Source organism: Sciurus vulgaris (genome assembly GCF_902686455.1).
Source record: "Sciurus vulgaris genome assembly, chromosome: 8".
In the NCBI taxonomy this organism is placed as follows: Eukaryota; Metazoa; Chordata; class Mammalia; order Rodentia; family Sciuridae; genus Sciurus; species Sciurus vulgaris.
In genome coordinates, this window is record NC_136468.1 from 123,050,214 (window position 1) to 123,182,287 (window position 132,074).

At 42.7% G+C, this 132,074-nt stretch overlaps 3 protein-coding genes and 1 pseudogene across 8 annotated transcripts; all 4 read left to right on the top strand.

The window, feature by feature from the left end:
• Positions 1-10,463: 10,463 nt before the first annotated feature.
• On the top strand, positions 10,464-20,278 carry LOC306667700 (PRAME family member 20-like; the record flags this gene model as incomplete). Its single annotated transcript, XM_079150411.1, is given in 7 exon segments — positions 10,464-10,513; positions 15,368-15,716; positions 16,089-16,703; positions 18,256-18,773; positions 18,776-18,803; positions 19,786-19,900; positions 20,105-20,278. Coding segments are annotated over 6 exon segments (1,797 nt in total). The 5' UTR covers positions 10,464-10,513; positions 15,368-15,369.
• Positions 20,279-31,009: 10,731 nt separating this feature from the next.
• LOC306668835 (cyclin-C-like) lies at positions 31,010-32,600 on the top strand (annotated as a pseudogene). The gene is made up of 2 exons: positions 31,010-31,189; positions 31,262-32,600. The product of its transcript is annotated as a cyclin-C-like (transcript).
• Positions 32,601-42,732: 10,132 nt separating this feature from the next.
• Positions 42,733-67,971, top strand: TOP3B (DNA topoisomerase III beta). 3 transcript variants are annotated; one of them, XM_079151520.1, is made up of 18 exons: positions 42,733-42,824; positions 49,891-50,069; positions 51,312-51,443; positions 53,279-53,385; positions 54,138-54,212; positions 55,732-55,928; positions 56,475-56,631; positions 57,399-57,512; positions 59,347-59,437; positions 60,971-61,125; positions 61,254-61,359; positions 62,061-62,207; positions 62,339-62,512; positions 64,160-64,288; positions 64,875-65,024; positions 65,441-65,541; positions 66,196-66,397; positions 67,414-67,971. In XM_079151520.1, exons 2-18 carry the CDS (start codon positions 50,000-50,002, stop codon positions 67,893-67,895), a joined length of 2,589 nt encoding a protein of 862 aa, XP_079007646.1. In that variant the 5' UTR covers positions 42,733-42,824; positions 49,891-49,999; the 3' UTR covers positions 67,896-67,971. The 3 variants fall into 3 exon arrangements, with proteins under 3 accessions (XP_079007646.1, XP_079007647.1, XP_079007648.1); XM_079151521.1 differs by lacking the exon at positions 42,733-42,824 and adding an exon at positions 42,849-43,992; XM_079151522.1 differs by lacking the exon at positions 42,733-42,824 and adding an exon at positions 42,849-43,149.
• Positions 67,972-73,513: 5,542 nt separating this feature from the next.
• PPM1F (protein phosphatase, Mg2+/Mn2+ dependent 1F) lies at positions 73,514-104,889 on the top strand. Of its 3 annotated transcripts, XM_079151785.1 has the most exons (9): positions 73,569-73,626; positions 74,332-74,410; positions 80,270-80,540; positions 85,286-85,422; positions 89,642-89,844; positions 90,968-91,156; positions 93,450-93,593; positions 98,269-98,362; positions 100,589-104,889. In XM_079151785.1, the coding sequence occupies exons 3-9, from the start codon at positions 80,338-80,340 to the stop codon at positions 100,966-100,968; spliced, it is 1,350 nt and encodes a 449-aa protein (XP_079007911.1). In that variant the 5' UTR covers positions 73,569-73,626; positions 74,332-74,410; positions 80,270-80,337; the 3' UTR covers positions 100,969-104,889. The 3 variants fall into 3 exon arrangements, with proteins under 3 accessions (XP_079007910.1, XP_079007912.1, XP_079007911.1); XM_079151784.1 differs by lacking the exon at positions 74,332-74,410 and having other exon boundaries at positions 73,514-73,626; positions 80,268-80,540; XM_079151786.1 differs by lacking the exons at positions 74,332-74,410; positions 90,968-91,156 and having other exon boundaries at positions 73,514-73,626; positions 80,268-80,540.
• Positions 104,890-132,074: the final 27,185 nt, after the last annotated feature.

Consider the following 132,074-nt stretch of genomic DNA (forward strand, 5'->3'; position numbering starts at 1 on the left):
AGGGATATACTTCAATGGTACAGCAACTGCTCAGTAAATGTAAAGCTGGGGGTTGTCATCAGCACCAACACACACATTCACACACACACACATGCATACACATATACTCTTTATTTGCTTATGATTAAAGCATAATAAATATTTTAAATAAGGCAAGTAAAATATAATTGAGTTTCATGAATGAATAAGGATAGAGATGGGTCACAATAATATTGAGACAGGGAAAAATACAGAATAAATTATTTTAAAAAAGATAAACGGGCGATCCAAGATGGTGGACTAGAGGGTGACTGCATCTCCAGTCGCTCCAGAACCCAGGATTCAAGAAGGGGAGGCATTGAGAGACTCGGACTAAAATAGAACCATGGGGTGAGTCTCCCCCACCAGTTGAAGCTCGGCCAGGGCAGCAGGCCCGAATTCGGGCGGCTTATTAGAGAAGGGCAGGGCAGCTAGAGTCTTCTACAGGCAGCCCTGGGCACTCCAGCAGTGGGCTCCTCCCACACGGCCACTTCTCAGAGCAGGACCCCCCAGTGAGAACCTTTCCACACAGAGACAGCTCCAAGTCCTGGAACCAGTACTGGGCTAGGGACAGCTTTCTTCAGAAGTACTGCATTATCAAGTTACTCCAAGACTTCAGGCTACAGAAGGCTGGGAGGTGATTCACTGGAAATCTACAGGGACACTATAAGCCAATAGAGGAAATCTGCAATATCACAGAGTCCCACTGACATCTGACCAATATGAAAAAACAAGGGAAGAAAATGTCCCAAACAAACCTAGATACTATATCAATAAAACTCAATGACAGCGCAGCAGAAGAAATGTCAGAAACGGAATTCAGAATGTACATAATTAAAATGATCAGGGAAGCAAACAAGGAGATGAAAGAGCAAATGCAGGCATTGAAGGAGGAGATGAAAGAGCAAATGCAGGCATTAAATGATCGCACCAATCAACAGTTAAAAGAGCAAATATGGGAAGCAAGAGATCATTTCAATAAAGAATTAGAGACACTGAAAAAAAAAAAAAAACAGAAATCCTTGAAATGAAGGAAACAATAAACCAAGTTAAAAACTCCATAGAAAGCATAACCAATAGGATAGATCACCTGGAAGACAGAACCTCAGATATTGAAGACAAAATATTTAACCCTGAAAACAAAGTTGACCAAACAGAGAAGATGGTAAGAAATCATGAACAGAATCTCCACGAACTATGGGATATCATGAAAAGGCCAAATTTAAGAATTATTGGGATTGAGGAAGGCTTAGAGAAACAAACCAAAGGAATGAACAATCTATTCAATGAAATAATATCAGAAAACTTCCCAAATCTCAAGAATGAAATGGAAAGTACAAAAGGCTTATAGGACTCCAAATATACAAAATTATAACAGACCCACACCAAGGCACATTATTATGAAAATACCCAACATACAAAATAAAGACAGAATTTTAAAGACCACGAGAGAAAAGAAACAAATTACATTCAGGGGGAAACCAATAAGAACATCAGCAGATTTTTCAATCCAGACCCTAAAAGCTAGAAGGGCCTGGAACAACATTTACCAAGCCCTGAAAGAAAATGGATGCCAACCAAGAATCTCATTCCCAGCAAAACTTACTTTCAGATTTGATGATGAAATAAGATCCTTCCATGATAAACAAAAGCTAAAGGATTTACAAAAAGAAAGCCAGCATTGCAGAACATTCTCAGCAAAATATTGCATGAGGAAGAGATGAAAAAAACGGGAGGAACTAGCCTAAAGGAACAGCCAAATAAAAGGGAAACCAAATCATGTCAAAAAACAAAAATGAGTCAAATGACTGGGAATACAAATCATATCAATAATAACCCTGAATGTTAATGGCCTGAACTCATCAATCAAAAGACATAGACTGGCAGATTGGATTAAAAAGAAAACTCCAACAATATGCTGCCTGCAAGAGACTCACCTCATAGAAGGAGATACCCATAGACTAAAGGTAAAAGGATGGGAAAAAACATACCATGCACACGGACACAGCAAAAAAGCTGGAGTATCCATCCTCATTTCAGATAATGTGGACAAAACTAGTCAGAAGGGATAAAGAAGGACATTACATACTGCTTAAGGGAAGCATAAATCAGCAAGACATAACAATCATAAATATCTATGCCCCGAACATTGGCTCATCCATGTACGTCAAAAAAATCCTTCTCAATTCCAGAAATCAAATAGACCACAAAACAATAATACTAGGTGATTTTAACACACCTCTCTCACCACTGGATAGATCGTCCAAACAAAAATTGAATAAAGAAACCATAGATCTCAATAATACAATCAACAATTTAGACTTAACCAACTTATATAGAATGCAGAAAAAGCATTCAATAAAATACAGCATCCCTTCATGCTCAAAACACTAGAGAAAATTGGGGTAGTGGGAACATTCCTTAACATTGTAAAGGCCATCTATTCTAAGCCCATGGCCAATATCATTCTAAATGGTGAAAAAATGAAAGCATTCCCCCTAAAAACTGGAACAAGGCAGGGATGCCCTCTTTCACCACTTCTATTCAATATCGTTCTTGAGACTCTAGCCAGAGAAATTAGACAAACCAAGAAATTAAAGGGATACGAATTGGAAAAGAGGAACTCAAACTATCCCTGTTCACTGATAACATGATTATATATTTAGAGGAACCTGGAAATTCCACCAGAAAAATCTTAGAACTCATAAGTGAATTCAGTAAAGTAGCAGGTTACAAGATCAATGCTCATAAATCCAATGCATTTTTATACATAAGTGATGAATCTTCAGAAAGAGAAATTAGAAAAACTACCCCATTCACAATAGCATTGAAAAAAATAAAATACTTGAAAATCAATCTCACAAAAGAGCTGAAAGACCTCTACAATGAGAACTACAGAACACTAAAGAAAGAAATTAAAGAAAACCTTAGAAGATGGAAAGACCTCCCATGTTCTTGGATAGGCAGAATTAATATTGTCAAAATGGCCATACTACCAAAAGTGCTATACAGATTCAATGCAATTCCAATTAAAATCCCAATGGTGTACCTTACAGAAATACAGCAAGTAATTATGAAATTCATCTGGAAGAATAAGAAACCCAGAATAGCTAAAGCAATCCTCAGTAGAAAGAGCGAAGCAGGGGGTATCGCAATACCAGATCTTCAACACTATTACAAAGCAATAGTAACAAAAACGGCATGGTATTGGTAGCAAAATAGACAGGTAGATCAATGGTACAGAATAGAGGACATGGACACAAACCCAAATAAATACAATTTTCTCATACTAGACAAAGGTGCCAAAAATATGCAATGGAGAAAAGATAGCCTCTTCAACAAATGGTGCTGGGAAAACTGGAAATCCATATGCAACAGAATGAAACTAAATTCCTATCTCTCACCCTGCACAAAACTCAACTCAAAATGGATCAAGGACCTCGGAATCAGACCAGAGACCCTGCATCTTATAGAAGAAAAGGTAGGTCCAAACCCTCAACTTGTTGGCTTAGGATCAGAGTTCCTTAACAGGACTCCCATAGCACAAGAAATAAAAGCTAGAATCAACCACTGGGATATATTCAAACTAAAAAGCTTTCTCTCAGCAAATGAAACTATCAGTAATGTGAAGAGAGAGTCTACAGGGTGGGAGAATATCTTTGCCTCTCATACTTCAGATAGAGCGCTAATTTCCAGAATCTATAAAGAACTCAAAAAACTCTACACCAAGAATACAAATAATCCAATCAACGAATGGGCTAAGGAAATGAACAGACACTTCACAGAAGAAGATCTACAAGCAATCAACAGATATATGAAAAAATATTCACCATCTTTAGTAATCAAAACTACCCTAAGATTTCATCTCACCCCAATTAGAATGGCAATTATCAAGAATACAAGCAACAACAGGTGTTGGAGAGGATGTGGGGAAAAAGGTACACTCATACATTGCTGGTGGGGTTGCAAATTAGTACAGCCACTCTGGAAAGCAGTATGGAGATTCCTCAGAAGCTTGGAATGGAACCACAATTTGACCCAGCTATCCCACTCCTTGGCCTATACCCAAAGGACTTAAAATCAGCATACTACAGGGATACAGCCACATCAATGTTCATAGCTGCTCAATTTACCATAGCCAGATTGTGGAACCAACCTAGATGCCCTTCAGTTGATGAATGGATAAAGAAACTGTGGCATATATATACAATGGAATATTACTCCGCCATGAAGAATGATAAAATTATGGCATTTGCAGGAAAATGGATGAAATTGGAGGATATCATGCTAAGTGAGATAAGTCCATCTCAAAAAACTAAAGGACGAATGATCTCGCTGATAAGCAGATGAGAACATATAAGAGGGCGTAGGAGGGGTTAGCGTTAGGGTTAGGGTTAGGTTTAGGGTTAGGGATAAGGAGGGTGGTTAAGAATGGAGAAAGGCAGGACTGTATAGAGGGAAAAGGGGTGGGAGGCGTGGGGGGGAAGGGAAAAAAATAACAGAATGAATCAAACAATATTGCCCTATGTAAATTTATGATTCTTAATTGAAATAAATAAACAAATAAAAAGAAAAAAGAGAACTACAGAACACTAAAGAAAGAAATTAAAGAAAACCTTAGAAGACGGAAAGATCTCCCATGCTCTTGGATAGGCAGAATTAATATTGTCAAAATGGCCATACTACCAAAAGTGCTATACAGATTCAATGCAATTCCAATTAAAATCCCAATGATGTACCTTACAGAAATGGAGCAAGCAATCATGAAATTCATCTGGAAGAATAAGAAACCCAGAATAGCTAAAGCAATCCTCAGTAGAAAGAGCGAAGCAGGGGGTATCGCAATACCAGATCTTCAACACTATTACAAAGCAATAGTAACAAAAACGGCATGGTATTGGTAGCAAAATAGACAGGTAGATCAATGGTACAGAATAGAGGACATGGACACAAACCCAAACAAATACAATTTTCTCATACTAGACAAAGGTGCCAAAAATATGCAATGGAGAAAAGATAGCCTCTTCAACAAATGGTGCTGGGAAAACTGGAAATCTATATGCAACAGAATGAAACTAAATCCCTATCTCTCACCCTGCACAAAACTCAACTCAAAATGGATCAAGGACCTCGGAATCAGACCAGAGACCCTGCATCTTATAGAAGAAAAGTAGGTCCAAACCTTCAACTTGTTGGCTTAGGATCAGAGTTCCTTAACAGGACTCCCATAGCACAAGAAATAAAAGCAAGAATCAACAACTGGGATAGATTCAAACTAAAAAGCTTTCTCTCAGCAAAGGAAACTATCAGTAATGTGAAGAGAGAGCCTACAGAGTGGGAGAATATCTTTGCCACTTATACTTCAGGTAGAGCACTAATTTCCAGAATCTATAAAGAACTCAAAAAGCTCTACACCAAGAATACAAATAATTCAGTCAACAAATGGGCTAAGGAAATGAACAGATACTTCACAGAAGATCTACAAGCAATCAACAGATATATGAAAAAATGTTCAACATCTCGAGTAATAAGAGAAATGCAAATCAAAACTACCCTAAGATTTCATCTCACCCCAATTAGAATGGCAATTATCAAGAACACAAGCAACAACAGGTGTTGGCGAGGATGTGGGGGAAAAGGTACACTCATACATTGCTGGTGGGGCTGCAAATTAGTGCAGCCACTCTGGAAAGCAGTATGGAGATTCTTCAGAAAGCTTGGAATGGAACCACCATTTGACCCGGCTATCCCACTCCTTGGCCTCTATCCAAAGGACTTAAAATCAGCATACTACAGAGATACAGCCACATCAATGTTCATAGCTGCTCAATTCACCATAGCCAGAGTGTGGAACCAACCTAGATGCCCTTCAATTGATGAGTGGATAAAGAAGCTGTGGTATATATATACAATGGAATATTACTCAGCCATAAAGAATGATAAAATTATGGCATTTGCAGGCAAATGGATGAAATTGGAGAATATCATGCTAAGTGAGATAAGCCAATCTCAAAAAACCAGAGGACGAATGATATCGCTAATAAGTGGAGGATGACACATAATGGGGGGGAGGGAAGGGTTAGTGTTAGGGTTAGAGTTAGGGTTAGGAAGGGGGGCAAGTATGGAGGAAGGAAGTACTGTATAGAGGGAAAAGAGGGGTGGGAGGGGTGGGGGGAAGGGAAAAAATAACAGAATGAATCAAACAACATTGTTCTATGTAAATTTATGATTACACAAATGGTATGCCTTTACACTATGTACAAATAGAGAAACAACATGTATCCCATTTGTTTACAAAATACAAAATAAAGAACACAAGCAACAACAGGTGTTGGCGAGGATGTGGGGAAAAGGTACACTCATACATTGCTGGTGGGGTTGCAAATTAGTGCAGCCACTCTGGAAAGCAGTATGGAGATTCCTCAGAAAGCTTGGAATGGAACCACAATTTGTCCCAGCTATCCCATTCCTTGGCCTATATCCAAAGGACTTAAAATCAGCATACTACAGAGATACAGCACATCAATGTTCATAGCTGCTCAATTCACCATGGGCAGAGTGTGGAACCAACCTAGATGCCCTTCAGTTGATGAATGGATAAAGAAACTGTGGCATATATATACAATGGAATATTACTCCGCCATGAAGAATGATAAAATTATGGTATTTGCGGGCAAATCTCAAAAAACTAAAGGACGAATGATCTCACTGATAAGTGGATGAGGACATATAATGGGGGGTAGGAGGGGTTAGCATTAGGGTTAGGGTTAGGTTTAGGGTTATGGATAAGGAGGGTGATAAGAATGGAGGAAGGAAGGACTGTATAGAGGGAAAAGAGGGATGGGAGGGGTGGGGGAAGGGGAAAAAATAACAATGAATCTAACATTACCCTATGTAAATTTATGATTTTTAATTAATTAATAAATAATAAATAAATAAATAAAAAAGAATAAAAAAAAAGACAAACATGTTCCAATATACTGAAACCTAGATGGACTAAGACATCCTATAGGAAAAAATGACCAGCAGGTAGAAACCATGCCTATCTGCAGAGTTTCCAGCCTTATATTGAAATAAGACTTTAAGCAAGAAAGGAAAGAAGTCGCTTTTCAAAATCTCGTCTGTCACCAGTTCTTAAAGAAGAGTCAACTCTGCCTTGCTTCCAGACTTTCATGTTTATTGGGTTTCAAAACCTTTAGGCTTCTTCCCACATATCCATAAGGCCTCAGTTTTGGTACTACTTCCCAAGCAAAGCATTCTTGAACTTCCCAAGGCTATTTAGAAGTTCAAGGGTAGAATTCCCACCACTTCATATAAGTTCTAAAATTCTTTGTCACTAAAGTATATCCATTTTCACATAAAGATTGTTTCTATAGTAGAAACATTAGATCTATGGAAGAGCTTCATTCAAGAATATTTTCCTTTGGCTGGAAAAACTATTACAATTTTTCTTTTTTTTTTTTTATTTGTTGAATAATCAGAACAGAACTCTCTCTGCCCCACACCTGAGAGGCTGTCACATTAATGGGAGCTTAATAAATATGTGTTAAAATCATTAAGAAAATGATTAAGTTCCACACCTTCTTCCACAGATGACCCTGCCCTATATCTCATGCTTTCATTTTAATGAATATTAATGTGGAATCAAAAATCAAATCAAATTACTCTGTAGTTCATCTTAAGTCTAACAAATTATACATAAGAGGGGATTCCTAAGAGTATAAACTGACTTAGAAACAGGTTGAGTTCAGGCATAAGAGAACTCTTCTCTGTTGAGGGAAAAGAGCATGAGTTAACTTTGGTTTAAATTGAATTTACAACCTCCCAATGGCATTTACTCATTTAGCAAACATGTACTGAACTACTATGTGTCAGGCTCTGTCAAGAAGGTGGGGATGAAAGCAGATTACCCTCCGCTATGTGAGCGAGACTCATTCAATGAGTCACAGGCATCAGCAAAAAAAGACTGACCTCTCCTTCAAAAGAAGGAATTCTGCCAGCAGACTGTTCTTGGATTTGAAATGTAACAACGACTTTTCCCTGGGTGTTCAGACTGCTGACCTAACTTGGAAATTTTGGATTTGTCAGCCTCCACAATCATATATTGTTGATGGAGAGTGATGGATGGCAAATACAATGAGGAGAGTGATGGTCCAACGGACAGTTATGCATCTATTTCACATGCAGATCGATTGCAATCAGAGCCTGAAAGAATCCATAATTAGAGAGAAGAGCAAATGGAATACTTGGAAGCTTGATGTCAATTCCTGAAATCAAGAAGCAGAGTGGAAAGAAAAGGCAATAAAGGAACTAGAGGAGTGGTATGCAAGACAGGAGGAGCAGCTACAGAAACAAAAACAAACAATGGGGCAGCAGAAGAAGTCTTTGTAAAAGTACATCGATGTGTTGTCTCCAGGCACTGAGCAGGTGGCCCAAGTCCAGCAAGCATAGACCATCAGAATAGGGAATTAAGTTACATTTTCAGTCAGTGACATAAGGAGCATTTGGAACATCAACAATACATAGGCTGCAGCATATCTTGAAATAAATGTCTACACATTGGGAAAAGTAAAATGAAAACATTCTCAAAACTGAAACCACTAAAAAAGTTAACACTTTCAGTTTATTAGGCAGGAACTAATCTGAATTTAGAAATTTAACCCACAGGGGCAAAATTTTCAATTAATCCTTGTAAAGTTGCAAAATAACTAAAAAAAAAAATGAACAAAATGAGAACCCAATAACCCAAAAGGGTTCATTGTAAGAGAATGTATAGTTTTCTCCCATAGAGGAAAAAAAGTAATAACTTTTCCTCTCTGATCATTAAGATCATGAATGGTATCTTTATTAAGAGAAAACAGACGAACGAGACAAAGCACAACAAATTTATTTATCAAAGATTCACACAGCTGGATGTGGTGTCACACACCTACAATCCCAGTTCAAGTCAGCCTGGGCAACTTAAGGAGACCCTGTGTCAAAATTTTTAAAATACAATAAAAAGGGGTGGAGATGTAACTCAGTGGTAAAGCACCTCTGAATTCAATTTCCTAGTACTGAAAAGAAAATTCACATGACATGGAAGTCTTCAGAAATGAAGACCCAAAGACTCAGGGAGAACCATGAATGTGTATGCTTAGTTTCAAAGAAGGACATATGGTTATGATGAAATATTATTGAATAAAAAGAGTACAAATTAAACCAGACATGACAGTGCATAACTGAAATCCCAGCTACTCAGGAGGCTAAGTCAGGGAGATCACAAGTTTGAGGCCACCTTAGGCAGAGTAAGACCCTGTCTCAATACAAAATTGAAAAATAGGTTGCGGATGTAGCTCAATGGTAAAGCACCCCTGGGTTCATTCCCTAGTATTCCCCCCATACATACATACACACAAACACAAAAGAATATAACCTAAGGCTGGGGATATAGTTCAGTTGGTAGAGTGCTTGCCTCACATGCACAAAGCCTTGGGTTCAATCCCCAGCACCACACACACACAAATAGAATATGACCTAATGAGAATAAACCGGGGGAATTTGAACTTGGCAAAGTCTGTTTGTTAGGTCCTTCTTGGCCTCTGTGTATAATTCCTGTAGATAGCAGGAAAGTAGGTCAAATAATTCTTTCATGGCCTGCTCCCACACAAAAAGGAGGGGTAAAGTCAGAGACACCACCAAAGGTATTATATTTTGGGGTCACATTCTAAGCCCAATGTGATTGAAACTCATTTTTCTGACACTATGTACATAATCATTTGCTTCTTTTTATTGCTATAGGGACTTTGATTGTTATGTCTTATTGTACTGGCTACAAGCTTCCTTGATGTTGATAGTAGGTAGACATGCTTGTTCCTAATTTCAATGTTGTCAAAAATACCCACAGCACAGTTCCTATATCTCTGTGTGTGAGTTCTGTTATCATGTATGTGTGGATTCATAATTGTAATTTTTATTTTTTATTCTTTTTCTTTTGTTTTGTGGAGGTACTGGGAGTTGAACTCAATAGGCCTCTATCTCCAAGCTATATCCCCAGCCCTTTTTTTATTTTTTTGAGACAGGATCAGTCTAATTTACCCAAGCTAGCCTTGAACTTGCTATCTTCCTGCCTCAGCCTCCAGAGTCACTGGGATTATAGGCACATGTGTCACCGCACCCAACTCTTGTAAATTTTATTAGTTGTGGTTTCCTACTTTTCCTTTCTGCTGCTGTTACCATAAACAGTACAGAGAGGAAGAGGCTAGATTACCAGCTAGTTGCTCCGGAAATATTCAGTTAGGGCTCAGGATGTGGCTTGGTGGTAGAGTGCTTGCCTTCCGTGCATGAAGCACTGGGTTCAATCTCCATTACCAAAACACACACACACACACACACACACACGCACACACACACACACATACACAGAAATATTCAATAGGTTCTATTCAAAGTCAGCTGTGAAGGAAGACAGAAGAAACTTATAGTTTCAAAAGTTCCATCTTTGAAACCTCTGAAGGTGAGCAGAGCTTTTTAAAAGAAGAGGCAGTGAATGAGACAAAAGGCAAGAAGCATACATAAGCAGATTTAGTTAACCTGTGTTAGGCTGAGGAGGGAGCAGTTTTCACTCTTAATTTCTTTGATGCCTGTCAGGGTGGATTATAGCTCTTAGGTCTCCATTCTCAGCAGAAGGAATTTGCTCTTGACGGAGGTGAGAGTGAGGAAGCCAAATTCAGTCTGTTTTGTTGCCGTATGCTTACCTACTTTTCCCCTATAAAACAAGTCTGGAATTCATTTCTATACCTACCACTTCTCTGATCTCAATTCATTTATTTTGTCCACAATCAGAATTATGCACTGTCTTCTGCTTTGTGATTTTTTTTTTAAACCCAGAGGCACTTAACCTCTAAGCCACATCCCTAGCCCTTTTTATTTTTTATTTTGAAACAGAATCTCACTAAGTTGTTTAGGGCCTCATAAAGTTGCTGAGGCTGGCTTTGAATTTGCATTCCTCCTGCCTTAGCCTCCCAAGCTGCTGGGGTTATAGGTATGCACCACCATGTCCAGCAACTTTGTTCTTCTTACTAAATGCATTATAGCATTTTTTATTCAGTCTTGTTTAGTAATGAACAGAATCTGACTTATCTCTAATTAAAACTTTGCTTTACCAGACTTGGAAAATTAAAGATCAATTGTTTTCTCTCATATGTGAAATGTGGGGGCACTGTTTTAAAAAGAACAATAGAATAAAGGAAGGGGAGAGAGAGAGAGAGAGAGAGAGAGAGAGAGAAGGGGAGGGCTTGGGAAAGAACTGGAGAACAAAATCTACCAAATTATGCTATGTCCACATGTGAATATACCACAATGAATCCCACACATATATATAATTATAGTTCACTTCTTAAAATAATAATAGAAAGGAGATAAGTAGTGCAAGGATCAGAGAAGGAAAGAGGGGAGGGAAAAGGAAAATACTGGGGAATGAGACTGATCAAATTATGTTATGTGCATGTATCAATATGGGATAATGGATCCCACTATTATGTACAATTATAATATACCAATTAAAAATAAAATAATCTAAATTATAATTTTAAAAACTGCTTTGCTTTACTTTCATACATCTTGATATGTGTGTAAGGATAAATAGAAATTGAAAAAATTCTATATTTTAAATTTTCCCTGGTGCCAAAAGAAGAGGACTTCTCTTTCTGTTTTTCTTTTGATATTTCCTTCAGAAAACTTGTGATCCTAAATCCTTTCTCTGTCTCTTCCAAATGTATGTAAATTTTTTTAAAGTTAAGTAAGCCTCTCCAGGTTTACATTTCAGAAATATTTCTTAGAGCCACCTCTGTGAAATGTGAACATGGAGGAAGATAGGATCCTGTCTCCCTGTCTCTGTAGTTCAGTCCAAGCACTTAACTCTGAGTTGTAACTGGCAATTACTTCAGAAAAAGAGTGGTTGTGTTATTTTTTTTTCCTTTGGACAAAGACAATTATTTATATTTAATAGTTTGTATATACCTAACTATCTAAAAGGATGAGATTCCTTTCTGTCTTTGCAATCTCCTCAGTGAGTTGCCTGTGAAGTACATCACAATTTGGTTTAATATTTATTGAATAATAAATTAGTTTCACTCTTGTTAACATTTTTGGAGAGAGTATACTGGATTGGCAGGAGATTATATTTTTAATGATTTCCCTAGTAATGAACTTTTGTTATTTTATTATCTGTTGTAGTTTGGTTATTCTCGTCTAAAAACTTCTGGGCAAGTTAAAGATTAGTTTCAGTTTCAGTGGTTGTTAAGTCATTCTTTATTCTGTCATTAGTTATGGTCCAGATTTTTTAAAACAAAGGCATCTTGAAGACATTTTTGGTTGGATTTATTAAGAACATTCTAGTGTAATTTTGACTGGGATCTTATTAGGATAATGATTACATTTTACAATGGTTGTCACTGGTATATAGGAACACCACTGATGTGTGTATGTTGGTTTTATGATCAGCAACCTTGATGAACTCATTATTCCATTGGTTTTTCTATGATAATCTTGGACTTCCTATGAAGTGTCACATGATCTGTACATATTGGCAGTTGTGCTTTTTTCTTTTCCAGTACTTACCTGATCTTTTTTCTTGCAAATGAAAGAAAAAACATTAAAACATTACAATGTTGAACAGAAGCAATAATAATCACATCTGAGTTAGTCCATTTTGTAGGGGAAGAAAAATATTTTCCTTCCCCCTGTCCCCCCATATCTTGGATTCATTGGCTGAGGCCCCTGTAGCAAAAAACAGATTAACAAAGAAAAGGCATTAGGAATTTATTTAATATAGGTTTTACATGACACAGAGTCCTTGATAAGGAAATAAAGTCCCAAAGAAGTGGTTAAACCTCAGTATTTTTATGCTAGGTTTGATGAAGAGTAGAGGATCTGTAGAAATATGATAGAACAAAGGAAGTATAAGTTAAATGTAATAAACTGAGGGAAATAGCAAGTCCTGTATGTTCAGATTTATCTTGGTGGTCCTATACCTTCAGAAATAAGGTACTTCTTTCCTCAAGGCAGAGAAAATGTACCTCCCATGCAGGCCTTATGACCTGCTACAGGAGGTTAGAAAATCCTTCCTGAAAATGCTGTTTATTAAACTTCATCTTAAAATAGTCAATATGCCAAGTTTCCATATTTGGGGGTAGTGTGTCCTGAACTCTAACAAGAACGTGTTAGAAGCAGACGCCAAGATGGATGGAAGGATTTTACTAGGGGAACTGCCTATGAGGGGAAATGGGAAGGAATTGGGGAAGGTGTGAAGAGTTGGCAGAACTGCATTGCTATCGGGTGAAGCAGAGCTGGAGAGGAGGCTGGATGAAGTGAGCACTCTGGAAGATTCAACAAAACTTCAGAGTCCTAAAGCCAAAAGTGATCATTAATGGAGTGGCATTTCCTAGGAATTGATCTTCACAGTCAGTCATTGGTAGGGACAGCACATAGAATGTGTGGCCTGGGCTCCAAGGGCAGCTACGATCCCTGAGTTGGAAGTGCAGAGTGCATTCTAATGGTGGCCACAAAATCTTTATCTTGTTTCTGATTTTAAAGGCAATGTTTACAAAACATCATCACTAAATATTTGGTTATAGAACTTCCATTCTCTTCCTTCTTTGATATTCCTGAGTCCACTGACACAATTGCATTAATAATTAATAATCCTAATGTTCACCATTCTCAAATTTCTTTTATCAGTTGTACTTGTATTTGATTGCCTTCTTATTGATATTTATAGATTTCATTGGCTTTTTGCATCTAGCTTCAAAAAGTGAGATCAGGCCATAATTGTCCTTTCTTATATTGGCCTTGGCCAGTTTTGTTGCCGAGGCTATAACAGTCCCCAAAAGAATGGATTTCATAACTTATGAAAATGTGAATAAATGTTTCTTGTCTCTGATTTCCATAGCTTCTAGGCCTCAGCTGTCCAAAACTGGAGCATCTATCCACATGCAGCTATTTAAATTTGAATTATTTGAAATTTATTAAGATGTAAAATTCAATTCCTCATTCTAGTAAAATTTCAAGTGCTCAGTAGTCGCATATGGCTTGTGGCTCCCATGTTGGACAGCACAGGTCTAAAACCTCCCTAATCATTGCACCAAGCTCTGTTCTATAGCCTGGGTGGCCTACAGAGGGTGATGGGATGGGAATATGCTTCCTTGTATTTCACTGGGCAGAAAAAAAGGGGTTGCTTTGAGCAGTTGAAAGAACCCCATAAGTCACTTTAAACTGATGCTTTGAAATTGAAAAAGAAAACCTCCATTCCATATCACCCTCAACTCATTCAGTGGGATGTGGTGAATTCATATTTTATATTTCAACTTGCTTTTAATTGCATTTAAAATATGCCTTGGTTTGTGTACTATATGCCAGGCACTGTCTGTAAACTAGACTACAGTAATGATAAAAGCAGACATGGCTCTTTTTTTTTTCTCCTCTTGCAATTAAGCAGAGGAAAAAGAGAATAAACTGTGTGTGTTCACACATGCACACATGTATGTGTGTGAGAGAAAAGCACAGGAAGACAAAGAAATTGTAGTACAAGTGCTAGAGATCAAGTTAGGATAGAAAGAGACAATCAAGGGATGGGAATGCTATTCTACATGTGTGATCAGGGACAAGGTGAACTTTTCACAGAGACTTGAAATAAAGTGAGGGAGCCACTTATGAAGATTTCTGAGAGATTTTTCTAAGCAGAAAAAACAGTAAATTAAAAGGCCTGAAGCAGGGTGTTGTTTGGGTTGGAGAAGAGGCATGGAGGCCACTATTGGTTTCTGTTGCAGAGTGAATACTGGAGTAGGTGACAGGAGTTGAGCCCTGGAGTGCTAAGAGGCTAGATTCTAGGGCAATATAGCAAGATAGGTTTTATTCAGAGTGAAAGTGAAACCACTGGAGAGTTTTGAGTCACAGAAAGACATATCTGACAGAACATAGTGGGCATCAGGCCAGAGGCAGGGAGAGAAATTAGAAGGCCATTTTAGAAGAAATATTGGTGACTTGGTAAAAGTGGAAGTGATGAGAAGTAGTCAGACTCCAGATACATTTTGGAAAGTTGATATGGAATTAGGGACAACATCCTTAGTAAATGCTCATGGTAATCTTGATGGTGAAGGCAAAGGAGTAAAGTTGGAGCCAATTCAAAGCCACTGAAGTGTAGCAAGGAATTGATCTAAAACCCTGAGGGTCTGGGTTCCATGTCCCCAGAGACTGGGGGTCCCTGGAGTCTCATATTTGCAAGGTTTGGGTCATGAATGGAAGATGGAAACAGGATTTGAACCTATGATGGGTGTGAAAGGCTTATATATCTTTTATGTTCATCTGGAAGGGATGCTGAGCTACGGATCTTCTGAGGATTTCTACCTACTCTGCATCAGGTTCATGGAGATGAGCAATCCATCCCTACCCAAGCTCTTGGAACTTGCAGCCTACAGCCTGCTAAGCAATGAGGCCTCTGCTATATCTGCCTTGGAAGAGTTCACTGTCAACCTCTTCCCACCACTGCTCACTGCTGCATTTGCCAAGGGGCATGAGAAGGCTCTAAAGGCCCTGGTGCAGGCCTGGCCCTTCCCCTTTCTCCGACTAGGCTCTCTGATAGTACAGTGGCCCAATCAAGAAAGCTTGCAAGCTGTGCTGGATGGGCTGGAGGCCTTACCTGCTCATGGGACCTATCCCAGGTAAGGGGGATGCTGGGCCCAACGCTTGGGCACAGAGTTAGAAGAGAAGTGATCTGAGAGCCAAGGCAGAGGAGCATTAAATAAGGTTAATGTTGCAAATGGGCAATCTATGGGTCTTTGGATTAAGTAGCTGATGATGCTGTTGGAGGGCATTAAGAAGTGGGATTTTCATCTTCGAGGGATTATGGTACAGGTTGTGTGAAGAATGGAGACTGAGAAAGGAGCCCAAAGAAAAGCCCATATGAGAGGGGAGGATGGGTGGACTTATGCTGGGATCTGGGAGTAACCCAACATGCTGCTGCTCATCTTTCTTGGGCCCAGTTGTGCTTACCCAGATGTCAGCCTCTCATCATACCCCTCTCTTCCCCACAGGAGGTCAGAACTGAGGGTGCTGGATTTGACACTGGACTTTGATCAGGTCCAGAGTAAAGGGGTTGCTGAGGCCTTGGCCATGTTCCCATTTTGGCTACCATCGACGGTCAAGGCACCAATGCCCCAGGCCATGGCCAAGAGCAATCCAAGAGAGGACACAAGAAAAGGACCAAAAAAGCTGTGGGAACCCGTGGAATTGCACATTGATCTTTTCCTGAGAGTCCCCTTCAAGTTTGATCCGTTCCTTTCAGGCCTCCTGACAAAAGTGGAAAAGAGTGGTGGGTCCCTGCGCCTCTGCTGTAGGAAACTGCATATTGAGGAAATGCCCTTTAACAGCCTGATAGGGATCCTGAAGACACTTGAGCTGGATTTCATCCAGGAGTTGGAGGTGTTTGACTGGTTCCGGGCACTGTCAGAGCAGAGACTGTTTGCAACACACCTGGGGAGGATCTGCAACCTGCGCAGCCTCAAGCTGGCCTACTACCACTGGGCCTTCTCCCCAGTGAGTGAGCAGTCCTGCGGCTACTTTCTTTCACAGCTCAGCAAGCTGGGCCACCTTCAGAAGCTCCACCTGTCCTACTCTTACCTCTCAGGCAACCTACATCAAGTGCTCAGGTGAACAGGTGGGCAGGGGCCTCCAAGTCAAGCGAGGGCAAGAATCAAGTCAGAAAATGGGGCCCATTCTCATGTGTTCATGAAATGCTGTGCACAATCTGGGAACCTGGTGTTCCTATGCAGCTGATGACTGGGATCTGCTTTGGAAGACAGAGATGGTGGGGAAAGATGAGTAACTGTTAAAAAGAAATACAATAAATTTAGTGTAAAGACATAATTGATTTATGAATTGAATAAAATAGAATTCCATAAAATAAAAACTCCAATGAACTAAGCAGGGGAGTTTGGTTATGTAGGCAGAAAAGAATTGAAGAAAGCAAAGAAAAAACAAAGGTTCTTTCAAAGTTCCTTTCCTTACAGGGTTAAGAGTAGGATTTCCTCATCACATATGCTCAGGCAAATTGGGTCCCTTCTGATTAGTTGTTGTGAATCTCTTATCATTTATAAAGCTGACCTATTCCATAATTCAGCTTGAATACATAGCACTTAGCACAAGAAACTTCATTCTGGTTTGGTCTGGTCCATTGGGGCCTAGTACAGGAGCTCAGTCAAAATAACAGCTACCTGTGAATTTTGTTTAACAATATGTTTATTTACTCAACAAACTTCTCTGGGCACTACTGAGTGCTATACTGGGCCTTGAAGAAAAGACCAGAGACAATACAGGTCAGGGAACTCCTCTTGGAGCTTATGCTGCCCAGGCAGATAAGATGCAGGACCCAGCAGGTCAATTGTGCAAGGAAAGTCTTATTCTGTGAACATTTCCTATAAACTTCCCAGTGGGGCATTCAATACACCCAGGCTGACCTCCAGTCAAATGGAAGCCTGAGTGGCAGCTTCCCCAGATCCAAACCAGAGTACTAATGGGCCCATCCAAAGGATGCCTAATCATCAAAGCAGCTCTTTCCAAACAACTCCTCTCAGTATTCATATTGGATGTATGAAACATAGGTCACAATTTCACCAAAGAGAAAGAGTTGGAGAGCATGTTAGTTTTCCATTGTTGTGACAAAATATCTAAGATAATCAACTTAAAGGAAAGATTGATTTTGGTTCACACTTTTGGATGTTTCAGTCTACAGCTGGTTGTCCTATTGCTTTGGGACCTGTGGTGAGGCAGTACATTATGGCAGAGAGTGTGTGGTGTAGCATAACAGCTCACCTTAGCTGTTGGAAAACAGAGAGAGAGAGGAATGAACCAGGGCCCCGATATCCCCTTGAAGGTCATGCCCCCAATCACCTAACTTCTTTCTACTTGTCCCCATATTCCAAAGGTTCTACTACTTCCCTATAGGTCCACAGGCTGGTCATGAATCCTTTAGCATATGGACTTTGATGGGGACATTTAAGATCCAAACCATAACATAGGAGGACCTCATAGTTATTTTGAGACACAGTCAGGCCTTGGGTCATCAAAGGACATATGATTCTAAACCTCCTGCTAAATGTCTTCCCAGATGAGGAAGTAGCCTTAGGTCCTCTGTGGGCAAGCAGATACCCAGGGAGGAGGGACTGGGCCCTCACCTGAGTCATCTGCACCTTCTTTCCTCAGCTGCCTACAGTCCCCACTGCATGCCCTGGAGATTTGTTCCTGCACCCTTCTGGACATCGACATCACCTACTTATCCCATAGTCTTCATGTCACCTGCCTGAAGAAGTTGGATCTGAGTGGCAACGACCTTTCCTATATGGTCCCTGGGCCCTTAGAGACTCTGCTGGAAAAGGTCTCAGGGACACTGCAGCACCTGAACTTGAACCACTGCCGGCTAAAGGATGCCCACCTCAGTGCCATCCTGCCAACCCTATGCCACTGTTCCTGGCTCCGCTTCCTGGGCCTGTCTGACAACCCCATCTCCCAGGCCAGTCTCCTGAGCCTGCTGGAGCACACAGCGAGGCTTATGGAATTGAAGCATGTACTCTATCCCATCCCAGTCGAGTGCTGCACATACCTGCATGGCCTCTCCTGGGGTCCTGTCAACAAAAACAAGATGTGCCAGGTGCAGGCTGAGATACAGAAGCTGCTGCAGGCTATGCAGAGAGCTGATATGCAGTGGAGCCCCCACTGCCCTAGCCCTTGCCCATGAAGCTGGTGCAGCTCAAGTGAGGGATGGGAGTAGTACCTGGGGACTGTGATCAGAGTTGGCAACTGGAAGCAGAATTCCAGACAGGCGCATGTTTTTAGCAGGGAATATAAAGGAAACTTCCACAAGAAGTGTTCAGTGCTTTATTCTCTTCTACCTCACTCCCTCATTCCAAAGCCTGGCATATTTGAAATGTTCATTCAATCTACACATGCTACTAAGGTGGCTTTGTCAGCTTTGAGAGATGGAAAGATATTAGAAGTCTGGTCTTCCTCAGCAGGAACTCACTTAACTGGGGTCACTCTCTGACCACTCACTCTGTTTCTCTTTCTTGTCTTTTGCTTCTGGATAAAATGAAACAGGGCCTTAGTTGACGTCTCCACTTTCTAGTCATCATTTCCTTCTGGAGATCTGAGTACTCAGAGGCTGCTGGGAGACTGGGAGGAGATGCACACAAGCACACTTGCAGTCACAGAACACAAAGTCATTTCTAAAACTTAATGTCTCCATTTAAAACATATTTCAAGAGAATGTCTACACAAAACTAGGCTGTCTCTTAAGTCAAAAAATGCCCCACTATACTTAGTTCATGAAAACAAAGTATATAAGGGTTAACTTCCTTAGTAATAAACAGAAATTAAGCTATCTGGAGTGTTACCTAACAGATTGTCAGGATTTAACTGTATTGGCTCAAGGATGTTGTACTACTAGAAATAGATTGGCAAACACCTAATTTTCAGAAGGAATTTCTGGTATTGAATCAAGTCTTTGCCTTAGCTCTTCAAATTCTATTTATCCTTAGTAGTTAATTGCCTCATTATTCAATGAACCGTTGCTTAGGTATTAAAAATACAACATAGTTTGCCATCATACTAAAACCAACGAAAATGTAAACACTAGCAGCATGGACCTAAATAAAGCAAAATCTGAAAATTAAAAAAAAAGAAGACACAGTGAATCAACTGGTCATCATGGAACACATGTGTCACTGCTGTTCTCAGACTGGGCATACAGAAGGCCCAGGACACAGCTTATACTGAGAGCAGGGCCATGATCATTGAGGAAGTCCATACAACAAGGCAAAGTCAGAGAAGAACCAGAAGTGACTGTAAGCAGGTTAGAGAAGGTACCTCTGGCTAGAAGAAATCTGGGCAATGGCCTGCATCTACTGAAGAGACGTGGAGCAAGCCTCCCTGGGAAAAAGCAGAAAAGCACAGTTACAGAGCTACAGGCCTAAGCTCGACCAAAAGGACTGAGGGCTAGAGTCAAGAAATGAAATTGGAGATTCACAGACCCGAACCCCTGGCATCACATGGGTAGAATGTAGCCAAAGCTGATGAAGATAGAAACATGAGGAGGCTGGAGAACTTACAAATGGCCAAGATCCGTGCAGAGACTGCACTGGAAAACCTAGATCAAATGGACATGCAGGACCAGAGAAAGTCAGAGAACAATGGCCCAGAGCAGCCAGAAGGCTACACAGCCCGTTCCTAGTAAGCTGAAAAGGAATGGATCTTCTGTCTATCTAGTTACCTTTTATATCCTGTTCTTGCTTAAGGCCCATCTTAGGTGTTCTGGTCCCACTTATGCAACCCCCCACTTTCAATCCAAAGATAGATAAGGAAGCCACGTTGGGTTTTTTTGTTTTTTGTTTTGTTTTGTTTTGCAGTACTGGGGATTGAACTCAGAGCCTTGTGATTGCGAGGCAAGCACTCTACCAGCTGAGCTATCTCCCCAGCCCCAGCAAGCCACGTTTTTACAAAGGTTCTCAATAAATGTTCTGCCAGAGGAGGAAGCACTCCTGCTTTCATGAGCCATCTTGTAGCAGACTTAGCCCCTCCCTGGCTTCTTGACCCCAAGTTGTAATAAAGCCTGGTAGCTTCCTCACAGGATTCCTACACAGTGCAAAAGAGGCATTCTGCTTGGGACACAGCAGTGGCAGTCCTTGTGTACCCACCCTGTTTTGGTGTACCTGCTCTGAGAATGTGCATTCATCTCCAAAGGCCTCCAAGTGAAGTATGGTTTTCACATCATCTATTTATTTAACAAGGGCTTGCTAAATGCCAGCACAGTGACAAGTACATCAGTTTTGGTTTTGTTTGTCTATTTGCACATGCTACACAAGTGCTCTACCACTGAGCTAGATCTCTGGTCCTGGTAAGTACTTTGCAAGGCTAACCCACGAGAAGGGGTAGGAGGAGAAAAACAGAAGTTCAGCAGATTAGACAAAGCAGAATAAAGGGAAGGGAAAGGGGGTAAGAAAAGGAAAAACAGTGGAATGAATCCTATATAATTTTCCTTTGTACATATATGAATATATCACAGTGAATCTCACCATCATGTACATCCCCAAGAATGGGATCCTAATTAGAATAAGATAGATTCCATGCTCATGTAATTATATCAAAATGGATTCTACTGTCATATATAATTTAAAAGAACCAATAAAAAAGAAAGAAACAATACTGAATCATCCCTCTTCTTGGGGCAGAGAGGTCAGGGTGGGCTTCTTTAATTAGTGCCTCAAAGCTTCCCCCTAGTTTACATAGTTAACATGATTGTAAATTCCAATACAAAGATAAACCAAAAGGCAGTATTTTTCATTACATGCCAAAAATTGGGGATAAAGAAGAGTACCCTGCCTTAACCCCTCTGATTGTCCCTTGGGAGGGGGGTTACCCCTCTCACTATATTCCTTTTTTGATATGGTTCCTAGAAAAATTTAAATTACAGATGCAGCTTGCATTTATTGCTCACACTGCATTTCTGTTGGATAGCATCAGTTTAAACTGTTTCCAGTTTTAATAAACCATAATTAGTCAAGATTCATCTCACTTGCCACTTGTGTTCTTTAAAATGTACTTCCCCCTTGGTCATGAGCTGATAGGTCTTCTCTTTTCACCTATTAATATGGTGAATTAATTATAAATTCCTGGCATGAAATTTTTTTTGCATTTTTGGAATAAAATTCACCTTCTGGTGCAGATTATGCTTTTAAGAGGCTGCTGGCTTCTGTTTGATCTATATTCAGGATTGTTGATGAGTTTCTTTTCCCCTCTTTGATTTATTTATATATTGTAATACAATGAAGGCCTGAGACCCAATGCCTAACCTGAGAACTAGAACACTGATAGTAGCTCACTCTCTCTCTGCTGTGTACCTATTCTAGCCCCCCTCATCCCACCAGAGTTAACCACTGTTCTGAATTTTATCACAAATATGTTTACCTATACTATCTAATTTATTGTTTAGCTTTAATTGTATTTGAACATCACAAAAAGAATATCAGGCTGAATATACATTCTTGGGGCTTGATTTTTTCACGCAACATTGTATTACTAGGATTCACCTCCGTTTTTGCTTGTATATCATTCATTTTCACTGTGCTATAATATTCCATCATGGGGAATATATCACAATATATTCATTCATTCCCGTGTCTATGTGGTTTGGATTGTGTCTAGATTTTGGCTAATACAAACAGTGCTTCTCTGAACACATTTGAGTATGTTTCAAGTATTATCCCAGATTTATAAGAAGTAGAACTGTTGAGTTAAAATTATCTAAATATTTAATTTTTGAAAAAATGCCTAACACTCTCCAACAAAACAGAAGACATCGACAAGTTTCTAGAGACATATAAATTACCTAAACTGAACGAGGAGGACATACACAACTTAAATAAATCAATTTCAAGCAATGAAATAGAAGAGGTCATCAAAAGCCTACCAATAAAGAAAAGTCCAGGACCAGATGGGTTCTCAGCCGAGTTCTACAAAACCTTTAAAGAAGAGCTCATTCCAATACTCCTCAAAGTAGTCCATGAAATAGCAGAGGAGGGAACCCTCCCAAACTCATTCTATGAAGCCAATATCACCCTGATACCTAAACCAGACAGAGACACTTCAAGGAAAGAAAATTTCAGACCAATATCCTTAATGAACATCGATGCAAAAATTCTCAACAAAATTTTAGCAAATCGCATACAAAAATATATTAAAAAGATAGTGCACCACTATCAAGTGGGTTTTATCCCAGGGATACAAGGTTAGTTCAACATCTGAAAATCAATAAATGTCATTCACCATATCAACAGACTAAAAGTTAAGAATCACATGATTATTTCAATAGATGCAGAAAAAGCAATCGATAAAGTACAGCATCTCTTCATGCTCAAAACACTAGAAAAAGTTGGGGTAGTGGGAACATTCCTTAACATTGTGAAGGCCATCTACGCTAAGCCCATGGCCAATATCACTCTAAATGGTGAAAAACTGAAAGCATTCCCCCTAAAAACTGGAACAAGGCAGGGATGCCCTCTTTCACCACTTCTATTCAACATTGTTCTTGAGACTCTAGCCAGAGCAATTAGACAAACAAAAGAAATTAAAGGGATATGAATTGAAAAAGAAGAACTCAAACTATCCCTGTTCGCTGATGACATGATTATATATTTAGAGGAACCTGGAAATTCCACCAGAAAAATCTTAGAACTCATAAGTGAATTCAGTAAAGTAGCAAGTTACAAGATCAATGCTCATAAATCCAATGCATTTTTATACATAAGTGATGAAGCTTCAGAAAGAGAAATTAGGAAAACTACCCCATTCACAATAGAATCGAAAAAAATAAAATACTTGGGAATCAATGTCACAGAAGAGGTGAAAGACCTCTACAATGAGAACTATAGAACACTAAAGAAAGAAATTAAAGAAAACCTTAGAAGATGGAAAGATCTCCCATGTTCATGGATAGGCAGAATTAATATTGTCAAAATGGCCATACTACCAAAAGTGCTATACAGATTCAATGCAATTCCAATTAAAATCCCAATGATGTACCTTACAGAAATAGAGCAAGCAATTATGACATTCATCTGGAAGAATAAGAAACCCAGAATAGCTAAAGCAATCCTCACTAGAAAGAGCGAAGCAGGGGGTATTGCAATACCAGATTTTCAACTCTATTACAAAGCAATAGTAACAAAAACGGCATGGTATTGGTAGCAAAATAGACAGGTAGATCAATGGTACAGAATAGAGGACATGGACACAAACCCAAACAAATACAATTTTCTCATACTAGACAAAGGTGCCAAAAATATGCAATGGAGAAAAGATAGCCTCTTCAACAAATGGTGCTGGGAAAACTGGAAAACTATATGCAACAGAATGAAATTAAACCCCTATCTCTCACCCTGCACAAAACTCAACTCAAAATGGATCAAGGACCTCGGAATCAGATCAGAGACCCTGCATCTTATAGAAGAAAAAGTAGGTCCAAACCTTCAACTTGTTGGCTTAGGATCAGACTTCCTTAACAGGACTCCCATAGCACAAGAAATAAAAGCAAGAATCAACAACTGGGATAGATTCAAACTAAAAAGCTTTCTCTCAGCAAAGGAAACTATCAGCAATGTGAAGAGAGAGCCTACAGAGTGGGAGAATATCTTTGCCACTTATACTTCAGATGGAGCACTAATTTCCAGAATCTATAAAGAACTCAAAAAGCTCTACACCAAGAATACAAATAATCCAATCAACAAATGGGCTAAGGAAATGAACAGACACTTCACAGAAGAAGATCTACAAGCAATCAACAGATATATGAAAAAATGTTCAACATCTCGAGTAATAAGAGAAATGCAAATCAAAACTACCCTAAGATTTCATCTCACCCCAATTAGAATGGCAATTATCAAGAACACAAGCAACAATAGGTGTTGGTGAGGATGTGGGGAAAAAGGTACACTCATACATTGCTGGTGGGGTTGCAAATTAGTGCAGCCACTCTGGAAAGCAGTATGGAGATTCCTCAGAAAGCTTGGAATGGAACCACAATTTGACCCAGCTATCCCACTCCTTGGCCTATACCCAAAGGACTTAAAATCAGCATACTACAGGGATACAGCCACATCAATGTTCATAGCTGCTCAATTCACCATAGCCAGATTGTGGAACCAACCTAGATGCCCTTCAGTTGATGAATGGATAAAGAAACTGTGGCATGTATATACAATGGAATATTACTTCGCCATGAAGAATGACAAAATTATGGCATTTGCAGGCAAATGGATGAAATAGGAGGATATCATGCTAAGTGAGATAAGCCAATCTCAAAAAACTAAAGGACAAATGATCTTGCTGATAAGCGGATGATGACATATAATGGGGGTAGGAGGGGTTAGCATTAGGGTTAGGGTTAGGTTTAGGGTTAGGGATAAGGAAGGTGGTAAGAATGGAGGAAGGAAGGACTGTATAGAGGGAAAAGAGGGGTGGGAGGGGTGGGAGGAAGGGGAAAAAATAACAGAATGAATCAAACAACATTGCCCTATGTAAATTTATGATTTTTAATTAAAAAAATGGAAGAAAAAAAATGCCAAACACTTTTCCCTCAATAATAATTTACCAATAAAATGTGGTCTAGTCTGGCATATGTAGTTTCAGTTCAGTGAAATTCCTTTTATGCATTTTTTCCATGGAGTTGTCCTTGTTAATTTAAAGAAGTTCTTTTTATAATCTAAATTCTAATTCTTATCACTTTTATGTGTTGCTAATATTTTCTCCCAGTTTGTGGTTACCTTATCACTTCACTTTTTAAAAAGTGTCTTGATGAACAAAAGTTCGTAATTGTAATGTAATTAAATACATCGTCCTTTCTATAAATATTATTTTATAGTTATTACTTCTTATGCCTTAAAAAATAATTTCTTGAAGACATTATGTAACATCTTATTAGTCCTTAAAAAGACCCCAAAAACATAAGAAACAAAACCAAGAATCCATAAATGGGATGTCTTCAAATTTAAAAGTTTCTGCACAACAAAGGAAATGATTAAGTGTGAAGAGAAAGCCTACAGAATGGGAGGAAATCTTTGCCAGCTACTCCTCTGACATGGGATTAATATCCACAATATATAAAGAATTCAAAAAACTTAACACCAAAAGGAAAAAAAAAAAAAAAAAAACACCAAATAGCCCAATCAATAAATGGACAAAAGAATTATACAGAAACTTCTCAAAAGAAGAAATATGGTGGATGCTGCTGCGGTGGATGCCCAGAGGTCTTTTCTCTGAGTGCTGTCTACACTGCTGCCTCAGCCACCTCTACTGCCACTGACTCCCCACCTGCTGCCAACACCACGGAGGACTGCAGCTACTGCTGACCCCCTGCCTGCTGCCACCCACCCCCATCACTTCCTCCACTGCCCAGAGGTCTGCTGCCAGGGAGACTCCAGGTTTGCCAGGTTTGGTTGCATGCAGCTGCATCCATCTTGAGACACTGGCCAGGGTCTGGGGGTTGGGATGCCAGTGTGTTTGTGTGACCGCCATCTTGGAGCACAGCTGCCCCTGTCTGGGGACAAGGGCCAGGACCTAAAAGTTCAGTGTCAGAGTGCCTGCTAGTTTGGCCGCACCTGGGGTCTTCCTCCTGGGAGTGCTAGTTGCCACCATCTGACTGCTGTTTCTCATCTTTGGTGGACTTTGTGAAAATTCCAGTGGCACTAAGATCTTGGGACTAAAATGTGGCCGAGCCCAGGACATCTGAAGTCCGGATAGGTGGGATAATGACTGGATCTGTCAGGGCGCGTCTGGGTCAGGCAGTCTTGTGGGAAGTCAGAGACAGGGTTGAGAGACTTTTGAACACTGTTGGGGGGACAGTTGTTTAATTTTCCATCAAGATTTATTTTATTTTTAGGTTTTTTCTTCTCTAGCATCTCTCTCCACCATATTTGGAGCAGGGTATTTTTCATGCATCAGTTTGTTGAGGACAGTGATGTATGCACGATGTCTTGCAGTTCTATTGTGTGTTCCTGTATTTTTAATTTTTTTCACTTTATATGTATTCTCCCTCTCCCTTGTCTGTTTTCCTGGTTTCCCTTTCTACCTTTTCTCCACCTAACGGTCAATCTCTGTTAGTTCCTCTTCTACTCTTCCTGAGGATTTTTGCTTCTGGCTTCTCTCTTTCTCCGTCATGAACATCACATCCTACACTATCTCTGTTCTCTCTTTTGTCCACCATTTGACAAGTTCTGTTTGGACAAGTTCTGTTTATATTGGGAATGGTGACTGAAGTCATCATTTCTATTTATTGTGAGAAAGCAGTGGGACACCTTGGTGGAAGCTATTATTAGTTTAGGGCTGTGTTGTTTGTACTGGGTGCTATTGATGTTGGTCTCCCTCTTAAAGGTGGGGTACTGGAAATCTTCAGGGACAATACAGGTCTACAGGGTAGAATCTGTACTGCCTCAAATTCATACAACTAGATGGGAAAACACACAAACAACATGAAAAAACAAGGGAACAAAATGCCACAAACAAACCAAGATGCCCCAATAAGAGAATCTACTGACAACACAGTAGAAGATATGTCTGAGAACAAGTTTAGAATGTGCATAGTTAATCTGATCTGTGAATTAAAGGATGGTGTAAAGAGTAAAATCAAAGAGAAAATACAGGAAGTGAAAGATCATTTCAATAAAGAGTTAGAGATTGTGGGAAAAAAAACAAGCAGAAATTCTTGAAATGAAGGAATTAATAAACCAAATTATAAATTCAATGGAAAGCATCACCAGCAGACTAGACCAGTTGGAAGACAGAAACTCAGGCAGTGAAGACAAAATATTTAATATTGAAAATAAAGTTGACTGTGCAGAAAAGATGATCAGAATCCATGAACAGAACTTCCAGGAATTATGGGATAAAGTGAAAAGACCAAATTTAAGAGTTATCAGGATAGATGAAGGAACAGAGATACAAACCAAAGGAATGCACAATCTTTTCAATGACATAAAATCAGAAAATTTCCCAAACCTAAAGAATGAAATGGAAAATCAAATACAGGAGGCTTATAGGACCCCAGGAGGCTTACAGCAGATCTACACCAAGACACATTATAATGAGAATAAGGATAAAACCTTAAAAATCATGAGACAAAAAAAAGCAAATTACATATGGGGAGAAACCAATTTGGATCTCAACTGATTTCTCAACCCAGACCCTTAAAGATAGGATGTCATGAAACAACATATTTCAAGTTCTGAAAGAAAATGGATGCCAAACAAGAATTTTATATCCAGCAAAATTAAGTTTTAGATTTGAAGATGAAATAAAAACCCTCCATGATAAACAAAAGTTAAAAGAACTCACAATTAGAAAGCCTGCACTACAGAACATTGCCAATAAAATATTCCATGAGGATAAAGTGGGAAAAACAGTGAAAACCAGCAAAGGGAGGAACTACACTAAAGGAAAAATCAATCAAAGGAGAATCTAAATCAAATTTAAAAACACAAATAAACCAAAATGACCAGGAATGTTAATGGCCTAAACTGATCAATAAAAAGACATAGACTTGCAGATTGGATTAAAAAAACAAGACCCAATAATATGCTGTTTCCAAGAGACTCACCTCATAGGCAAAGACATCCACAAACTGAAGGTGAAAGGATGGGAATAAACATATCACTCATTGGGATTGGGTAAACAAGCACGAGTTTCCGTCCTCATATCAGCTATAGTGAACTTCAAGCAAAGTTAATCAGAAGGGACAAATAAGGTCATTTCATTCTATTGAAGGGAATTATACATCAGCAAGACATAACAATTGTAAATACTTATGCCCCAAACAATGGAGCATCTATGTATATCAAGCAAATCCTTCTCAATTTCAAGAATCAAATAGACCACAACACAATAATACTGGGTGACTCTAACACACCTCTCTCACTACTGGATAGATCTTCTAAACAAAAACTAAATAAACTAAGAACCAAATAATACAATCAATAATTTAGATTTAACAGACCTATATAGAATATTTCATCCATCAATGAATGAATACTTTTTTCTTGGCACACATGGATCCTTCTCTAAAACAGACCATATGTTATGCCACAAAGCAACTCTCAGTAACTACAAAAAAATGGAACTAATACCCTGCATTCTATCAGATCATAATGAGCAGAAATTAGAAATCAATGATAAAATAAAAAATAGAAGCTACTCTAACACATGGAGACTAAATAATACACTATCAAATGATAAATTAATATTAGAAGAAATCATGGATGAAAAGAAAAAATACTTAGAGGTAAATGAGAATACCGATACAACACACCAAAATCTCTGGGACAAGATGAAGGCAGTACTAAGAGGAAAGTTTATGGCATTGGGCTCATTTATTAAAAGAATAAAAGTCAACGAATAAATGATTAAATATTACATCTCAAGGCCCTAGAAAAAGAAGAACAGATCAACACCAAAAGAGTAGAAGACAGGAAATAATTAAAATCAGAACTGAAAACAATGAAATTTAAACAAAAGAAAAAATTAACAAAACAAAAAGTTAGTTTTTTGAAAAAAATCAATAAAATTGATAAACCCCTAGCCACACTAATGAAGAAAAAGAAAGATAAAACTCAAATTGCTAAAATTCATGATGAAAAAGGAAATAACACACTATCAAAATACACTATTGAAATACGGAAGATAATCAGAAACTATTTTGAAAATTTGTATGCTAACAAAATAGAAAATCTCAAAGACATTGACAAATTTCTAGAGGCATATGACCTACCTAAACTGAATCAGGAGGTCAAACACAATTTAAACAGAACAATTTCAAGTAATGAAATAGAAAATGCCATCAAAAGCCTGCCAATTAAGACAGATTCTCAGTTGAGTTCTACAAGACCTTCAAAGAAGAACACCAATACTCCTCAAAGTATTCCATAAAAAAGAAAAGGAGGGAACCCTTCCAAACTCATTTTAAGAGGCTACTATCACCCTGATACCAAAATCAAATAAAGATACCTCAAGGAAAGAAAACTTCAGACCAATATTCCTGATGAAAATAGATGCAAAATTTCTCAATAAAATTCCTGCAACTCAAATACAAAAATATATTAAGAAGATAGTACACCATGATCAAGTGGGGTTCATCCCAGGGATGAGGGTGGTTCAACATCCAGAAATCAATAAATGTAATTCATCATATCAATAGACTTAAAAACAAGAATCATATCTGTATCTCAATAGATACGGAAGAAGCATTTGACAAAATACATCACCTCTTCACGTTCAAAACACTAGAAAAACTATGGATAGTAGGAACATACCTCAACATTGTAAAGGCTATCTATGCTAAACCCAAGGCTAACATAATTCTAAACACAGAAAAACTGCAAACATTCCCTCTAAAAACTGGAACAAGACAATTTTATTCAACATTGTCCTTGAAACTCTAGCCAGAGCAATTAGACAGAAGAAATAAAGGTATACAAATAGGTAAATAACTCAAACTATCACTATTTGTTGATGACATGATTCTATATTTAGAAGATCCAAAAAATTCCACCAGAAAACTTCTAGAACTCATAAATAAATTTAGCAAAGTAGCGGGATATAAAATCAATACCCATAAATCTAATGCATTCCTATACATCAGTGATGAATATCACTTTAACTCTCTGAAAGATAAATAAAGAACACTACCGTATCACAATAGCCCCAAAAAAATAAAATGCTTGGGAATCAATCTAACAAAAGAGGTGAAAGACCTCTACAATGAAAACTACAGAACACTAAAGAAAGAAATTAAAGAAAACCTTAGAAGATGGAAAGATCTCCCATGCTCTTGGATAGGCAGAATTAATATTGTCAAAATGGCCATACTACCAAAAGTGTTATACAGATTTAATGCAATTCCTATTAAAATCCCAGTAACATTCTTCATAGATCTAGAAAAAGCAATCATGAAATTCATTTGGAAAAATAAGAGACCCAGAACAGCCAAAGAAATCCTTAGCAAGAAGAATGAAGCAGGAGGCATCACAATTCCAGACCTCAAACTATACTACAGAGTTATAGTAATAAAAACAGCATGATATTGGCACCAAAACAGACACATAGACCAATGGCACAGAATAGAAGACACAGAGACAAACCCACATAAATTCAAATATCTCATACTAGACAAAGGCGCCAAAAACATCCACTGGAATAAAGATAGCCTATTCAACAAATGGTGCTGAAGCAAAATGAAATTAAATCCTTATCTCTCACCCTGCAAGGAACTCAACTCAAAGTGGATCAGGCCATCATGGCCACGGAGCCGGAGCCGAGCTGATCTGATCCAGGAGCTTGGTTATCTGAAGGGCTGAGTCTACAGTTGCTCTGTGAGCCGCTCAGCCAGCTGGCGCTTTTTTATCAGGCCAAACTGTGTTCCATGGCAGAGAACTTTTTGCAGAGCTCTCACTATTTGCAATAGATTTTGGATAAACAAGATCTGTTAAAGGATCACCAAAAGGACTTAAAATTTCTCTCAGAAGAAGAATATTAGAAATTACAAATATTTTTTACAAATGTTATCCAAGCATTAGGTGAACATCTTAAATTAAGGCAGCAAGTTAAATACAATTGATTAAAATAATTTTTGCAGTAATATTAATTTTCAATTTTTCATATAAAAAAAAGACAGCAAGTTATTGCCACTGCTACAGTTGATTTCAAGAGACTATGCCAGGTATTCTCTGAAGAGATATAGATCCTGTATTAATGGCTCCTACATGTGTCTTTTTGGCATCCAAAGTAGAGGAATTTGGTATAGTCTCAAATACAAGATTGCTGCTGCTACGTCTGTATTAAAAACTAGATTTTCATATGCCTTTCCAAAAGAATTTCCTTATAGGATGAATCATATATTAGAATGTGAATTCTATCTTTTAGAACTAATGGATTGTTGCTTGAAGGTGTATCATTCTTAGAGATCTTTGCTCCAGTATGTGCAGGATATGGGCCAAGAAGACATGTTGCTTCCCCTTGCATAGAGGATAGTGAATGATACCTACAGAACAGATCTTTGCCTACTGTATTCTCCTTTCATGATAGCTTTAACTTGTCTGTATTGTGCAGCAGAAAGATACCAGACAGTGGTTTGCTTTCTCTGGATATGAAAAAGATTTTGGAAATAATCAGGGTTATTTTAAAACTATATGAGAAGTGGAAGAATTTTGATGACAGAAAAGAGATGGCAACTATTCATAGTAAGAGGCCAAAACCAAAACCACCTCCAAACAGTGAAAGAGCAGGGTACAAATGAAGTCAGAATTCTAGCTACAGCCAATCTTAAAACATTCCAAATAATTCCATAGTGGACCACTTGGAAATAAACCACTGGACAGATTTCAGTAATATCTTCAGTGGAACACAAATGAAAATGAATAGCTTATTTCTGTCAAGCATATTGGGAAGTGATTTTATTTTTGCAAAATAAGTTTTTCTTTACCTAATTTGATTCTAGTACATAATTGATAAAAACATCTTAATTATAAAAGTTTGGAAAGGTTCTATGGGACCTACAGACAGATATACATAGACATTTCATGATTAATAGTTTATTAGTATATTATTTATTAATTTGGATGAAAGAAATTGTAGCTTTTTATTAAGCCAGGAAACATGAAACAATTTGTTTAAAATTTTCTTTGATCATGAGGGACCAAAAACAGGACATAAAGTCAATATATGAGGGGTTTTTCCCCTTCTGGAAGTTAAACTTTAAAACTGTACTTAAGGAATCAAATCTTACAAAATCCCTGGAAGATTTTGATAATGATGTTGATAATTTCAGGGAAATTAATAAAGTATTTATTGATTTTAGTTTGTATTTTATTCAGTAGTTTTGGTGTCTTGCCATGGAAGATTCTAGCCCGGCCTAGGAGAAAACTGCAATATGTATAGGATATTTCAACATTTTAAAAGTTATATTAATTCCATAAGCATTTTGAAATTCTGGGCAAACATTTTTTAAAAACAAATCCTACTTGAAGTTATTTGTAATTAATTCACAATTAATGAAACATTTTGAAAGTTTAATTGAATAAAATACAAAATTGAGGTGAAATTTTGGTAAATTTTTAATGTTTTAATCTGCTGTGAAAAAAAATTTTTATAAGATACGTGCCCTAGTTTAATGTTGTGTGTTAATGTGGACCTACAGATTTACTGCAGTTATCAATCAGGTTTCAGGCCTGTTTGATACTGGCTATATATATTCTTAATTTTCATGAGTATTAAGACCTTCAGACTAAATGTTATGTCAGCGGACTGCGCTGTCTGTGGAACTTAATACATTAATCATTTTCTTCAGACCTGAAGGAGATTGATAAAACTTGGATATTGTACAATTTAAGGATTAAAATTTTTTCTAGAAACAAATTGTGAACAATGGATTATTAAATGTTCACTTCCTAGTATAAGACTGCAAGAATAAAAGTAAATTCTTCAGCTATATTGACTAGCGTCTTGAATTCATCTATTTGAATTTGCCTTATGTTGTTTTCTGAGAATCCTTCTTTAGATAAGTATTAAAGTCTTCTATATTTTGTCAAGGGGATGATTTCAAATGGTTTATAAACAGATTTTAAAAGTCCTATTTTCTTATGGGGAGTCTCCAATAAGCTGGAAAGGGAGACAATGTATAAAATCAGTACCAATAACCACTGTGTGTCTCCTAAGCTTATGGTAGGGTAAAAAATAAAAAAACAAACTCTCCTCAAGTCTGAAGGAATTAATGTTGCAGTTTGGGATGGATGGGCAGAGTGATTATTTATCACAATAATTAACTGTAAATTTTTCCTTTAAACTTACCTTTTTAAAAGTTTACTTTTTAAATTAATACATATGCCTCATAGTTTGCGGCCGCTTTATTGTGGAAAATGTAAAATAATATACAAGAGCAAATAAAGCAGTGTAGTGAATGTCCACGTACCTAGCACACTGCTTCAACAATTATCAATTCATAGCCAATTTCATTTTATCTAAGCCTCCAGCTCTCTCAAATTTGTATATTATTTTGAAGCAGATCCCAGATATTGTATCCTTTCATTTCATCTATAAATATTTCAGTACCTACTTCTAAGAGATAATGGGTCTTTTAAAAAACTGTACAGTATGCCAAAAAAAGAATTAGTAAAAAGATTATCAAATACTCAGTTCGAATTTTCAGTTATCTCATCAATATCAAAAAAATATTAATTAGTTCTAGTCCAGATTTAAATAAGGACTACACAACATTAAAATTTATTGATAAATTCTTTAAGTTGTTTTGAATTTATGGGTTCTTCATCTCACTTTAAAAATTCCCCTTTTGGGGGCTGGGGAGATAGCTCAGTCAGTAGAGTGCTTGCCTTGTAAGCACAAGGCCTTGGGTTTGATCCCCAGCACCCAAAAAAAAAAAAAAAAAAAATTCCCCTTTTTGGTTTGGTTGTCTATTAAAAGTTCCTCATGACGTGAATTTTGTTGATTAAGTCCTTAACAAGTCATTTAACATGTCTTCTATATATTTTAAATAAATTGGTATTTGAATCTAAAGACTTTATTACATCCAGGTTCTTTTGGGGTATAGACTACTATATAAGATAGTACATGCCTTTCATCAGGAGGCATGTAGTGGCTGTTTGTTTCTTACTGTAATTTACCAACCACTGAAGATGTGTATGGTTTTTAAAAATCAATTATAGGATACACTGTCCAGTATGATAGCCACTAACGCCTTATGGCTATTAAACATTTGAAATGTGGCTAATCTGAATTGAGAGGTGCTGTAAATGTAAAAATACATGTTAGATTTCAAGTGCTTAGTACAAAACAGAAGAGTATCAAATCTCAGTAATTTGTTTATAACAATTATGTTTTAAACGATAATATACTGGATACATAGGATTAAATAAAATATTATTAATTTTTTTTTAAAGTGTATCAAGGACTTAGGCCTAGAACAGAGACTCTGCACCTAATAGAAGAAAAAGCAGGTCCAAATCTTCACCATGTCAACCTAGGATCTGATTTCCTCAACAAGACCCCAAAAGTGCAAGAAGTTAAATCAAGAATCAACAAATGGGATGGATTCGGACTAAAAAACTTCTCAGCAAAAGAAACAATAACATGAAGAGAGAGCCTACAGATTGGGAGAAAATATTTACCACATGCACATCAGATACAGCACTAATTTCCAGGATAGATAAAGAACTCAAAAAACAACACCAAAAAAACAAACAACCCAATCAATAAATGAGATAAGGAACTGAACAGACACCTCACAGCATAAGATATACATAAAGAATTCCATGCATGTTTGATTTTGTCAGGATGAACTCAACAACTATGTATAACTGTAATGCTCTAATAAATAAATTAAAAATAAGGTTGGGGTTGTAGATCAGTGGTAGAGTGCTTGGCTCACATGTGTGGGGCACCGGGTTTGATCCTCAGAACCACATAAATAAATAAAATAAAGATACTGCGTCCACATACAACTAAATTTTTTTTTAATTTTTTAAAAAATTAATTAATTAAAAAATAAATTTTAATTTCATTTAAAAAAAGAGAGAATTTACCTAAATGAAAAACATATTGACCTGTTAGGATTACAAATCAGTATAACCACTATGGAAAACAGAAATCAGTATGCATGTTCCTCAAAAGACTAACTAGAACCACCATACAACCCAGCTACACCACTCCTCAGTATTTATCCTAAAGAATTAAAGTTAGCATTCTATAATGATACATGCATACCCATGTTTATAATGTCCCAATTCACAGGACCCAAACTGCAGAACCAGCCTAGATATCCAACAGATGAATGGATAAAAAAATGTGGTATACACACATGGAGTTTTATTCAGTCATAAAGAAGAATGAAATTATGTCATTTGTGGGAAAGTAGATAGAAGTTTTGAGCAAAACATTAAGTGAAACAAGTCAAACACAGCCAAGAATTACATGTTTTCTCTTATATGTAGAAGCTAGAGAGAAAAAAAAAGGGTGGAAAGGTGCAGGGAATCTCATGAAAATAGAAGGGAAACCAGTAGAGTAAAGGAAAGAAACCAGTGGGAGAGAAGAGGGGAGGGGCAGGGGAAATACTGGGGAATATATTTGACCAAATTATATTGTTATATCATGTGCACGCATGAATATGGAACAATGAATCTCACTATTATGTATGCTTATATTGTACCAATAAAAAATATGTGGAAATTTTTTAAAACCCATGAGGGCAAGAAGACAGTGGGATGACTAAAGTACCAAAGAAAAAACTGCCAACTACAAATTTTGTATCTGATAAAGCTGTCCTTCAAAAATAAGGGAGAAACAGATATTCCCAAATAAACAAAAGCCAAGGGAGTTTATCACCACTAAACCAGCCCTACAAGAAAGTAAAAGGGAGTCATTCAGGTTGAAAGGAAAAAAGGACCTTAGAGAGTAACTAAGGGTCAATGAAAGAAATAGAGTTCTCCAGTAAAGGTAAATATGTAGGCAAATAGAAAGGCCAGTATTATTATATTTCTGGCTTTGTAACTACACTTTTTTTCAGGATTTAAAAATGCAAACACATAAAAATAATCACAAATTGATGCTTGAGCACACATTTATAAAGATGTAAATTATACAACAAAAAAAAGGAGAGAAGACAGAGGTATATATAAGCAGTTTTTGCATGCTCCTGATGCTAAATTCATCTCAATTTGAACTGGAGTGTTATAAATTTAAGACGTTAAATGTAATCCCCATGGTAACCACAAAGAAAACATCTAAAACGTACACACAAAAAAGAAAGAGAAGGAAATCAAGTGTTTTCTTACCAAAAAAAAAAAAAAAAAAATCAACCAAACACAAAATAAGGCAGTAATGGAGAAAATGAGCAGGGAAATGGTATAAAACATACAGAAAACAAATGAAAGACAGAAAATCCTTACTTATTAGTAATTACTTTAAAATAAGTAAATTAAATTTTCCAATGAAAAGGCAGAGATAGGCAGAATGTTATGGGGCGAAACTTAAGAACAGACTGATCACCACTGAGAAGTCCAAATTTTAGAGTCTTTATTAAGCTGGCCAGCTGACTGTCTCACACAATGCCCCAAAAAATGGCTACGAGAACAGCCCCGACCATAGGGTTGTAGGGGTTCTTATACCAAAAATCACACCAATCATAAGTGTCTATTGCTATGATTCGAAATTACAGACTAACATCATGAGCTCATCAACAGAGGGGGAAGTGGGTCAAAATGACCCTTACCTGGGTACAAACTAAAGAATGGATACTAACATCCACACAATCACTGTTCACATGGTACACTGTTTAGGATCAATAGGAATCAAAAGAGAATAAATGTTCATTACATTAAGAATGGTCATTTTGTATTGCTAAACATGTCACGCTAACTAACTGATGATGGGTACAGAGGTGGGGTGTTCCCATGGAAGAAGCTTATTTCCTACATAACATGGAGACTCAGAGCAAAATGGAGTCTGTTTAGTCATTTCCCTTATAGTCTGGTCTATAACATTCTCATGGAGTAAGATCTGTCAGCCCATCACACTATAAACCAATTAGAACTTACAGACATATATGGAACCTACCACAGACATACATGGAACGATGGCAGAATACGTATTCTTCTCAAGAGCACATAGAACAATTTTCCAGAATAAACTATATATTAGGTCACAAAACAAATCTTAAAAAATTTCAAAAATTGAAATCATGCAAAGTTTCTTTGTGAACATAATGGAATGAAGTTGAAAATAACAGATGAAAAAGCAAAATTTACAAGTATGTGGACATTAAACATCACATTTTTAAATGACCATTAGAAAATGAAATATTAAAATTAGGATAGTGGGACTGGAAATGTAGCTCAGTGGTGTTGTGCTTACCTGGATAGTATGCTTGCTGGGTTCAATCTCCAGCACTGAGAAAGAAAGAAATTAAGAGGGGGAGAAGAGAAAGGTTGATCAATGAGTATTAAGAGATAGCTAGGACCAAGAAGTTCCAGTGCGCTATTGCATGGTAGTACGGCTACAGATAATAGTGTACTTGCACATTTCAAAAATCTAGAAGAATTTGAAAGATTTCACCATAACAAAATGATAAACATTTGAGATGTGTTTAACCTGATTTAAACATTACAGAGTGTAAATATGCATCAAAATATTACATAGTACCCCATTAGCATGTATATTTCTTATGTTTTTGTGTATGCATTAAAAATAAATTAAATAACCAAAGAGGTAAAAGATCTCTACGATGAAAACTACAAAACATTGAAGAAAGAAATTAAGGAAGACCTTAGAAGATGGAAAGATCTCCCATGTTCATGGATAGGAAGAATTAATATTGTCAAAATGGCCATACTACCTAAAGTGCTATACAGATTCAATGCAATTCCAATTAAAATCCTAATGACGTACCTTACAGAAATAGAGCAAGCAGTAATGAAATTCATCTGGAAGAATAAGAAACCCAGAATAGCTAAAGCAATCCTTAGCAGGAAGAATGAAACAGGGGGTATCACAATACCAGAACTTCAACTATACTACAAAGCAATAGTAACAAAAACAGCATGGTATTGGCACCAAAATAGACAAGTAGATCAATGGTACAGAATAGAGGACACGGACACTAACCCAAATAAATACAATTTTCTCATACTAGACAAAGGGGCCAAAAATATGCAATGGAGGAAAGATGGCCTCTTCAACAAATGGTGCTGGGAAAACTGGAAATCCATATGCAACAGAATGAAACTAAACCCCTATCTCTCACCCTGCACAAAAATCAACTCACAATGGATCAAGGACCTTGAAATCAGACCAGAGACCCTGCATCTTATAGAAGAAAATGTAGGTCCAAATCTTCACCTTCTTGGCTTAGGATCAGACTTCCTTAACAGGACTCCCATAGCACAAGAAATAAAAGCAAGAATCAATAACTGGAATAGATTCAAACTAAATAGCTTTCTCTCAGCAAAGGAAACTATCAACAATGCAAAGAGAGAGCCTACAGAGTGGGAGAATATCTTTGCCACTCATACTTCAGATAGAGCACTAATTTCCAGAATCTATAAAGAACTCAAAAAACTCTACACCAAGAATACAAATAACCCAATCAACAAATGGGCTAAGGAAATGAACAGACACTTCACAGAAGATCATCTACAAGAAATCAACAAACATGAAAAACTGTTCACCATCTTTAGTAATAAGAGAAATGCAAATCAAAACTACACTAAGATTCTATCTCACCCCAATTAGAATGGCGATTATCAAGAATACAAGCAACAATAGGTGTTGGCGAGGATGTGGGGAAAAAGGTACACTCATACATTGCTGGTGGGACTGCAAATTAGTGCAGCCACTCTGGAAAGCAGTGTGGAGATTCCTTAGAAAACTTGGAATGGACCTACCATTTGACCCAGCTATCCCACTCCTCGGCCTATACCCAAAGGACTTAAAATCAGCATACTACGGAGATACAGCCACATCAATGTACATAACTGCTCAATTCACAATAGCCAGACTATGGAACCAACCTAGATGACCTTCAATTGATGAATGGATAAAGAAACTGTGATATATATATATATATATATATATACAATGGAATATTACTCAGCCATAAAGAATAATAAAATTATGGCATTTGCAGGCAAATGGATGAAATTGGAGAATATCATGCTACGTGAGATAAGCCATCTAAAAAATCCAAAAGACGAATGATCTCACTGATAAGCGGATGATGACACGTAATGGGGGGTGGGAGGGGGGCAAGAATGGAGGAAGGAGGGACTGTACAGAGGGAAAAGAGAGGTGGGGGGGTGGGGGGGAAGGAAAAAAATAACGGAATGAATCAAACATCATTACTCTATGTAAATGTATGAATATGCAAATGGTATGCTGTTACTCCATGTACAAACAGAAACAACATGTATCCCATTCGTTTACAATAAAAAATAAAAATTAATTAATTAATTAATTAATTAAAGGAGGCTGGGGCTGTAGTTCAGTGGCAGAGTGCTTGCCTAGCATGTGTAAGGTACTGGGTTCCATCCTTAGCACCACATAAAAATAAATAAATAAAATAAAGTAACTTTCTCACAATGAATCCCTTAAAATTAATTAATTAATTATTTAAGGAAATAGAAAAATTCCATATAAGTAACAACAAAGTAAAATTTGCCCACCAGATCAATGTCATCAGTGTGCTAAATAAGGCGGGAGGTTTTAGTCTTATTTTCTCTGGGGTCTGAAGCTCTATGTCAAGCACACTTAACAGTGGTATCATAGAAGTATTGATAATAACTAGCCTTGTCCTCAATCTGGAGACCAGAGATGGTCAGGAAGGCTAACTTAGAGCCTGAGAACTGAGCTGAGAGCCCCTGCTGTACTTGTTGATGAGGACTTAGGGTACTTGGTCTGATAGATGCTGGCAGTCAGGGGCATATCCTCTGATACTGCTGCTACTTTCTGTGCAGAATATGGTGAGCATATCTCCTCGGGATCCCCAAACTGAGGTTGGTTGAGTAAGCACATATTGGCCTTTGGAGCCTGAATAGGGAATAAGAAAAACTGTAATTGGTGATTCACTTAGCTTCTGGAACCAGACTGCCTACTTTTGATGTATTCCTCTGCCACTTACATGGGCAGTCCCATCATCTTGGCTTTGCAGGGCTCAATCCAGCTTCAGCTCTATTGGGTTGATGTCTCATGTCTGCAGGTTCCCAGACTGGCATTATACACGGTGGGCCTACAGCTAGTTCTGGGGTGTCAGTGATCTGCATCTTCAGTCCAACTATTGCCCTAGTAGGGAATCTGCAACAGCTACCAAACGGTTCAATATGTCCTTTGAAAGTCCAAGCCATGGTGGAGACACCCCCGGGTTCTGCCTCCTGAAGTTCCACAGCTGGGTCAAGGTCCCCAGTTTCTTCTTTATGGCCTCTCCTCACCTCTTAGAGGAGATACTGTGCATGCACATCTGCCCCTGCTACTTAAATGAACCCAGCTTCTCCCTGGTCATATGAGAAGAGGAAATCCTCCTTCAGTTGATTTAAACATAGGCCATTACCCTTCTGGTCAGAATGGAGCTGGGGGTGCAGGGTCACACTGGGATCGTTCCTCTGAATTGAGGCTATCTGTCAACCTAAGGGTTCACAGGAAGGCCTTACCCAGGAGGTGTTGGGGGAAGACTCAGTTGCTGGGCTCCCCCAGCACAGAACACAAGTCAGCAGCAGTTTCTCAGGCCAGACCAAGAACACCCTGGAGTCATTCAGGCCTCCAGAGTTGATCACGCAGCACCCCCTGCTGGATACAGGCTTCAAGTCCTTTCCCCAGCTCTGGGAGGAACCCTGGAATTGAATTAAATGAACAGAGGCTCAGATCTTGCCTGCCTCTCTACCAACTGGTCACATCCCTCAGATCCAACCTTGTAGCCCTGGTGCTATAACCGGGAACTGAGTAGAAAAAAAAAAAAAAAACAAAACAAAACTATAGACTCAAAGGTGGAAGCCAGGAGACTAGGAGGGAGATTGCAGGGCTTAAATCAGGGTGGTGGCATCAGAGGCAGGGAGGATTGAGTAGATCTCTAGAATATTTTGAAGACAGGATATGTGGATAAATAATGAAAAAGAGAAGTCAAGGATGCCTCTGAGGAATTGGGCTTGATAAGCCGGGAAGATGGAGTTGCCATTCTGAAGACAGAGAACCTGCTACTTTGTTTATTTTAGTTGTAGATGGACACAATACCTTTACTTATTTATGTGGTGCTGAGGCTTGAACCCAGTAGCCCACACATGTGAAGAAAATGCTGTATCACTGAGCCATAACCCCAGCCCAGAACCTGCTGTTTGATACAGTTTTTTTTGTTTTTGTTTTTGTTTTGTTTTGTTTTGTTTTTTCACTATTGTGACTAAAAGACCCAACAAGAATAACTATAGAAAAGAAAAGTTTTATTTGGGGCTTACAGTTTCAGAGGTCTTAGTCCATAGACAGCCAGCTCCATTCCTTGAGGCTTGAGGTAAAGCAGAACATCACCGGAGAAGACTGTGACAGAGGAAGGCAGCTCACATGATGATCAGACAGCAGGGAAAGAGAGATTCCACTTGCCAGATACAAAATATGTACCCTCAAAGCTACTCCCCCCCAAAGTCCATCTCCTCCAGTCACACCACATCCCCTTCAGTTACCACTCAGTTAATCTCTCTCAGGGGATTACTTCACTGATTGGATTTAAACTCTTCACAACCCAATCATTTCTCCTCTGAACTTTCATGCATTGTCTCACACAGGAGCTTTTGGGGGACACCTCACATCATAACACCTGCCAAGGAGTGGGTTTGTAATCTGGAGTTCTGTTTTGAAAGTGAAATCTAACTGAACTCTTATTTGTGGCCTTTCCCAACCTTAATTCGCCCATAGAAATGTTCTTTCTCCATCTATCAGAAATGGTATTAAAGACAGGTTAGGAAAAGTGTCTACAGGGGGCAAAGGAAATGTGTATACGGTATTATTTAAAAGATATCCAAAGTCAGATATCCAGCTACTTTGGAGGCTAAGGCAGAAGGATCACTTGAGCCCATGAATCTGAGGCCACCCTGGGCAAGACGGTGAGACTTTTTTTTAATTAAAAATATATATTCGATTAAAGTCATGAAATTATTTTAAACCTTCCATAACCTTAATGTTCTAACAAAAAATTAATTTCGATTCATATTCCAGACATAATTAGCACAGTCTACAAATGTATATAGATTGAAAGAAGCAGATACACAGATCTGTAGTTTATTATTTTAATTAATAGCATATATGTTTTCATGCCTGTTTTCATAGTCGTTGTAATGCCAATCGCCATTATTTTCTCACCTGGGCGGGGAATAATCTGGAAGGAAGGTTTGGGGATCCCTTATGGACCGCAGAGGGGAGGGGTCACGCCGAAAGCTTAGGGACCCCAGCGGTACAAAACAGAGGGTTCCGTAAGGAGAGTTTGGGATCTTTGCAGATTGCGAATGAAAAAGGCAACTCCAGGACCTGCTCCAGGAATGCACAAGCTACGGAACTCGCGAACACAGACTTGCGGACATCGGAGGATATACGATGATACGCCAGACGCGGGGACTCCCAAGGCGGTCGGAGCGGAAGTAGGGGTGGCCGGTGGCGCCCCGGGATCTGCGGCTAGAGCAAGAGCTGCGATAGGGCTACCGGTGAGCGGTGGGCGGCGATCGCCGCGGCGGGCTGCGCCGGGAAGTGGAAAGCGTGAGAGGGACTTTTTTGTTTCCTGAGTGCTAGCTGAGCGCAGACCCCAGGGCTGGGGCGTGGACTTGAGAGAGCGTCCCGGGCCGGGCTCTATATTCTCTCTTCTTTTTCGCTGTCGGAGACCCTTTTTCCGAGCTTCTTGTGGGAGTTCAGGGAGGCGGTGGTGGTGGGTCAATGCTTAGCCTCTTGTCTGGAGGGAGTGCGCGCTGCACACTTCTTCACCGAACTCTCTCACGGCTCTTTGGGATGAGGTGTGTTTCCCAGGTCTCACAGGTAGGGAAACTCAGGCTCCGGAGGCAGAGCGACCGTCAGAGGTCCAGGTCCTTGCAGTCTGCGCCAAAGCAGGTTACACTCTGCCTTCTGGTCCCTGGCTGCGTCTTGAGGGTGCCCCGGTTCTGAGACGCGATCTCAGTAGACAAGGAAGAAAACTTTTGTGAGCATATTACTTCGAATCCAGGGACAGTAATTTCTTACAGAGGTGAAAGAGAAAATGATAGCCTTGTCTTGCCTCTGTCCCTCTCGCCTTTGGGTTGTGAGAAGCCAGCTCATCTTGGGCTTGATGGCCAGAGAGCACTGAGATTTCATTACCGAGTTCATCTTATGCTAGTCTGACTTGTTCTGAACTTAAGTTTATTCGTAGTTTTAAAAAGTTACAATGCCTGCCTTTTGGATTGTTGGTTGACTAAATAGCGTTTGTAGTTATGGAATATCTAGTACAATGAAAGAGCTTCAGAAACATAGGTTTCTTTTACTGATTCAGTAGGTATTTGGGAAATCCCAGACTCTCAATGCTGTTGGACCACTATTAGACCTCCACTCCCACTCTCAAGCTAAAATACACTGGTTCATAAAGACACAAACCTGGAGAGAAATTTCTATGTGTAGTATCTTCTAAGGAACACATACCAGTGATGGCACTGCTGGTGAGAGTTGACAGGGTGCTAACAAACTAACCTGCTACTCTTCGTTAATTCACCTGAGTCCTACTTCTAGCCCTAGTTTGGGGTGTTTTCCGTCAACCACCCAGTTAGCACTTGCTTGTCTCCCTTTTCTGGAAAAATAGAAACTGCAGGCTTAGAGCTTTAACAGTCAACAAGATTGAACTTGATGTACCATGTAGGTTACCATAAAGAACATATTTCTGACCATTTATATATATACTTAAGCCTTTTTTAAAAGCAAAAACTTTAGTAAGTAAGTTAGTGAGATAGTAAGTAAGTGAGTAAGGCAGAAGTGTAAAGATGGCGTTAAATTTGCAATCCATTGCTTTTAGGCTTTCTCTTCGGTTTCCATGAGAGATAAGCCATAATGGGAAAATAGGGAAGCCCCAAGATTAATCACAGGAAATTAATTTCTGAAGTTAAGACTTCTCAGAAATCTTTAAAGAAAGAGATGGGACCTGGAACAGTTAAAGAAAAGTGTACTGGGCTGAAAGTAAAGAAGCAGGCTCAACTTGACACTATTCCCAGGTAACCTTTGGTAAATCACTGACTGAGACTTAGTTGGTTCTTCATTGCCATAGTTGTACCATATGGCCACCAAGGCCTCTTACCCCAGGAATATGATTCCATACCCTTAAAGGAAGCAGTGCTTTTTCCCAAAAAACAGTGATACTAAGAACATATAAAGTCCTCATTTTAAGTTTAAAATATTTCAATTAGGAATTGTATTTATTTAATGTCAAAGCTCCTGAAGACAGATGCATATCAAACACAAATAGCAATTACACAGCCTGGCAGGTGGATAGGGTGTCTGAAATTGGAATGGGTCACGTGCCTTTTGTGCATACTGCCTAATTTTATCCCTTTTACTGGATAAATGAGGTAATCCCTTTTAAGATGCTGAGGCAAAATGTTTCTCTCTGAAGGGACTTCTCAAATTGTTAATTATGCATTGAAAATCCTAGGATCCGGGTTGGGGAGATAGCTCAGTCGGTAGAGTGCTTACCTTGTAAGCACAAGGCCCCTGGTTCGATCCCCAACACCGCAAAAAAAAAAAAAAAAAGAAAAAAGAAAATCCTAGGATCCTATGTGTGAAGAAAAGTAGTGGAAATGTGAAATTTCTGCAACTTTGACACCATGGGACAAAAAGAACATTGAGAAGCAGAAGTGTTTGCAATGCTCTTAAAGTCAGTTTTTAATTATAGCATTTTTATTATTCATTTTATAGGTAAAATTACTGTTTTATATATTCAGTCATTCATTCAATCAGTATTTGCTCACCATCTAATACTTACCATTAGAATGAACAAGGCAAAACCCCTACTCTCTTGGAGCATACTTTTGTTCTAGGGACTGCAAGACAAGAACCAAATAAGTAGATGGAGACCATATCAGGTTTAGTATTAAGCACTGCAAGGAAGTAAAACAGGGCTATTGTTGTATTCAGGATCCTCATAGAAGCAGGACAGAATAAAAGCTTAGAGCGTAGGTTCTAGAGCAAACCAATCCAGGTTCAAATCCAGAGCTCTAGTCTCTGACCTTACATTCCCACTGTAGGACCTCACAATGGCTAGACTGCCCAGTACCTGGCATACTGTCACTACACCATAAGTGCTGGCTACTCTAACACAGAAATGAGAAAGTCTGAAGGAATGTTTTAGGACAGAATATTTTTCCTACTTTGGAAGAGACTGGAAACTCAAAAGCCTTCATAGAATTATCTCCCTCTGCTGCCAGTTTTCCCTTCTCTGGATGGATAAAAGGGAATCCTTGAGTTTCCTTTAAACCTCACTCTGAGACTCTGCCTTTTCTAGAACCAAAAATTTCCCCAGAATGGACAGCAGAGACCATTGTTGTTCATTCATTCATTCATACACCAAACATTCAATGTCCTCTGAATGCCAGAGATATAGCAGCAAATGACTCAGTCTTTGGGGGAAATATCTGCAACACCCGGTGCAGTTTTCAGGAGGGGAGAGGCAGGGGATCAGAGTATTAGTCCCAGGGACTAAAGAGAAAAGTGACCTAGGTGGGGGCCTGAAGGCAAAAACAACCATGATTACAGGGTGGGGTTATACCTAGGCAGTAAGAGCAGGAGATCTGCTGGTGAGCTTACATGAAGACAGCCAAGGTCATCATTCCCAGAGACTTTGACTTTTTTCCCCTGAGATGATTGTATATTTAGGAGGAACATCCAACTGCCTATTTGAAGGGAAAAGCAAATTTTGTTTTGTTTTGTTTTATTTGTTTTGTTTTGTTTTTAAATTTGGGGCAACTTTCTCATACTGTTAGCTTCACTGTAGTCCTACAGCAAGGGCCAGGATTAACAGCCCAGGTCAGACCTTGTGCTGCTTCTCCTGGACATTATGAGGAAACAGAGACCTTTTAATGAAAGGGTTTCGTCAACATCTTTTTTGTCTTTCAGTGTTCTGGTTTTATTTTATTTCTTTATTTTTAAATTCATTGTCTGTTCTTTTTGACCAGTCACATACATCCATTGCATCAAATGCAAAAGGTGCAGAAGGGACTGCAAACAACAAGCAGGCCCCGCAGCACTAACATCCCATCCCTGTGCAACTGCTTCTAAATTCTACCCAGATATACCTGCTCTTTGTAAACAAGTAAAGCACATGCATGCTCACGTGTTTGATCACAGATGGCAGCACTCTTTACGCACCAGATAAATGCCTGCCTTTCTTTATGAAATTTATCTGCAATCTGATTCACGTTTTATGTTTAGCAAGCAGATTGATTCCTTTTTAACTTCTGTAGGTATTCCATTTATAGATATGTCATACTTAACCAGTTCCCTGTTAACATACACTAGGTCATTTCTAAACTCTCATTATGAATGATAATGCTGTAGAGAATTCCCTAAGTAGTGTGTTTTGTCATAGGTGGTGCCATGGCCACCTTTAGTCACTCCACCCCAGTCCTACCCTACCTCTCAGGAACTCCCATGATCAGTCTTCACTAGTGCCCACCATTTACTTTGTGGCTTCCTCTCCCTTGGCAGCTTCACCCTTCACCCACTTCAGGCCCCTTCCCCTGCCCAAGTCAACATTCACTGCCGAGCCCCTCAGTAATCCTCACTCAAGCATTCTGCCCCCTGAGAGTTGCTTCCTCTGACTCCCACTCTCCACCCTAATGCCTCATTTCCTTCAGGTCTTGGCGGCCACAGAGCACAGACTGTGTGCACCCTTCCCATCCCCTTATCTCCCTCATCACCCTTCTTGGAGTCAGGTCTGTTGGCATGATCCCTCAACCCCTGCCATCTCTTTCCCTCATACTCACCTAGAAGATCCTGTGTAAATCCCAGGCTCCCCTTCTAGGAGCCTGCCCCAGTGCCACATGTCCTTCCTCTGCTTCCTCCTCCACTAACAGATGTGTGACTGACTGGACTTCACCTCCCTCCTCCCCTCCATGGTCTTAGCTGACTGTTGCCTCAGCCCTTCACCCACCCCAGCATCACTCCAGCAGTTCCCTCCTCCCTCTTGCATCTCCTCTTTCCTTCTCTATTAGAACAGTCCCATCAGTATACAAACATGCTGATATGTTGTCCATCTTGAAATGAAAAAAAGTGCATCATCCCCTCTTCTTTTTCTAGCTTTCTTGAGCTTACACTACTCAGCTTTTGCCATTCAACAAATGACTTCCTTCAGGGTTACTGGAGTCACTCAAATTGTCATACACCATTGTCAGGTCTCTGCTGCCACATTGCCTTGGCTGCCTTTGACATGTCAATGGCTTCCCCCTGAAGTGCTCTTTCCCTTGGCTTTTGGGGCCCCACCTCTCCTGCACACCCTGCTGGCTCCTCCTCATCTCCCTGACCCCCAACCTGGGCTCCTTCCATGCACCACAGTTTTCCACAACTGCTGCCTTCTCCACAGCCACTTTGGCTGTCTAGCTAACGGAACACATTTAACACACCTGAAATGCTGCTTCTGGATTTTGGCCCTGAACTGCCCCCTCCTGGGTATTTCTCCACTAGAATCAGTGGGAATCCCTTCCTTTAGTTGTCTGAGCCAAAAACCTGGGAGTCATCCTTGTTCTTTGCCATACCATGTCCTGCCCATCTCAGTCTTGAACAGACTGACCACTCCCCCACCAGGGCCCAATCACTCCCTTCTGCATGGCAAACAGTCCCTTTGTAACACTTGAGGTCAGATCACTCCATTCCTGTGCAAACCCTCTTCCAGCTCCCCCAGAGCATACTCACAGCACAGGACCTGAGAGGTCCCATGTTCTATACCCCAACTCAGCCCACTGACCTCCTCACTGACCCCCCCCCCAACCCCCTGTCAAGCCATCTCTTTCAGGGCCTGGTCCTTCTGCCTGAATTGTTCCTCCGGATGCCACCCAATCCTGCTTGTCTCTTCCCCTCCCACCTATGAACTCCCTAGCCCTAAACTTCAGAAGGACAGGACCTATTGTTGCTCCATACCATATTCTCTGCACCTAGACTAGGCCAAGCTTGTAGTAAGTGCTCAATAAAAAAACTGAAATAATTGAATTCTCTTCTAGAAGTGGAATTACTGAGGCTGTGCACTAACAATTTTTAGAAATATTGTCAAATCACTTCACATAAATGTCAATTCAGTTTCACTTCCCCCACACCCATGGTTGCATGCTTGGACTTTCGGTCTTTGCTAATGAAACAAGTACAAACTCATTTTAGCTCTAATGTTCTTTGATGAATGTTTGGACATCACTTCATATCACTAAGTTCATGTTATTTTCTAGTATTTTTCTAGTTTTAGTTTTTTATTTAAATCTTTGCTGGATCTGTAATCCGTTTTGGTGGAGGTTAAGGCTCAAGAGTGTGATTTTTTTTTTTTTCCCCAGATGGTTGCCCTATTCTCAATACAAGTTTTTGTGTGTTTTTTTTTTTTTAAATACAAAGCTATATTTATAATAAAAATACAGAAAGGGAGCTGGGAATGTAACTTCTCAGTATGCATGGAGCCCTGGGTTCAATCCCCAGCACTGCAAAAAATAAATAAATAAATAAATAAAGACAATAAGGGTTCATGTGAGTTTTTTTGTTGTTGTTGTTGTTCTCAGCAACAGTTGTTAAGTGATGCATCAGGCCCAGAAAGCATAGCATATGCCAATAGTGTTTCCTCTTGGGAAGATGAGGCAGTAATTAATGGTGGCACTATGTGCAGTGGGCTGACATGGAGGCCTAGTCCAAGAGACATGGGGCACAGGAGGAAATGATTCATCCTGCCAGTGGGTGCTAGGAAAACTCTGTAAAGACAAGTTCAGTGAGCTGGGGGTGTAGCTTAGTGATAGAACACTGCTTAACATGCACAAGGCTCTGGGTTCAGTCTCTAATACCAAAAAATAAAGAAGAGTTCACCTTGAGTTGGGCCTGCAGATAGCCAAGCTGCATTCTCCAGGCTTGATGGATGATGCCAGGCAAACAAATAGACTTTGAATGGATTTTTTTTTTCTTTAAATAATGGTATCCGATTTAATTTGATCAGATGATGGCCTGCAAAGCAACAGGTAGAGTAAGATAGGTAGAAAGGTAGATTTGAAGGACTTTCTGAGTTCCTCTTGGGACTGGACCAATGGGACTCAGGTCCATTTGTAGGACCTGGGGAGCCCTGGCTGACCATCTGCATTTTGTTAAGCATCTCATGGTAGCCCAGTGCTCAGCCAAAACTGGCTACACCACTCAGCCTGGGAGCAAACAGCGTTGGTGTGCAGCAGAGTCTGTAATTATTCTTCTCCCCTCCAAGAGATTAGTCCACTAGTAAGTGAAAGAGTCAGCCCAAGGGGAAGGGCCAGGCATCACACTGCTCCAACCTCTGAATCCAGGTCCATATGTCACAGCTTCTTCGTAGGCATGGATTTAGTGACAAAAATTGATCTGATATCATTAGTGAAGATATGATCTTCCCCCAAATGAAGCCTGATCTAATTTTTTTCTCTTGAGTTTTTGTTGTTGCTGCTGCTGTTTGTTTGTTTGTTTGTTTTGTTTTTAAGTGAGTTTCCTTGTTGGTTACATAGTTCCCTTGAAAGAATTGCTATTTTCTGAGTTTCTTTTCATCTCCTTGGGCATTAGCATTGACAGTTGTGTTGAGCCACAGAAGAGCAATTTCTGAACTTCTGCATTGCTGTTGTCCTGAAACTGGAGTGTGTAGGGCTGAGGACCCTGACAGCCTCGAGCCAAAATGAAGACTGTTCTTATGGTTGCAGAGAAGCCATCCCTGGCACAGTCCATCGCCAAAATTCTTTCTCGAGGTAGGAAAGACCAACCCTAAGTTTCTTTATTGCTTGGGTCTGTAAGCATGGTTGTTTTTACTATTCATTTTACTATTTTTTCTCCAAAGTGTGATTCCACCCCTGTCAGGGTAGATTTGGTTCAGATCAGAAGGCTTTATTGAAGCATCTGGGTAGTAGTCACCCTATTTATTTCCACACCTGGTGTGTGCCAGGGCTGGGACTCTTAAGAAAGAAGAAGAATAGTTCACAGTAAGGTAGAAGGTGCAGCCATTGTCAGAGTTCTGGGCCAGTGAGGGGCATTGGTCACAAGGAGTAGAAGCAACACTGGAAAGAGGTACATAAGACAGCCAGGATCCCCTCCCATGTCTGTATCTGACAAGGCTATGCCATGGCCATTGTCATCTCTGGAAACTCACCAATACCTCACATCCTCTGCACCTCACATTACTCAAGAGGTGTCTATGGAGGAGCCTTGGCCACAGGCCAAATTCCAGTTTTTCTGAGACCAGGAAATGGAGGGAGAATGCCTCTATCCCTGCCTCTGAACACACTAGGGTGGCTAGTGTAGTGCTGTTTCCCCTCCTTTCTTTGAATTCTCTCTAAATAGGAAGGCTATTTGGATGCTGGGTACCGAGCAATGGCAGGCATCCACCCTTGGTCAGCAGTTTGGGAAGAAAGAGGTCTTAGTACAGCTGAGAATATGTGGTCTAAAGAGGTCCAGGATGGACTGGGGTTGTGGCTCAGTGGTAGGAGGCACTCAACACCACATAAAAAATAAATGAAATAAAGGTATAGTATTCTTCTGTAACTAAATATATTTAAATTAAAAAATAAAGAGGTCCATGAAGTGGCATCTCACCCTCAGGGGCTAAGAAAGTTGGCCTGCAGATCCATCAGTGGGTGGGATGAAAAAGTCACCACAAGATTTGATAGTTATTAGGTCCCTGGTGACCTTAAATTTCAAATAAAGTAGGGCAGAAATCAAATAGAAAAGTGGAAACAAATGCAGATAAAAAGCATCTGCCTCTGGATCCCAACCAATGAGCTCTGTGTTTAGTACTCTATACTAGGTCATTTACAGATGCTATTATCTTTGAGTACTATTAAATCTTAGTACCAAATTACCCACAGTGGCCTAAAGAATATTACAACTGACCTCTCTGGGAAAGGAGAACTCTAGCCCTCCAAGAGGGCCCAGGGTCTAGGCCCAGGATCTTTATAGTATCCACAGCTCCATCTCTCTGTGCTTCTCCTTCTCAGGGAGTATGGCCTCACACAAAGGGCTGAATGGGGCCTGCTCAGTCCATGAGTACACAGGAACCTTTGCTGGCCAACCAGTCCGCTTCAAGATGACATCTGTCTGTGGTCATGTGATGACTCTGGATTTCCTGGGTGAGCACCCCAACCCACCTCCATCCTGCTGAGGGGATCCCTGCAGAGCATTGCTCAGGGTCCAGTTAGAGCCTACATCCAGAGGTCATGGACTAGTGACTAGGGGCCTCTGTGTGAGATGCCCAAAAATCAAGCCCTAGAGCGTAACACCCCAGGGTTTCCATTCCATTAGCACGCTTTAGGCACTGTACGCCCTGTATACCTTCCTGTGCAGGTGAGGTGGTGATATCTGTCTCATGAGGTGCCTGACCCATGCACACATTTGAGAGAGGGCTGCTGCTCCGCTGAGTTGACTGTTGTCTGTTGATCACTGGATGACTGTCATTGTCATCTTGTATCAATAGTGTTTCCATTTCCTTGATAGGGCCAGAATTTGTGACCCAACTGGGTTTATGTTCAGAACCATGTGGTTGACATGAGTCCAACCCAAGCTCTGATCTGCCATATTAGTCTATTTTATATAACTACAACAGAAGCATGAGGCAGGCTAACTTTCTAAAGGAAAGAGGTTTATTTAACTCAGCAGTTTTGGAGGCTAAAGGTCCAAACACCATAGCGCCAGCTCTAGCAAGGACATCGTGGCAGATCACAGTGGCAGTAGCACATGCAAGAGGGAGCGATCCACATAGTGAAGCAGGAAGCCAGAGAAAGATTCAGGGTCAGGCTTACTCTTATAACAACTTGCTACCTTAATCCCTTCTGAGGGCAGTGCCCTAAGTGACCTAAGGGACCTCCCAGCCTCTTAAAAGTGACCTAAGAGGCCGAGCCTCTTAAAAGTTCTATACCTCCTAGTACTGCCACCCTGGGATTCAGGCTTCTAGCACATGAACGCTTGGGGAACTCTGAGACCATATTCAAACCATAGCACCTGTACTGTGCCACTGGCTAAAGAGTAGGGCAATGATTGGACCTCTGTGAGTTGCCATTTCTCTCTCTCCTCCCCACTCCCCCTGCCCAGGGGACCAAACCCAGGGTCTTGTGCTTGCTAGGCCCTGAGCTACTTCCTCAGACTAAGTTGCCATTTCTCATTTGTGAAATATACAACAGTGTCCCCCCCCTTCCCAAGAGGAACTCATTATGTGCAATATTGAAGATAGAGTACTCAGCATAAGGCCTGGCACCAAAGCCTCAGTAGTTTTTCTTGCTCAGTGAGCACACCAATAACAACAAAGGTGATAGAGTTGTGTAGTCAAGCATTTAGACCCCAGACTTTATTCTCCAACAGGCACATAGGGAGCAAGAATTAGAACTCCATCCAACCATGTACTCTCAGGCAGCAAAAATGGTGCCTAAAAGAAAGTCAGAAGGCCAAGCTTGCAAGAACCAGACCTTAAGTAGAGAAGTAGGTGGAGGTACCAGACATGAGGCCCAGAGAGGTTGACCTTCCACAGGGAAAAACTGGGCACCTGTTGTGTGCCCTATGAAATGCTGGGTGGTAGGAAAGGTTACAAAATCCATGGTGGAAGAGAAGATGCTGGCATGAGTTCAGGGCCCTGGCAAAGTGAACCAACCCAGAAATGTTGCTTTCCACTACAAGAAAAACACCAGAAGAAAGGCCAGAGTTTGCTTGTTCCCATGGGTGGCCATGGTTGGGGTGGCATCAGCTTAACAACCCAGGGGAAAGAAGGCCAGGTGGGTAGGGTTACCCAAAGACCCAAATCCACATATCAGCCTTACTGCCTCCAACTGTCAACTGACCCTGGGCCAACCATTGTCCAAGTCTCCTCTTCATTTGTGAGAGGAGACCATCTGCCTGGGGTTTTGACAGTCATGGAGGCCAAGCTTTTGTGAACTGTGCAGTGTGACTCAGTGTCACCGTTGACTGTGGTTTGTAGGAAAGTACAACAAGTGGGACAAGGTGGACCCTGCAGAGCTGTTCAGTCAAGCTCCAACAGAGAAGAAGGAAGCTAATCCCAAGCTGAACATGGTGAAGTTCCTGCAGGTATGTATGAGGACAGCAACTCACCAGGTGACTACAGCTGTCCTTGCCCACTGTCAGTTGAGTCCTCATCCTCATCTCCATCTTAGACACAGAAGCCTTTGCTGGCTGCCCTGGTCCTTTCTATGAGCATCCCCTGTTGGCCCACAAGGCACCTTCAGGCCTGGCTCTCCCCACCATAATCATTTCTGTCACTCAATCCTGAAGACCAGACATTCTGCTTTTAGTTTAGTTGAGGTTTTTTGTCCAATTTTAAAATAAATACATATTTAGTATGGAAAATTAGAAAATACAGATATGCAGAAAGAAGAAAAACTATAACCACATGAACCAAGACAACAACCATTACTAATTAGGGTTATTTCATTTCAGGCCTTTTATTATTCAGTTTTGGGGGTTACGATCATATTGTAGTGGGCTGAGACTGTGGCTCAGTGGTAGAGCGCTTGCCTCACACATGTGAGGCACTTGGTTCAATCCTCGGCACCACATAAAATAAATAAAGTAAAGGTATAAAAAAAAGTACTTTAAAAAAGATCATATTGTAATTATCATTTTTTGATCCAAAAAACACTTCTGAGCTAAATTCTTTCTGAGCCAGCCTCACTGTAGCCAGCTCCTTGCTCAGCCCAGTCACCAGTCCTCCTAATCAAGACTCAGCCCCTAGGACCCAGGCTTCACCTACTGTCCCCAGGGGAGAGTATCACAGGGCCTGCGCCTGTGACAGGTACATGTTAATGTGTACTCTTTGGCAGGTGGAGGGCAGAGGCTGTGACTACATTGTGCTATGGCTAGACTGTGACAAGGAAGGGGAGAACATTTGCTTTGAGGTGAGTATGGTGCACACTTTGGTTCACTTTTTTTTTAAGGGAGGGGTGCGGTGCTGGGGATTAAACTCAGGACCTTGTGATTTCGAGGCAAGCACTCTACCAGCTGAGCTATCCCCCCAGCCCACTTTGGTTCACTTTTAACTTTTCCAATAATCTAACATCCTCAGTCACATCATTCCTGAAGCTAAAGTAAGGGGTTACCTATAGTAGCTTTAAAATACCTTCCCCACCCCTTTATTTGGAAAATACTATAGACACTTTAAAATGCATCAACCCTCCTAAGAGTGATTGAGTGTTACTTCACTTTCTAGGGACACATGGTAGGAACTAAAAAGGGGCAGAATTGTTTAGGGAGATGTAAGTTTCAAAATGTAGTAAGTTAGTTTTCGGTGTCCCAGGCCCAACTCAGTGCCTTGGGACCTTCAATTGATGTGATTGATCACCTCAGCACCACATGCCTTTCTGAGGCCTCATTCTTCTCACCTCCTACCTTCACACATCCTCTGATCCACTAAGAATACCCTCCCACCTCCCATTTACCCCCATTCCACACAGCCCTCCCTGTAGAGAGGCAGGTGGAGGTTTCCCATGTGTCCCTGTCTTGTGCTTACTTAAATCATGATACCCTTATGCTTATAACTGCCAGTCTCACTCATGCCTCTCAGACTGTAGCTCCATACAAGTCACCCTGTCTCCTGGTACCCTCAGCTCTCACCTAGAGCCTGATATGCCTTGGAGTACAGGAGATGATTCCAGTGAGATGGGGTGCTCAGGGTACCTGGCATTCTAGTGCATATCCTCAGCAAACCCGATTGCATACTCCCTTCCCAGATACCCTTCTATCCTATCCCTTCCCTGTTCCAGGTGCCTTTGCATGGGGGTGGAGAATGATGGCAGCTCTTAAGGCTTTTTTCCTTCAGAAATGAAATGTCTTCCCCATAAGGACACTGCATGGCCAGACTCCCCTCACCCTGCACAGCCTTCATAGTGAGTCTCAACTCTAGGACCCTGCTGTGCCCAACACCCACCCACAAGCTGGACCCACTTGTGACCTTCCCACTTTTGCCCATTTCCTCTTCCTCTTCCCCTTCCTCCCTTTTTCTTTCCCTGTCTTTCTTTCAGTCATCTAAGTTTCACTTACCCTTCCAAGCACTCACTTCTCCAGGAAAGAGGGGAAAAAGATCAAGTGGGTGAATTTGGTGTCCCTTGTATGCTTGGCAGTAGTATTTCCTAACTGGGATCAGAAGATAAGAAGAAAAAAGCAGCAGTTGCAGGGTAGCAGTAAGAAGAGGGGGAGTGTCTGGACATATTTGTAGGTGGAAGGAAATGGAGCCATGTAGCAAAGGTTTTGTGGAGAGACTGAAGCTTCTGAAAAGGCAGAGAAATGGAGGAGGGCCTTAAAGGGGTAAAAGAGTGTGTCTCACACACAAGGCTCAGCCCTGGAAAGAGCCAGGTCCAACAGCGGAGGTGTGGAGGCAGATAACCCTGAGGCAATCACAGTGGTCCTCCTTCCTCCCAGGTCCTTGATGCTGTTCTGCCTGTCATGAATAAAGCCCACAGCAGCGAGAAGACGGTGTTCCGGGCTAGGTTCAGCTCCATTACTGACACAGACATCTGTAACGCCATGACCCGCCTGGGTGAGCCAGACCACAATGAGGCACTCTCAGTGGATGCCCGACAAGAGCTGGACCTGCGTATTGGCTGTGCTTTCACTAGGTGCTGTTCCCCTGTCCAGACACACACAACATTCATGTTGGGCCCAAGCAGATCCCTATGCTCCCTTCAGCCTAAGTACCTGTCTTTGCTGGTCCCCATCTGCTGCCCCTGGGCCTCTTGGAGCCCAGATCAGCAGCAGACAATTTTCACATTTTAAAAACCTTGAAGAAAATTACATATATGGCTGGTATACATCACACAAACCGTCACTTGATAAACAGAGTATGTCCATTCTCAAGAGTCCTGAGAAGAATGCAGTGGACGGATGGAGTAGAATAGAAGGAACCCTGGCCCAAAATGATATGAGTCTCCCTCTCCTCACTCACTTGTTCCATCACATGCACACATGATTCTTCCATGACAGCTCTGCACTCTGCCACTTACACTGACTTCAAACTGATAGCAGCTTACTTGTGTCACTTCCCAACATACACCACCCCAGGCCCCAGGCTAGACTCATCCAGAGGTTTAATGATAATGTCTTAATGTCTTAAGTGAATTATTGACCAACTGCCTTTCTCTTCTTCACCCCACCACTCTCCCTAGGTTCCAGACAAAATATTTCCAGGGGAAATATGGTGATTTAGATAGCTCTCTCATTTCCTTTGGACCATGTCAGACTCCTACCCTGGGATTCTGTGTGGAGAGACATGATAAAATCCAGTCCTTCAAACCAGAGACCTACTGGGTGCTGCAGGCCAAGGTTTTTAACCCCCTCTGTATTCCTTCTCTGTTGTTCCAGGTTTGGTGAGTGGATTCTGAGAGTTTTCCTCCACCACCATCATTATCATCATCCTACAGGCCCCCTGGCTGAGGACACAAGTGTGAATAGCTGTAAATGAGAATGGTTTTCAGTGCCCCAGGAAAGGGGTCCCCTGCCTTCATGTGGGAAGTGGGTCTGGGCTGGACTTGGATATATTGAATTTGGATAAGTAGGAATGAGTTTCACTCTAGAGGTATGGGGTGAATTCAATACCACCCCCCAACCACGCAGGGGCCAGCAGATATGGTGGTCAGGTCCAAGCACTGGATTGAGCACATGGGCTTTCAAACTTTTTGAAAGTCCTTAGAATCTTCTCTTGAATAAAAGTCTCCCTAAGCTTGACTTAAAGTATAACAGTTGTTCTAGTTGACACAGACCTGGGGATCTTTGGTGGGTACATACCTAAACTAGCCAGGCACCAGGACTAGGCTGGATGGAGTGGGAGGTAGAGGCTCAGACATTTCTTAATGACACATCAGCCTCAACTCCAGTCCACCCTCTTGAGACCACCTACTTGATTGCTGGCAAGGGAATTGAGAAGATTAGATGTCAGCCTACATGTCTGTGACTGAACAAGTACATTTAGGAGACATCAGAGTTGATATCATTTTGCTCCCATACAAAGATCAGTTTCCCTTAATTTCCTTCCCTGAGAAAGCTCACCTTAATGCTTCTCCCGTGTTCACCTTTTGTTCTTCTTCCTACAGGTTAACACAGATAAAGACAAATCTCTCCTTTTGGACTGGGACCGAGTCAGAGTATTTGACCGGGAAATTGCACAGATGTTTTTAAACATGACAAAACTGGAGAAGGAAGCTCGGGTATACCACCTCCTCCCACATCTATCATATTTGCTTTGTGTAGATGTGGACCCCAAGAAACTTCTGTCCAGGGGCTGTGGTTATAGGTCAGTAGTGGAGCACTTGCCTGGCATGTGTGTGGCAGTGGGTTCAATCCTCAGTGCCACATAGAATAAATAAATAAGATAGAGGTATTGTGTCCATCTACAGCTAAAAAAAAAAAAACAATTAAAAAGATAAAAGAAACCTCTGACCAGAGAAACAGCTTAGGACCATCTTTCTTTCCCTTTCCGAAACAGACATCTTTTTGGAAAGAGGAATAGTTACTCAACATATACTCCTAAGAAATTTCTACCAATGTGTAGCTCCAAAGTTCTGTGTGCCCACTCCTTACCAGATACTACACATACCTGTGACCCTGCCAGACCTCTCAATTCTCCCCTTTCCACCAGACATAACTGAACATTATCTCTTTTGTCAAGACTCCGTTTCATACAGATGTCTCTTTTTTATGATATTAAAAGCTAATAACTATAGAGGGACCTATGTGCACATTGACAAACTTGCCCAAGGTCACTCAGCTAGCAGGCTAAAGGCCTGGGATCCCAACCTCAGTCAACTTTCACAACTCTGTGGGGTTGTATTTCTTACTCATCATTTTTTTATAAATTAGAAGGGCATATTGCTTGGCTGTCAGGAAGAGAACAGTGCAGCCTGGCAAGGGGCTGGCTACTTGAGGTGGGGGAAAGTCCACAGCCATCAAAGCAAATGCCTTGCCACTCTGGTAACTCCCAAAGTCAGTGAGGTGCAACCTGGCCTTCTTTAGCTGCCTTTTACTTGTCCTTTTTTTTTTTTTTTTTTTTAGTTGTAAATGGGCACAATATCTTTTTATGTGTTTATTTTTATGTGATGCTGAGGATTTAACCCAGTGCCTCATGCATGTGAGGCAAATGCCCTACCATTGCACAACAGCTCTAGCCCCTACTCGACCTTCTTAAGGTTTCCTTACATGCTATTTTGCCCAGGCTTCAGTTGTCTCAGACTTCTGAGACTTCTTTTAAAGCTGCTCCATGCCTGTAGCACCAATGACATTCCTGCAGAGATGCCATCTCCACCTCTAGGTCTCACCCTAGTCTTCAGTGCTATACATACACAATTGGCCTCAGCATTAACCACATTCGTCAGTCTGGAATTCAGAATGTGCTGCTTCGGCCAGTCTACACGGAATTAGCAAGGTCAAGGAGCTGAGGTTCAGTTGTTTGGGTTGTATTTACAGAAGGCAAAACAAAGAATCATCTCTTCCAACAAGTGTGTGGTCCAGAGGTGGGAAGTTGTAGCTCCCCAACCAAGCACAACCTACTGATATCTGCCATTTAACCTGCATGGCATTTACAAAAAATTCAGAATTGCCAACTTTAAAAACTCATGAAATTTCATGTAACAATCCTGACTTTTAGCTTCCCATGAAAAAACAGAAAATTCTGTAGCAGTGCTTGTTGCCCAATCAATACCCACGCACAGCAAGCAACAGTCATTATCCCCAAGACAGGCTCACTCACGTACCATCCCATGGGTCAGCCAACATTGGCCTCTATGGAATTTGTATTTGCTGCCCCTTACCCTGACTCCTCCCCATACTTCCATGTTTTCTCTTTCCCTAAAAAAGAATTTTCATTCCTTTTCCTTTCCTGGTCCTGAATAAATATTCAATCCAGTCTTCAGACTGCTGGAAAGAGTAAAATCAGAAACAGGGACACCAAATGTATGAAACCAATCTGTTGCCCACAAATCTGGATTCCCTCTGTTATGGTCTCTTCTCCCTTCAAAAAATTAATCAAAATGTCCCTTCTTTTAGGTGGAGGCCACAAGCAGGAAAGAAAAGGCCAAGCAGAGGCCACTGGCCCTGAACACTGTGGAGATGCTACGTGTGGCTAGCTCTGCTCTGGGTATGTGGAGGCCGATTTCATTTCTCTTTAGGAATAAGTCAGTGTAAACAAGAGAGGATAGCATCTCATTTGATTGTTGATTAAGACTCAGTAGTTGGTTTGAGTGCATGTGGTAATAAAGAAAACCAGACCATTTCATAGTATTCAGTCACTCAGTAGTTACTGCCAGAATAAAACACATGGAGGCCACCCTCATGGCAGGGCTCTGGGTCAGTCGAATCCCTCAGAGACCTTATACTCTGGAGATCCAGCTCCCAAGCCAAACTCTGGTCCAAACCCCAGCTTGACCACTTCCTTTCTTATCCCAAGCCTCAGTTTCCTCATGAGAAAGTAGGGCAACAATATTACTTATCTCTTTGGGTTGCTGTAAAGACTGAATGATGTGAAATAGCATCTTTTAAAAACAGCAGTGATAATGTTGGCCACTACTTGAGAGGGACAGCCTAACATTAGAATTCCCAAGCAGCTTCAATGGTGCAAGGGAGATGCCTCAACCAACTAGAAATAGGTATAAACATCATCTCTGAGCTTCCTCTACTCAACCATCAGGGGGTTGGACTGGAAAGCTGGCAGTGTCTAGGCTTTGGTGGTCCAGCCACAGGGAACCATGGGTTGTGTCCTTGCAGATCAGTGCTTCCAGGGTACTAGGAGGTCAGCAGGGCCATTGAGTGAGCATTTACTAAGTACTGGCCTCTGCTGGTTAGGGAGCAGCAGGATGAACCCTACCTCAGTATTTTGACAAGAATGAAACACCATAGGGCTCAGAACTACGCTTGTGCTCTTTGTTATCATCATAGTGGGCTCAGCAGCCACCAAGACTCTATGGTTACAGCTCTATGGCCAGTGCATGTAAGAGTGATGCCCCATCATCACCATAGCCATGAGCAACATCCAGGTGATACTGTTACAGAGCTGGGGCCTTCTGGGAAACTGAGGCAGCATGAAGCCACACACACCTCTTCAAACCCTGATTCTTGTGATCCAAGTCAGAAAGATTAAAGATATTTACTCAAAGTAGCAGGAAAGGGGATACTCGAGAGAGAGAGAGAGTGGGTCCTCTCAGAGAGGAGAGGGACAATGCCTCTCCTGCACTCCAATTTTATTGGAGATCCCAGAGAAGTTTCCAGAGAGTCTCACTCAGGTCTACCTCTTAACTTTTGGCTGATAGCAGGATGACAACTCTAGGTTACCTTGACCCATGCTAACCAGTTCTAATTGAATTCTTAACCATAAATTCTAACAGATTTTATGGTTAATAGGAATTATCCTTATCTCCCTGAGTTTGGGGATCTGTTCTATGAAAAGGGTCACAAAAGTCTCCCCCTTCAGTGTAACTGGAGTTCCTCTTAACCTTATTTCAGGCCTGCATTTCTCCTGCAGATAACAGGTAGTTTGTTGAGGAAGGTAAGATATCCTGTCCACTTAAGCCAGGCAGAGCTGCAGGTAAATTGCTTCCTGGACAATAAAACATATGAAGGTCAGCACATTGGCTATTCCCACATTCCAGGCCCCTAAGTCTCCTGTCTCTCACAGGCATGGGACCACAGCATGCCATGCAAACAGCTGAGCGGCTGTACACACAGGGCTACATCAGCTACCCACGGACAGAGACCACCCATTACCCTGAGAACTTTGACCTGAAGGGTTCTCTGCGGCAGCAGGCTAACCACCCCTACTGGGCAGACACGGTGAGTGGAGTTGGCCTTGCTTTTGCTCACTCAGGCCTCAGGACAGGCTCAGACACTTAGGTCAAACCCAGAACTAATAGGAGACAGCCATGTCCAAACTCAGTTCTGCTCTGTACTCTCTCCCTCAGGTGAAGCGGTTGCTAGCGGAAGGTATCAACCGCCCACGGAAAGGCCATGATGCTGGTGATCATCCTCCTATCACACCCATGAGGTCTGCCACAGAGGCAGAATTAGGTATCAGGTGCCCCACCTTCCCAACACTCTTGACACACACTCTCCCCACATACTTCTCAAGCCTCCAGGGAAGGAAGCACAAGACACCACAGCTATGCAGCACCATTGGACAGTCAGGCCCTGTTGGCAATGTGGGGCCTGCTGCTTCTCTGTCCCTGGCTTGGTGAGGGGTTCACCTGAAAGTTTTGCTTCATTACCATGGACTGAGGATAGTACTGAAGTTGTGGCAACTGATCATGGAGAAGTCAGTGGGCAGACATCATCAGATGGAATGGAATGGGACCCAGGCAGAGAGTGACAGGACTCAATGATGGGCTGCACCTCCTACATGAATCTCATGCCAGGAAAAGGCAGATGGGGAAGAGAGAGCAGTCCAAGTGGAAGCAGGAGCTATTACACACACACTGGCATATGAAGAGAAGTGGCGTATCACTATACAGTAGAAGGACAGGCTGGTGCTAAAGAGCAGGCCCACAGAATCAGGTGGAGGTTGTGCTGGGAGGTGGGAATCACGTCTATGAAGAGACCACCTAAGCATGGGAGACTGGCTTTCCCTTGCTGTGCATTTTCCTTCCTTTTTTGGACTTTGGAGCAGGCCATACCTGGCATCCATGCCGAGGGTGGAGGGAAAGTTCTGGGGCTCCTTAAAACCTGAGTCCTGGGCCAGGCCACCAGGGTGACTGACTGTGGGCCTTTTGCAGGGGGTGATGCATGGCGGCTCTATGAGTACATCACCAGGCACTTCATTGCCACCGTTAGCCATGACTGCAAGTACCTCCAAAGCACCATCTCCTTCAGGATTGGTCCTGAGCTCTTCACCTGCTCAGGGAAGACTGTCATCTCACCAGGTAAAACTATGAGTCCTAGGAATCTTCCATCTTAACTGATAGATTTCGGATCCAGGGATGGTAGGCCAGGGTCTGAGACCCAGGCTGCCCATGATAGGGACCCTGAATGATGTGATGCTCTCTCTCTTTAGGTTTCACAGAGATCATGCCCTGGCAGAATGTGCCCCTGGAAGAGAGCCTGCCCACCTGCCAAAAGGGTGATACCTTTGCTGTGGGTGAAGTGAAGATGCTGGAGAAGCAGACAAGCCCACCTGACTACTTGACTGAGGCTGAGCTCATCACACTCATGGAGAAACATGGCATTGGTGGGTGCATCTGCCCAGATACTAGACCCAGGGTTCCCTTCCGGATTGGGGCTAGGAGGATGTACCAGCAAAGCTGCCCAGTGGCCCCTACACACCCAGCCCAGCATCAGTTTGTGGGCCAGCATCTGGTGACTGGTGGCCCCCTATAGGACTAGTTGATCCTGGCAGATCCACAGTGGGAAGAAACTCACAACACTATCACATCAGTACCTAGCCTTCCTTGTGAAGGCCAAGATATACCCTCATGCACTTTGTGACCATATACTGACTAGCACACATGAGAATTGGCCCATGATGCCAAAGGATTCACAATTCAGATCAGCGGTTCCCAAGTCCACACAGCTGACCATGCCTTTCCTGGAATCAGGTTCTGGGCCTGCTTCTTTGGGGATCTGTGGCACCTGTGGTGAGTCCTAAAGAAGCAGCCCCCAGCCCACTATGGAGTGTGAGTGCTGCTCCCCAAGTACCCTTAGCCCCTTCCAATTGACAGAAAACCCCTCTCTGGCTTAGGAACCCTTTTCAAGTCATGGCTTCTAGCTGCCATACATAAAAAAGGGATCTGACCCAGTGACCAAAGCAAGCTATGGTTTGTGACAGCAAAGAGGGCTTTTGGGTGACCTTCTAAACAGGAAAGTAGGCGAGGGTAGCCTTGTTGATGGAGGTCCACAGGGCCGTGTAAAAGGGCTTGATCAAGCCAAGTAGTGGCATATACCTGTAACACCAGCTACTGTCGAGGCTGAGGTAGGAGGATCACAAGTTAGAGGCCAGCCTGGGCAATTTAGTGAGACCCTAGTAGTGCAAAAAGAAAAAAGGGCCAGGGAGCCTGAGCAGAGCTATCACTCAGGACTACAGCAAGAATATACTGGGAATTCAGAGCCCCTCATGGGCACAGAACCACTCATAGCCTAATCCATGGGGTCTGTGAGCCGTGGGACTTCAGCATGCTCCTTAGCCTTCCGGTGCCCATTGCTTCATATGGAAATTTTCCTTCAAGTTGCCTGTCACCCACCAGCCCTGGCAGGTGCAGTCAGTATGAATTCCCTTTTTTCTCCTCTGACCAACACACACCACACTCAGAATGCCTCACCTTCACCTGTGCCTTCTCTACTAAGTAGGCTCCTCAAGGCTGAGGGAGTTACATCCCTGGAACTGGGAACCTGCCTTAAGGATCATGAAGAACCCTAGAAAGACAGAGAAAGTGGGAGATAGGAAATAGGTAAAAACAACTGGGTTCAACAGGGAGCTTATAAACTCTCCCAGAAAGATACTAGTCTCTGGCTCCAGGAAAGTGTGCATGCCAGTTTCCACATAGTAGAAGCCAAGGAGGTCATATTTAATAGTTGCAGAATAAATTCTGCCGAGTCACTTAACCTCTCTGAGCCTCTGTCCTCGACTATAAAGCTAAAATAAGCACCTCATAAGCAGTTGTCCTTGGATTCACAAAACAATATAGAAAAGGCACTTGGTGTGATGCCCAGTGCAGTACATAGGGAACCATAGGCATGCAGTCCTCCCTGCTGTGGGTGTTTGGAAGACACTGAAATAAAGAGTCCAAACAACAGGTGGGGATGAAGCTCAAGTGTACAGTCCAATGGGCAGTGTCAGTTGCAAGCTAAGGAAAACCTAGGGCCTTGCCGTGTGTTTCAGGGACTGACGCCAGCATTCCTGTGCACATAAACAATATCTGTCAGCGCAACTATGTCACTGTGGAGAGTGGCCGCCGACTCAAGCCCACCAACCTTGGCATTGTCCTGGTACATGGCTACTACAAGATTGGTGAGTCCCTTTGTTCTATATCCTAGGACCTGTGGGCTCCCCAGCTTCTCCCTGAGTGGTGGCTCTGCTGTCTCCTCATGATGGACCCTGGCCTGCATTGAGCCCCCAGCCCCTCATGTATTCCCCCGACTCCCACTGCAGGCGTGCTGCCCAGTACCTACACAGACATGCTTGAAGAAGCTAAAAAGGAAAGTAAGGGGCTCTTTTCTGCAGACCAGCCCTTGGATAGGTGTGGGGTCCTTGCTAAGGAACCCATCACTTCTGTCCTGTGGAGATGTCCTAGGCCTTTGGGAATGGAGAAACACAGCACAGACATAGCCCAAGGACAGCCATATCTTTGATCTGGTCCTAGACAGGATGTCCTCACCCACTCTGTGCAAGATTTCCCTGTGGGAAATTGAGAAAGGCCTGAAGGTGTAGAAACCAGCCTGGTGCTGTCCAACTCTGGCTGAACAGTCCAAGGAGAGACCAGTAGGCAGGCTGGATTTGGAGTTGTGAGCAGGGCAGTGGCTCTCACTCTGCCTGGTAGGGGTGGTAGGGCCTTGGGTACAAGTGCTTTTAGCAGTTTCCACCCCCCTGCACACAGATGCAGAGCTTGTGCTTCCCACTATTCGAAGCGCTGTGGAGAAGCAGCTGAACCTGATTGCTCAAGGCAAGGCTGACTACCGCCAGGTCCTAGGCCACACCTTGGATGTCTTCAAGAGGAAGTTCCACTACTTTGTTGACTCCATCGCTGGTAAGGGCCACCTTTTCCTGGCCCCCACCTAACCACCACCACCAATCAGTGCTAGGAGCACTCATAGGACTAATAGCACCCATATGAAGCTCATTACCAGATCTCAGCTCCAGGCCTCCGCAGGCTAGGGCAATAATACCTCTTCACTAGTTATTATCAAGATTAAATAGTAAGTGAATTAATAACACACACGTTGCCAAGAACACACACACCTGACAGATGGAGCTACTGCTCTGCCATTCCGTCACTGACAGTAGAAACCCCACCACCTGTGGGGATGTGTTCACACTCAGGTTCTCAACCATGTGGTAACTCCCTACTCCAGCCCACCCACTTAAACCAAGCCACCTACCAGAGGTTGGGCTGCCAGAGACTAGAAGGGATGTGACTCTCTCCTGTACTCTGCTTGCTTTCAGGTATGGATGAGTTGATGGAGGTGTCTTTTTCACCCCTGGCAGCCACAGGCAAGCCCCTTTCACGCTGTGGGAAGTGTCACCGGTTCATGAAGTATATCCAGGTAGGTAGGGTGAGGGGCTGTAACTGTCCTTCCTGACCACAGTACTCTTGTGCACTGATTCAGGCAAGTCATGTCACTTCTTAGGCCTCTGCTTTATCATTAGTCATACAGAAATAATGTTTTTTGCTTTGGTTTTCACATGGAATAATTCAGAGACCCAAGTCAGCACCAACAAATACCTCCAATGTCCCCAGCACCCCAGGAACACATAAGCCATTTAACCATGTAAACATACATTGTCCGTTATTTCTTAGCACCTTTCTTGCTATCATGGGTATTAACCTACATGCCAGGACTTTTTTCTTTTAATATTTTTAGTTATAGACAAACACAATGCCTTTATTTTTATGTGGTGCTGAGGATCAAACCCAGTGCCTCACACATGCTAGGCAAGTGCTCTACCACTGAGCTACAACCACAGCCCCATACCAGGACCATGAATGAACTGCCTTCATTCATGTAAGAAAATATCCTGAGGCTTGACATTTATGGTTACTGGTCCTTGACTGGCAATGTGTCACATATTCTATATTTATGTATTATGTATTCTGTATTACATACATGTTGTGTATTCTGTATTATGAGGGAAAGGAGGGTAGGCAGGAAAGTTGATGGCCCTGGCAGCCCTTGTATTTGCTCTCCGCATTGCTGTAGGCCAAGCCAAGCCGCTTGCACTGCTCCCACTGTGATGAGACCTACACCCTCCCTCAGAATGGCACCATCAAGCTCTACAAGGAGCTGCGGTGCCCACTGGATGACTTTGAGCTGGTTCTGTGGTCATCAGGCTCCCGGGGCAAGAGCTACCCACTGTGTCCCTATTGCTACAACCACCCACCCTTCCGAGACATGAAGAAAGGTGAGTAAAGCACCTCCAGCTCTGGCTGCCCTTTGTCCCCACTAGGTAGCTATGGTCTCTTTTCAGCACCAGTCCCAGCCTTACCATACTAGGCTCCAAGAAGATCCCTCACCCCAGCCCTTCCCATACTCTCTGGTGCTAAAATGGAAGATCTTGGGTACATCTAGGGGCACTGCTCAGCCATCAGTCAGCCTATCTGCCACTCTGCCTCAGTGGGCAGACAACTCCATGCTGCTTGGTCACTGGGGATCTGGGAAAGGGGTGAGCTATGACCCCTCATGGGCTAGGGGAAATGAGAATCTGCAGCAGGTGGGGGCCACCCAACAAGCAGTGCCCACTGCCATTCTCTGTTCTCATACACTTGTTACTAGAAAAAGGACAGCATGTATCCAGGCAAGGCATAAAAAACTGAGCCAGGCATCAGAGGGGGCTCAGAACCCATCACACTCACCCATGCTGTGTTCATTACACCTGCACAACCTCTTAGTTGTCACCATCCCCTACTATAGAAAAGGAACCAGCAGGAGTGAGGCATCTATCCATGTTAACCAGGGGATCTGGAGGGAGCCCTCACAGACTCATCCAGACTCATCCCCACTTGCATCCACACTGCCAGAGTAATAAGGCCCCATCTCAGCCCTCCAGCAGATTCCAAAAGATAGTCCTATGTGACCAAGTGACATGAGGGCCACATGGAGCTGCCAGTGATGAGCTGTGAAAGCAAAGAGAAGGGTGGGGATGGATTTGGCTAGGCTCTGCCAGGAAGGCACTAAGCTGGAGGGTCTTCAAGACTGAGAAGTTTTTAAATAAGCAGAGAACAATGATGGCGGTTGGGGAAATTCAGGAATACAGGGCCAGTGAAAAAAACAAGGTTGCCCCCATGAGCAAGACCAAGAGGAGCACTTTGTGCTGGAACAAGGGATCCAGGAGTTTGAGACACTGAGAACAGGCCCAGGGGGCTGTAGGGATAGGTGAGCACAGCAGAGGTGCATCACAAGCCTCCCCTCTACCCACAGGCATGGGCTGCAATGAGTGCACACACCCCACCTGCCAGCACTCACTGAGCATGCTGGGCATCGGCCAGTGTGTAGAGTGTGAGAGTGGGGTGCTGGTGCTGGACCCCACCTCAGGCCCCAAGTGGAAGGTGGCCTGCAACAAGTGCAACGTGGTGGCTCACTGCTTTGAGAATGCCTACCGTGTTCGGGTGTCTGCCGACACCTGCAATACCTGCGAGGCTGCCCTGCTGGACGTGGACTTCAACAAGGCCAAGTCCCCACTCCCAGGCGATGAGACACAGCACACAGGCTGTGTCTTCTGTGACCCCATATTCCAGGAGCTGGTGGAGCTGAAGCACGCAGCCTCTTGCCACCCCATGCACCGAGGTGGGCCTGGGAGGAGGCAGGGCCGAGGGCGGGGCCGGGGCCGGCGACCCCCAGGGAAGCCCAATCCCAGGAGGCCAAAGGACAAGATGTCAGCCCTGGCCGCCTACTTTGTATGATGTCTTTGTACTCTCTTACTTATAACTCCAGCCACTGAAACCATTAAAATGCATTTTGCCTTCTCCAGAGCAAGAAGCCTGGGGCCTTTTACTGTTGCAGCGATGTGAAAGGATTACTGTGCCCCAGGAACCAATGGGGCTTCCTCTCCTCCCTCTGCCTACCTTTTTCTCCTGTGTATATCCAAAGTGTTCCCCACTTTGCCCCCACCCTGGCCGTGCCTGCAGGGAAGCCTCCAAATCTGGAGATGCAGAGAATAGACCCAGTCTTAGGGCTGGGGATATAGCTCAGTCAGTAGAGTACTTGCCTTGCAAGCACAAGGCCCTGGGTTCAAACCCCAGCACCAAAAAAAAAAAAAAAAAAAAAAAAAAAGAAGCAGAGAATAGACCCAGTCTTAACTCACATCCCTTCTCAGTACATGTATAATAATGCTAGCTGTGTGCACAAGCAGGAAATAACCTGATGCCATGAAGAAGATAGGCATCAACAACACATCAGTCCTGCAGGTGTCCTAGGCAAGATGTTTGGTGGAGCAGGGGGGCCTGGGAGAAATCCTTTCTGGGCCTGGCTCGTGAATCCCCTTGGCCTTGGCTCCAGCCCCCACACACTTGTATGCTTGTGACTCCCAACTCGGTGACTCCAATCAAGTCCAGCACATTTTTGTGTGATTCCACCAGCTTCTTGGGGCCTATTCTAATTCCTGTTCATTCTCATAATGAGCCTTTGTTGTCTCACAAGCAACTAGGCACCCCATTGAAGCCAATTGCATGCTAGGCTTACCCTGTAAGTCAAAATACCTCATGGGAGCCAGGTGTGGGTTTAAGGCTGGCCAGCTCTCTGACTGTGGCTCCTTCCTGTGCTCTCCTCTCCAGCCACAAGGAGGGGCTCCTATATTAGGTCCACTGTGTGTGGGAAACTCCTTCCACCCTCTGATTTATGCCTCATCGTGTAGTAGTAGCAAGAGCTTAGCCAAACAGCTTTCCAGATTATTCTATGGAACACTTGTTTGAGGACCAGGCCAGAAATACTTCATACGTGAACCCACTTCCTCTATAGTAGATTCATAGTCATACCAGAATACGTATGAAAGAACTCTAAAGAACCCATAGTTCAACCAGGCACAGTGATACATGCCTGTAACCCAGCTACTCAGGAGGCTGAGGCAGGAGGATCAACTAGTTTGAGGTCAGTCTTCAAACTTAAAGAGATTCTGTCTCAAAATTCAAAGTGGTGGGGGTGTTGGGGGTGTACCTTAGTGGTAGCATGCCCTGGGTTCAATCCCCAGTACTAAAAGAAAGAAAACAAAATCCATAGTTCACTCAACAGTTCACATAGTCACAACCCCTATTAGGACACTTCCACCCCAGGCCCTAATGAGCCAACATTGGGGTTCCCTAGAACATAGTTTGGGAAATCACTCTTGAGAAGTTGAAAGAAAATAGGCAGTGAGAAGGAGAGTTGTCACTTTGGGAAAGCTGCCCCTTGGGGCAGCTCTCAGAAGCTTGTGCAGCAATTGTGGGGATGGTGCATCTACACTCAGAGCCTCTGCCCTGTCCCCATCCACTCCAGTCAGATTCCAAAGCCCTGAAAAGATCACATCTCTTTGTGGGCAGGGTCCCTGACTCAGGCCTTTGATTGCTTTTCCATCCATATGGCCCAGTCACATGATCCAGGGCCTTTTCTCTACAGGATGGCAACCTAGCCCCCTGAAGCTCCAGGACCCTTCCAGGGAGACAGCCTTGTCATAAGATTAGCTTGGGCAATAGAGAGGAAACTATCTTATATCCTAAAACCCAGATCTCCCTTGCCATCCTTACCACAATTCTGCAACTAATATTTTAGTCACAAACAGGCCTGATGAAGTGTCCCTTTATTTTTTTTCTCTGCAATTGTCCCGGCATGAATCTCCCTCGAGATCTCTTGGCTTTTGAAGCTGGATTCTTCATTCCTGGTTCCTTCATCTTATACCATATGGTGCCATCCAACCCCACTATCACTGCTAACCTGGCCTCTAGGAACAGTGAAGACAAGGAAGGAATGAGGCCTGTTTTAGGCCAGAACTGTCTTCTAAGTAGCCCTGTTCTGTGGGATCACCACAGAGGTCAGCAGCTGCAGGGCAACCTGCTTTGAATGAGCCTGCAGACCAGGCTTCTCTATCTTTATAGTGGCAGGGCCTGGTTGTCCGTCCAGCTGACTTGTCTAGACAAAGACTATTACCCTTTACAGACCCCATCTTTGTCCCCTTGAGATCATGGTTCACATTGGCACTAAGTGCCTTATGCATGTGCGTTTCATTAAGCACAGCACCCTGCCAAGTATATGGGACAGACTGACCTGCAGCTATAAAACCACTCTTGTTTCATTCCCCAACACTGCCAGGTGAGCACCCCATTGCAAGTAGCCTGTAAAGTCAGGAATGAGGGCTTTCCTGAGCTTATGTGTGCCACCCATTATTTGAGAGCCCATAGATGATCTAATCCTGTCTCTAAAATGAGTCTTGCCTTATGTGTGGTGTGAAGACATGAAGGGAGGTGTTTGTATCCACCTGCAGATGGCTAAAATCCTCATGTGGCAGGAGCAAAGTATTCAGAGCAGGCACTCAACATAGAGGAAACTTGGGGACTAGGAGAGAGTTTAGTCAGAGGAGGTAGACATGGGAGGAAGACCCAGGGCTGAGCATTCTGGGAGCCCATCTCTCTAATTTACCTAGCCAGGGGCATAGCCTTACTCAAAAAGCAGAAAAGCATGACCTTGGTATCTGGTTGGGATGGGTGATATTGAGAGATTCCTTTCACAAGAGTGAAAGCCAAGAGCCAGGAGCTGAGGCGTGATGGAATGCAGACAGTGGGGTGTTGACAGAAGCCACAGGGCACAAGTAATCTCACAAGCATGTCCTTGGCCTCAAGCCTAATGGAGCAAGTTCCTGGTGTCTAACTCTGCCATCCTCTCTTATCTGCCAACCTCAAATGGAATCAGTGCCCAAGAGTCCAATATGGCCCCTGCTGAAGAAGCCCACAGATATATCAGCTTTCATAGGCACCACACTTTACAATGAGGAGGGCCTGTCACACAAACCACTTTGTCTGGGATTCTCAAACTTTGCACCACAGCTATTCTGATTAATAGGTAACCTGGCACCCAGGGTCTCAGAACAACCCTATAATAGGTTGGTTGCTGTTGTCCCCATTTTTCTGGCAAGGAAATGGAATCAGATGAGCTAAGAGATATGCCTGAAGTCACAGGTTATAAGAGGTAGCTCAGGCTGGGCATGGTGGTGCATGCCTATAATCCCAGTGGCTTGGGAAACTGAGGCAGGAAGATCACAAGTTCAAAGCCAGCCTCAGCAACTTAGCTAGGCTTCAGGCAATTTAGCAAGACCCTGTCCCCAAATAAAATATAAAATGGACCGGGGGTGTGACTCAGTGGTTAAGCACCCCTGGGTTCAATCTCTGGTACCCACCCTCACAAAAAAAGGAAGAAGAAGTAGCTACAGGAATCTAAGAAGGGGTGAGTAGGAGAGTGAGGTAAGTCATGACCCCACCCGCTGTCTGGCAGACCCACCCCCACTCCAAAAGATTTCCTTTCAGATCAACTGCTAGTTCTCCAGATTCCTGACTTACTGAAACCCTCAGGTATCATAGAGACCTTAATTCCTGAGAAGGACTCAGGCCACTGTGTGGACCTGAACATCACGGTCACAGTAGGACTTCTGAGGGCCTGTTCTCCATAAAAAAATTAAAACAAAAACTCTAATTGTTAGCACAAAAAGACCAGGCAGGATGCAAACATCATGAATCATCTCAACTGTTTATTCAGGAATGGGATGCAGGGATGAAATGGCACCAGTGGACCCACTTTCCTGGTGGAAAATGAGTCACTGAACAAAGAAAGGGTCTGGGTCTATATTTTAGGGGTAGTCTAGTGAATATATCAGTTTGGGTACCCAGGAAACAGGTTTGTAAAAATTTAAAAATTTGTTTTTACTGGGCAATATTTTTACTTGGAGAATAGAGGGTCTTGGGTCAGCATTCAGTGTTTATCTCCCTTCAGAGTTCCACTGTACTGTCACTGGGAAAGGATTTATTTGGGGAAGAATCAATGCTTTGGCTTTCTTTTTAGGGACTGTTCTATCTTTGGGAAGAAATGCACTGAGAAATCTATCAATGTATGGCTTTCTTTTTCACTCCTTTTTCTCAGGCCTTACTGTATTGGGTTTTTTTTTTTTTTTAATTTTCCATATCTAATACTAATTACGGGGGCTAAGGTTGTAACTAAGTGGTAGAGCACTTGCCTAGCATGTGTGAGGCACTGGATTTGATTCTCAGCACCACATATAAATAAATAAAAGGTCCATCAACAACTAAAAATTTTTTTAATTTTTTAATTTTTAGTTGTAGATGGACACAACACCTTTATTTACTTATGTGGTGCTGAGAATCAAACCCAGTACCTCACCCATGCCAGGCAAGCACTCTACTACTGAGCCACAACTCCAGCCCCCCAAATCTAATTACACTCTACATCTGCATTGGCCTGAAGAAAAATATATTAATAATATAAATTAATATTTTACTTGACCTTATAGTTTATTTCTTCCAGCTTTCAAAGAAAATATTTTTTTGTTGCCTGAGCCTGAGCTCCATGGTGGCAGGAAAATGACCCCCTAAAAGTGTATATATCCAAATCCCCCAAACCAATGCCAATGTGAAGTTACATGGCAAAGGAGAATTGAGGCTGCAAATGGAATTAAGGCTGCTAATCAACTGTCTTTAAAACAGGGAGATTACTGGGCATGGTAGAACATACCTATAATCTCAGCCTTTGGTGAGGCTGAAGCAGAAGAATCACAAACTCAGTCCATCCTGGGCAACTTAGCAAGACCCTGTACCAAACTTTAAAAAAAAATTAAAGGGGTTGGAGTGTAACTCAGTGGTAAAGTACCCCTGGATTCTGTCCCCAGTATTGAAATGAAATGGGGAGATTATCCTGGATTATCTGGGTAGGCTCGATGTCATCACCAGGGTCTTTAGAAGTAGCAGAGAAAATCATCAGAGCGATGGCAGCAAGATAAGGGCTTGAGTGGTCCTTGTTGGCCTTAAAGATGGAGGAAAGGACCCCAAGCCAAGGAATGTGGGTAGTCTTAGAAGTTGGAAAAAGCAATGGAAGTGATTCTCCCCTGGAGCCCCCAGAAATGAATACACCCTGTTAACACCTGGATATCAGCCCATTTGAGACCAAGGGGACTTCTGACTACCAGAACTGTAAGATAATAAATCTGTGTTGTTTTAAAGCCTCTAGTTTTGTGGAAACTAATATGGCCTCTAAAAGTATGGTGGACTATAAGGCGCTATGCTTCTGCCCCAATGGTTGGGTCAGTCCTGGGCAGTCTGAGTTTGCATCCCTGCTCTGCCACATACCACTTATTGACCACATAAATGGCTTAACTTCAGGACGCTGTAAAGTAAGGACTGCTTTCCCGCACCGCTCCCACAAGGTTGAAGAAGCATAACAGCTCCGCTCAGTGAGTGTGGCTCAGGTGCCCTCTTGGAGTGAAAAAGCCTCAGTCATTGGGCTCGATACCGCCAGGGGGCAGCAGAGGCCTGACCCTGCCCGCCCATAGGCCCTACTGCGCCTGCGCGGAGCCCGCGGCTGCCCGGGACGGGAAGTGGGTGGGGCCGGCCCAAAGCAGCTCGCGGGGCGCTGGGCCCTAGGTGCGGAGCCTCGGGTTGGCAGGTGAGGCTGGCGGGGATCTGGGAATGGGAAAGCCCGAGGGTGGAATTTGGAACCCGACGGGGCTGGGGTGAGGGTCAGGTGGGGGCCCAGGGTGCACAAGGCTGAAATGGAGCTGAGGAATAGGAGGAGAGGAGTAGGGGGGCTGAGGAGGCAAGAAAGCCAAGATGAGACTCGGATGGAGGGACGCAAGAGGTATAGGAGTGAAATGGAGGAGTGAGTAGAGGGAGAAGCTGGGGACCTGAGGAACCCGTGGCGAGGAATCAGGGGACTGGGGAACCAAGGGCTTGGAATTAGGGATCCGTTGGGCCGGCGGGGGTGTGGCCAAGTGAAGGGCCAAGTGGGGACCCAAGGCTGTGAGGCAGAATGGAGGGAAAGAAGGCACGCCCCCATTTTTGAGGATCCAGCCCCTCCGCAGCCCAGCCCACCCTCAGGAACTTCAGGGCCAGGCCCACTGCCCTGCCCCTTCCCCTACAGCTCAGACCACATCTCTGCCTTAATGCCCCCTCTCCCTGGCTTCCCAAGTGTATCTAAGGTGAGTGCTTCAGTTGATGCATTGCTTGGGCTGCAGCTGCTTTAGCCTGATTGTGTAAGATAGAACTTCAGGCTTTGAGCTCCACCGCTGCAGCTGAATGATCTAAAGCAAGCCCCGTAACCTTTCTATGCAATAGGGAGAAATGGCATCTGACTGTAGGGATTTTTGCACAGGACCTAACGAATAATGAGGCCCAGTGGATGATAGTGGACTCCACCAAAACCTTCTGCCCTACAGTCCTCTGAGTGAGATGTATGTATATGTATATGTATATGTATGAGTGGTATATGTGTGTGTGTGTGCGCGCGCGCGCGCGCGGGCGGGCTGCATCTCCATCCTCATGGCATTCCCTGAGGCACGTTCTGTGGGCTTAAACGTGCTCCCACCATGGGGGATAAAATGTGAGACTGCCTGACCCTCAGACCATCTTTAGCTCATTTCTGGCTTTTGTGTTCATATCCATCCTATTGTCAAATTTTACTCTTTTCCTCCTGTAACCCATTGAAGTGGAAGTGGCAAAGTCACCAGGCATCAGAAGGCCCAAATTGAGTCCTGCTTTGCAATTTCCCACCTGTGTGACCTTAGATGGGCGCTTACTCTCCCAGAGCCTATTTCTTCATCTCGACATGACCTGACAGTACGTACTTGTCAGCATAGTTATAAGAGGTAAACAAAATGAGTCCCACTTTAAATACCACTAAATACCACTTTTAAAGTTCCATACAGGTTCATTTGTAGAATTCCTTTGAGATGTCACCTGAAACCAACCCTGTCTTTAAGACTCGTCTCTGCTGCCCACTGTGCTGGAAGTGTTTTAGTTTCCTCTTTAAAGCATATCTCAGGCCGGAATGGCTGCTCACTCTTCCCTCTGCCATCAAGTCACTTGCTGAGTAGAAAGGACCAGGTGGGCTCCCTGACCATAGAGAGTTTAACCATCAAGAAAATCAAGTTTAAAAGAAAATTAGTGGTTACATAATAACATGAATGTGCTTAATGCCACAAAAGTCTACATCAGAAATAGTTAAAGTAGGAGCTGGCAATGTAGCTCAGCAGGAGAGCTATACTCAAAACCCTGGATTCAGTCCCCAGCACCAGAGAATGTTACAGTGATAAATGATGCATTTTATATTTTATGTGTTTATTTTATCACAATATATATGTAGGAAAAGATCTGGAAGGATTTACACCAAACTCTTTCCAATGGTTATTTATGAATAAAGAAGTAAGATTCTCCATTGGCAGAGAAGAATACGAATGCATATAATACTGTCATAACAATAGTGATGCTGTTTCCTTTTCCAAGGTTGCTATTTTTTCTGTTTCCTGGGTTCAGAAATTAAGCAAGATTCAACAGCATTTTGTACCACCTAGAAAAAAAATGCAGTTGTACAAATATACATTAATTGAGCTTATGAGTCAAAACTAACAAGCTAGAGGAAAATTTCAAATTTAAAATTAAAATACTTTTTACAAGTCAGATGCCAGCAAAGGGCTGTAAAACTATGGAAGATAGCATGCTGAACCTCTGAGTGGGGAAGATGTCAGCAGAGTTTTGTAGGGTCAGAGAGATCCTGGCAGACTGGGGACAAGCCAACACAAAGGAACAAAGAGACTGGTACTGGTTTAGGGCAAGGAGGTAGGGGGCTGCCTTAGGGCAGTGGACACAAATGAAAGGAGGAGCCACAGAGAACTTAATTCCAGGGTTGGTGACCAATGAGGAGTGGACCAGGAACAGGAAGGAGTCAGAACAATTTCCTAGCATTTTAATCACAGTTAGGGACTAGGTTCTCCAGCATGAACCTCACCCAGGGAATGTGGGCACATCACAGATCTTGTGTTCATCCCTGTAAAGCAGAGAGAATCATAGCAAAGTTGTGAAGAGTTTAGAAGAGGTAACACACAAAGAACACTCAGGAAGGACATGCCCCTCAGCATGGCTGTCACCTGATGAGAAGTACAGCGATGCTGTTTTGGAGCCAGAAGAAACCAGCTGAGGGGTTGTCTGGCCAGAGAGATTAAGGCAGATGGCACTGAGGGTTTAGGAGCTCAGTGTCCCTCTCATGTCCACCCCAGGCCCTTGGTGACTTACACAGAGTCTTACACATATCCCTCTCACTGTGAACCCTTTACTATTTGCAATTTGTGAATTGTGGAGACACCAGTGAAATCAGGATAATTATACACCAGCCCCAACACCTCTTGGGCCTATCCCCAGTCCCACCTTCTCCCCACATCTGTTATCCTGCTGCTGCCTGCCAGCTGGCTACCACCCTTCTCCTGAGACTGTCTTCTCCAGGAGCTTGGAGCCCTGGCACTGTCCCCTGCCTGTTGGTGACTTTCAGGGCTGCCTGTAGTTCCCCTTTGGGATGTATTTAATGTAACCAGATGGCATGCATCAGATTTGGGGATTTATTGGAAAAAGGAAAGACAAGGAAGGAAATTCTTGTCCTTTATCCCAGCTGGGCCCAGGGAAGGCATACTGTGGCCTGGTCCAAGCCCAGCAATGCAGAAACAAATCTGGGTAGTCCCCAGCAAGCAGGACGGTTTTGAGCACTCTATCTTTCTAGCAAAAGTAGGCCATTAGTGCAGGCCCTGAGAGTAAGCCAGCCCACCCTGTGCACATGCAGGCAGAGCTTTACACATGAGCATCATCCTGTCATACTCTGCTGCCCCTTTTCCCAAGCCCCACTCACATGCTTGGTGCATATGGCCATTGAGACCCATGGTGGGCCCTGTGCTCAGGACAGTGGGCACAGGGGCACAGAAAGCAGGCAGGTGGCCAGGAACATGATGGAACTTGGTGGAATTGGGATCTGTAGTGTTGCAGTGCAGAGAGGAGGGGTCTCTAGCCTCCAGGAAGACAGGCAGGCAGCGGGGAGGGGCAACAGGTAAGGGAAACATCTTAAGGCCTGGAGGCTAGAAAGGCATCTGCATTCCAGAATGTCCAGCAGACATATCACCTGCATATAGGATGGAACGTAGAGTTCTTGAATTCTGTTCTTGAAGGTGGGCTTTATGCTGTGGGATAGGATTTCTCCAATGGAGGCCCCCTGAGTTTCTTGGGTCTGAGCATGCTGTCCTTTCATTTTGATGCTAATCATAAATTTACAAGAGCACATTTAACATAGCTGGAGATTTCAGTGCCCCTAGATCACTCAGGATTGCAAGGGAGCCAGGCCAATAACAAATACTGACAGTTGCTTGGGGGCAGCTCTGCATTATGTACACTTCTCTCCCAGGAGGCCAGAGCAGTTCACAGGCAGAAGAGGGGGACTTGGCCTCTTTTGCTCAAGGATGCTGAGCTTGCTGGGAAATTCATACCATCTTCTCTTTCTGGGCTTTTCTGCAGCTCTACTGGGCCCAACTGGCAGACCCTTCAGACCCTCCTAATACCACCCTCCTCTTCACCACCATCACCCCCATACCCCCAGAGCTCCCAGCCTGCACTCCGTTCTCCATTTCACCGTCTTACCTTTGTGGTTAGAATGAAAATGTCCTATTCCCATCCTGATTTTTCCCTCTTTGCTTTACATTCTTTTTTCTTTTTACCTGCTTGTCTTTTATAACCTGAACTACATTTTATTTACCTGTGAGTAAATGTGAAGGTTGACAGTGAATTTAAGTCTAATTTCATAACCTTCAATATGCCCCTATTTCTATATTCTTTGTGTCTATTCAAAACAAATTAACTTTCAATTCATATCTCTAAGAGAAGAGAGGGGATTTATGGATTTTTTTGTTGTATTGTGGTTGGGGGTCATTTGTTTTTTGTTTTGTTTTTTGATTTTTTTTTTTTTCTGGTTGTGTTTTTTGTTTGTTGCAGTACTACAGTGAAGACAGAATCTCAAGCATGCTGGGTAAACACTCTACTACTGAGCTACATCCCCAGCCTGTTTTGGGGGTTTTTTTGTTTGTTTGTTTGGTTGGTTGGTTGGTTATGTTATGTTTTGTTTTGTTTTTTGAGGCAGGGTCTTACTAAGTTGCCTAGGATGGCTTCCAACTAGCAATCCTCCTGCCTCAGCCTCCTAAGTAGCTGAGATTACAGTTGTGTGCCACTACACCTGGCTCAGTTTTATGTTATTTTAATTTACCTCACTTCACCCTTTGTGTTCCAAATCCGGCATTGATCAGACATTTAACCTGGTGTTGGAACCTTCTCCCACAATCCACCCATCTTTTTGAGTTTTTTAATCCTTATCTTCCAGATTTTTTCTAATAATCATAATTAAGTATAACCCTTTCTTAGGCAATGTTCTTTGAGCCATTAACTCCCTTCATCTCTTCTTGTTTCTAACTCTCTTTATCCTTCAACCTCAGACCCCTGCTCTCAGCTCCCCTTTTGCAAAATTTGGAGGCACAGTCTGTGGATATTTTTAGATTGATTCTGAAAAGATTCTCATCTGTGGTTCTGCTTGTCCCATTCATTGGTTAGAATCTAGAAGGCCTCAGGAAGGGGATGGGCTGTGAAACTGTCCCCAGATTTTCCTGCTTAAAAATTAGGAATCTCACATCATTTTATCACCTTAAAGGATCCCATGTGTTTCCCCTGGTGATAAATGCATGAAACTCTTTCCTAAAGAAATTTTATGAGTCTGGATGTTAAACGGAACCCTCAGAGGTGCCCAGCAGTGGTAGGGCTAGAGGGAGTAGGCAGCAGTGCCAGACCTAGAATATGCATGCCAAGAAGGGGCGTCTATTCTTTGCTGAATAGATGGTGGCAGAGTGGTTGGTGTGCATGGTGGAAAGTGGGGCTCACAGAGGCCTGGCTGCAGCACCAGGGAGAAAAAATGGGGACTATGGGACAGAAATTACAGAAGGTCATAGAAGGGTGATGGACTGGACTGGGAGTATGACTCAGTAGTAGAACACTTGCCTAGCATGCCTGAGGCCCTGGGTTCAATCCCCAGTACAAAAAAAAAAAAAAAAAAAAAAAAATAGAAGTAGGGGGTACTCCAGTGCTATTTGGGTCTGAAGGACTGTAAGTAAGAAACTGGAGTCCAGATTGACCCTCAAATGTCTGACAGGGCAACATACTAGAGGACAGAACCAATCTGCAAAGGCAGGGTGTAAATGTGGAGAGGGCTGACCAGTCATGACCATGACTAGGTAGATCTGAACCAGGAGGGAAGCTGGAGGCCCACCTTGGGGAAGAAGCCAGGCATCCCTGGACATGCGATGCCCTTAGGCACTACTGTGTCTCTTGGATGTGAGAGGAGCAGTGTAGGGTGGTAACAAACTCAGGCTCTGGAATATCTCCTCGTCTCCATCCCCTATCTTGAGACCATGGACAAGGGGCTGCCTCTAAGCCTCTGTGTTCTCAAATGTGAATGGCTAACAGGGGCAACAGTGGGGCTTGGAAGCATGGGAGGAAGATGCTGGAACCTGTATGCCTAGTGGGATCAGCAGCTTTGGACTATATACTCTCCTAGCCAGGGATTAGGAGGCCTGAGCCTATTAGACTGAATAGACTTGACCACCTCCCAAAGTGCCCTCATCTGTCCTGAGTTCTTTCCTGCCCACCCCTCAGACAACCCCAAGAACCTCAAGAGCAGCTCCTTCCTGCTCCCACTATGGTCCATTTCCCAAATAGCACTGGATTGACTGCTCCTGCATATTGACTCTTCCCTCCCCCAGTCCATCTCTGTAGCCCCAACAGATCACCACTTCAAGCACAGGAACCTGATGATCTCACTTCCTCACCTCAGAACCCTCCAGCTACTGGGGTCCCAGGATCAGGTTAAACCCATTTACCTGCCTGGATGGCCTGGCCTTGGCATTCCTCTTTTGCCTACCTCTGACCATGCCAGGCACACCCTGCTGGGAACACATCTTCTTTCTGTCACTTCTTTAAGATGTCCATGCAGCTTCTGCTAGCGTCATCTCCTGAGTCCACTTCTCTGGGCACCCACATGTCCCCCACCCATGTCAGAATGCCAGCTGGGTTTGTCGCTCCATTTACTTATGTTCCCTGGACTGTGAGGCACAGGGCTTGATAAGATGCCTGCTGCACATTGCTCACAAGTGGAGGAGACAAGGCAGGATGCTTGCACTCTTCATTGTAGGGCACCTGTTGCCCTGTGATTTTACTGATTCTAACATCTCTCCCCAGAGTGAAGACTGACTGGAGACCATCTCTCTCAGTGCCTAGCTATAAACACCCGCCCCGGGATGCTCTGGGCATGGCCTCTGGAGCCCCACAGAACAACAGCCAGATGGCCTGTGGTGCAGAGATTCCGGGCTTCCTGGATGCGCTTCTCCAAGACTTCCCAGCCCCACTGAGCCCAGACAGCCCTCTGCCATGGAAGGCCCCAGGGACAACACTCAGCCAGGAAGAGGTGGAGGCCGAGCTGGCCGAGCTGGCCATGGGCTTCCTGAGCAGCAGGTAGGCCTGTGTGACCTCAGGAGACTGGTCAGGACAATGAGCAGGGGCACAGCATGTCTGCCACATGCTAACCTTAACCCTACCTAAGCCCCATGACAGCAGTGCATGGTATTCCCTGCTTATCTACAGGGGATAAGACCCTCAGTGAATCCTGAATCCACAGATAGTACTGAATCCTATGATTTAATGCTGTCTCCTCTTAACTAAGTATTTATCACACACTGTGTCTGTAACTTGCAATTTGAGGTACAAGAACAAAACTAGCATGAATTTCTTTTAGCTCTCACAGTTTCACAGATGGAAGATTCATTCTTATATATCTCTAACCAACCTTAGCATATGATTTTTTTTTTCTCATTGAGTTAGGAACTTTTGCCTTTTCACTTAAAGAAAGCGCTTTGTAGTTTCTCCTTGGTATATCAAAATTGCCACCATCACTACTCTTGTGCTTTGGGGCCATTGGTAAGAAAAATAAGGATTATTTGAACATGGGTACACAAAACCAAGACAGTCAATCTCATAACCAGTATAGGTACCAAGTGACTAACAGGCAGGTAGTATATACAGCACGGGTATACTGAACAAAGGCATGATTTGCATTCCAGGAGGGATAGGGAAGGATGGGGCAAGAATCCATCATGCTACTCAGAACAGTGCACAATTTGAAAGGTATGAGTTGTTTATTTCTGGAATTTTTTAATTTAATATTTTTAGACCTTTGCCCCCTTGCTGTATATTCATCTCTGCCCACCCCAGCCCATCCTAGCCTGTTTGCTTGGATTCCAGCAGAGTGGATGACTCACGCCCACCCTGTGCAGCATGGTAGTAGGTGTTGCTGAGCATGTGGGTTATATATGTGCTCCAGGGCCACACCCACCCTGCAGATCCACAGCCCTGCAGCTCAGGAGGCAATTCTTCATGACCATGTTCCACAAGGGGTAAAGTATGTGCAAAGGCTGTGGTTGGCTGGTTTAGGGGAAATATTTTAGAGACAGGTGGCATAAAGCAAATGAGCCCCCAGGGATGGGACTGGATGTAGGAGGTGAGGGAAGTGCCCCTGAGTTCTTTCTCCTCAAGAGGAGAGGTAGGAGCACAACAGCAACACTCGGAAACAAGGAAGTGAAGGGAGTTCTGGGGGACAGCAGCCACTGGGTCTTCTATGGAGATGACAAGGAATCTTTGCTGCCTTAGGAGGCTCAGGGATAGCAGGGAAGAAACCAGACCCAGGAGGACTGGACTCAGCATGGTGCCTGCTGCCACATAGACGGAGCTGGTGATCAGGTGGGAGCCCAGGGTTCACAGGGTCTTCAAGCTGGTGCACAGGTGCAGGAGAGGACCACACCATAGCAGCAGAGTCTGAAAGGGACTCTGGCGTGAGCCTGTGATTCCCAGGTGAGAGTAACAAAGTACAGAGGAGGGACTTGTGGAGCAGAGGGAATCCAGATGGAGGGAACTGATTTTGCTTTCAGCAGTGAGATAGGCATTGGCAGCAACCAGCAGGCAGCAGGTGGCCAGGGAAGGACTGAGTTGGGGTACAGAACCTTGGACCAGAGGGTTTTAGATATGATGAGGAAGGACCAGAACTTGTTTGAGGTAGATGTTAATGGCTAGTAATGGGGTAAGGAACCAAAGGCCCATCAGGTCTAAAGCTGGAGAGAGTGGCACACAGCACCCTGGGGCCCTCCTCAGAACCCTCCCACACCATATATTCACCTTAATATATCTTAAAGCATAACATAAAATGTAATATTGTAAAATCTTATATTTTTCCATCTACCTTCATGAATTCGTTATTCTTTGTTCTTCTCAAGTATTTTCTCATATACAGACGTGAATGTTCTTAGGTGTATTAATCACCTGGGGTCTGAATCTCACATGTAGTCTACATTGTGTCCAGCTGTCCACAGACACATACAAATGTGCTTACATATGGTCACTCATGCCTCATCGACCTCCTTTGTGCTCTCCCTCCCATCCACACAGCCCAAGTTTAGGCTCTTGGGCATAGAAAGCTTCAAATATATTAGTTCACAGAATCTTTTTCAGATTTTAAATGACATCCTTTCTGAGACCATCCAGAAGTCACAGATACCTGAACTCTTAGATGTGCTAATTTTATGTCCTGTCTTCCCTTCTTATTGGTAGCAGTTTCATTGTCACGTATTTAGGTCCCCAAGCAGCACATACCTTATACTGTAATTTAGAAGCAGATCTCTGCTTCTAGACTGGAAATTCCTTGTAACTTCCCGAGGTCAGGGGACTAGTTTCCTAGTACCTAGGTCCATTCTCTGAAGCTTCCCCCAAACTAGGTTAGAAATCCCACCCCACAGGGACCAGAATCAGAATTGACTTTCATGGCGTAACAGACTTTAGGACTGAGGGCCTCCAGGGCATATCCATGGGTGGGACCCTTGGATGAGATGGGAGTGGTATCCGGGAAGGGGATGCCAGTGGCCAGTGGCCAGGCATTGTCTGGGTCCCCATGGTCGGAAGCTGCATTCCTCTTCCAGCAGTGACAGCAGTGGGCAGGCAGGAAGCCAAAGCATGACCTCACCAGGATCAAGGAGAACCTGTGCCCTTCTCCCTGCTGTGAAAAGGGAAGACCCAGCAGTTGGCAGGAAATTCCCTAATGGTGGAGGAACTCATTTCTCATGTCTTGACTTTTTTTTTTCCTTGTTGTTTTTCATTTTTTTTATATGTTGAGGATCAAATCCAGGCCTCATACATGCTAGGCAAGTGCTTTACCCCTGAGCTATACCCCCAGCCTAGCTGGTTGTTTATCAAAGGTAGTTGCAGAGGCTTCGTCCTGATTCATGCTGTCATTTTTTTTTTTAAATCAGGAATTCATCCCACTAAATTCCAGAGACCATCAGTGAATGCACCCCGCCCCCACAGGATGTGACCCAACAGTCAGGATATTAGAAGGTCCTTGTTCTCTGGCTAAAACTGGAGTGACAGACAGACATGGTGGTATGTGTTTACAATTCCAACTACTTGGGAGATAAAGAATCACAAGCTCAAGGCCAGCCTTAGCAACTTAGCAGGACTCTGTCTCAAAATATAAAATTTTTTAAAAGGCTGAGAAAGTAGCTCACTGATGGAATGCCTCTGGGTTTACTCCCTAGTACCACTAAAAAATAAACTAAACTAAAAAGATTTGTAACTCAGTGGTAAAGCACTCGCCTAGCATGTACAAGGTTCATTCCCTAGTTAACCTCCCAACCCCTACCAAAAAAAAAAAAAGGGAAGAAAGCTAAGTGTTAGCACAGCAAAGAATCACCCACTGTCCCAGACATGCCCCCCTGACCCTTAGAGACATTCACACTGAGAGCAAAGTGTACATCATCCAGCTTCCAGGATTCCCACTAGGTGTTAAGGCAAATTATAGGAGTTAAAAATGTATCCTAGAGGCTGTAGGGGCGCCAGGAGTAACCCCTTCTGCCCAAAAAGTCAGGGAGGGCTTCAATGGATACGGAGTTTGAACAGTGTCCCCAAGATACAGAGCCCACCTAGAGGAGCCTGGCAGACATGGAAAGATGCATGTAATGCAGAGTCTTAAGCCATCCTCCCCTCTGCCCTCTTCCTTTGCCACAACTGGCTTTAGTCTCCCTCCCCAAAACTCTTCCCTTGATTTGCCATTCATTCCTCTTCTGCACTGACTCCTATTAAAGGCCCCTGACTTGTGGTTGGTATTTCCTCCTTTCTACTTGCCTTCAGCCTGCAGTGACTTCCTTTTCCATTCCACCATAACTTCCCTTTCCATCCCACTTACACCTACTTGACTCTTCAGCTGTGTTCTGTGACCTTCAAGGCAATCAACCAAGACTTGCTTCTTAGAATTGTTCCTCCCCCATCTGTCCAGGGACCCTATGAGCTGTACATAACCACTGCTTCCATCAGACTCATCTTTGAAATGCAGCACCAAGGTCCTACAATCCCTCAATCAGCTTTCTAGGCTGCTTGTAATAAGGCACCACAGAAAGTGGTCTAAACAATAGACGTTAACCGTCTTATAATTCTGGAGGCCAGGAGTCTGAGATGAAGGTAGCAGGAGGGCTGGATCCTTCTGGTGGTTTGCAAATAATCCTTGGCATTCCTTAACTTATAGGTTCATTTTCCACATCTCTGGTTTCCACATCTCTGGTTTCCACAGCTTTCTCCATGTATGCATGTCTATGTTCAAATTTCCTGTTTTTCACAGACATCAACCATATTAAAGTAGGAGCCCTTCCTACTCCTGTATGACCTCATCTTCACAAATTCCATCTGCAAATAAGGTCCTATTTTCAAATAAGGTCCCATTCTGAGGTGCTGAGGGTTAGGACTTCAACATATGAATGGAAAGGGGGACAAAATTCAGCTCATAACATGCCCTAACCCCTGGCATCCCCAACTGGCATTGGTCACTGCCTCTCCCCTCCTGTAGTACACAGACCAGGAGCCATCATCTGCTTAAATGTCAGGCAGTTTTCCCCACCACTGAGGCCACACATCTCAGGAACACCTTTTCCTCACCAGCCTCAGCACTGCATTTGGCTCACACAGGTTCTAGTAGATGATATGCGTGTTGTGTGAATGTCCCATCCCAACTCCCCAAGGACACAGGTCACTCTGCTTATTGTGACCCCACAACAGGGTGCAAGCCATCATCTCTACTTCTCGAAGGTCTTCTGGGTTGGGGAGTGCAAGTCATGAACTTCTGTTGGTGAGCTGCCCTGGCTTCACCTTTTATTTCTTGTCCCAAGGAATGCTCCACCATCACTTGCTGCAGCTCTGACACATGAGGCACTTTCCCATCTGCTAAAGACAGACCTTTCCGAATTTAGGAAACTGCCCAGACAGGAAGAAGAAGACGAGGAAGAGGAGAAGGCTCCGATGACCTGTGAGTTCTCTTTCCTCTCAGGTGACCTCAGAGCTGCTTAGCAGGTGACAGATTTTAGGTTGACACTGTGAGAAACATGTTGATCAGAGGTGCAAAGGGGTCGGTACTGGGTCAATCACCCATGGCAAGGTGGCAGGATCCAAGTGCAGAGAAAGCACAACACTGCAACACAAACCCAGCCAGGGGAGTGTGGCCATCAGGGCCCTGCTCAGTCAGCCAAGAGAAAGCATTCAGTGGATACCAGGCACCTTCTTTGTCCCATCTCCCTTAAGTTTCAGAACAGCCCTTGTGTCACGCTTTACACTTGAGGAAAAGTGCTAATTTACAATCTGATGGCCAAATTCAAACGGACTTGCTACTCTCTCTGTCAGCGACATTAGGTCGGAGTCAGCAGGATGTCACGAGAGCAATTCAAGCAACATTGCTCCACTGGGGGAGGCATCATGGTTCAGATGGTAGAAAACACCAGAGTACAGGCCCCTTGCCTCAAGACGGAAACACCTTCTCCTGCCTGTCCCTGAGCTTTCTCGGGAGGTGGTGATGGAGGCTTGTCTATAAGCCTGCCCCTTAAGGCAGTCATCAGTAGGTCCTGACTAGGGACAGCATGGTACAGCCAGAGGAACTCAGAATTGGGAGTTTTAAGAGCCATTTGATAGAGAATCTACTAAAAATTGTGTGCTTTTATTCTGACTTTCTTTTTCCTAGTAATTACTTTTTATTATATTTCATCAGTGTTGGTTCCTGTTGGACCAGAGAAGTACAGAGAGGAAGGATGGCAGGCTGCTGGGGAGGTGCTACCTGAGGCCTCTGCAGTCCTTTTACCAGCTAGAATTTCATCTCTGCATGGCTTCCCAGGCAGTGGGAAGAAAATTTTCTCTTCCTTAGCCATTTCCTGTCTGTGTTATTTTAAACTCAGCATTAGTGCATACACGGAAGGAAAAGCAAGGAACAAGGTGAAAGGGAAGAGAAAAAAAAAAAAATACATGAAGCCTCTAGCATCAGTGATTGCCAGGCTATTTCCCTCCTCCTCTTTCCAGTCCTCTGTTCCTTGGCTGTCTGCCCACCTTCCATCAGAGCACAGAGCACAGCCTTGTATTCCTGCCTGGGAGACAGCTGTCCTCAGTGACAGGCAGCCATTGTTCTCTGCAAAGCCAGCAGGCTTCCTGCTGGTAGCAGCTGCCACTGCGCAGCTCCACAGAGGGAGTACCCCCACCTCTCACCCCACCCTACCCTGGCTGGTTTACCCTGAGATAGTGTCACCTGATGGTGGGAAGGAGAACTGCTTGGCTCACAGGGCAGAGCCCTGCACAGGCATCTGGGAATGAGGGAAGGGGCACAACCAGAAGGAAATTCAACCTGTCCTGGTCTTCCCTGTCTGTCCCAGAACAGTGTTGTACGGGCCTGGGCCAGAGGCTTTTATCATTCATGGCACATAACAAATTCTCATCTCTCAGCCATTCTTGCAAAATTACATCAGGGCAAGCATTGTGAGAATCACCACTGAAGGGCAAAGGTGTGACTGAAGCATCTATGTGCCTACCAGCCCACTCTCCCCAGTGATTATTCTTAAAATTCCTGGAGCAATTTCTGAGGGCACTGGGTTGCAGCCCTTGACCAGAGGAGTAGGTCCTGCGGGCTGGGCATTGCTGCTGTGGCTTTTTGTCCTCTTTTGTTACTGCTCATTGCTTGAACAAGATTTAAGACAACACGTAGGTGGAAATAGCCTCAGTATTACCTAACGCAAGAAAGGAACAGGCAGCTCAGACCTGGGTGCCTCCCATGTGCTTTAGGCCTGATGAGCACCAGCAGTTTCCAGGAGTGAGAAGGAACCTGCAGCAGTTTTCCGAATGGTTTTCTGCATACAACTGTCTACAGAGGAGAAAGAGGAAGTCAGGGGAGGTGGTACCGTGAGGACTGGCCAAAGGAGGAAGTCTCCCTTGGTCAGCAGGAGAGCTGCTGGGCCAAATGCACATGGAGCTACCATCCCTGTGGGCCCTCCCATGTTGGTTCTCCAACTCATGCACCAATAGCCCCTTACTTAACCTTGCCCTTCCAGTCCCATAGTTCTTGCCAAATGCTTAAATGGAGTCCTGTCCTAGATGTGGTGGCAGCCAACTGGAGCCAACCACCCCCCACATCCCTACCTTGTTAAATGATTCCCCTCAAACTTATCCTTCTGTGGCTCTCGGTGCTTGCAGGTCTGCCAGCTCATGGTTCCTCCTCTGCCCTCCTGTCTTACCTCTTTTCCTTTTCTTTCACAACCAGTTCCTCTAGCTAGGAGAGTTTTCTTTTCCCAATTCCCCAGGTCCTTTGGGTGTGGCCTGTTTTCAATTTCTTGACCTTGAAATTCTTCTCTTAGGTGACCCACTCTGACTTACCTTTACCTACCAGATTCACCTGAACTGGCAGGAGTCCTGGCAGGGGTTTGTGTACTAAAACTGAAATGAGTCCCTGAAGGCACAGTCCCCAAATCTCCTTGGGACCTAGGCCTTATCGATCTTTTCTTAGGAGCTGGACTTAGATGTGTTTTTTGTTGTTTTGTTTTGTTTTTTGCTTTTAAAATGAGTATTATAACTTGTATTATTAATTGCTTCTTAATAAATTGCCCCCCAAATTTCATGACTTAAAACAATAGATACTTATCTTCCTACAGTTTCCATGGACCTGGAATTTGGGAGAACCTTAGGCAGATGATTTTGACCAGGTTCTCACGAGGTTGTGGTCATACAGTACCACCGCACTGGAAGATCCACTTCCAAAATGGTTCGGTCACACTTGCAAACTGGAAACCACAAAACCTCTTAAAAATCACACCTGACCTTCTCTATGTTATTCCATTTATCAGAAGCAGACTACTAAGTATCAAAGAGTTGGATGTATTTTAAAGTCATCACATGGGGAAAACACTTTGACAAAAAATTGAGCAAATATTTAAAACAAGTGTAAATAAGGAAAAAAAATTACCCATTGAACCTGCCCCTGTAGGTACCCACTCTTACATCGTGGTTGTGTGCCATTTCTGCCCTTCTTTGCTGGATCCAAGCGTTTTTTCATGTATTCCTGATTAAATGATACAGATTGTCACAGAATGTATATAATGGGATTATACAATGTGTAGCTTTGGGGGATTTGTTTATTTCCCTGGAAATCAACTCAGGTTGTTCCATATATTGGTAGTTCATTCCAGTATATTGGTAGTTCTCATAATGAGTAGTATTCCAGGTATGGTTGGTCCACTGTTTGCTTAACCATTTACATATTTGTTGGTTTGGGGTTTTAATTTTGTTTTGGGGGGGCGTTTTTTGGTACCTGGTTGAATATTAAACCCAGGGGTGCTTAACCACTGAAGCACATCTCTAGTGCTTTTATTTTTTATTTTGAGACAGGGTCTTGCTAAGTTGCTTAGGGCCTCATTAGTTGCTGAGGCCAGCCTCAAACTTGCAATCCTCCTGCCTCAGCCTCCCAAGTCACTGGGATTATAGGCTTGCAACACTACACCCAGCAACAATTTACATGTTGGACATTTGGGCTATTATAATTAAAGTTATTATGCACATTCATGTACAAGTTTTTCTGTGAACAGTTTATTTTTCTGGGATAAGTGCTCAGGAGTGCAATTGCTGGGTCATATGGTGGTTGCATGCTTTAGTCCTGAAAATCATTTTTAATAGCAACTTAAGTCTTCATCAAGAGAATAAGCTGAAGCCTGGTTGTAGTAGCATATGCCTAAAATCCCAGCTACTCAGGAGGCCAAAGCAGAAGGATTATGAGTTAAGGGCCAGCTTGAGCAACTTGAGATCCTGTCTCAAAAACAGACAGGATTTATTTATCATTCATCTGTCATTAGATATATATCATTTCTAATTAATAGACAATTATAAAATGATTCCATACTTTGTCCTTAAATTATTTTTGCATGTCCCATGTTTCCTTTTGTTGAGTTCCAGTGAGTAGAATTACCCCATCATGGGATGGGACACTTCTCGGTACTTATTGTCAAACCAGACATTTCTAATTGCTGACAACAGACTGTCATGCATAGTTTATTAGATTGGTGTTTTCAGCATGTCCTGTTAGGTGATTGGCTGGTAATGCAGGCTGATGATGGGTACTATCTGAAATACCAAGGGAGATGACAGGAAAGGGGAGCAGAGAGCCAGTAAAGCTTTAGTAGTCATGATTTGTGCTTCCCTAACAATTTCTTCATCACGTCCATCAGTGCTAGATGCCAAAGGCCTGGCACGAAGTTTCTTTAACCAGCTCTGGGAAGTATGTGACCAGTGGCAGAAGCAGGTGCCATTGACTACCTGGACCCCACAGCAGCAGTGGCTGGTCTCCATCCATGCCATCCGGAACACTCGCCGCAAGATGGAGGACCGGCACGTGTTCCTTCCCACCTTCAACCAGCTCTTCGGCTTGTCTGTAAGTGTTCCACCTGCAGGGTCCAGGGATAGGTGTTGTCCTGCACCAGCATAGGAGAACTAGAGCAGAGGTAAGGGACTTGAGTGCCAAGAAGACATGCCAATTGAGCCAGGAAAAACATTTCTTGGCTGTAATCTCAAGACTGAAGTGCTGGGCAGTCTAAAAGCACTTCCTAAGGAGAATCTGGAAGCTCTAATTAAGAGTACCAGCAACTCTGGACCAGGTTGCCAGGTACCCTGCTTTCCCAGGGAAGGACTGAAAAAGGCAACAGTTGGCCTATATCTATTATAAGGGGAAGCCCCAGGGCCACATTTACCCCAGACTTGTATTATTGAACCCTGCTCAGCCTCCAGCACTAAGAGCACCCTGATGCATCTTATCTCATTTTATATTTATAGTAGCCCAGTTCAGATGATGAAACTAAGGCTCCAAGGGCTTTCCTCTTCCAAATCCCCCAACTCATAAGTGCGTGAGATGGGTTGATCCCTTTGATGATAAAAATCACGCTGATTGTTCCAGACACTACCTCTCTCAGTCTTTTTTCTATTTCTATAATACAGTACACAAGACTGGGTAATTTTATAAATAAAGGAAATTTATTTCTTATAGTTCTGCAGACTGGGAGGTCCAAGGTCAGGGACTGCATTTGACGAGGGCCTTCTTGATGATGGAGACTCTCTACAGAGTCCTGAGGCAGTATAGGGAATCATGGTGAGATAGAACAAGTTTACCAAAGAAGACTTGCTTTTATAACAAAGCCACTCTCTTGACAACCCATTTATCCATTAATCCCTGAATAGATTAATTCCAATTACCTTCCAAAGGTCCTTTCTCCAAATATCATTAATTTTGGTAGTGGGATGTAGTTTAGTGGTAGAGTGTTTGCCGAACATGTGCAAGGCCCTGAATTCAATCCCCAGTACCACAAAATAAATAAATATGATTTGGGGGATTACATTTCCAACACATGAATTCCGGGGGCAGGGGGAGTTGCAAACATTAAAACCATAGCGCTACTAGTCACTGCCTGGGTTGCATTCTCCCCAGATGAGAGCAGCTGGCCAGGGTCCCCAGCCAGGCACAAGGCTAGCAAGTCTGTGACTCCCGCTGCCTTCATCACCAGGACCTCATTGACCGTGCCTACTTTGCTGTGTTTGATGGTCATGGAGGTGTGGATGCTGCAAGGTATGCTGCTGTTCATGTGCATGCCAATGCCGCCCATCAGCCAGAGCTGCCCACAGACCCTGCGGGAGCCCTCAAAGAAGCTTTCCGACGCACAGATGAAATGTTTCTCTGGAAAGCCAAGCGAGAGGTAGGAACCAGAAACTTAGTCTCAAATGTGGTTTTGGGGCCAGTAGCCTCAAAGAATACTGGCCTCTTCAGAGGGAAAGAAACCAAAGTGATTAATGGTGTAGGAAAGTCCCCTCTGAGTGCTGCTGGCAATCATGTCATTTCATTCTTATGAGACAGGGCCTCATTTCTCATTTGAATGGAAGCAACACAAAGCTTGCCCCTTATATTAGTTTATTTTTCATTACTCTAACAAAATACCTGAGGCTGTGTAACTTTATGAAGATAAGAGGTTTATTTTGACTTTTGTTCTGTATATTCAAAGTCAAGAAGTCTCATTTGGTAATGGTCTTACTGACAAATTCCCAAAGTGGCTCAGAGCTTCCCATGGCAAAAGACAGGGACTACTCAGGTATATGTATGTATCTTCCAGCCTTCCCCCCTCTCCTTATAAAATCACCTGGATTCAATCATTGTGACCCACCCCAATGACCTTATACACTCCATTGCCTCCCAAAGGCCCCACTTCTAAACCTCATAGTTAAGTTTCTGCACCCTTAATACCTGAGAAGAGGTTTAAATTTGAACACATGAAGCTTTGGGGAATGTTCAAACCATCTCCAAACCATAGTATCACTAACTCAGCTTGCTGGGCCCTCAACAATGTAAGCCTGGAGATGGTCTATAGGCAGACTTTTAAAATGTACTCAGGATTTTGTTTTAATCAAATATGGTAAGGCAACAAGTGACTTGGAAGAAGAGTGTGTTATTTATGGCTTCCAAAAGAAGAAGCATACCATGTCATACAGGATCACCAGGGAAGCTCCAGGGTAGGTCAGGAAGCACAGGAAGCGAGGCCAATATGGCCTCCAAGAAAGGCACTGGCGAAGCCAGGCAGGCAAGTTCCAGCAAGCTCAGAATTGGGTAGTTCGAATAACCTCTGTCAGTTTTAAGTGTTTAGCCCCCAGCCATCCAGCATACCAGGTCCTGAAGCCATCCAAGACAGGGGAAACTTTGCCCAATAGGTGAGGAAGTGGGTTTTTGAGAACATGGACTCAAGATCAGCTGTCTTACCCGTGAAAGGTATACTCACAGGTTAGGTGTTTGCTGTCTCTACGAATTAGCTAGCTGTGGGGGCAGTCTCTCTATGATCCACAAGTCTCCCAGAAGTCAGCGGAAGTGGTACACTATCCCACCTCCCTTGCTTATCTGGGCAGGGTTTCAACAGGCTGCTGGTATCTACTCAGAGCACATTTTGCTCTCAAGAGTTTTATCCACATGTGTAAACTCATCCTTATTTCTGAAAGAAGAAACAGTGCAACATCTTCACTGGCCCTAACCGCCCTGGTCTCTCCCAGCCCTGTGAGGTGCACTTTACTATTGTGCCTATTTTAGACATTGGGAAACTAAGATTGAGATCACTTAAAAGTTCTTCCTCAGTGAGGAGACACCCTGTCATCACACTCTGACCACAGACCTTAGTGGAATTCAGTGGAACCCAGCTGGATTTTGTGTCTTAACAGATAACCATAGAGCATCTAAAACTGTAAGGGGAAGCCTACTGGAAAACTGATAGATCCTTTCTCCTGCCCACTGTACCTTCGGGAGGTAAAACAGGCCTCTGAGCTTAGTGCTGCCTCTCTGAGTAGAGAACAGAGTCTGAAGCAGGTGTTTATTTTATTCATCTTTTTTTTTTTTTGGTAGTGTTCAGAGGGAACTCAGGGCCTCATACATGCTATACCTCCAGCCCCTATTATTATTATTTTTTTTTTTTTTTTCGGTGCTGGGGATCGAACCCAGGGCCCTGTGCTTGCAAGGCAAGCACTTTACCAAATGAGCTATATCCCCAGCCCCCCCCCCCCATTATTTTCTTTAAACAGCTTTATTGAGATATAACTGATAATAATAAATCATATTGTATTTAAAGTACACTATTGGATAAACTTTGGCTTATATGTACACCCATGAAACCCCCACCCCAATAATGGACATATTCATCACACCCAAAAGTTTTTCCTGCCCTATGTCATCCCTGTCCTCCTTCTGCTCTTCTGATCCCTCTCAACAGACTCGCTCTTCCACATTCTACTACAGACAAACTTGCATGGTCCAGAGTTTGTTATCAGTGGGGTTCCATAAGGTGTGTTCTCCTTCCACGTGGTGAAGGAGAACAATTCAGTTATTCATCTTTGCTACTGTGGGGCTTTGTAGTCCTCTTTTTTTACTGTTCCAGCAGTGGTTCTATCTGGTTCAGCATGTGCTTGCCGTGCAGGCTCCAAGTCACACCTCACCCAATTGGGCCCTCTCTCTTGCAGCGGCTGCAGAGTGGCACCACAGGCGTGTGTGCACTCATCACAGGAACCACCTTGCATGTCGCCTGGCTTGGGGACTCCCAGGTCATCCTGGTACAACAGGGACAGGTGGTGAAGCTGATGGAACCACACAAACCTGAACGACAGGTAAAGAGTTCCCTCTGTCTAAGCCCAGGATATTCCCAAACCTCCATTGTGCTTGGGTCTGTATAGGGGACCCAAGTCTTGGAACCTCAAAGGGAAGCAGAATGCCAAGAGACCAGTGGGGTATTGTTGGGGCAGATTGTGAAGTACAAGGGGCCCTAGAAACTATTGGCACTCCTGTACAGGGAGGACTACCCTGCCTGACTTGAGTGGCCAGGGAGTCCTGAGTTCTGTAGGTCACAGTGACATGAAGCCCAGAGGTCCAGGCAAGAGCTGGGCCCTCTGCCTCTATAGGAAATGGAATCAACTAATCCCATTATAGAGTCCTGTGATGCACGAAGACAAGGAGTGACTGACCATGGGCTAGGGGCAGAGGTGACACTCTACTGGGACTGGGAGGAACCAGGCATAGGACTGTATTAGTTACAGGCTACTCTGGGATCCTGGGATCCTGGGATTCTGAGATCACTCACTTGTTTGAACCTCAGGGTCATTACTTGGACATTAGGATCATGTTCCTGCTCAGACCATATTTCACAAATGTGTTGTGTCTGTCTGTCTCCAAAGGACATCAAGGAATGGATATCAAGGAATGCCTGTACGCCTCCCAAACCCTGTTTTCCCCACACACTGCTCTGCACTGTTTTCACTTAGCCATGCACCTGGTGAGCCATCGTACATCAGCATGTAAAGAGCTCCATTCTTTCTTAGAAACCTATGGCATTTCATTCATCATTCAGTCCCTTTTGAATAGACATTAAGATGTCAAATATTCCAGTGCTAAAAACATTGCAGCAATGAATAGCTTTATACTTTACATTGTTGAGTATATCTGTAAAACATCTACAAGAGGGATTGCTCTGTCAGAATAGACAAATCTACAGTCTTAATAGATTTGCCCAACTGCCCTTCTTGGGCTAAGCCAGCCTGTACTCAAGCAACACATCTGAGAGGCTCCATTCCATCCTGGTCCCACCAACCTGTGGGATTCTACCCATCTGAGAGGTCAGAAGGATATCTAAGGGCAGTTGTTTGGTTTGCTTTTTCATCTTACAGAGCAAGTTTGAACATCTTTTCAAAAGTTCAAGGTCATTTTCATTGCCTTTCCTGTGAGTGTTCTGTTCCTGTCCTTTGCCTATTTCTTGGCATTTGTAGGCACCTTATACAAGTTACAGAGGTTGACTCTTGTCTGGTGATTTGCAAAATTTTCCTGCATTTGTCATTTCTCTCGTCTCTGTTTACAGGCTTTTTCCATGTAAGAATTTTGGGTTTCCTGCAGTGGGGTTGAACAGTCTTTTCTTTTTGTGGCTTCTAGATTGGGAAAATTAGGCAGACTCTATCAGGTATCAATAATCGTCAGGGATGATAGTGTTCCTTGGCCTCCCACCAAGGCTCATGATGTGGGCCACACGTGCTCTCCACATTGCACAGAGGAGAGAACTGAGGCTTAGAGAGGTTCAGTCATTTTTCCAGAGCATACAACCAAAGTGGTAGGTAGTCTCTGCCACCCTGCTGCCACCACAACCATGGGAGGGGGGTTTTTACCTGTTCCCTGATGGGCCCTTCTCCCCAAGACAGGTGAAATATAGCCAGGTTGGGATTAGATGCAATCCTGTACTTAGGGCACTTGAGCACATCTCTGCAAACTCAATGTCCTGCACTTCCTCTGAAGTCCAGTGGAGAACTTTTCCAAATAGTGCTTGAGCCCTACATTGTAGTACCATGACAGAGCACAGAAAGATGTCCTTGCTTGGTCCTAAGGATTGTGTGGGGACCCATGTTGCTGTCTTAACTGTAACTATCTGAACAGAGCCTCTTCTACCACTGGAGTCAGTTCATGCCAGGAGACATCTGTCACCTACTCTGCTCAGGATACTTTGCTGAGGCAGCAAGATGACAAAACAGAACCCATGTACAGGACATGTCTCCCTGAAACTCCCTGTAATGAAGAAGCAAGGAATGACTGGCAAGGGTATAGGACATGGACAGAGTACTGGAGAGGACATGCAGACAGAGGAATGGGAGTGGGGCATGGGGCACTTCTTGAAGACAGGCCACCTCATCAGGCCAGGGCAGTGTCCAGGGGAGAACAGGTTAAGCAAGTACCAGACTCAAAGAACACAGTACTGCCAGGGCTGCCTGGGCCAAGAAGAATTCTGCAAGGAATCACTAGAAGCTTCTATAATGTTCACACCAGTAGCAGGCAAGTTGAGGGCTGGGTCACAAAAGACTAAAGCCAGGAGAGTTGTAAGAATCATCTGCAGTCACTGCTTTTGACAAGTCATCTGCTTGTCATGTCAGACAAGCTGCAGCAAGGATCCACCTTAGGAGAGACAGAAAGAAAAGCTCAGGTTTGGGGATGGAGACATGAAGAGGTCATGGGCAGCCAAGAAGATGATGATGTTATGGGAAACTTTCACTAGGGCCTTGTGAGCTCCAGGGAACATGAATGTTAATGGAACTGCTGGGCCACCAGCATTGGGTTTGATCTGGAAGAAACTATCAGAAAGGTGAGGAAGATGAGGCAGGAGGAACAGAGAAGAACTGAGAGGGTGAGTATCCAAGGAGATAGGAGGCAAAGATAGGACACCTTGAGCCCAAGGACACTGTGGTCCTGGACCATGCCAAACTGGTCCAGCCTGTGGCTGTGGTGAGGCTGCTGTGGCTAGTACAAATGGAGGTGGGAAACATGGACAGGGGGGGATCTGGATACAGGACCAGGGTTACAGGGCCAAGTGTGGTGAATCAGTTCTGCTTTAGTTCCAGTGCTCTAGGTCCCAAAGCCCAGGAAGTCTGCATAGACAGAGTTGGCCTGTTGGCCCAGGGAACCCTGGTAGTTTCCAAACTGCGTGGCTGTCAGGATGGAGATCACAGACCCAGGAGAGCAGCATGGTCCAGGGGCCCTCCCAGCCTCCAGCTCAACCCTGTTCCCACAGTCACCTCAGGGGTCTGGGACTTCAGGAAGGAGGTTCCTACTGTTTGGAAGGCTCAGGCTCCCTGCTTTTCAGCCTCCTTGGGAAAACCCTGCCTGCAAGAGGGACTGTTGCAGTTAAGTCCTTTGGCACCACCCCTCCCCAAGGTTGAAGCTGAATGAATGTGGACTGTGTACTTCCACCTCTGGAGAACCCCTGGGAGAATCTCACAGTTCTTCTTTGTTCACCCTTGGTAACCCCCATTCATTGTCCCCACCTTCTGGGCATTAAGGATTTGGGGAGGGCTGGACCATGTAGGAGATAAATGAAGAGAAAGGCTAGCAGTTCTCAATTATATCTTCCCATGGGCATAGGCTAAGAGTGGTCTCACCACCCCTCCCAGGGGAAAGCCTTTGAGGGGGTAAGGGTCTGCTCCCATCTACAGCTCCTCACTGGCCTGCAGGTCTCTTATGAGTGCATGTGTGAACACATATGAACTTACTTGTTAGTATGTCTATCCATGTGCTTCTTTTCTCCTTTCCTCCCCTTCTCCACCCTCAGCTCCCTTCTTCTGTTCCTCCTTCTAGTCTCCATGCCTTTCTCTGGCCCTGCTCAGCCTACAGAGGAAAGGGAGTCTCAGACACAAGGGCAACTTTGGGAGCCTTTGAGGTCCCTTAGTCCTATCTCCTTCACAGATTTAAGAATCCCATGCTAGGCTGGACCAGGTGACTGCTTCTAGTGACCAGGAGTCTCAGCCCATCAAGCACCCACCCAGTCACTCATCCTGAGTGAGGGCCATAGCAGCTCACTCAGTTAGGTCGGAGTGTCTGCAAAATGAGTTCCTGTCATTCCCACTGTGATATCCTCTATGGGGGGACTGTACAAAAAAGCCCAGCCTCCTACAATAGGTCTGCATCTGCACAGGATCAGGACAGGGTGATGCCCCAGTCTCTCCAGCTAGTACTCTGCCCCAGAGACTGAGCGTGCTGCAAGGTCAGGTGGTTTACCCAACAATTTAATTAGGGATAAAGGACATCCTCCCTCCTCCAGTAGACATGTGAGATGCCTCATTCCCAGTGAGGCACATGGGGTGTGCTCAACTATTGTCACCAGCTTTTAGGCAACAGATCCACATCTGGAAAGCCTCTCTTCTTTGGGGAAACTGATAGGACCAAAGAGATTTTTTGAGGGACTTGTGGAAAGAAGTTGAACTGGAGCACCATGGTCCTCTGGTGAGCAGAGAGAGTATCTAGAAGTGAGCTTAGGTGGAGGGAAAAGTACAATAACAAAGCAGGCACAGGACTGCCAGCCAGGGCCTGGCTTAGGTTTTATGAGCACTCCCTGTGGTTGCCCATATGTATCACATGCTTCATCTTGTCCCAGCAACTTTCAAAGTAAGGACAGCAGCCCTAAGGTAAAGATGAGGAAGCTGAGAGATCCATCATCTCACTCTGGGACTGAGCACCTCCCTGGTCCCAAAACACTGTTCAGGGACAGGGTCATGGCTTATTGGCCCCAGGTGATCAAATTATGTTTATACCTTCCCTTACTTAGTCATTCCTGCAGTTTAAAGACATGTATGTTATTTATAGTTCTCACTTTTTAATGATGCCTAATTTGGGTACATGTGTGAACCTCCTGACTTGGTTTAAGTGATGGGACTTTGAACATATCTTAGAAACCAGCTCAGTCTCTTTGCTTAGGCATTGGGAGCCCCCTGCCCCATGGATTCACTGAGACCTCAAACTCTGACTATCTCCGTATAGGATGAGAGGGCACGCATTGAAGCACTGGGCGGCTTCGTGTCTTTCATGGACTGCTGGAGAGTCAACGGGACTCTGGCTGTCTCCAGAGCCATAGGTAAATGGGGTGCAGAGGTGGGCACAGGGAGGGGGAGGCTGCTGGATACCCAAACCTGAAACTGCGGTCAAGGGCTTACCTAGTGGTTTAGGATAGAATGTAATGTGACAAAAAGGATTTTCAAGGATCCTTCTTGACTTATGGTGGAGTTACCTGCTAGTAAATCCCTAGTAAGTTGACAGTATCATAAGTCAATAATGTGTTTAATGCAGCTAACCTAGATTAGCAACAAAAGCTACTGTTAGGTTTCAGTTGTTTCCTCTCAGGATTGTGGGGCTGACTGGAAGCTGCAGTTCACTGCTGCCACCAGTACCAAGAGAATCAAACTATAGATCCCTCACCCAAGAAAGGAGCAAAATTCAAAGTGCAGTTGTTTTTTGTTTTGTTTTGTTTTGTTTGCAAAACACCAAATCTATATTTACATTCACATATAATAACATAACTTTAAGCTGAACTATGTCATAAATACAACAAGTAATGTCTACTGTTTGACAACCTAAGTATCAACAATTAAAATAAATCAAATGGAATGAAATAAGTACATAAACAAAAATTCAACAAATTGTACCTCTGTTATATGCACTGTTGTCTCAAAGGAAGAAACACATACAAAACCAGTAGTATGCCAGTGGTTAATCCTGATGGACAAAAAACATACTCTGAAGTACAAAGGATTGTGAAAAAATTTGATATTTTTATGCATTCAGAAATGCAGTTGGAAAAGAGATATCTGAAAGCTCCCAAAATTTCAGCATAACACAAACTGACCTGTTTTCAAATGGATTTGGTGATTTTTTTTTTAAATACAGGTTTAAATTTCAGCCCGCTAATATCACATCCCCCCTTTTAAGATTTACATTTACAGTCATAGCAAGCTTTCTGTAACACTCACAGAATTAGGAAAAGACAGGATCAGTCATCTTGCAAATGTGTTAATCTTCAAAAATAGAGTATAAAAAGTGCAAAACTATGAAAAAAAAATCTAGATTTTTGTACATATGGCTCAGCTTGTGAACAGGAAAACAGGTAATAGTGTCCACTTTCCTGATCCAAAGCACTTTGCTGCAATGCCAGCAGAGTGGTCTCAGACTGGTCTCCCTGAACAACATGGGAGTTAAAACTTCTACCAAGGATGCCTCACATTGCATAATGAAGAAAAAAAAAAAATCAGAATTTTTTGAGCATTTTACCCATGTTCTAAGGAGAGGAGCAGGGTAAGAAAAATTAGAAGTGCAAATTTTATTTTTGAAGCAGTTTTTTTTTTTTTTTTTTTTTTTTTTTTGCAGTGCTGGGGATTGAACCCAGGGCCTTATGCTTGCAAGGCAAGCACTCTACCAACTGAGCTATATCCCCAGCCCATGAAGCAGTTTCTTAATAAAACATTTTGTGGTTTCTAAACCTATGAGCTGCAAATAAACAGCCATGGACAAGTGTAGTTGTTTTTAAATTTGTATGCCTTTCACATCATTGTAAAGCCAAAAAAAAATCATAAGTTGAACCATCATAAATCAGGGACCATCTGTACTGTGTTTATGTTATCAGATTCTGACAGGACTAGGAAAGATTTAGAAACTACAGCTGAACACCAAAGAAATTTTCATCTCCCACCAATAATTGCAGTTTAAGTTATGTATTGTTAACTCTTACTTAAAAAGGTCCCCCTCCAAATAGGAAACCTTTAAATATTTCTTAAATGAGGTTATCCCCATACCCATTCATGCTAATGATTCTTGTTTATCTTTCGGGGAAAAACAGCAATTTCCCTATCCCATCCCATTTTCTCAGTATCCCATCACTGCTAGATCTCAGCCTGGAGACCACACCTGGCCCTTCCAAGTACCTAAAATCATTCCTTTCCCAGCTTATTCCCTGGAATTTGTCACTGCCCCTCCACCCTCCTGAAGTGTCCTATCCTTTTTGGCAGGTGAGGTAACAGCCCATCTTCAGGCTGCTGCCTCTAGACACACCAAGAGGGGCCAACAGAGGTGAAGGGAGCAATAAGACCCCTATCTGAGTAGAAATTGGGAAGAGGAAACATGGTCAGAGGATTCCAAGGAGGGCTAGAAACATTGGGAAGGTTTGCACATGGAGGCCACAGACTTTGTGAGAACAGGGTGGGCTCTGTACCCTCAGGACTCACCGGCAGTGACTAGCAATGAGATTGGGGCCTAGGCAGAAGGGAAAGAAGCAAGGTCCTCTGACGAAAGCTCTTCCTCCCTTGCCCAGGGGATGTCTTCCAGAAGCCCTATGTGTCTGGGGAGGCAGATGCCGCCTCCTGGGAGCTGACGGGTTTCGAGGACTACCTGCTACTTGCCTGTGATGGCTTCTTCGATGTCGTCCCCCACCAGGAAGTCCCTAGCCTTGTCCACAACCACTTGGTCAGGCAGCAGGGCTGTGGTCTTCACGTCGCTGAGGATCTGGTGGCTGCAGCCCGGGAGCGGGGTTCCCATGACAACATCACAGTCATGGTGGTCTTCCTCAGGGACCCCCAAGAGCTGCTAAAGAGCAAGATCCAGGGTACAGGGAACTCCCAGGCAGATGTGAGAAGCCAGAACTTGCTCTCTGGCTTCTCAGAGCCTGAGACCAACACTCCACAGAGAAGCTAAGATGGTCCAGGCCCCATACCATCCCATCTTGACCCCTCCCGCTCCATCCTTGTGATTACCCCCCTTAGAGGCCTTAGGACCCAACAGGCGGTAGTGGGCAGAGGTTGCCCACCCATACAGCGCTTCCCCCAGTCTCCCCAAGCCGCTCATGGTGCGTGTTGCAGCCTGTCCTGGTGGCACCCATAGAACTGCATCAGGCAGCTGGTATGTCTCAGAAGGAAACATAGGTAAAAGATCTCACCAAAGAGAAGATGGCCCTGGAAGTGAGCCAGCTCTTTATCCCACCTCCCATCAGAGCAGCGGTAAGACCAGAGGCCACAAGCACCCAGTGGCAGCCCAATCAAAGACAGGGTGTGCATGTGGAACAGCAGGCTGCACATGTGCATGTGGAATCCTCAGACAGACCCAGGATCCCAGACATCTTTAAGCATGACCTGGGTCAGGCCCAGAAGGCAGGGTGTCCAGCCCAGGTTTCTCATGGCTCCTCACTATGTCCCTGGCCTTGGCTGTGGCTGGATAGGGTTTGTATTGACAGGCCCACAGGTCATGTCAGCTTCCAAAAGAAGAGAAAGTGGCCTTGCTAGAAAGAAAGGGAGCACGAGGGGTTTGGTTCACAGCAGCCATTAGGCAGCCTGTGATGTGCTAAGACCTTCCAGGCCCTCTCCCTTTTTCCCTTGAGCACCCTGGGGAGGTGGAGTTCAGAACCTACAACATGACACGCATGTGTCTTTTGTGTATGTTCAGATTTTATTCCAGGGAAAAGCCTAATCCAGAAGCAGTATTTCAGGTTTATCTTTGTTTTTTTCAGTGCCAAGGTGACCTACAGTGTCATGTAATTTAACAGAGATTAGTGTTTTATTTCTTAGAAAATTTAAGTATTTACTCTTTTTTTTTTTTTTTTCTTTTTTAAACTATTTTCTTGTGGAAACTTTTGTTGCAGTATTACTGAATTTTTTTCTAAATCAGGATTGAAACAGAAACTTTTCCAGGTGGTATTAATAAGCCACTCAAGTGCCTTAAAAGCTTTGTGGGTAGTTGAGAACTACTGAACCCGCCATGGATCTTGATAGGTGTGTTGAAGTTCTCACAAAAGCAGCATTTGTTTTGTTAGGGAGGCATGATTTTTAGCTAGATATCCTTCTGAAAGAGTTCTTTTGCCTCTGTGATGCCAGGCACCCTTAAAAGCCTCCCTGAGGTGACTGGCAGAAGCCATGGCTACTGTGGGGCCATGACCCATGCCCACACTACAGGGCTCTGGGCATCTGGGGTGACATCTATCTCCTTACTCACCCCCTGGGCCCGACCACAAGCAGAGGAACCTTATTGCTGTTTGACTGGAATGTTCCAGAATATCTTTGTGTATTTGTAATTGATTTCTTTGGGAAAAACAATTAAGAGGGCCTGGCAAGACTGGAGACAGCCCAGCATCTCCAGCTTTGTCTGGAGGCAGTAGGAATGCTGCTGGCTGCCTGATAGCATCAGCCACAGCTCCTCATCTGGCTACTGTAACTGATGCCCTCCCTTGCTGGGCTCTGCCCTGTAGCCTGAACAGTTGTGAGAGATTCCCATATCACCTAGAAGGTGAAGCTTATAAGCGATAATACTTAGGTGCCTAAAGGGGCTCATGTAGTGTATGTAGAATCAAAAGTGGCAGGGCTAGTGAAGAAGCCAGGCAGAGGGCAGGGACAATAGGGAGCGGGGAGGGTTGAACAACTTGGGAGGCCCTTCAGGAGTGGCCTCAGTGGGAAGGACTAAGTGGTGGGCAGGGCTGCTCCACAGAGGCTAGCAGATCCAAAGGGCAATGGATGGTTCAGCCAAGGCTTATGGAAGTGGCAGTAGGCGGAAGCTTGGCTATGAGGTCCATTCAATGATAATCAGAGCCCACCTGAAGACAGCAGGGTCCCAGGAAGGTCTGCACGGCTGTGCTCAGATTGCCTCAGCTCTTCTCTCAGCTCAGAACAGGTGGGTGTTCAAGAGCCCCCCACCCCTATCCCAAGGCAAGTCCACTGTCCACAGGAGGGGAGGGAGCCAATCTTGGTAGGGCATGCCAGCTGCATGCTCAGTGTTCACCCCTCATTCCCAGAGCAGGGATGAAGAAATTAAGACCATGTAGTCAGTGCCTTGCTCAAGGTCTCCTAATAGAAAGCATCTTAAACACTGTCATTCAGAGAATTGTTGGTCACCAACAATGACCAGGTATTGCTTAGCTTCAAGGCCCTGCTGCCTTCTGGGGGCCAGAAACCAGAACCCCTTGTGCCCTCTCAGCTCAGGGCTAAGCAAAATGCAGGGTTGTGGTTCCACCCTTCACTATCAGTGCATCGTGCCCCTGCAGTGACCTTGACAGAAAGAGGGAGCTGTTGCTTCTGTTTTTCCCTATTCTTTGCTAATCTTATTCTGTTCATTGTTGCCAAGAGTGGAGTTTCTCCCCTGAGGTGTTTAGACCACAAGCATTTGGTGATCTGATTCATACTGTGGCCTGAGTGTTTACCAGACCTCTGTTCAACTCAGCATACAGAGGAAACCCCTTCCCCAGGATTGTCTGAGCACCTCCCCCCACCCTGAGCTAGGCTGTCTGCCATGGGGATGGCCAAGCCCCTGCCTGGCAGAGGTCTGGAGCCAGCATTCAGAGCTGGTCCATCCTTACCTTGGGGCCAAGAGGGGTGTTGTTCTCCTGTCAGGGACTAGCTTTACACTAACTCCTGGGCAGTAGAAGGCCCTTCCACGCCTGGGGCTGGACCAGGAGCCACCAGGTGTCTTCAACTTCAAAGATTCCTGGGCCACCTCCTTTTGGGGCCTTAGTCCCAAGAGAGTCCCTAGCCAGGGATACTGGTCTGAAAAATCCAAATCCTCCTCAAGTTTCAGCTTTGCCACCAACTCTATGAGCTGAACAAGTCAATGCATCTCTCTGGGCCTCAGTTTCCCTTTTGTAAAACACAAGGGTTGTACAGTGTCTGGAATGATTCTAACCTTTTGGAATCCTGGAAGCTCAGGGGCTACTCAAGGTCAGCCTAGCGGGCCTGGGAAGATGCTGCCAGTGCAGAGGGCCCCTCCCCCATGACCAGCAGGAATGGGTAATTAAGTATTATTAGTGTCTATTCTTAAAATTAAGTGGGTTGGAAAAGAATAGAGTTACAGATGCCAGCACCTTATATGGAATACAAATGCTGGAGAAATCAAACCCTGCTTTTACAGGTAAGGCCTGCAGGTGCCATAGGTGTAGGAAGGGCAGGAGGCCACAGCTGCACTCTCAAGGGTGTTCTAGTCAAAATCCAAGATAGGAAATGGGTATATTTTAAGGGGCATAGGGACACAGTGTGGGCAGGGCAGCCAATGAAGTTCCAGGCCCCCAGGAGAATACTAGACTTCCTGAGATTTGGGGTCAGCCTTGGATGAGGCCCTGTTATTGACCATGGTCTGTGTCCTCCTGCCCTCCCTGGGGCCAGCATGCAGCACCCAGTCCTCACCTCTGCCCCTGCTGTGGCAAGTTTTGGCATCCCTGCTACCTCAGCAGTATTCCCAGGGCTGAGAGGACAGCTCTGGCATTCCTAGGCCTGGTCCTGACCCAAACTATATGGAAGCCAGGTAGGCCTATGTAAAATAAGCTGTTTATGATTTGATTCTGCCTCTGTAGCCCAAAGGGGGCAACCCCCAGAGTCCTGTGCTCTTGCCAAGACTCCATAGCTTTGCCAAATGCGCCGAGCTTTGCCATTCATGTGCCCTAAGGGCCTTGCCAACGGTTTATCTGTGCACACCTCAGGGCTTCCTGGGAGTGTGTTCTTGTGTGACAGGGAGTCTTGTTCCAAGACATGATGACTGTTTCCCCTGGTCTTAGGGACAAGTCCCAAGGTGAAAAGGCCAGAAGGGTGGTCTCTTCCCAGGGACCCACCGTGCTGAAGTGTCAATAAACCATGAATTCTGAGACTCTGTCTCCTGCGTTGTGCTTTCTTTTCTCACCTCTTAAGCACCTGGACCCCTTGGATATCCAGGGTGTGTTTAAAAGCTCCTCAGGTGTTGGGGGACTGTCTAAGAATCTTGGGAAGCATTCCTTTTAGCCAACCCAGCCTGCTTTTCATCCCTTGAGGCTTCAAGACCACTCCCACCAGCAGCAGAAGGGTTGTGGGAAAGGGTTGAGGCCCCTGCACCTTCATATGACATTGGGGAGCATCTGGTGATTCCAAGAACCTAAAGTACCATAGGCACTTCATTACTGAGAATGAGACCATTCCAGCTTGTCAGACTTGGGCCCACGAGGTGAATGTATGCCTCATAAAACCTCCTAAAATACTCAAATGAAAAAATCAAAGCACTAAGCACTTCTGCCCTGATTACTGTTGCCTGCCTGGCACTCTACCCTTTGTCATTCAGGGTTGCCCTCACCACTCAGACCAGGACTAGCTGCCTGCCTGGAACAGGACCTCCCACACAGGGTAAGGGCAGAAGTAGTCAGCAGACCTGGGTTATGTAGTAGGGAGCCAGGCTTGCAGCTGGGGCTAAAGAGGAAAAGTCCAGAAGAAAGTCCATGAAGACTTCACTACTAATGATTCCTGAGGGACAGGATTATGGGTGATTCTCCCTTACCCTTTAGATTTTTCTTTAAAATTTTATTTATTTTTAATTCAGTGAACATACTTCAAAAATGCTTTTACAAAAAGATCCAAGGAGATCAGCCAGCAGCAGAAAGGAGGGTGATGCTGAGACCCAGCGTTTTGGTAAGGACCCAGGAATGGTCAAACAGCTCCAGTGATTGGGGGAGCTGGGCTGAGAATACAAAGGGCATGGCCTGGGCAGCCCCCTCCCCAAAGGAGGCTTCACATGGTGGTCAGGGCTTCAGTGGTGGGCAAGACTTGCGATTCCTGGTGAAAAGACCAAACCAGGTCTGAAGCCTCATTCCTCAGAAAAACAAATGTCAGAGACAAAATTTTTGAAAAGAAAGGCATTATTCAGTGGCCAAAGAATGGGGAGGAGGGAACTTTGCTCACAAATCAGCTTTTCAATTCTAGGGGATTGAGGAGTTAAGATATGAGATAAGAATAATTAGGGAGAGAGAGAGGCTGAAAAGGGGAGGAATATCTTTTCTGAAAATAGAGGGAGATTTTCCAGGAACTCAGGTGCTACCTATTTTCATTCCTTTCATGGTCTGGTATTTCTGGTCATGGAAGCTGATGGGTGTCTTTAGCCTTAAGGTAGGGAGAGAAACTAGGCAAGTCTAGGTCAAGTTAACCTTGCATTACAGTTTTGGACAAAACATTTCAAATGTTCATCAATCAGGTCTACATGCAGAACTCAGTAAAATTTGACCCAAAGGTTAAGGTAACAAAGGCAATAGATACAATATGAAGACAGAGATGTCAAGCCCTTTTGTCCCATTCCAGTCACCCACAGTACATCTGTAGGTCTAAGTGAAGAGTCAGGTCCCTGAAGAGTAACCTAGGCTACTGTTATCATAACTCACACCAAAGAGATGTTATCTATAGGAAAGTTAGTGGGAGACTAATAAATGTAGTGCCCAGTCCTGTGACCTCCAAAATTGGTGATTTTTACATTAATTAAGAGCAAATCAAGCTAGAGGGTCTATCTGGACTTTTCCTCAGCAACAAAAGACCTGGACTTGTAGGTAGGTCCCTCTGGCCACAGACTGGCCCCTCAAGGCTACCTAGATAGGTATTGGGAACCTGACCTAGAACCATCACAGCTTTTGGACTTAAGGGAGTCACTCCCAGTGCCCACCAGACTGCCACATTTTACTCTAGATATGTCATGCCAAATAATCTAGCCCAGACTTCAATAACCTCACCCACCTCCAGATCAGCAAAGAGCCAAATGCACCACAGCTGGATTTAGTACCCTGGACCCCCAGAAGGGCTTGCTCCCACAAAGAACCCCAGTGCAAGTGCACAAGCACATAGTCCAACAAGGCTATGGCCCTCAGAGTGCATAAAACTGCTCTTGGAGACCAACTTGAGTTGTTTCTCAGTGCCTTCAGGGGATCAACACCTTCATTTCAAATTCAAATGACTCAGATATAACCACTCATGGGATTTTGTCATCCAGTCCTTTAGTGGACTTTGGCCTGGTATCTGCTATACTGTTTCCAGTGCTGGAATGAGGGATAACAAGGCAGACTAGAGTAGGCCACCAAGTCAAAAACGAAGGCAAGGTGGAACTGGTTTAATACGTGAGGGTAGAGTGCCCCCAGGCTGCAGGAGTCTCAGCCTGGAGCCTCTAAAAGTAGAACTTTTCAGAGCTACAGAGTCTGTAGCCCCTGCCATTTGGTCTTTGTTTCCTTTCTCCAGCAAGGACCACAGAGAAAGATTAGCAGCCAGCAAGGAGATCTCTTCCTGTGCTCCCCGCCAAGCTCAGCCCTCAAGAGGAACATAGAAAACATCAAAAATGCCTTCATGGCAGCATAGCCCCAAAATTGCTGAACTGTTCACCAAAATGGAGCACGTGTGCCTTCAGATTCATTGGGGACAGCTCTCCTAGTCCTGTGTGTTCCTCCCTCTCCTCAGCCCTGTCCTGGACCCCTGAGTCCTTGCCTACTCTGCTTTTGCCTATGGGCCTCCTCTGACCTATTTCCCAACCTTGTCTGCTTAATTTTTCCTTGCCCTTCCCAGATCACTCTGGAGTGTCCTCTCCTGCTCTAAGCAGCACCTGCTGCCCAGAACTGAGGCCTCTGGATGCTCCAGACCACACTGCAAGAAAGAAAGGCAATTTGATCTACTTCCATTGCATCACAAAGGGAGAGGTGGGGGCCGTCCTTGAAAAAGCAGGGAAACTAGCCCAGAAGGAAATTCTGCCAGGATACAGGCCTGGGGTTTCCAACCAGGCTTTGCCCCCACTCAGCACCACCCACTCATCCATCTGTCCTCCCACTCCCCCACCCACTCGGCTCCTGCAAATTCTCCTTCTTAAGTATATGCTGTCCTATTATTCCTAATGAATTGTCTCATGTGTCTGAATTTCCAGATGGTGGCTCTGCTCTCCCTGCACCCTCCACTTTCATGGTGTTTGAAAGGAAGGGTAAAGGAGGCCTAAGGAACCACCAAAGGTACATTGAGCAGCCAGGGCCTAGAGCTGCCCAAGTAGCTGAAGGTGATTCACCCATAAATTCAGGCCATTGTGATGGTAGATGGGGTTGGGGGAGGCATGAGTTAGGTTTTCTGCCAGGAGGGAAACAGTTAAGTACACAGAGAGATGAGGTCACAGAGTCTGCCAGGGTGGTCAGGACTGGGCTTCACATCCAACAAATTGGGGCTTCAGCCTGGGGGGAGGGAACCTGAAATCCAGGTCCACCTAGCTATGACAAGGGTGGGGCAAAGCAAGGGAAAGAGGTAGGAATCTCTACTGGAAGAGCTGATGCCTAACTTGCCCCCAGGGTTCCCTCAGGGGGCCTCAGGAGCCCCAGCTACTCCCTTCCAGTTCTGCACACCCATTTCAGCCTCAGCTTGCTGATTTGGGACAGAGCCAGCTCTGAACCAATCAAGGACAGGTCAAAGAGAGATCCTCAACTAGAGCTTGGAACATGAGCACTTAGGTTTTTCTTCTGGAACTTGGATCATCAGAGTCCTGGACTTCCGGATGGCTCCAGGAGAAAGACTGAGAACAGCTTCCTGGAAGCCAGTCCCACGGATTTACTCAACTCCAGTAGAGTGTCCAGGCCAGGTGCCAGGCCTGGAAGCAGCACAGGGAGCTCTGGTGGTCCTGAAGCCCATCCCAGGCAGGCCCCTGTTCAGACCACTGTCCTGGTTAGCCCATTCTCACCACAGTGAGAGAGATCTACTCCTCACTCATTCTCCAACCCCAGCAGCTTCAAAATGACCATCTCAGACCCACTCTCTCCCCTTACCCAGGCCCTATCTGCAAAAGGAGTTCCAGGTCACTTCTCATCCCAAGGATTTGATGACTTAAGTCCACGCTCTTATGAAAACCACATGCAATCCAGCACCATATGGTGTTGCTTCAAAGCATTATCTAGACAGTTCCCATTACATGATTTTTTTTTTTTTTTTTTTTTTTTTTTTTTTTTTTTTTTGTACCAGGGATTGAACCCAGGGTCACTTAACCACTAAACCACATCCTCAGCTTTTTTTATTTTTTATTATAGGATAGGGCCGCCTCACTAAGTTGATGAGGCTGGCTTTGAACTTGCAATCCTCCTGTCTCAGCCTCTTGAGTACAGGTGTGTATGATCATGCCTGGCAATGATTTCTAATGATTAAAGTATATTCTGCATTTCTTTCCAGCAGTGCTGGAAATTGAAACCAGGGCCACATATATTACTGCATGCTTCCGTGTGTGTGTGTGTGTGTGTGTGTGTGTGTGTTATTTCTTTTTTTACTATATTATTAGTGCATATTAATTGGACAAAACTGGGTTTCATTGTGACAGTTTTATACATGCACATAATATACTTTGATCACATCCACCCTCTCTACTTCACTCTTCTACCTTTTTCTTCTCCCCCAGATCCCTTTCCCTTCCCTGATAGTCCCCTTTCTACTTTCATGTTGTCCTTTTTGTTTTCCTAGATTCCACTATATTTCTAATTTCTGAAATTATAAAAATAATATTATAATATGACAAACCTTAGAAAAGAGGAAAGATAAGATTTAATTTTGAGCATGGGACAAAATAATCAAGGTCAGAACTGGGGGCATAGCTCAGTGGTAGAGGTATGGTGGTGCTGTGGTCAATCACCAGCACCAAAAACAAAGCAAAACAAAACAAAAGACATGGTGTTTAAAAATGCAATTTAAAGCTGGGTGTGGTGGTGGCACATGCCTATAATCCCAGCAACACTCAAGAGGCTGAGGCAGACAAGTTCAAGGACAGCCTTAGCAACTTAGCAAGACCCTGTCTTTAAATAAAAATAAAATAAAATAAAATAAAAAATAACATGCTGGGGATGAAACTCAGTGGTAAAGTGCCCCTGGGTTCAATCTCCCATACCAAAAAAAAAAAAAAAAAAAGTACAACGTAATGCTGTGTGGTGGCACATGACTGTAGCCCCAGCAGGAGGATCTCTAGCCCAGGAGTTCAAGGCCAGTCTAGGCTACATAGTGAAACCCAATTTCATTGGAGGGGGCCGGAGAGAGAAGTAGAGAACTGCTTTAGGTCTGGAGGTGTAGTTCAGTGATAGATGCTTCCTTAGCATACATGAGGTCTTAGATTCAGTCCCCAGTACCACAAAAAAAAAAAAAAAAAAAATGAAGAATATATCAATGTTCTAGATCAACTATAAAGCACAATAATGAAAGAGATCCCCAGTCAACAAAAAAACAATGTTGCCAATAATATTGAAGTTCCTCAAAAACTCGCCTCCTTGCTTGGCCCTCCCCTTCACTCCAGTGACCAATATCCTAAATGTTTAGATTCATCTTTAAGGAGAATTTCTTTATAGATTTACCATGTATGCATATGTACTTATATCCTGCCATTTAGTTTTACTTGTCTTTTAACTTTTTGAAAATTATATATTATTGAATGTATTCTTTTTTAAAATATATTTAGTTGTAGACAGGCACAATGACTTTATTTATTTTTAATGTGGTGCTGAGGATCAAACCCAGTACCTCACATATGCTACCACTGAGCTACAATCCCAACCCTATTGTATGTATTCTTTTTTTTTTTTTTTTTTTGGGGGGGGGGTGGTACTGGGGGAATCGAACCCAGGGCCTTGAGCTTGCAAGGCAAGCACTCTACCAACTGAGCTGTCTCCCCAACCCCTGTATGTATTCTTATACTTCATATTTTTATCATTCAGCATATACTTGTGAATCTATTCATGCTGTGTGGGTTTCTGATAGAGCTGCTATAAACATTCTTGTCTTCTGGTACCCATAAACATGAGTTTCTTTAAGGTACACACTAAGAAGTGAAACTACTGGGTAGGACCCGCTTCATGTGTAATTTGCAGAGCTGGATGCAAATGAAAACATGTACACTTGATAAATTATTAAGAATTTCAAGATGGCAGCAGCAGCACAGCATCAGACCAGGTGTGAGCCCCTGTGATTGCACAGATGCACAGCTATGAGGTCACCCTCCCTCAGTCTTCATCCCTACCCAACAAGGTCATGCAAGAGGTTTGTGCCTAATACAAGAGGCAGCCTGATGTCAGTATGTAGCACACCTGCTGTTCCCCATCCTCAACATCACTTGGTATCATCAGACTTTTTAACATTTTTGTCAATGTAATGAAGGTAAAATGGCATCTTGTGATTTAAATTTGCATTTCCTTAGTTACCTAAGAGGACATCTGCATCTATTTTGTTTTGCTAAAACAAAATTCCTGAGGCTTATAAAATTCCACTTTATAAGGAAAAAAGGTTTATTTGGCTCACAGTCCAACAACATTGTTCCAGTATCTGGTGAGGGCCCCCTCTCTGCATCATAATGTGTCAGAGAAGCAGAAAGAGAAGGAGCTTGTGCAAAAGACACTGAGCATGTGAAGGGGACTTGCCTTATAATAACCTTTTCTTGTGATAACTAATCCCAGGCCTGAGATACCCATTCCATTGAGAGGCATATTGTCCCTTCTAAGGACAGTGCCTTCATGACCTTATTATCTTCCTTAAAGGCCTCATCACCATACCACTACCTTGGGAAAGCAATCCTCAATATGAGTGTTGGTGAAGACAAACCACATTCAAACCATAGCAGAGGGTGAGCAACTTGGTTGTGCATTGACTGTTGGGTGAGTTTTGTTTTTTAAGATTATGGGCAGAGTTCTGTTCTTTTAATTTTTTAAAATTTTTTATTTGGTCTTTTTAGTTATACATGTCTAATTCTGTTTTTGTTCCTTGAAAACCACGTGGACTTGGATATGTCACTCCCATCCTAAGGTTTCATTTTTCTCATCTGAACAATAGAAATATGTTGTTTTATAGTTATTTTATTTAATGGGTACTGGGGATTGAACCCAGAGGTGCCTTATTACTGAGCTACATCCCCAAGCTCTTTTTTTTTATTTTTTGTTTTGAAACAGGGTCTCACTAAGTTGCCAAGGGATCCTCCTGCCTGAGTCTCCTGAGTCTCTGGAATCATAGGCATGAACCACTGCACCCAGCTATGTTTTGTAGTTCTTTATGTATCTATCTTTTTGTATTATGACCCCTTCAGGCCAGGGAGTTCTTTACATAAAGAACTATAGAATACCATTCTATTATATGGTAGAGAGGCCAGAAGAAGATATGTTCTCTTCATCTTTGGATAATTAGCCAATGGCTAAAAAAATGGTGTTCACATGAATCCATTGCATCTACTGAATGAAGCATGTGATACACCAGGTAGGTCAGTAAGTATCCACCAAGGCAGGTCAGGGATGGGAGCTTCCATCTAGAAGTTGGAAGTATGGCAGGCAGAAGTGCAGAAAGCAAAGATGTGGCTCAAGTTGAGCTCAGCCCATTTCCACCAAACCTTGGGGATCACACCTCTCGAGGCCCAAGTATTTTTGCTGTCAGTGACAGGGGTGAGCCTACCACTGACTGTCCACCCATGGGCCGCAGGGTTTAAGATGGATTTTCAGGAGGAAAAGGTTAAATCCTATTAAGCTAGAATTCTGCCTGAGATGGTCAACACCCCCACTACCCCCAGGTTTTTTGACTCAGGTGCAATATATACAACACTATATTTTGATATTGAGTATCTGAGACCTATGTGTGTGTGATATGCTAGGAGAGAGATCATGATAAATTCTCTGAAATTGCAATGTTCCTCCCCTTCTTCCCCAGTCAATTGATGCCCTAACATGAACTGTTGAAACACTTGGAATAGTTTCATCCTTTCAGCTGCTGAGTGACCCACATGAAGCAGGAGTCAGGATTGCCAGTTCTATCCCCTACACCAGTGACCTCCAGTGGGTGAGGACCACATCTCCCTCTGCCTCCTGGATAATGTCTTTTTCAAATTATGTAGACACTCTGACTATACATGTTCAAAATCCACTGCCCTTCCACCAGGCTCCATGTCATCCCAGGGATTGGCATCACCTTCCTCCACCCGTGCACCCATGGCAGGAGCCTAGGAGCCACTTCTCCTATCTCCCCAAACCCTGCCCATCCCTCGTCTTCTCTGTGTCCCTCTGAGAACTTTTAAATATCTGAATAATTTATTGTCCAAGCCATGACATCTTTTAGCATGAGCAAGTGCGCTATTAATGACTGAGCTACAACAATAGGAAAATACAGTACCTATGGCCATGGCACACAACAAGAGACAAAGACAATGAATAATGATGACCACCAGACAGTGCTACAGTAGCCAAAAATACAACACCACCTAAATGTCCACAAATTGGAGCCAGAGAATGGAATCTCATTCTGCATTTGAAAATGTTATCTCTAAATAATTTTAGGAAATTCAAATAGAAAAAAATAAAACAAGTAGGAAATTTAAATAATTAGAAGAATTTGAAATAAGAGAAAATAAGTAGGGAAACTGAAAATAAATTATTTTAAATCAAAAGCAAAGACAAATTGTACAAAAGTGTATGTCTGATTATATATATATATGTATATGTGTATATATATATATATATATGTATAAAATTTGGTAGAAACATACAAAGGAGAATGGGGCATAAAACATGGAAAGATAACCCGACATGGTGGTGCTGGGGTTACATCCCAGCAATCTGGGATGATAGAAACATTCTGTCTTAATTTGGAACTTGGAAAAACATAGATGAGTACATTTTTTTAAATATATATTTTTAGATGTTGATGGACTTTTATTTTATTCATTTATTTATATGTGGTGCTAAGAATTGAACCCAGTGCCTCAATACGTGCTAAGCAAGGGATCTACCACTGAGTCACAACCCCAGCCCCAGATGAGTACATTTGTCGAAACTCATTAGATGATGACTTAAGATTGGCACAGTATGTGAATTACACCTTGATAAAGAATAAAAAGACTCCAACCAGCCTCTGATAATCTCAAGCAGCAGGATCTGTAGACCTCCTCGCTGCAGAGAGGTGCTCTGCAGCAAGAAGAGATATGAGACAGCCACACTTTTAAGTGTCAGTGGGCTAATGGCCAAGGGAGTTGATGTTACAAGTAGTTTTCACTGATCAATCAGATGTCTGCACAGAGCGATGACCACTTATCCAAGAGAGTCACTAGAGGCCCTGGATAAACCCTCATGGAGTGAGGACAGGAGGTAGCACTAACTGAGACCTGTGAACCAGGTCCTGGGTTGGGGGTGGCCTGCAACTTATTCAGTTATCTCTGCTGCCCCAACAGACAGCATGAGATTTCTGGGCAGAGGAAACTTAAGGTTGTGGCCAGCATCCAGTAGAACCCAGGCTGTCTCCTTCCTAAGAATCAGAACCGATGTTCCCACCTCTGGTCATCACCTACTGTAGCATGGAAACCACAGGAGAGCAGGTGTGTGTGTGTGTGTGTGTGTGTGTGTGTGTGTGTGTGTGTGTGTGTGTGTGTGTGTGTGTGAGAGACAGAGAGAGAGAGGGAAAAAGAGAGAGAGAGAGAGAGAGAGAGAGAGAGAGAGAGAGAGAGAGAGAGAGAGAGAGAGAGAGAGAAAGAGAGAGAGCACGAGAGAGCTGCTGCATGGTTGCCCATGTGGCCAAATAGGTTTAAACAGAACAAATCTCTTAGAAATCAAACTTGTGTGTATGTCAGCAGTTAGTTTTCAGCATGCTTTACTGAAATCTTACATCTCAAGAGATGATCAGTTGCTCAGTTTAGAAAGTAAATATTCAGTCAGCACAGAGATGTGTGGACATCCCCCTGCTGTGGCTACAGCAGAGCATATGGTGTGTGGAGGACCAGGGACCTCGAATGCAGCAGTTTGAGGGTTTGTTCTTTGCTAGGCAAGAATAATAAGCTTCCCCTTGACTCTGCAGGAGAAGCAGGGGAAGTAAGTGCATTCATATTAGAAAAACCCTCCGTAGTATGTGAAACTGCCTGAGATGGTGCATGTGAGAGTGCTTTAAACATTATCTGTACTGTGCTTGCCCTGTGTGCAAACAGAAGGCACATGCAAATAGGATTATCTGAGTTTAATAAAGGGGCTATTTACTGTAATCCCCTCTTATCTACAATGGATACATTCCAAGACCCTCAGGGGATGTCTGAAACTGAGGATAGTACCCAAACTACAAATTTAATGCCTTTTCCATTTTGACTAAGCACTTACCACACACTGTGACCACAACTTTTGCAGTTTGAGATATGACAGGAAACTAGCATGAGTTTGTCTTACCTTCTACACAGTTTCGTGGATATAGTTGTTCTTACTGTAGATCTTAGCAAATTCAGCATATGATTTTTTTTATGTCCTTATTAAGTCAAGAACTTTCACCTTTTTATTCTTGTGCTTTGGGGCCATTACTAAGTAAAATTGAGTTACTTGAACACAAACCCTACAATACTAATAGGACAGTTAATTTGACAATCAAGATGGCTACCGTGACTAATAGGTGGGTAGGATATACAGTGTGGATATGCTGGACAAAGAAGTGATTCATATCCTGAGTGGGATGGAGCAGGATGGTGCAAGAATTCATCACCCTACTTAGAACAGCACACAATTTAAAACTTACTAGTTATTTCTAGAATTTTACACTTAACTTTTTTTTTTTTTTTTTTTTACCTCATTAACTGTAGGTAACTGAACCTGCAGAAAGCAAACCATGGAAGGTGTACCAGTAGTGCTATACTAAGAAGTTGAAAGTGTCAGGAACCCAAAAGCATAGTGCAATACCCCTGGGGCCATCAAGAGAGAGCTGAAGACTGTTGCCCTACCTAGGCATGAAGGTATAAGAGGAGAGTTGTGTGAATAGGACCACCTACAGGAGCTGCAATCTTCAATCTTCAACCTTCAGGACAGTACTTAGCAGCCAACTGCAACCCTGCAAGGAGAGACGTAGAGAATAAATGCTCTGAACTCATTTTCCTTCCATTCACCAGTCCCCTACCCACCTCTATTGCTAATCCCAACTGAGAGCCAGCCAGAGGACGCAGAGCAGGGTCCGGGGGATACTGGATATGAAGGGCATTGGCATAGATAGAAGTGACCTTTAACAACATGATCTCTATGTAAAAGGATAAATTATGGTACAATCTCCTCGTGGATTCCCATGTGTCTGTTTAAAAGACCGTGGTAGATTTATTATACTCATCCTGGGAGAGGGAGCAATGAAAATATATAAAACTATCCTATTTTAACATTAAGAATTATATAAATGTACATGCTTATGTTCTGAAAATCATAAGATGTCTGGTTGCTTCTTGGAGATGATATAGATGAGGTAGCTGTGAATTTTCAGGCCATACTTTACATGTGTGGCATTATTTGAATTTGTAAAAATAAGCATGAAATATTTTTCCAATTAAAAGAAAGTAGAAAAAAAGGAAAAAAAATCTTTTTGGAAGGAGTGAATAGGCTGAGGAAGAGACTGAGGCAGAGAGAGCTACAAGAACTGTTTGACTGAGAGAAGCCAGGTAGTCAGGGGTCAGCAGGGCAGGGACAGTAAGATGCAGTGGAGGTCTGGGCAGACCCTTCTCTCCTCTCCTCCCTTGGAGATGGCAACATGGCTGGAAGCCAAGAAGGCAGTTGGTGTGATGAGGAAATTGAGCAACCATATTGAGGATAATGGGAGTCAGGATTCTCACCACTGAAGAACAGAATTATAAATACAGAAAAGGGAAAGGCTACAAAGAACACTGGGAAAGTGGAGATGAATTTGTGTGTGTGTGTGTGTGTGTGTGTGTGTGTGTGTGTGTACCTGCATGCTAGTGTGTATGCGTTAACTTTCCATTGTTGTGACAAACTACCTGCGATAACTTAAAAGAAGGAAAATTTTATTTTGGCTCACAGTTTCACAGATTTTAGTTCATCTTCACTTGGATCCATTGTCTTTGGTTCCACAGCAAGGCAGAACATCATGACAGGAAGTGTGCTTATTCATGGCAGCCAGGAAGCAAAGAGAGAGGAAGGGGCCATACTCTCAATATCCCCTTCAAAGGCACACCCCCAGTGACCTAATTTCCTTCTACTATGCCCATCTCCTAAAGAGGGAGGGAGAGGGAGAGGGAGAGAGGGAGAGGGAGAGGGAGAGGGAGAGGGAGAGGGAGAGGGAGAGGGAGAGAGAGAGAGAGGAGAACTTTTATATACATATATAAAAACTATATATAAGATAAAATTGTAAGCAAAAAATAAAAAAATGATAAAATACTATGAACTACAAATAATATAGACATCCACAAATCCATATTAATTAAAGAGATGGAAAAGTTCTTCCTTACATGCAAAGTCAAGATATAAAGGTAGAAGGGGTGATGAAATTAGAGAAACCACAATTTGGTCATCATCATAGTGGTGGATTGATTCAAGCAGGAGAATCATGGATTAATGGATTCTAAGGCTGATGTAAAAAGGTTTGGTGAGGAAGAGAATATTACAAAATATAAGCCAAAATTTCTTTCATCAAAATAGGCTACTACACACACACTCTCTCCTGACCCACCCCATCAGGATGTGAGACTAGTTCCCCTCTTCTTGGGACACCATGTGAGTTCCAAGACCAGATCAGAAGACTTTGTAGTGTTTGACCTTGTCTCTCGGATCTCTCTCTCTCTCTCTCTCTCTCTCTGAACATTCCCTCTCAGAACCCAGCAACAATGCTGAAAATTGCAAGCCCCAACCACAAGCTACTTGTTGGTAGTTCTAGTTAATAATCACTATTATCACCTGTCTTTCAGCTCCCCCAGACCAGGTGCCATCTTAGAAGTAAATCCCCCAGCCATCAGCCAAATGCTAAAAAAAAAAAAAAAAAAAAAAGAAAGTTCTTCATGTAGAAGGGATTTAACATTTAACATTGGAAGAAAGGAATAACAAAATAATATTGTAGATGATTTTCCTTTTGTGACAGTTCCTTAAAATCAATTTGATAGCAATATATACATAATATATGTATAATATTATATATATTTATGTAACATATAATATAGATATAATGAAACATGTATATAAAACAATGTCTGAAGAGACTTTTAAATGCTATAGACATAATATATATACAACAACTACAGTATGAAGATGGGAGTATAAACAGATCTGGATATGGTGGTGAGTTTCTACAATCCATTTAAGTGATAAAATATTTATTCTAAATAGACCGTGAAAAGTTAAGTATGTATGTTGTAATTCTCACAGAAACCAATTTAAAAACCACGTAAATAAGTATAATACAATAATACAGTAGAGCCAGGTACAGCAGCACACACCTGTAATCCCAGCAACTTGGGAGGCTAAGGCAGGAGGAGCACCAAGTTTAGGGCCAGTCTCAGCAACTTAGTGAGACCCTATCTCAAAATAAAAAATAAAAAGGGCTGGGGATGGAGCTCAGTGGTAAAGTGTCCCTAGGTTCAATCCCCAGTACCAAAAAAGAAATTAATAATGTTTAAAAGTATTCATCTATAAGCTAGCATTATTTTAACTGGTTTGTAACTTCATGTTTCATTTTCTACACAAACTTAGAGGTTAATGCATTTAAAAGCATTAGTGTGTATTTCGGGAAACATAGTATTATAAAGGTGTCATTTTGTGACAAAAATATTGAAAAGGTTGGGATGTAACTCTTAAAGGAACAGTTTTTAACATGTTATTGTGGTTGAGCTAGTATCATTTCAAATTAGGATATTATAACTTTGGATATTAAGTGTAATCCCATGGTAACCACACATAAAATAGCTAAGGACAATACACAAAAAGAAATAAAAAGGCATATAAATGTCTCACTACAAGAAAAATCAACTAAAAATGAAAGAATATAGTAATGCAGAAAATGATGGACAAAAAAAGCTGTAAGGCATATTAAAAAATAGCAAAATAAGCCAGGCACAGTGACACATACCTGCAACCCCAGCAGCTCGGGAGGCTTAGGCAGGAGAATTGCAGGTTCAAAAGCAATTTAGTGAGACCCTGTCTCAAAATAAAAAATTAAAAAGGGTTGGGAATGTGTCTCAGTGTTTAAGCACCCCTGGGTTCAATCCATGAAACAGAAAAGAAAAAAAAAAAAAAAAAAGCAAAATAACACAAGTAAGTCCTTTCTTTTCAGTAATTAAACATAAATATTAAACTCTTCAGTCAAAAGCTAAGTTGACAGAATGGATTTTAAAATGATCCAACTAATATGCTGTCTACAAGAATCTTACATTAGATACCCAAACAATGAATACATTACAAGCATGGAAATTCTATTTAAGGAGTCTGTGGAAGATGTTGGGGGCCGCTGCCCTGTAGGGCCCGCAGTGGTGGCTGGCCTCGCCCTAAGATAGCGCCGAGAAGCCCAACTGCAAAGAAAAACAACTTTAAGGAAGTGCTTTCTATTGGCTGACTGATCTCCTCCGCGTCCGTGCTTAGCTCGTGATCAGTACATGTCCTCATTACCACCATTAAGTCTCCACGAGCCAAACGCCTGACCCATTAAGGTGATTGGCTGTTATATCCCATAAAGCTGCGTACTTTGCGAGGCGGTGGGAGCAAGCAAGGCAAGGAGGGCAGGCAGCAGCTGCAGGACGAGAGAAGAGGAGAGGCGGCCACTGCGCAATGAGAGAGGAAGAGAGAAGTGGCAGCTGCACAAGAGAAAAGAAGGAGAGAGAGAGCTGTGCGACAAGAGAAGAAGGAGAGAGAGAGCTGCTCGACAAGAGAAGAAGAAGAAGACGGCAGCGGTGGAGAAGGAGGAAGAACCAGGCACTCGGCTCAGAAGCTCTCCCATAAAAGAGCTTAAAACTTCATTTGAGAGCCGAGTCTTCATTGTACTCACTGGACGAGACAGGAAGAGAACAGAGGTGGCTACACTAATATCAGATAAAAGAGATTAAAAATTTTTAAGTTTAGCTGGGCGTGGTGGCACACGCCTATAATCCCAGTGGCTTGGGAGGCCAAGGCAGGAGGATTGCAAATTCAAAACCAGCCTCAGTAACTTAGTGAGGTACTAAGCAACTCAGCAAGACCATGTCTCTCAATAAAATACAAAAAATAAAAAATAAAAAATAAATAAATAAATTAAGTTTAGTTTATAGTAGATAACAAAGGATATCATATGAATAAAAGCTCTGACACAGTACAAAGATATAATAATTACAAACTTTTGTGCCTAAAAACACCAACAAAATAAATAAGTCAAAAATTGACAGAATATATAGAAAAATAGTTGCAATAATGTTGAAGACATCCATATCCTACTCTCAGGACTGGGGTTGTGGCTCAGTGATAGAGTACTTGCCTAGCATGTGTGAGGTACTGGGTTCGATCCTCAGTACCACATAAATAAATAAATAATAAATGTATTGTGTTCATCTACAACTAAAACAAAAAACAAAAAAATTAAAAATATATATATCCCACTCTCAATAATGGAATGGATGCTGGTTGTGGTGGCACATGTCTGCAATCTCAGCAACTCAGGAGGCTGAGGCAGGAGGTCTGTAAGTTCAAGGCCAGCCTCAGCAATTTAGCAAGACAACAAGAAGAAAAATTGCTGGGGATGTGACTTAGTGGTAGAATGCCCTTGGGTTCAATCCCCAGTACTGAAAAAAAAACTTTTTAATTTTAAAAGGATAGAGCAGCACGACAGATGATAAGTAAGGAAATAGAACACTTGGATAACACAATAAGTCGAATAGATCTAACAGACAGAATGTCTAGCATACAGAAAAATATACCCGACTACAGCATTATACACAGTTTTTCAAATGTACCTATTTTCCAAAGTTGACCATATGTTAGGCCACAAGTTAAGTCTCAATAGATTGTTTGCTGGTTGGTCGGTTGGTTGGTACCGGGGATTGAACCCAAAGGTACACACTGAGCTACTTCCCTAGCCCCTTTTATTTTTTATTTTGAGACGGGTTCTCACTAAGTTGCTCAGGGCTTTGCTAAGATGCTGAGACTGGCTTCAAACTTGTGATACTCCTGCCTCAGCCTCCTGAGTCACTGGGATTACAGGTATGAGCCACAGTACCCAGAGATCTTAATAGATCTTAAAAGATAAATATCATCTCTTCCTACCAAAATGAAACAAAGTTAAAAACAACAAAAGGAAAACTATAAAATTCATAACTTATGGAAACTAAATAAAACATTCTTTCCCCCTCAGCTTTAGTGAAGTATGGCCAACAAATAAAAAATTATATATATTTAAGGTATGCAAAGTGATGGATATGGTAATATTATTAATAGATATGGTAAATATTATTAGACCATTACCACAATCAAGCTAATATCTATCATCTCACATAGTTACTTCTGTGTGTTTGTTAAGAACATTTAATAACTACTTCCTTAGCAAACTCTAAGTATATAATACATTATTATTAACTGTGGTCACCTTGCTATACATTTGCTCTTTAGAACTTAATCATCTTATAACTGAAACTCTGTATCCTTTGGATATCATCCCTAACCCCCAGCCCCTGATAACCACCATTCTATTCTTTGTCTCTATGGGTTTGCTCTTTTTAGATTCCACTTATAAGGGAGATCATGCCATATTTGTCTTTCTGTGGCTGGCTTATTTTACTTAGCATAATGTCCTTCAGGTTAATCTGTGTTGTCACAGTTAGTAGGATTTCTTTTGTTTTTAATGACTCAATATTTTTATGCACAAGTACAAACATATGTATCACATTTTCTTTATCCATTCATTCATTAACAGGCATTTAGGTTGTTTTAATATCTTGGCTATTGTGAATAATAATAAGGGAGTACAGACATTTCTTCTAGATACTGATTCATTTCCTCTAGACATTGCTATGTTTTGGATATGGTTTGAGTGTATCCCCCAAGGCATTGCATATTGGAAGCTTTGTCCTGTGTGTGGCAATTTGAGAGAAGGAATGGACTTTTAAGAGGTGAGGCTCAGGAGAAGGTCCTTATATCATTGTGGGTATTGAGCTTGAAAGGAATTAAGGTATTTAATGCGGAATCTTGAGTTAGTTCTTATGAAAGCAAGTTTTTACAAGAGTAAGTCTGATCCCTAAGTCATTCTCTGGCTTCCTCTTGAGATGTGATCTCTTCTTCCACCATCTTTGTCACGCTGACCACATGAATTCCTCACCAGAGCAGAGTTAATGCCCAAGACATGCCCTTGAAACTCTAAAAGTGTAAGATAAATAAATCTCTTTTCTTTATAAAGTTCTCAACCTCAGGTATATCATTACAGGGATGAAAAATAGATTAATACAGATATGTATGCAGAAGTGGGTTTGTTGGACCATGTGGTAATCTATTTTTAATTTTTGAGGAACCTCCCACAATAATGCCTGTATTATTTTACTTTCCTATCAACAATGCACAAGCGTTCCCTTTTCTCCATATTCTCACCTCTTATTATCTTTTCACTTTTTGATAATAGCTGTATTAACAAGCAGGAGGTGATATCTCATTGTGGTTTAGAGTTGCATTTCCTTGGTGATTAGTGATGGTGAGCATCTTTTCATCTGTTGGCCATTTGTTTGTCATCTTTGCAAAAACGTCTATTCAGATACTTCGCTCATAATTAAATTGGGTTATTTGTTGTTTGCTATTTAGTTGTATAAGTTCTTTATACATCTAAATAAGACATTCCTTTTGTTAAGTTAATTTTATAATATTTTTTAGGGCATGCAACAACTATGGGATACATATAGACAGTAAAAAGATTACTATAGTGAAACAAATTAGTAGATTCATTATGACACATAGTTACTTTGTTGTTTGTGCAGCAAACAAAGCTAAAGTTCATTCAGTTATCACAACTCCCATAAACAGCACAATTTTCTTACCTATGGTTCTTATGTTGTACATCAGATCTCTAGACTTGTTCATCTTATACATCTGCTATTTTGTATCCCCTGTCCTATATATCCCTATTTACTTCCAGTTCCCCACTCCCCACCTGTCTCTAGTAACCTCTGTTTTGTTCCCTCTATTGAATTTTTTTTAAAAGATACACATATAAGCAAAATAATGCAGTATTTATCTTTCTATGTCTGGTTTATTTCAATTAGCATAATGTCCTCCAGGATATTACCCATGTTATAACAAATGATAAGATCTCATTCTTTTTTATAGCATATATATGCATATGTATATATATATATAGATATATATGTATAAATATCATATAAAATATATGATAAAAACAAGGAAGATTGCAAATAAAATCCAATTTGCAATTTAAGGAATTAGGAAAAGAAGAAAAAATTAAACCCCAAACTAGCAGAATGTAGATATATGTATATATGGTATATATATCACAGGTTTTTAAAATCCACTTGTCAATAGACACGTAGGTTGTCTCCATACCTTGACTGTAATACAAAGCTGCTCCCCGGCCCTTTCTGTTGCATCACAACCTAGCTTGTCAGTCTGAAAGCTGCTCTCCCCACCCTTTCCGGTGCAGCAATTTTCCCCGCCTCCCAACTACTGTCAGTCTGTGAACTTCTTAGCTAGCTATTGGTTCATCAGTCAGCTTGCAAGTATCCTTCTCCGTTATTGGTCCCCTGTTAGCACGGCGGAATTCAGCTGCTTTAGAGTACCTACCCCTGAAATCTTTTCTCATGCTTTTCTCTCCCCCAACTCACTTTCTCCTCCTCGCTTTTCCACTCTCTCTAGCATGCGCCCTTTCTCTTTTCCTCTCATTTTCTCTCTTACCCTGCAGGGAGACACTCTGTTTGCTTAATAAACTCCCTTATGTGATTTCCCATGTCCAATATGGTTTTCATAGGATTCCTTACACTGACTATTGTAAATAATGCTGCAATAGACAGGATTGTAGGTATCTTGATGAGATTATGATTTCATTTCCTTGGGTATAAGCCCAGAAGAGGGGTTGCTGAGTCATATGATAGTTCTATCTTCAATTTTCATTAGCTACAACCATACTGTTTTCCTTAATGGCTATACCAATCCACATTCCTAACAACAGTGTCAAGGGTTCCTTTTTCTCCACATCATACCAACACTTGTTACCTTTTGATCTTTTGATAATAGTCCTCATAACAGGTATAAGGTGATATCTCAGTGTGATTCAGATGTATTTTTCCCTGGTGATTTCTGATATTGAACAATCTTTACATATTGCTGTTAGACATGTGTATGTCTTCTTTGGAAAACTGTCTATTCAGTCTTTTTCCCATTTTAAAATAATGTTATTTAAAAAATACACTCTTGGCTGGAGTAGTGAACTCAGACAACTGGCAGCATTGTAGAGGAGGGCCGCTCAGCACAGCACTTGGACTCAGAGCAACCCACCAGGGCTCCGGGTGGCTGCCCAGAGGAGGAGGTGCACAGCAAGCTGTTTGGACTCAGAGCGACCGCTCCTGAAGACCAGGGGGATGCCCAGAGGAGGAGAAGGAGCGCAGCGGGTCACTTGGACTCGGAGTGACTGCACCAGGGCTACGGGTGGCTGTCCGGAGGAGGAGGTATGCAGTGAGTTGCTCGGACTCATAGCGACCGCTCCAGAACTCCGGGCGGCTGCCCGGAGGAGGAAGAGGCATGCGGCAGGTAGCTGGGACTCGGAGTGACTGTACGGGGCTCCAGGTGGCTGCTCAGAGTAGGGGCCACACAGGGTCCCAGGACCTACGGGGCTTCATGGTGGAAGAGACGCACAGAGACAAGCTGAGAGGCGGAGCGAAGGTTCCAGGACTGCAGGCAGCTTCTCTGAGGAGGGGCAGCCTAAGGAGACTCCTCTGCGAAGGGCGAGGCCCCAAGGCCCAGGAGGTAAGTCTGGGCCCCTGGGAACATTGCAGAGGAAGGTTTCCCAGCCCAGGCAGTAGTTGTGGATTGAGGGGAACCTCTAGGAGGGGAACTGACCAGCGAGGCCTCCCCACTGGGTCAGTCTTCCCTGCCAGATGAGGTTTTTCCACAAGGACTGTAAAACCAGAGACACAGGCCCAAACAGGCCTTGCCTCAGCCCACAGCCTAGTTCCCCTATGGATGACCATTGGGTCAACAAGTGGAGGCACCTCTGCCCACTAGCAAGGAATATACCCCACCTGAAGGCCACCACCCCTAGAGAGGCAGCTTCCTTGTGCAGCACCGCATTATCAAGTTCCTCCAAGACCTCAGCCTACTGAAGGCTAAGAGGGGATATGCTAGAAACTTCAGGGACATTATAAGTCAATAGAGGAAATCTGCAATATCTCAGCGGTCCACTGATACCTGAACAATATGAGAAAACAAGGGAAGAAAATGCCCCAAACAAATCTAGATGCTACATTGATAAAAATCCAATGACAGCATGGCAGAAGAAATGACAGAAAGGGAGTTCAGAATGTACATAAATAAAATGATCAGGGAAGCAAATGATGAGATGAAAGAGCAAATGCAGGCATTGAATGATGAGATGAAAGAGCAAATGCAGGCATTGAATGATCGCACCAATTGACAGTAAAAAGAGCAAATACAGGAAGGAAAAAGATCATTTCAATAAAGAGTTAGAGATACTGAAAAAAACCCAAACAGAAATCCTTGAAATGAAGGAAACACTAAACCAAATTAAGAACTCCATAGAAAGCATAACCAATAGGATAGAACACCTGGAAGACAGTACTTCAGACATTGAAGACAAAATATTTAACCTTGAAAACAACGTTGAACAAACAGAGAAGATGGTAAGAAATCATGAACAGAATCTCCACGAACTATGGGATATCATGAAAAGGCCAAATTTAAGAATTATTGGGATTGAGGAAGGCTTAGAGAAACAAACCAAAGGAATGAACAATTTATTCAATGAAATCATATCAGAAAATTTCCCAAATCTGAAAAATGAAATGGAAAATCAAGTTCAAGAGGCTTATAGGACTCCAAATACACAAAATTACAACAGACCCACACCAAGGCACATTATAATGAAAATACCTAACATACAATATAAAGACAGAATTTTAAAGGCTGTGAGAGAAAAGAACCAAATTACATTCAGGGGGAAACCAATACAGATATCAGCAGATGTTTTCAATCCCGACCCTAAAAGCTAGGAGGGCCTGGAACAACATTTTTCAAGTCCTGAAAGAAAATGGATGCCAACCAAGAATCTTATACCCAGCAAAACTTACCTTCAAATATGACGATGAAATAAAATCCTTCCTGATAAACAAAAGCTAAAAGAATTTACAAAAAGAAAGCCAGCATTACAGAACATTCTCAGCAAAATATTCCATGAGGAAGAGATAAAAAACAAAGAAGCAAATCAGCAAAGGGAGAAACTATCCTAAAGGAATTGTCAAATAAAGGAGAAACCAAGTCGTGTCAAAATAAACAAACAAACAAATAAATAAATGAGTAAATAAATAAAATGAGCCAAATGACCAGAAATCATATCTCAATAATAACCCTGAATATTAATGGCCTGAACTCATCAATCAAAAGACATAGACTGGCAGATTGGATTAAAAAGAAAGATCCAACAATATGTTGCCTCCTAGAGACTTACCTCACAGAAAGAGATACCCATAGACTAAAGGTGAAAGGATGGGGAAAAACATACCATGCACATGGACTCAGCAAAAAAGCTGGAGTATCCATCCTCATTTCAGATAATGGAGTCTTCAAGCCAAAGTTAGTCAGAAGGGATAAAGAAGGACATTTCATACTGTTTAAGGGAAGCATAAATCAGCAAGATATAACAATCATAAATATTTATGCCCCAAACAGTGGCTTATCCATGTATGTCACACAAATCCTTCTCAATTTCAGAAACCAAATAGACCATAACACAATAATACTAGGTGATTTTAACATGGCTCTCTCACCACTGGACAGATCTTCCAGACAAAAATTGAACAAAGAAACCATAGATCTCAATAACACAATCAATAATTTAGACTTAACAGACATTTATAGAATATACCATCTAAGCAAGAGCGAATACACTTTCTTCTCAGCAGCACATGGATCTTTCTCTAAAATAGACCATATATTATGCCACAAAGCTAATGTTAGCAAATACAAGAAGATAGAGACACTACCTTGTATTCTATCAGATCATAATGGATTGAAGTTAGAAATAAATGAAACAGTAAAAAACAGAAACTACTCCAACACCTGAAGATTAAACAATATGCCATTATATGATGAATGGATAACAGAAGATACTAGGACGGAAATTAAAAAATTCTTAGAGGTAAATGATAACAAAGAAACATCATATCAAAATCTCTGGGACACTATGAAAGCAGTACTTAGAGGAAAATTAATTTCATGGAGCGCATTCAATAAAAGAAGAAAAAATCAACAAATAAACGACCTAACACTACAGCTCAAAGCCCTACGAAAAGAAGAACAGACCAACACCAAAAGTAGTAGAAGACAGGAAATAGTTAAACTCAGAGCTGAAATCAACAAAATTGAAACAAAAGAAACAATACAAAAAATTGACAAAATAAATAGTTGGTTCTTCGGAAGAATAAACAAAATTGATAAACCCTTAGCCACACTAACAAAGAGAAGATGAGAGAAAACCCAAATCATTAAAATTCGGAATGAACAAGGAAATATCACAACAGACACGAGTGAAATACAAAACATAATTAGAAGCTATTTTGGAAATCTATACTCCAACAAAATAGAAAATTTCAAAGACATCAACAGGTTTCTAGAGACATATGAATTACCTAAACTGAACGAGGAGGACATACACAATTTAAATAGACCAATTTCAAGTAATGAAATAGAAGAAGTCATCAAAAGCCTACCAACAAAGAAAAGACAGGGAACAGATGGGTTCTCAGCCGAGTTCTACAAAACCTTTAAAGAAGAGCTCATTCCAATACTTCTCAAAGTATTCCATAAAATAGAAGAGGAGGGAACCCTCCCAAACTCATTCTATGAAGCCAATATCACCCTGATACCTAAATCAGACAGAGACACATGGAGGAAAGAAAATTTCAGACCAATATCCTTAATGAACATCGACACAAAAATTCTCAACAAAATTTTAGCAAATCGCATACAAAAACATATTAAAAAGATAGTGCACCATGATCAAGTGGGTTTCATCCCAGGGATGCAAGGTTGGTTCAAAATCAGGAAATCAATACATGTAATTCACCATATCAATAGACTTAAAGTTAAGAATAACATGATTATTTCAATAGATGCAGAAAAAGCATTTGATAAAATACAGCACCCCTTCATGCTCAAAACACTAGAAAAAATAGGGATAGTGGGAATATTCCTTAACATTGTAAAGGCCATCTATGCTAAGCCCATGGCTAATATCACTCTAAATGGTGAAAAACTGAAAGCATTCCCCCTAAAAACTGGAGCAAGGCAGGGATGCCCCCTTTCACCACTTCTATTCAATATCATCCTTGAAACTCTAGCCAGAGCAATTAGACAGACCAAAGAAATTAAAGGGATACGAATTGGAAAAGAAGAACTCAAACAATCCCTATTTGCTGATGATATGATTATATACTTAGAGAAACCAGGAAATTCCACCAGAAAACTTTTAGAACTCATAAGTGAATTCAGTAAAGTAGCAGGATATAAGATCAATACACATAAATCTAGTGCATTTTTATACATAAGTGATGAATCTTTGGAAAGAATAATTAGGAAAACTATCCCATTCACAATAGCCTTGAAAAAAATAAAATACTTGGGAATCAATCTCACAAAAGAGGTGAGAGACCTCTACAATGAGAACTACAGAACACTAAAGAAAGAAATTAAAGAAAACCTTAGAAGATGGAAAGATCTCCCATGTTCTTGGATAGGAAGAATTAATATTGTCAAAATGGCCATACTACCTAAAGTGCTATACAGATTCAATGCAATTCCAATTAAAATCCCAATGACGTACCTTACAGAAATAGAGCAAGCAATTATGAAACTCATCTGGAAGAATAAGAAACCCAGAATAGCTAAAGCAATCCTTAGCAGGAAAAATGAAGCTGGGGGTATTGCAATACCAGAACTTCAACTATACTACAAAGCAATAGTAACAAAAACAGCATAGTATTGGTACCAAAATAGAAAGGTAGATCAATGGTACAGAATAGAGGACATGGACACAAACCCAAACAAATACAATTTTCTCATACTAGACAAAGGGGCCAAAAATATGCAATGGAGAAAAGATGGCCTCTTCAACAAATGGTGCTGGGAAAACTGGAAATCCATATGCAACAGAATGAAACTAAACCCATATCTCTCACCATGCACGAAACTAAACTCAAAATGGATTAAGGACCTCAGAATCAGACCAGAGACCCTGCATCTTATAGAAGAAAAAGTAGGTCCAGATCTTCAACATGTCAGCTTAGGACCAGACTTCCTCAACAGGACTCCCATAGCACAAGAAATAAAAGCAAGAATCAATAACTGGGATAGATTCAAACTAAAAAGCTTTCTCTCAGCAAAGGAAACTATCAGCAATGTGAAGAAAGAGCCTACAGAGTGGGAGAATATCTTTGCCACTCATACTTCAGATAGAGCACTAATCTCCAGAATCTATAAAGAACTCAAAAAACTCTACTCCAAGAATTCAAATAATCCAGTCAACAAATGGGCTAAGGAAATGAATAGACACTTCACAGAAGAAGATCTACAAGCAATCAACAAACATATGGAAAAATGTTCAACATCTCTAGTAATAAGAGAAATGCAAATCTAAACCACCCTAAGATTCCATCTCACCCCAATTAGAATGGTGATTATCAAGAATACAAGCAACAACAGGTGTTGGAGAGGATGTGGGGAGAAAGGTCACTCATACATTGCTGGTGGGGCTGCAAATTAGTGCAGCCACTCTGGAAAGCAGTGTGGAGATTCCTCAGAAAGCTTGGAATGGAACCACCATTTGACCCAGCTATCCCACTCCTTGGCCTATACCCAAAGGACTTAAAATCAGCATACTACAGAGATACAGCCACATCAATGTTCATTGCTGCTCAATTTACAATAGCAAGATTGTGGAACCAACCTAGATGTCCTTCAATTGATGAATGGATAAAGAAACTGTGGTATATATATACAATGGAATATTACTCAGCCATAAAGAATGATAAAATTATGGCATTTGCAGGCAAATGGATGAAATTGGAGAATATTATGCTAAGTGCGATAAGCCAATCTCAAAAAACCAAAGGGCGAATGATCTTTTTGATAAATGGATGATGACACATAATGGGGGGTGGGAGGGATTAGTGTTAGGGTTAGAGTTAGGGTTAGGGAGGGGGGCAAGAATGGAGGAAGGAAGGACTGTATAGAGTGAAAGAGGGGTGGGAGGGGTGGGGGGAAGGGAAAAAATAACAGAATGAATCAAACAACATTACCCTATGTAAATTTATGATTACACAAATGGTATGCCTTTAAGCCATGTACAAACAGAGAAACAACGTGTATCCCATTTGTTTACAATAAAAAATAAAAATAAAAATAAATAAAAAGGGGGAAAAAAACTGACTATGTTGAGATCCAAGATGGTGGACTAGAGGAAGCCTGCATTCCTTGTAGATCCATAACTCAAGTTTCAAGGAGAGGATATCTGTTTCTCTGTGAGGCAGTCTTTGCTGCTTATCAATTCCCTGCTGTTTACCCCATTTGTCCACTGCAATCACCTGCAGTCTGCCACCATAATGACTACTTTTTGAGTGCAGATTGCTCACTGATTGGCGCCTATCATCCACTATTTGCCTATTTGCCTGCCTCTTGCCTGCCCATCCCCTGCCTTTCACCTACTCATCACCCATCACCCAAGGTTGATCTTCTGGTCGTCAACTGGTAGTCTGCAGACCACCAGCTGTCTGCTATTGCTTTGTAGTCCACCATCACAGTACCCACAAGTTTGGTTACATGTGGCTGCTGTCATTTTGACACAACAGCCAGGACCTGCAGGACCCCTGACGTACTGACCGAACCCCATCTCCAGGACACCTCATCCCAACGAACCACAACCTGCCTCCAAAAACCATGGCCAACCATGCCCATGCCCTGAGCTTCAGCTCCCCATTTGCCAACATATTTGGAAGCCACTGTGGCCATCTGGGATTATCCTGGAAGTGGAAGCTCCCAACTTTACATGGGAAAAATCCCATCCTGAGACACCTGCTGAAGACTGGAAGCTCATTGTCAGGTACCTCACATGCATCAGGCTATTGAAGACTGGGAGGTTTGGATACTATATGACTGGTATAGTATATATGTTTTTCCTTTATTTTGTTTTCTTTTTGAAAAATTTTAAAACTATTTCTTTACTTTTCTTGCTCTATTTTCCTTTTGTTGACCTGTTTCCTCAGAGTCTCCCTTTTCTCATGCTAAAAACCAACTTCTTTTGATTACACTTTCAATCTTTCTATGATCTAGAACTTCTATATACTCTTCTTTGAACCCACTAAGTTACATCCTACACCCCTCCCCATCTTCTTTGTCCTCCATTAGAAACTGCAGACATTATTGCAAAGTATTTGTTATACTACAGATTAAAATTGACTCATTATGTTTTTTATGACAATATAGTTAATGTCTTCATAGGGACTATTTGGTTTAGGGCTACATATTGTCTGTACTGGGCTCTGCTAATATTGATCTCCGCCTTAAAGAAGAGGTTTTGAAAATCTATACGGTCACTATAAGCCTAAGGGGGGGGGGAACTGCAATACCCCAGATCTGCACAGATAGAGGGGAAGATACGTGAACAACATGAAAAAAACAAGGAAAGAAAATGTTCCAAAAAAACCTTCATTCTATATTAATAGAATCCAGTGACAGCATGGTAGAAGAAATGTCAGAAAAGTAGTTTAGAATACACATAAATAAAATGATTTGTGAAGCAAAGGATGAGATAAGAAAGCAAATGTGGGCAATGAACAGTCACTCAAATAAGCAGTTGAAAGAGCAACTGCAGGAAGCAAAAGATCATTTCAATAAAGAGATAGAGGTTCTTAAAAACAAACAAACAAATACTTGATATGAAGGAAACGATAAGCCAAATAAAACTCTCAATGGAAAGCATCACCAACAGACTAGACCACTTGGAAGACAAAATTTCAGACAATGAAGACAAAATATTTAATCTTGAAAATAAACTTGATCACAGAAGATGGTAAAAAAACATGAACAAAACCTCCAAGAACTATGGGAC

Bases quoted from the DNA above. Each gene is read 5' to 3' on its own strand.
- TOP3B (XM_079151520.1), top strand. From the start codon at position 50,000: ATGAAGACTGTTCTTATGGTTGCAGAGAAGCCATCCCTGGCACAGTCC. The intron at 51,444-53,278 runs GTGAGCACCCCA...TGTGGTTTGTAG, and splicing joins GATGACTCTGGATTTCCTGG to GAAAGTACAACAAGTGGGAC. The intron at 54,213-55,731 runs GTGAGTATGGTG...CCTTCCTCCCAG, and splicing joins GGGAGAACATTTGCTTTGAG to GTCCTTGATGCTGTTCTGCC.
- PPM1F (XM_079151784.1), top strand. From the start codon at position 80,338: ATGGCCTCTGGAGCCCCACAGAACAACAGCCAGATGGCCTGTGGTGCA. The intron at 89,845-90,967 runs GTAAGTGTTCCA...CTTCATCACCAG, and splicing joins ACCAGCTCTTCGGCTTGTCT to GACCTCATTGACCGTGCCTA. The intron at 93,594-98,268 runs GTAAAGAGTTCC...ATCTCCGTATAG, and splicing joins CACACAAACCTGAACGACAG to GATGAGAGGGCACGCATTGA.